General features: G+C 35.0%; 1 pseudogene; it reads left to right on the forward strand.

Annotated features, from left to right (window-relative positions):
* Positions 1-30,894: 30,894 nt before the first annotated feature.
* Positions 30,895-117,272, forward strand: LOC131810513 (U3 small nucleolar ribonucleoprotein protein IMP4-like; annotated as a pseudogene).
* Positions 117,273-144,179: the final 26,907 nt, after the last annotated feature.

Raw genomic sequence — 144,179 nt, forward strand, 5'->3', positions numbered from 1 at the left:
AGAAAATATTCAATAGAAACAAAACCATTCAAGTAAATAAACAGCAGGTGAATACAGGCTTCTTGTGTGAAAATGGTTTTAGAAATAAGCAGGTGCCTTTATTTTTTATTTTCAAGATCAAAAAGTTTGAGAGTAGACATCAAAGGGCCAACATCATCATTGCAAAGGTTCCCATGGGTCAGAGAAAACAGACTGCAAACATAATGCTGTGGGCACTTGATATGGCTACTATGTGGACTTCAAAGAGCAGAGGGTCTGATGGAAGCTAAAGTTGTTCTATTTGCAAGTTCTAAAAATTGTTTCTCAACCTGCATATTAAAAGCTGTGACAAACTTTGCAAAATCCAGAGGAATAATATAAACAGAATAGAAATACATCCTTTCCTGTGTGATCCAGATTGTTTTTATCTTTGCATCACAAAATAGAAGCAGTTAATTGTAGACATTTCTTGGAATTTTTCTTTTCCAGGAAAAATTTTTATTATTCTTATTTTTATTCCAATACTGTGCTATAACCATTTACCTTAACACATAGCTAGCTTGACACAAAATGCCTGAATAAAACATTTGACTTACTGGGCTAGTTAATTCTATAAAATCACCTGCAAATCTGGTGAAGCAAGCAGACTGAGTTTTGGAAGGAAGATTGTGAGACATTTTTACTTTTTGTCTGTTTAAAAAAAATATAGAATCACTGTGATTTAGGGACCAAAGATATTAACTGTATGTGACATCAAAACAACAAATTGAAATTGTTATATTTCATTTTTAATCAATCAAACCAATGTTTTAAAGACCAAAGAATTGCTTGGCTCCGTTGAACTTTGTTTTTCCAAAATGGAATCGAATCATTTTATGTGTAGTATATATCTAAAAAATATGATAGAATTCCTGAGCTTATTCAAGAAATCTGACTTTATGCATGCAGACATCTCTGAGGGAACTCAGCAGGAAATCCAGCATCTGCTACAGAGACTAGAGAAATCCCTTGGTTCCCAAACTGCCTCTGTCTTAATTTCCTGTCCTCCTTTTTGCTAGCTTATTTAACCTGCAATTTTATAATTAAAGTACAATGTTTTCAGCTCACTGAAAATAACTTTATTCAACCTCTTTTCTCCTGATGTGGGTCCCAGAACCCTGGTAGATTTGCAAAATGTTATAGGAATGTATCTCTCTCTTTTTTCATTGAGCTTCTGCATTCTTTCCTGAGTTTTACAGATCGAATGCCTCACTTTATAAGCACGAAAGTGAAAAGGATGTGACTACTGGTATGATGTTTGCATCAAATGGCCTGAGACTGATTCCTTGGATTTAGAAAGAGAACACCAGTGAAAGTGTTTTGTGTGGCATTCTTATTAACCCTATACAATGTCAAACCCGACAAAGAGGTAGCCATAGACTTCTTTTTTTTTTAAAATTTATAAAATATACACTAGTATGAAGTCCAAATTCTAGCTTTAGTGTGACTTTACACATCTTAATTCTTACTCATTAAGTGTTAAGCTGTATTATACAAGATTCTTTCAGATACAAATAATGGAAATGCAATTCAAAGTAACTGAGCAAAAAGAAAAAGGAAAGGAAATGATGATATGCAGTCTACTCTTTTTAATCCCTGGGATCCTTATATAATAATATTTCCTTTTTCCGTTAGGTAAAAGTGGGTATCAGAAACTGTACAGATCATTGAGATGATGGTTCCTAACTCTGTTTCTTTCACAGGTAGGGTCTGTTTTTGTGGTAGCTCACAATAGTTTCAAACTTATATCATCCCAACTTAGCAACAGCAGTGACAGAGTGCTTTTGTCTTTTTTTTTTTTTTTTTTTTTTAAACAATTCTAGCAAGCGTCCTGTACCTAACTGTCAGGGTCAAAGTGTGGATTCTGGGTCCAGCTATTTTATCAATAACCGTGGTTGGAAAGTTTTCTGCTTTGCTTGGGCCTATGTCCACCTTAGAGCTGGTAGGTAGTATTAGAACTAGCTATACCATTATCACTTGAATTGGGAGAATGGGGGAAAGGTGTATTCAAACAAAATTTTGTATTCAATTAATAAAAGGAAGCACAAGAAGACTGGCTGCAAAAGCAACAAACATGAAACATTAAGTTAAGCTTGTGGATGACACATGCACATGTACACATACACAAAAATCTTGTCTCAAACCTACAATTTAAATAATGCTCTAAGTAGTATATTGCATCTCCTTCTTTAACTAAAAATGGCCTCCCTCTCTCCACAAGGAGATAACCAAAATCCCATGCAGTTGTTGCATCTGATTGCCAATTCACCACCCCTGAATGATGTACCTTACTCCTATAAGGTTCTCGTGCTGGGTCTCATATTCCAGAACTCCATGACTAATAGATAAATAAAGTTAAGCAACCATTAACATAATCTATAAACTCCAAAGAATATCTGCCATAAAAGAAGCCTATTTGAAAAGAAGGAAAAAAAGTTTAGAGTAGTATTCAAGGATGTACCAGGGCTGGTTTGTGAGCGTTTGAGAGTCAGAGATTTGTCCTACCAGTCAAATGATTGAAGGTCTCTGTTTTTTTTTTTTCCTTAATTACAGTATAGTTAACGTGCAGTGTTAGTTTCTTGTGTACAACATAGTAATTCAACAATTGTATACACTGCTCAGTGCTCATCAAGATAAGTGTACTTTTAATCCCCTTTCCCTATTTCGCCCATCCCCCACCCACCTCCTCACTGGTAATCATCTATGTATTCTCTTTGTTAAGAGTCTGGTTTTGGGTTTGTCTCCCCCCACACACTTTGTTCATTTGTTTTGTTTCTTGAATTCCACAGCTGAGTGAAATCATGTGGTATTCATCTTTCTTTGACTGATTTATTTTACTTAGCATTATCACACTCTCTAGCTCTATCCATGTCATTGTGAATGGCAAGATTTCTTTCTTTTTTTTCTTTTTTCTTTTTTCTTTTTTTTTAGTGGCTCAATAGTATTCCATTGATGGTCTATATTTTCTGTGTTGGAGGAGGAAAAATCTCCCTTTGAAGTTAGGTGGAAGAGCAGGTCTTCAGTCCTCAATGGTGAACTAATTCGCTTTGCACTGAAATGATCTTCCCATTTAGAAGAGTTGGGGGTCACTGAAAAAATATTTTAAAATAAAATATATTTTTAGTTATCAGAGGGCCACCAAGACACAAGTCTTGGGAGACTGAGATCTCAGAGGAAAAGAAAGTCCAGCCGGTGATCCCAACAGTCCGATATGCTTTCCCCACCAGACATTGGCTGATTCCTTGTCAGCCGCTGAGAGTCAAAGAAAGTAGAACTGTGAAGATGAGCAGGGATTTCAGCAGTCTCACATGCTGGAGGAAGAAACATTGATGAGAACTTTTGTTTCCTAGAGAATTAAGAAACTTGAAGGATGGATCTTAAAATTGCCTTTAGTAATTAAACTTGCTACAAAACTATTGATATCATTTTGCAATGATTTTCTTTTTCATTTGCAACACTTACATTGTATTGGCTTTAAGTTTCTTTTCTCTTGTTTTTGAAATTGGATTTTGTGGATTATAAATTGCTTATCATTGTTGAGGTCTCTAAAAGGGCTAAGAGCTGCAGCAACTTTAGTGTGTATTACGAATGTGTGTGTGAGTGTGTGCATGCATGTGTGTACATGACTCTTAAAAGATTTTGCTACATAATATTTGAAATATTTGAAAACATTTCCATTTGCTCCATTCTATATTTCCTGATAGTGAAACAAAGGGGTTAAGAGTAAGATATAGAGCAAATACCATGGTGGGATCCCCTTTACTTAATGTTAAGAACAGCACTTATCAGCTGGTGAGAACTACATAAATGCTTATTTTCACCTTCGTCATCATCATCTTCTCCTCAAATGTAGGGCCTTCTTTGAAGAAGCCAGAAAATAGATTTTTTTTTTTTTTTGAGGTTAGCCACTTTATTTCATGCTCTTATAAATTCCTTTCCCAGGAGCTTCTTTGGTGTGTTTTTTAATATGCTTGCCAATTAGTTCTGGCCATAGTCCTTTTAGATAGTAGACATGGGAAATTGATTATGATGTGAGAAGAAGAACATAGTGAAAGATTTGTCTATCAAAATTACTGTGTGTTATTTTTCATTGAGGTGTTTTGCCCATTAGTGATCAAGAATTCTTGATTCTCTTTTTTCTATTCCACAACACTCATAGTTTGTCATAACTGTGTTCAAGGTGGCAGAACTGCTTCTGAGCTGTGAGCTGTTCTGGCTACAACTTTCAGGGACACTAATCAGCTCAGGTCCATCCAACAGACTGGCAGAGACCCAGAAAGGTTGAAATAGTGTACTCAGCAGATAACAGCTCATGAATTCTTCTGAAATATGAAGCTAACACAATTCTGAAATAGGTAGACAGCTATGCTGGCGGATGCAATGCTAATATTTTGATGTTACCACATGATTTTGAGATTTTTTTTAACTCACTAATGTTGAGTGTCATTAAAGTCAAAACCACTTCTATAATTGTGATGATTCAGTGAATTTTTTTTTTCCTGATTTGAATCACAAAATCTCTTTCCAACTCAAAATGATGACTGATTGATTGTATACTCTTATCCCATGGAATGTCAATGACATAAAAATCCAAATATACTCTCATCCTTTTATACTTTACAACATTTAATCCTGATTATGTCAAGCTCCTAGACATCTACATTTGAAGTGAAGAGCTAGAAAAAATTTAAAACCAATGGGTTATAGACAAGAATTTTTCCTTCATTTCAGTTTAGAATTTCAGGTGTCATTCTCTTAATCAATTTAGAAGTACTTTTCCATATCCATAAGTGACTAATAACTACTAAAGTAGGTTAATGCTGATTTTGGTGAATTGCAATGATAAAGGAAAGAATATTTGACTCTCAAAATTTAAAAATTACTGTATCATACATTTCATAAATATATCTATTTGGATGTGGTTATTGAGTGAGTTGAATCAAATTTCTCAGTACTAATGATGCAGGCTTTTAAAATGAGTGAATGAAATATAGCAAAAATAATTTCATTTTAAGTGTTGACACAGACACAACATATTGTGTTATAACTACATACAACTACATACCACCTGTTATTTATAAAATACACACAATGCAATGTGTACTGCAGCACATTATATACACTTGTCTTTATAGCAGGGACCATGCAGTTCATTTTGTTCTTTCAATTGCCTGGTCGAGAGCCTTAATAATTTAGAAAGTATTTGGTAAATGATTCTGAGAAAACATGAATCAATAAATATAAAGGACTTTTACAATATTCATATTTTTAGTAGATGAAGTTTCAGGTAATGAAATGAACATCGGTATTTTCAGCACACAAATAATCCATATAATAATTTACATAAAACTGTGTTATCCTTTATTATGAATAATAAAATCACAGTTAAATTCATAAAGTGGCTAATGTCCAATGATATTCATCCATTTCAAAATTTAGGCCTATGATGCTTTTCAAATGAATTATTTACTTTAAAATTTCTGTCATCTTTGGAACTGTTAAACCATCTGGATTATGTTTGTTGAATTTGTCAAGGGGAAAACATGTTTATATTTACTTTTATTTCCATTTTGAATATTATATTTTCAAAATTAATATCCTTATTGTTTTAAAAGTATATTATTGAAGGATAATCAACATATTAGAATTTTTAGGAATATGATATAGTGATGTGACAATTCAGGACGTTATGCAGAGCTCACGATGATAAGTATATATGCCATCTGTCACCATATAATGATCTTACAATATTATTGACTATATTCTCTATGCTGTACATTTTATCTCTTTTTTTTTTTTTTTTTGTAAATTGGAGGTTAAGTAGCATGTCCATGGTCACACAGCCAGTAAGAGACAGAAATGGTTCACAAAGCTAAATGCATTTTCTCCTGAGACCATATCAATAACCACTATGTTACACTGCCTCTAAAACACCCATCATGGTATGAATAACTAGTTTATCTATTGATTGTTATAGACACTTGGTATTCTTCAGCATTCTTCAAATTATATCAAGAACCTTTCTCCAATTTTTGTAAAGTTCTTGCAGAATTTTTTTAGGTTAAATAAAATATTTTCAGGTGGAAGTAATGGCCACCTGTGGCCCATAGTAGGAACATAGACTGGTTTCATACACAGTGTTTAAGATATGGAAAACTGCACATCTCTCTTCTGGTACAATGGAATATTAAATATGATATTTGAAGAATGGAAAAAATATGGTCTGACTGAGAGCTCAGCAAAGGAATTGCTATTCTTCCTGTTAAAACTGATTAAATATGCTAATTCCTGGTACCAAGCAGAGCCTGTTAGAGGTATCTCATATGAAATCTCTGGGTTTACAAAGGGCATAGAAAGCTTAAAAATTATTTCTGGAAAGTAAATTAGCTGTTCTGTACTATTTTACATATTAGCCTAAACTGAAAAAGTAGTGAGATTGCTCTATTCTTTCCTACTGCCTAAGACTTTGACTTATTATCTTTATTCTTTTAAATAATCTATTTTTTTGCTATCTAGAAGTCTCAGCCGATAAATTAAACAGTGCAATATTAAGGACTTTGGAATTGCAAGTCTTGACACCATCAGTTAAGAACAATCCAAGAAATAAGAATATTAACACTATTGTACATTGACTATTGTATAGTCAGTCTTTGAGGTAGATGGCTTTATTATCCCCATTTTACAGATAAGGAAATGAGGGCACGGAGAGAGCATGTAAACTACTTCAGAACACACAGTTGGTAGGGGGCAAATTATAAACTTGATTCCAGAGCCCTTGCTTATAATCACTATTACCTGATTATATAGCTTGCAGGTAATAATCACTATCTGTACAGAGTTTCTGTAAAAATTAATAGAAAGTAGCACAATGTTAGGAACATGATGTACAATTAACAAATGATTGCATTGTTGATGATGTTATAGTTATCATCCCATTAAAAATATATCTTCTATTTGTGTGAAATATTAAATATATCTAAGTAATACATGTATTTTACATAACAAAATAAACACCTGCCTACCACCTAATTTAAGAAATAAAACATGACCACTGCCTTTGACAACACTACACAATTATGTCCCTCTCCCTGCCACTGCCCAAGAATTATCTTACTCTGAATTTTTGGTTTATTTCTCTGTCTGTCTCTCTCTCCCTCTTTTTCTCTCGTTGCATTTGAAAAAATGTTTTCGTTTATTCAGTATCTGAGTTTTTGTCACAGAATATCCTCTTAGTTATCTAATAGTAATGATTTGTGAATAAAAACTCCCTTATTCTCTCTTTAAAAATTTTTGTATTTAAATTCAATTTAATTAACATATTCTCTATTATGAATTTCAGAGGTAGAATTTAGTGATTCATCAGTTGCATACTACACCCAGTGCTCATTACCTGAAATGTCCTCCTTAATGTCCATCACCCAATTACCCCATCCACTCACCCACCTCTCCTACAGCTGTCCTTAGTTTGTTTCCTAACGCTAAGAGTCTCTTATGGTTTGCCTCCCTTTCCTTTTTTGTCTTATTTTTCCTTCCCTTCTGCTATGTTCATCTGTTTTATAAAATTAAATTCCACTGTCTTATTTCACTTAGCATAATACTCTCTCGTTTCATCCATGTCATTGCAAATGGCAAGATTTCATTCTTTGGGATGGCTGGGTAATATTCCCTTGTATATATACACCACATCTTCTTTATCCATACATCTGTGGATAAACATCTGGTCTCTTTCCATAATTTGGCTATTGTGGACATTGCTGCTGTAAACATTGGGGTACAGGTACCCCTTCAGATCACAACATTTGTATCTTTCGGGGTAAATATCTAGTAGTGCAATTGCTGGGTTGTAGGGTAATTCTATTTTTAATTTTGAGGAATCTCCATACTGTTTTTCAGAGTGGCTGCACCAGTTTTTATTCTCATCAATAGTGTAAAGGGGTTCCTCTTTCTCCACATCCTTGCCAACATCTGCTGTTTCCTGAGTTGTAAATTTTAGCCATTCTGACAGGTATGACGTGGTATCTCATTGTGGTGTTGATTTGTATTTCCCTGATGCCCAGTGATTTGGAACATTTTGTCATGGGTCTGTTGACCATTTGTATGTCTTTTTTGAGAAATGCCTGTTTGTGTCTTCTGACCATTTCTTAATTGGATTTTTTGCTTTTTAGGTGTTGAGTTGGTAAGTTCTTTAGAGATTTGGGACATTAGCTCTTTATCTGATAAGATATTTGCAAATATCTTCTGCCATTTGTAGGTTGCCTTTTAGTTTTGTTGACTGTTTCCCTGGGCAAAAGCTCTTTATCTTGATGAAATCCCAATAGTTCATTTTTGCTTTAATTTCTCTTGCCTTTGGAAATATATCTAGTAGGAAATTTCTGTGGCCTAGGTCAAGGAGGTTACTGCTTGTGTTCTCCTTTAGCATTTTGATGGATTCCTATCTCACATCTAGGTCTTTCACCCATTTTGAGTTTATTTTTGTGTATGGTTTAACAAAGTGATCCAGTTTCATTCTTCTACATGTGGCTATCCAACTTTCCCAAAACGATTTGTTGATGTACTGTCCTTTTCCCATTGGATATTCTTTCCTGCTTTGTCAAAAGGTAATTGACAATAGGACTGAGGGTCCATTTCTGGGTTCTATTCTGTCTGCTTTTGTGTGTCTGATTTTGTGCCAATACCATACTATCTTGATGTTTACAACTTTGTAATATAGTTTAAAGCCTGGAATTGTGATGCCTCCAGCTTTGATTTTCTTTTTCAACATTCCTTTGGCTATTCGGGGTCTTTTCTGATTCCATACAACATGATACTCTACATAGAAAATCCAAAAGACTCCACACAAAAATTTCTAGAACTGACAGGAATTCAGCAAAAGTGCACGATATGAAATCAATGCACAGAAGTCAGTGGCATATCGATATACTAACAATGAGGCAAAAGAAAGAAAAGTCAAGGAATCAATCTCATTTACGATTGCACCAAAAACCATAAGATACCTAAGAATAAGCCTACCAAAGTGATAAAGGGGCTGTACTCTGAATATCATCAGCATTTTTCATAGGGCTGGGACAAACAATCCTAAAATTTGTATGGATCCCTTTTGGGGCTTTTTTTTTTTTTTTTTTTTTTGAGAGAGAGAGAGCAAGAGATAGTGCAGGAGCAGGGGTCTGTGGTGGGGGTTGGGGGGGGCAGGACAGAGGGAGATGAAGAGAATCTTAAACAGTCTTCACTGCCAGTACTGAGCAAGGCAGGGCTCAATCCCGAGATCATGATCTGAGCTGAAATTGAGTCAGATGCTTAACTGACTGAGCCAGCCAGGCATTTCCCTTATCCCTTTTTACCTCCAAATTTCTTGAATGGTTATTCTCTATCATTAGTTCTTTTTCTTTAGGTAATTTCATTCATCAATGAATGGTCCCAATTTTTGCTGGAGCACAAGGGCTGTTAGAGAAAAACAAGATGCAAAAATTCTGGGTGTAATGCTAACATTCAAATATAGCGTCCACAAGGGCATTTGCTATTGGTGCTGGAAAAATGCTAATGTTACCTGATGATGTGGCCTTGTCAGAGATTCAGAGATGCCTTTAGGTAGTAGTGATATTTGGACCCAGGCGCATAGGTACCACAAGGCCCTTTCAGTGAGAACCAGTATTCTAATCAGGCACTGGAGTTTTTGGAAATGGTTTGATTTTGGAAGCTGAGCTCTCACAGGAGCTTAGGTAAGCATGGCAAGGAAGAATTTCTTTTTCTACATGATGTGGAGACCAGTTGCACATCTGTGACCCACTGAAGACTGCAAAGATAATATGATGAATTCCAAATGCATATGCCAATGGAAATGTGGGCTCTATAATATTACCAGATTTTTTATTTCTAAATGGTCTAGATTTTCTTAGCATTTCCCTGCCCTAAACTAAGCTCGAATGTTACCAGATTGTGATGCCAAGTAGAACTGATGAAGAAAGCAATGCATCTTTTTGTTTGCAAGTCTTCACTTTTTGTTCCTCAATCCTTTGCAAATATGCTTTTAGCTATATCACACTACCAAATTCTGCCCAACTGTCTAAGTTGCTCAGCTCCCTTACTTCTTTCGAGTATTTGAGAACTCCAATCACTATTTTTTCTAAATCTTTTTGTTTTTCTTCCTTAACATGTATATGTCCAACTTCTGTTATCCCTCTGTATCTTCTTTGTTTCATTTGCTGTTTGCCATTCAACTATCTTTCCATTAAATGTAATTTATGATGGATCTATCTTCATATTTCTCTCCTTCTAGTTTCTACATCTTCCCCCTTTGACTAGCTACCATTCCTATAGTTTCAAACTATTGTCTAATCTCTTTTAAATTTTTGTTCTACATTTTCACCTTGTCATAGGTAGCTCTACATGAATATACTATATTAATTCCATCTCAATATATCTAAAACTGGTCCTATTATCTGCCCCTCCAAAACTTGTGCTCTCTTACATGTTTCCTGTCTTCATTAATGGCGTCTACATAATCCCCAATACCTAGACTCAAGATATTAGTGTAGCAGTTCTCAAAGAAGAGGAACTCTCTGGAGGGGGCATTTGGGATATTTGTGGAGCCTTTTGGTTTGTGGTTGATATAAGGATTGAAGTTTGCTAGTACTACTTAGTGTGTAGGGGCTAGAGATGCTAGATAGCCTGCAGATTAGGCTATCATTTCCCAAAATTGTCTGACCTCTTGAGTGAATTCTTAATGTCCTACCAGAAATTCAGATAAGTAAAAAATGTTTAAAAAAAATTCTTACAGCTTAGAATTCAACTCTGTTTTACATTAAACAGGAAGAATTTTTGGCAGTTTTAATATATATTGAATTTCCAGAAATTCATACACTATGTAAATTGTCCTCTTTCCTAAACACTGCCAAAAGTTTTTCACCATTATGGAAAATTATGTCACTGTTAGCAACACAGCTCATAGTGTTTGAGTCACCAATACACAACCATCCCATATATCTTCACTTATAGTGTTAGCAGTTGAAGTGATTATTCATATGGCTGTGAACATCTGAAGAGTAACTGCATTCATTCATTCATTCATTCATTCAAGACATTACAACTTTATTATACCTTCCCAAGGTAGTGCTGTGGTTTACATATTGAAGTACATTTGTTAAAATTATTTTTCTTTAATCTCTCTTTTATATGTTATAACTAAATCATTACACTGGTTTTGTTTAATGAATGGGTGCACATAGTTTTTAAGTATCTAGAAATTTTGTTTCATCATAAACAAGGGGGGATTACTAGTAATATTTTTACATATGGGGAGTTTGGGGTCTGAGAATTGAGAACTGTTGGCATAAAATCTCTAAATTTTTCCTTTTCTTCATCTACCAACATGCAAATATTTACCAAATTCTATAAATTTTACTTTCATGATTATTCTATCATGTTTTTCAATAACTACTGCCTGTATCTCAATTTCCATGTTCTTGATCTGAATGCTCAGAGTCTTTCCTTGAAAGGTGAGGTTCTTAAAAATATAGACATTGGTATTATGGAAGGCACGTATTGCATGGAGCAATGGGTGTGGTGCATAAACAATGATTTCTGGAACACTGAAAAGAAATAAAATAAAATAAAATGAAAAAAATACAGGCATTGGAATTATATTGACTTAGATTCACATTCTATCTTTTTACTTATTTATTCTATCTTTTTCCTAAAAGATTATATTTATATATTTGACACAGAGAGAGAGAGTGCACAAGCAGGGGAGCAACAGGCAGGGAGAGAGAGAGAGGGAGAAGCAGGCTTCCCATTGAAGAAGGATCCTGATGTGGGGCTCAATCCCAGGACTCTGGGATCATGATCTGAGCCAAAGGGAGACACTTAGCTGACTGAGCCACCCAGGCATCCCTATTGGTTGTATCTTATAGTTTTATATTTAAGAAAGACTAAAAATTCTTACCTAGGAATAACACTATTGTTACAAATCAATATACAATAAGTCTAATGCATAATAATATCCACTTATGTTAGTTTACACTTTCAGTTTGATTATATATTATAAAAAAACACACACAAACATACATGTAGTATGGTCATAACATTATTCTATAAAATAATCTTGATTGCAGTATTGAGTATTGTTATCAGACCATGTGAAATGATGTTAAGCTTAAAAAAGATGATTCACACAATTACAATGTTTCTTTCGGTATACCTACTGAAGGCCCTGGTGTGTGTTCACCCACAGAACAAGTAATTGAAACTTCTTTAGTAACGGGTATTATATGACCTCAGGAGATAAATTCTCATTACTTCCTCAAACATATTACAGATACATTTGATGCTGGTTATGAACAAAATTTTCTTCATTCATCTAAGCTGCCATTTCTACTGAATGTCAGGAACTTACTTATTTTCAGCTTACATTTTTTATGAACTGTATTTCCATTCAATTTCTGTTCACTTGAACTGGAAATTTGAAGTACTTATCAGGAAGTAGGACTTTTCTTGCCTCTTTATAAAGGAAATATTTCTGAAAATTAATGTGTACCTAAGTTAACAGCAGTAATTTCAATGCCTGCATGGACGCTACACAAAAGAATAGGGGATGAAAGTCATTTTTATTATTATCATTATTTGGAAAGCCCATTTCAGAAGATTGCTTATTTCCTCCAGTTTGGACTTGTTTATTTAAATATTCATCTGTAAAATAAGTTTCAGAAGGTTAATTTAAAACTGCAGCTCTTGCCAGTTTTCTGAGATGGCGTTCTTAAACGTTCTGGGATTAATTTATTTATGTCAGGAATATTCCCAAAAAGGGATCAGAAAGAACTACAGGAAAAAGGGGGTGGCTAAATTTGGGGGAATTAAGGACTGTGGGAAAACTTGTTTTCCACTAATTTTAATGAACTGGATGTACCTACAGAAAATACAGACAGCAAGCCCACAGTATTTTGAGCCATAAATGTGTGAGGTGGTGGGGTACAATTTGTAATCAGACAGGGAAATACCATTCTAGAGAAACAGATTCTACATACAATTCTGGAAAATAGGAATAAAATTATTGGGTGGATTTAAAAGCAAGATGTGGGAAGGGGATAGGAGCATGCAGATATAAAAAGGGACAATATTAGGTTGAGATAGATTTTGAAAAATAAAAAGAAGAAAGGAAGGCAGTTTTAGTGAAGAATAAATGAATCAAAGTATAGATGTTTTGATGGAAACACTGTAAGATAAGATATAATCAAAACCCAGGATGGATATGCCAAATTTAAGAAAACTCACTGGCTTCTTTAGTGTAATTATCAAACGGAACTTGTAGTCTATAGATAACTTCATGTTTGAGCCATCTGTTTTTATAAAATATGAATCCATGGTCACATGTTGAGCAATTAAATTGTTTTTCTTCTATTGTTAATAACAAAAAGTAATCAAATTTGAAATAATTTGGATTTTCCAACTATGTTATTTTAGAAGCTAGGATATCATTCTTTGAGTGTACTGTTACCCTTGACTTTCAGTGAATCAATTTAAAATGTTTCGGTAAGTTAAATATAAATGATCATGGAACTTTTACTTCTAGCTATAACAGGAAATTTTTGAGTAAGTAGACTGAAATTGCCATCTTGATGTAAACAACTGTAACACTGAACAAAATATGTGAGGCAATTGATTTCAGGCAGTGTAAAATAGGCAGTACAGGACTGGGTTCTTAAAGTAAGATAAAACTTGAGGTAAGGGAGCCCTCTGTTCACCAAAGCTGTCTACCTGGGGGCATTCTCCTGAGAGTGGGCCCTGGAGATGGGCCCAAAGTAAAGCACAGGGGGAGGCAGAGACCTGACCTTGAGGCTTCTTAAATATTTCTAACATGCATGGCAGAGAACCAAACAAAGGTAGCTGTGGAGAGAAGAAGCCCCAGAAGTCAGAAGAGAATGGCATATCACTTATTGACAAGGATTATGCTGCAAGATTTCCAATGCCTGGCAGAGAGTAAGTGCTGTGGGTCCAAGAGTTGGGGGCTGAATGAGATACCTGAAGTATTACATTGTTGGGAGATGCAGCAGTTCGAGACTAGACAGCAAGGGCAGGCACCTCAGAGATTCAGTAAGTAGGGAGGAGTAAGAACCCAACCATAGCATAATGGCCGATGTCATAGGACTAAAATACAGAACTGAAATAAGTAATCCCCCTAAAAAAAAAAAAAATAGTAAAACTAAGCTCAATGGGATCAGAAGTATCTGCCAACAATTTAATTATCTGCTAGAACAAAACTCCCTATCCATTAAAGGAAGACATCATAATTTAGACTCTCTACAACATATTATCTACCAAATCACCCCCAGAAGAATTCTGTAGTAGTGAAAATATTCCTAAAATAAGAGTAATATAAAGACATTTTTAGATAAACAAAAGCCGAGGGACCTAGCTTGCAGTGTTGGACTCAGCAAACTAACACTGCACGAAATACCAAATGACATTTTTCTCAGGCTAACGAAAATGATACCATAGACAGTCCCCAACTTATGATGGTTTCATTTGTGATGATGCAAAAGTAATAACACATTGAAAATAAACTGTACTTTGAATTTTGAAGTTTGATCTTTTCCCAGTCAAGCAATATGCAGTATGATACACTCTTATGATGCTAGGCACTAGCAGCGAGATGCGGCTAATAGTCCACGACATAATCACAAGGGTAAATAACAGATATACTTACACGCATTCTGTTTTTCATGTTCAGTACAGTATTCAGTAAATAACATGAGATATTCAACATTTCATTATGAAATAGGCTTTGTGTTAGATGATTTTGTCAACTGTAGGCTAATGTAAGTGTTCTGACCACGTTTTGGTAGGCTAGGCTAAGCTATGATGTTTGGTAGGTTGTTGTATTAAATGTATTTTGACTTCAGGGTTTATTAGGGTATTCCCCATCATAAGTTGAGGAAAACCTCTAGATGGAAACTTGAATCTAAGAGCAGAGTATTAGTCCCTAGGGCTACTGTAACAAAGCACTACAAACTGAGTGGCTTAAGAAAGAGAAATTAATTGCTTCATGGATCTGGACCCTAGAAATCCAAGACCAAGCTGTCAGCCCATTGAGTCCTGTCAGCCCAAAGGAGAAACAAAAGAGGAAAAAACACAGAACAAAAAATGCATTTGGCTAGATGTTAGAATTAAACAATATAAAAATTATGTTAAATATATCTTCATTTAATTTATGAACTAAGCCTTTTAATTAAAAACCAGAGATTATCAAACTGAGTAAAATTTTGTAACCCAACTATATGTTATCTGTAAGAGATGTACTTTAAACATGGTCACAGATAGGTAAATGAATAGAAAATATACACCATGCAAAGAAAACAGGTATACACACACACACACACTTCTTGTCTCTCTCATATTATATATCTATATACAAACATATGTATATAATAATGTTATATGTAATAACATACTTCAAAATACATGAAGCAAAATAAAAGACAGAAATAGAGAAAAAAAATCTACAATCATGGTTGGATATTTTAACGCCACTCTCTCAGTAATTGACAGAACAATTATACTAAAATTAAGCAAGTGAATCTAATTAGTATAGAATACCTCACCCAACAACTACAGGATAAACATTCTTTTTAAGTGCACATGAAACATTTACCAAGATAAATTACCTGCTAGGCCATAAAATAAATATCTCTCATTAATATGAAAACACTAATTCTTGCAGAGGAGTTTTTTTGACCATAAGAGAATTAAATGAATTTGGTAATTAATCAATAAATGTATCTGGAATATCTGCAAAATCTTCATTTATTTGAAAAGTAAACAACACACTTCTACATGAGCCAAGGGTCAAAAAAGAAATGACAAAATTAGAATTAGAAATTAGAATATGTATCAAAATGAATGATAATGAAAATACAACACATCAAAATTGGTGATAGACAACTAAGGCAGTGGTTAGAGGGAAATTTATAGCTCTGATTGCTTATATTAGCGAAGAAGAAGGTTTAAATTCAGTATTATAATTTTCCAGCATAAGAGGCTAGAAAAATCCATGAAAATTTAAGTCAAAGTAAGTGGAAAGTGAAAAGGAAACTAAGAACAAAAAAATCAGTGATATATAGAACAGACATAATTAAGGAAAATAACAAAGGCAAAAGTTTATCCTTTGGTAAAAATCAATACAATATATAAAACCCTAGCTAGATCAATAAATAACAAAATAGAAGAAAATATAAATTACCAATGTCTAGAATAAAAAATGGATCATCTCTACAGATCCTGCAGATACTAAAAGAATAATAAGAAAATATTATGAACAACATAAAGCCAATTAATTTGATGATTTGATGAAATGAGCAAATTTCTTGAAGCACAGAATTTAAAAAAACTGATACAAGATGTTGAAATAGAAAATACAAATAACAAATATATGTGAAAAGAATTCATTATCCAAGCCTTCCCTAAATAATACTTCAGTCCCAGAAGATTTTCTTATGAAATTCTATTTAATGCTTAAGGAAGAAAAAATAACAATCTTCATAATCTATTTGAGAAAATAGAAGACCAGGGAATATTTCCCAGTTTACTTATAAGGCCAGCATATCTTCAATACTAAAACCTAGCAAAACATCATAAGGAAAGAAAAATACAAACTAGTATCCGTCATGAACACTGCTATAAACTTTCTTAGCACATACTAGCCATCCAAATCCAGAAATAAATGAAAAATACATCATGTACAAACCGGTTTCATTACAGTTATATAACTTTGGTTTAACACTTAAATATCAATAAATCTATTTTACCATGTTAACGAGATATACCGACCTAAAAGGACTATCTCAATAGTTGCCTGAAACATGGGAAAACCCAACAATAACTTGATAGGATTATAGAAAGGAATAAATGCTTACATATACATTTATATTGTCTCTTGTGTAATACAGAGTCTGAATATAGAAGTGCTTATTTAATGTCAGGATTTGTTACTAAACATTCTGAAGCAGTTTATTTTTCCTTTTTTTTAATTAAAGTATAATTAACATACAGTGTTATTTTCATTTCAGTTGTACAATGATTTAACAATTCTATACATTACTCAGTGCTCATCACAATAAGTGTACTCTTAATCCCCTTTATTTCACCTTATTATTGTTCTTATTTTATTATGACTTTCAGAACAAAATCTTTTATTTCATTAAGGACCAAGTTTCATAAGTATTGATGAGAAAATGAGTAGCAATTTATTTATTTTTTTAATTTTTTTTTGTAATTTTTAAAAAGATTTTATTTATTTATTTGACAGACAGAGATCACAAGTAGGCAGAGAGGCAGGCAGAGAGAGAGAGAGAGACGGAAGTAGGTTCCCTGCTGAGCAGAGAGCCCAATGCAGGGCTCAATCCCAGGACCCTGGGATCATGACCTAAGCCAAAGACAGAGGCTTTAACCCACTGAGCCACCCAGGTGCCCCTGTAATTTTTTAAAAAAGTTTTTATTTAATTATTTGAGAGAGAGAGAGCATGAGAGGAGAGAGGTCAGCAGGGGAAGCAGACTCCCTGCCTAGCAGGGAGCCTGATGTGGGACTCTATCCTGGGACTCCAGGATCATGACCTGAGCCTAAGGCAGTCGCTTAACCAACTGAGCCACCCAAGTACCCCAGAAATGAGTAACAATTTAATTCTGAGAGATATTTAAGGTAACTGCTCTGATTCATCGGTGATACCAGAGTTAGTGATCACCAGCTCATGGATGACCAGAAGAATCTGCAGTTCAATATCATCCACACAGTAGCCAATATTTTTACACTGGTTATTATATGCTGAGCCAGAAAGCATAGAGAATGTGCTTAGCTTAGTGCCTGGCAAATGATGTTAGCTGAATCTGAATTTGCCTCTAGAATCTATAAATGACTAACTACTTAGGAGAAATTAAGTAATGATAGAAAAAAAATAGTGAAGTAAAAAAGTCAAGTGGAATAGACTAATAAGAATTTGGAAAAAGGCATGATGAATATTATATCTGTCTTCTATTGTACACTTACCAAGCCACTTTCATAAGCATTATGAAAGCATCAGATCTGTATTTGTTAATACTAAACTAATTTTAAGCAGAATTTTTGAACGCCTTCCATATGCTAATAGGCATTGCAAATCTCCAAAAGATGACATAAAATTAATCATTTCCCATACCATTTCATCAAAACATCATTAACCTCCTATAAGATGATAATGATACAGAATACAGTTTAGAAAGTGTGGCACTGAAAAGTTGTGAGGTCATTGGGAGTATGGTCTATGTTCCAATCAATTCTATATCTCTAGAACCACACACAGAATCTGGCATTCTATAAATATTTCTTTAATTTTTTCCATTATTATTCTTGCTTTACAAATGAGAAGTAGATGTTCACAGACATGATTTGCCTATGTCAAGTAGTCAGTAACAGGGATGGGATTTAATTCTTACTTGTAGTCTTCTGCTGTGTGCACTCAAGTGGTCAGACTTCATGCTTGAAATAGACTGGAAAATTCATGGGGCAAAAATGGTATCAAATTGGTAGTTGGCAAATATATGATCTGGTAGTGCTACTCCTCTCCAGCAGGGTAATTTAGAGCAAATTATGTAATTTTTGGGGGCTTTATCTACTTCCTTTGCTATTAAGTAAAGGAACAATTAGATAATAACTTCTAAAACGCCCAATAACTCTAACTTGATCTGAATTTGAATGTATAACAGAATACAAATGGATGGAAAAGGTAAGAAATATAGTTTCAGGTATCTGGGGTGCAACTTGCCCTTCAAAGTTGGTATCCACTGGCAAGCTCACCCTAAACCTGAAGACTGTCATTGGTTATTTTATTTTATTAATATTGCTTTTCTTTTTAATCTGTTTACTTCCATTATTAATGCTAATAATAAAAATAATAACTGCTTGAGGTAAAAGAGGGCTTCCTTTTTTTTTTTTTTTTTTTTTTTTTTAATTTTTTATTTTTTATAAACATATATTTTTTATATACATATATTTTTATCCCCAGGTCTGTGAATCACCAGGTTTACACACTTCACAGCACTCACCAAATAAAAACTGTCTCCTCACTTATTTTCCCACCTATCCTTGGCTCATTATGAAGTAGAAAGTGATGGCAGATATATCTACTGTATCGAGATCCTTTGGGCAAATGGAAATTTGGCATAAGTTCCCCAGAAGGCAAAGTGCTGATTCAAGGTCTTACTGAATTCTACCCTTATGTTCCTTTTTCAAATTGCTTTTTCTATTTTCTCATTAATATTTTAAAATATTTTTCTTAGCATATGGACCTCTTCCAGATTTAGATTTCTAACCTTTTATTTTGCCTAGGATGATCACTGCAGACCTATATCATTTTATCGCACTTTATTTTATCTTGCTTCAAAAACATTTTGTTTCTCACAAATTGAAGATTTGTGGTATCTGTTTGCTGAGCAAATCTAGTAACACCATTTTTCCAATAGCATTTGCTTACCTTGTGTCTCTGTGTCACATTTTAGTAATTTTTGTAAGTCTCAATCTTTCTTATTATTATATTTGTTATGGTGATTTGAGATCAATGATCTTTAATGTTACTATTTAATTGTTTTGGGGTGTCACAAACTACACCCATATAAGAAAGCAAACCTAACTGATAAATGGTCTGTGTGTTCCAACTGCCTTACTGACCACCGTTCTCCCATGTGTCTTCTTCTCACGCCTCCCTATTCCCTTAAACACAACAATATTGAAATAAGGCCAATTAATAACCCTACAGTGTCCTTTAAGGGTTCAAGTGAAAAAAAAAATCACACATTTCTCACTTTAAATCAAATCTAGAAGTGGTTAAGCTTAGTGAGGAGGGCATGTCAAAAGCCAAGACAGGCTGAAAGCTAGGTCTCTTGCATCAAGTTAACTAAGTTGTGAATGCAAAGGAAAAGTTCTTGAAGGAAATTAAAAGTGTTACTCCAGTGAACGCATGAATGATAAGAAAGTGAAATAGCCTTATTGCAGAAATAGAGTAAATTTTGGTGGTATGGATGTAAGATCAAAGCAGCCACAGCATTTCCTTAGGCCAAAACGCAATCCAGAACAAAGACCTAACTCTCTTCAATTCTGTGAAGGCTCAGAGAGGTGAGGAAGCTGCAGAAGAGAAGTCTGAAGCCAGCAGAGATTGATATATGAGGTTTAAGGAAAGAAGCTTTTTTCATAACATAAAAGTACAAGGTGAAGCAACAAATGCTGATGTAGAACTGTAGCAAGTTATTCAGAAGACCTAGCTAAAAGAATTAATGAAAGTGGCTACACTGAACAACAGATTTTCAATGGAGTTGAAACAGCTTTCTTTTGGAAGTGGCCATCTATGGCTTTCACAGCTAGAGGGGAAAAATCAATTCCCAGCTTCAAAGGGCAGGGTGCCTCTCTTGTTAGGGGCTGATGCAGCTGGTTACTTTAAGTTGAAGTCATCATTTCATTAACCATTCTGAAAATCCTATTGCCCTTAGGAATTATAGTAAATCTCCTCTGCCAATTCTTTATGAATGGAGCAATAAAACCTAGATGATGGCACATATGTTTACAATGTGGTTTACCGAACATTTTAAGCCTGCTGTTGAGACCTACTGCTCAGAAAAAAAGATACATTTCAAAATATTAATGCTCATTAATAATGCACCTTTTACCCAAGAGCTCTGATGTAGAGGTACAATGAGATTAACGTTTCATGCATGCTAACACAACATCCTTTGTTGTGTGGATCCTATGGATCAAGGAGTACTTTCACCTTTCAGGTCTTATTATTGAAGAAATACATTTCATAATTCAAAGAAGTACATTTTATAAGGCTCTAGGTGCCGTGGTTAGAGATTCTGCTGATGGATCTGAGAAAGTAGACTTTCTCAGAAAACTTTCTGGAAAAGATTCACCATTCTAGATGTCATTACGAATATCTATGATTCATGGAAAGAAGTCAGCATGTCAACATTAACAACAGTTTGGATCATCATTCTAAATGTTGTTAAGTAAATTCATAACTTGTAGGAAGCATTGAAAATATCTACATTAATAGAAATTTGGAAGAAGTTGATTCCAATCCTCAGGGCTGACTTTGACTTCAGTAGAGAAGGTAACTACAGTTGTGGTAGAAAAAGCAAGAGAACTAGAGTTAGCACTGGAGCCTGAAAATGTGACCAAATGGCCGCAACCTATTGATGAAACTTTAACTATGAAAAATTGTTTCTTATGGATGAGCAAAGAAAGTGGTTTCAAAGAGCTGGAATCTACTCCCAGTGAAGATGCTGTGAAAATTACTGAAATGACAAGAAATAATTTAGAATACTACATAAAACTAGTTGATAAAGAAATAGCACAGTTTGAGTGGCTTGACTTTTATTTTGAAAGAAGTTCTACTATGGGCCATATGCTATCAAAGAGCATAGCATACTCCAGAGAAATTGTCTGTGAAAGGAAGAGTCAATCAATGTAACAAACTTCACTTTTGTCTAATTTAAGAAGTTATCATGGCCACCCTACCTTCAGCAACTACCACCCTGATCAGTCAGCAGCCCTAACATCAAGGCAAGACCCTCCACCAGCAAGGTTATGAGTCACTGAAATCTCATAGCTTTTATTTTTTAGTAATAAAGTACTAATTAAGGGATGTATATTGTGTTTTTAGACACAATACTATTGCATACTTAGTAGAATACAGTATAATATAAACATAACTTTAATATATACCAGGAAACAAAAAAATATTTCACTCATTTTTTTGCAGTGTTTGCTTTATTGCAGTAGTCTAGAACAAAACCTGCAAAACTTCTGAAGTAAGCCTGCATTAACTAAAGCCAGAGATGCTTGTTTTCTTTAATTTCAGGGGCTTTCTTCTGTAACTGTAGATGACTAAAACATCTCACTTGCAGGGATCTCCTTTTTAACACCACTCCACACTCAAACTTAAAATTTCTTGTTATGAAAATGCCTCAATCCTCAACTCACAGATAAAGGTATCACACTTTGTAACTATACCAGAGATTTAATAGTACTCTCTTTAAATTCAGTTTCCATACATATTATTTCATTTCTCCACAGCAAAGTAAAAGCTAGAATACATCTTAGATTGCAGTCTTGTTAGATATTTTAGGGTGAAGATGGTGTTAATGGAGGAATATATCTACTAAACACCTAATAGATTACATAACATAATTATGTTAAATAATTCTTAAATTATTTATCTTAAATCAAAATAATGCTTTTTATGTAACAACATTTATTCTTTCATAAATATTTTTTGAGCACCAATTTTTGCTAGACTTTGTGCTAGGTTCATATTGATTTGGAGATAAGCACGACAAAAAAGAAGAGAAGAAAAATCCTTAGTGTCAAAATTTCATAGTCTAATATGTAGAGAAGAAGGGCAACGTTTCATATTGTCTTATACTGTTAGAATCCAAGTGAAAATAACCTTAATAGAGGTAGACAGAGATAGAAACAAAAGGTGGCAGTTCCCAAGGGTTAGGGTGAATTCAGAGAAGAAGTGATGCTTGAGTTGAATCCTAAAAGATAAGTGAAAATCCATCAGGAAACGAATGAGGAGATTTTAATCTCAGGCATTTGTTTCAGCATATGGAAAAGGCACAACACTTTATGGGAAATGGATATTCTTTACTATGGCTACACTGTGGGTCATGTGGAAAAATATTTGTGGAAAAATATTTGTTAAAGAGAAGGTAAAGTAAATCATTAGGGGCACTGCATTCCAATTTAAGGAATTTGGATTTTATCATATACTTGAAAAAAAAATCTCTGACGATTGTGTGAGGAAATTAGATTGGATGGAAGCAATTAGAAAACTTACAAAATCTAGATAATAAGGATGATGTTCCCTTTATTGGGAAAGTGTTTGAGGGAAAGAGGCACACGGTGAGAGATAGAGGCAGAGGGAGGAAGAGAGATGGTGGCATAAAAGAAAATTTTATCTCACAGAATCTATAGGACTAATGGACTTCAATGGGTAAATAAAAGACTTTTCCCAAAATAAGCATGAACATAAAGGTAGTTACTTTGCAAAGGAAAGCTTGGGAGAATAGAAGTTCTTCTTTAGACATAATATTAAACATCCAAGTGGGAATATAGAAAGTTGGATACTCAAATCTTGAATTAAGAAACATCTAAGGCTGAAATTATGCAGTATAATTTCATCAGTATATAGGTAAGATTTAAAAGCAACAACTAATGAGATCACCAGGGAAAAAAGTGTAGGTAGAGATATCTTCCAGTACTTAAGCTGGGAATATGTAAAAGATGGTTGTTTGGGGAAACTAATTTGCTGTTAGAGAAGATCAAGCCTTTTCCTTCTCTTGCTTATCATAATCCAGGAATGAATCTGTAGCTAAACAAGACAATCCCTCTGCATGAATTAAGATATTACTTAAGTTTGAGGACATTGGTTTCTGAGATGGAGATTGCAAAGCACGTAGAATTCTAGCTAACTTGGATATGGACTATTCTTCTTCTTCTTCTTCCACCTGGACACACTGAGTGCTAAATAAGGATATAATCTTTCAGAACAAGAATTAGTTACCTCTCTTTCTCACTTGTGGTTGAGGCTTTTTATTCTTCCCATATGACTTCAAGGCCAAGGGCTACTTCCCTAACCTGGGAAATCTTAAGGCAAGCACCTTAGACATTCTCTGTTTAGTAAATCAGTTTTGTTCATTCAAAGAAATTAATGTAATGAAATATATGTGTCATAGAAATGAAACTTAAAAATGCTATAAATGGAATATAACAGTTACTAACAAAGTCTTTTAACCATGATTTTTCATTCTTGATGCCAGTGTTATCAGATATCTCTCAATCTTCTATTTTCTCTAGGATATGGAGGCTAGTGGGAAATTTCTAAAGACATGAATATGGTGTATTAGAATGTCTTCCGGTTATATTTAATTTCCTATCTTATTAGAAGGCTGTTTTATCTAACTTAGGTCCCACCCACAACCCTCAACTGATCAATTTGAACTAACCCACGAAGCAGTCATGGCTCACTCACTTACTAAAAACTGCTTTGGGAGAGAGGTGGTGACAAACTGGAGTCTTGCTACCACACCAAGGTAGAAAGGGCAGTCATAACAACAGATTCTTTTTTAAATACTGCCTTAGATACCCCTTGTATGTTAAAGCATTTGCCTCAGCATTAGACTGCAGCGTTTTCTCCCTTACCCCTAAATATGTTATAAATGTAATTATAATAGCTGCCTAATATGTTGTCATGTAAATATATGATCATTTATTAAAACAGTCCCCTACAGTTACCCATTTTGGTTGTTTCCCACTTTGTGATATCATTAAAGCAATCACCTATTTTAAATACAAATATTTGTCCACTTCTCTGATTAGTTCCTTAGGGGAACTTCTTAGCAGAGAAAATTATTGGTGCAAAGATAATGAACATTTTAAAGGCTTTTGGTATATATGGTCAACCACTTTTCAAAGGTGCTGCACTGATCTCTGAAGCCAACCAAGATAATGTTCTGTAATTAATTCTTCCTTTGTTGCTGTGATGGGTGCATTTCAATTGCCTGGCATAATTTAAACAGAATTCGATTAAAGCCTGTGTTGTAGGCTGTACCAATCAATAACAAGTATTAAACATGCTGTAATATTAATAAATATTTAATATGCAAAAAAAAAATAAATAAAATAAATAAATAAATACCCAGAAGTGTTGTAATCTTGATTTGTGTATTCTTTTGTACTAGCAAGATCATTGCATTGCCACTCTTTTGTTTCATGGATATATCAAACAGGAACGACACACTTGGCTCAAGTTATAAAGTATCTTAAAGGTTGCATGGTTGTTCATATAAATGAAGCATGCTGTTTTGATGATTCCTGAGGACTAAAACTTATTTATAAGAATAAAATAAAATATATTAAGCAAAAATTATTCATCTATTAAAACCTCAAGTGTTTATAGGTAAGATGAAAGCGGGAGACACCATGGTGCCTGATCTCAAGCTATATTACAAGTTATAGTGATTAAAACAGCATGGCATTGGTGTAAAAATAGACATTTAGATCAATGGAACAGAATCGAGAACCCAGAAATAAACTCATGCACATACAGTCAATTAATTTATACCAAAAAAGTCAAGAATATACAATGAGAAAAGACAGTCTCTTTGGTAAATTGTGTTGGGAATATTGGATAGCCACATGTAAAAGAATGAAATTTGATGACTATCTTACCTCATGCACAAAAACTAGCTCAGAATGGTTTAAAGACTTGGACGTAAGACCTAGAACCATAAATCTAGGGGAAAAAAAAGTAGATGGTAAGCTTTTTGGCATAGGTCTTGGCAATGAGTTTTTGAATCTGACACAAAAGGCAAAAGCAACAAAGGAAAAAATAAACTGGTGATACTCATACTACTCAATAGCAAAAAACAAACATTCCAATTAAATAATGGGCAGAATATCTGAATAGACATTTTTCTAAAGAAAACATACAGATGGCCAACAGGTACATGAAAGGGTGTTCAGAATCATTAATCATCAGGGAAATGCAAATCAAAACCACAAGATATCACCTCACACTTGTTAAAATGCTCATAATCAAAAAGACAAGAAATAACAAGTATTGGTGAGGATGTGGAGAAGGGGAACCCCTGTCAGCTGCTAGTGAGAATGTAAAATGTTAAAATGGTACTATGGAAAACAGTGTGGAGGCTCCTCAAAAAAATTAAAAATAGAACTACCATATGTTCCAGCAATTTCACTTCTGGGTATCTATCTGAAGAAAAACAAAAACACTAATTTATAAAGATATCTGAGCCCCTGTTTCACTGTAGCATTATTTACAATAGCCAAGATATGGAAACAATCTAATTGTCTATGGATGGACGAATGGGTAAAGAAATAAATATTGGAATGCTATTCAGCCATAAAAAAGAATGAACTCTTGCCATTTGCAACAGTATGGATAGAACTTGAAGGCATATGCTAATAGAAATGTTAGAGAAATATAAATACTGTATAATATCTATTATATGTAGAATCTAAAAAAAAAGAATAATAATGGGAATCTCAGCATTCTTGTGCTTAGTGTTATTATAATTTTACAGATGAAGCTGAAGTCCAGAGAGCATATGGGATTCGCCTAATCTTATGGGAATAAGTAATAAAACTAAAACTCAAAATAAGAATCTCCACAAGAATTGATCAGTAGCAAGGGGAGAAAATGGTATTCCAACATGTTAATCAACGTAAATACCATCATGGATGAATATCTGGGTAATATTTTACAAATAATTAATTAATTTTGACATACTTAGTAAAGCCTTAAATATCTCCATAATCCTTTTTTGACACCTCGTCTCTGACTTGTTTCTATCCCCACTCCCACCCCACCAGTCTGCTTCCATTAGCAAGTAAAATTTGCAAACAGAACATTTTGGTGTCCTTGAGCCCATGCACTCTGGAAGCTTACACTTACTTATAAATACAGACCAACAAAGCAAGTTACATGAGAGGGAATCATGGAAACACAGTAAAAATGAAGCCAGAATAGGCTTAATCTTTTAAGATATACATGTATATATTTACTGTCACTCTAAGAATTTGGTTCATTTGATAGCTTGGATAAATATTTATGTACTCTGCATTATGCGTTTGAATTTAATATAAAATCAGTTTAAAATATTCCCTATGGTGATATGGCTGACAAGTTGAATACTGAATATGGTTACCGCTATAAGGCAAAGCATTCTGCTGGTTTGCCTTAGGTAAAATGACATTCTCATTAGTTTCCCCCAACCCCTGCCAACATCAAATATATCAACTTGTTATCAAAAGACCAGTTTGGAAGACTTCCGTTTACAAATTACTCCTCGGGGCACCTGGGTGGCTCAGTGGGTTAAGGCCTCTGCCTTCAGCTCAGGTCATGATCCCGGGGTCCTGGGATCGAGTCCCACATCGATCGGGCTCTCTGCTTCGGCAGGGAGCCTGCTTCCTCCTCTCTCTCTCTCTGCCTGCATCTCTCCTACTTGTGATCTCTGTCAAATAAATGAATAGGGTCTTTAAAAAAAAAAAAAAAAGAAAAGAAAAAACCAAATTACTCCTCTTCTCCAAATAACCAAGTAGAATTTATAGTAAATCCAGGAAATGTTACAGACATTGTAATGCCAAACACTGAAGGGTAGGAAAGAAACATTCTCTTGCTCTCAACTGATATGAAGCTTTGCCATTTTTTAACTTGGTTTGACATGAGCAATCTCATTTGAGTTTCCTTTAATAAACACTCTATTTCATAGAGATGGGATGAGTCTATGGTCAGCATTAGATGTCAGCTCCACTTCCTACTCTAGAGATATTCTGTCCATTGAATTTTCCCTATTATTTTCAGAATATGTTATGGCAAAATTTAAATTTTATGGCAAATTAAGACAATAGTTTAAGTATTAAATTTTTATTAAAGCTACATCACTATTCAAAAACCTCGAGATTTTTCCTATTGCAATAATAGGGTTTAAAAATTCTGCTTTTGTTGCCTTAGAATAGAATGAAAGGAAAGAGTGAGTAAAGGCAAGAGAATGAAAGAAGAGAGATGGGGGGGGGGAGGGAAAGAAGTAAGGTAGAAAAGAGAGGGGATGAGGGAGAAAGGAAGGAATTGTGAGATTGTTGAGATTTATTATTCTATCAACATTAAGTATAAATTACCCAGGAAATGAAAAGTCTGTCTTTCTTCACTGTTTAACACAGAAGACACTAAATTTGTAGTTGTTTTATGATACATGAAAACTAACAGCAAATCCTAGAACAGGCTGTTTCTCAGCACCAATTCCCTTGTATCATCTAAAAATTATTTTTAGATAAAACCTAAGTACTTTATTTCATTATTTGTAAGGTATAAAAATACTACACGTATGACATGCAAATAAATGTTCTTCTCTACTTCACTAATTCTACAATAAAAACTCTGTGATTCTATTAGCAAAATATTCCCAAGCTGATGGATAGAGATCTTGAGGAATAGTATAGAGGCTTGCTTATCGAATTAATCTTGCTTAGAAATTAAGGAGCTGTTGATGCACAGTGATTATTTAACATGCATAGCTACTTCAGTGGAAAGGGAGTGATAATCTCTAGACTCTTAAACTAAGAATAGTTGGAGATTGAAACAATTTTGCTAAAAACTAAGTTCCCTTATGTAGCACAATGTGACTTTTATAAAATGCATTTGCAGCATTTTGGAATTATAGAATTCATAACCCAAAGATCTAATTCATTTTTTATAACTTTAAATTTTTATCCTGTGAAATTTTCATAGCAGAGTTTATCATTAGTAGTTACTACTAGTAAAGTGTGTTGCTATCGCCCTGTTTTCTTAGGCAAAATACAATATCATTAAAAAAGGAAAGAAGAAAACAGTTAAAATAATTGGATTATGATAATATTGTTTACTTAGCATGTTGTCTAAAATGTTTCACTTATGAGAAAGTGATGTGCAATTATTAAATGAATTTTTGTAGTCCAGAGTTATACAGAGACATAACTGAAGGTGGAAAAAAAATCAGAGACTGGAAACAAAATAATCAATGTTCAAGTAAGAACCATATTTGCAGGAAATTCATTTATTTATCCCTCATTCCTCAAATACTTATTAAGCTCTATTTCCACTGAAGGTACTGTGCTTCATGTCTCTGGTACCTGGCGATCCCACTCTCCTTATGGGGTGTAATGGGAAGAATCTTGGCCTCAGAATCTGACAACCAGGGATTAATTCTCTCTTCTAAACTTTATTAGCTGGGTAGTGATACATAAATAGCTTAATCATTGCTGAGACTGTTTCTCATCTGCAAAATAGAAGTGATAACAGATGTTTCATGAGTTCATGAGAATTAATTGAGATGCAGTCCGTAAACAGCTGGCAGAACATCTGATCCAAAATTCAACAGTTCTTAGACTCTGTTGAGTCAGGCAAAACTGAGGATAATTATATGCCTAAAATTTATTTCATTTGACTTTTCCTCTACCAGACGAGTTTCTTAGGTGATCAAAGAGTACAGCTCTATGCATGGGTGGAGATTTTTGAAGAAATATGAAAACTTTTGTTATGTAAATTAATCAAATAAAGCTGGAGATGTGTGAGTCTGTATCATAAAAGTGTGCTGAGGTAATTTAGAAACCTCAAAGTTTTTATGATACAAGGATTAATAAATAAAAATGACATTTATTATTATAGCGTGGACAGTTTAGAGATTTAGAGAGTTCTTAAACATACATTCAAATTTAAAGAAAAGACATAACTAGAACCCACAGCCAAAGGTAAGAGATGACTAGTATTTTAAAAACTTCACCGATGCCCCTTGTGTGTCCCTCCTCAATCACACAAACCTCATTCACCTCTAGAAGGAACATCGTTTTTTTGTGTGTGCTAATCAGCCCCTTAAATTTTTTTATAGTTTTTGTCACGTATATAAATGACTCTAAAGAATATATAATTAGAGTTTCCTATTTTAAAGTTTTTTAATGATAGAATCATGCTGTGTGTGGTTCTGTGGTGTATTTCTACAGCCATTATATTTGGGGAATTGGATTGACCCAGTTTATAGCTGTAATTTATTTTCACTACTGAGTAATACTGTATTAATATAATACAATTGTTAATCTATTCTACAACTGATCAGCATTTAAAATATTAACATTTATTTTCTTTTGTGAACATTGTTAGAAGCCTTATAAATTACCTTCTTCTGCACTTGTGCAGGATTTTCCCTAGTATGTATACCAAGAAAGTGGAAATGTACCTGTTCCATTTTACAGCACACTGGCAAACTCTCTTCCAAAGTGTTTGCAAAAATTTTCACTTCATGAGTAATGGATGAATATTTCTCATTGCTCCACATTCTTGCCAACACTGTGTTTTAAAATGAAGAGTTATTGAGACATCAGTGCACTTCTGGGTTTGCTAATGTGTTTGCACATCTTTTCATGTATTCAAAGGTTATTCGTGTACCTCTTCTATGAAATGTCTTTCTGTGGTTTTTATTCAACTTTAATTGGGTATTTCCTTTTCTCTTATTGATTGATTGGTATGGTAATAATACTTTGTAAGCTGTATATGGTGAGAATTTTCTCAATCCTTAGCTTGTATGTTTTGGTCTTTATGAAGTCTTGTGATGATCAGAAGTTGTTCATTTTAATCTAATAATAGATTTTATTAATTTTTTGTTTTATGATTTGGATTTTCTGAATTTTGTTTAATAAACTCGTTTCTGTCCTGAGGTCACAAATGTTCTATAATAATTATAGAGGTTTCCATTCATATTTTAATCTATCTGGAATTGATTCTTTTGAATGATGTAGAGGGCTAACTTGACATTTTCCCCCAAATGGATAAATAATGATCCAAAACCATTTGTTTTAACTGATCTATGCTGACAACTATGTCATAAATTAAATTAAATTTTCATATGTAGGTAGAATCACTTATGGACTTTTCTATTTGCTTACATTTATCTAGAATTCTATCCTTGACCAATACTATACTATTAAAGTAATCATAGCTTCATAGTAATTTTTGTTATGGGAAAGAAAATCTTCTTATATTTTTGATCCTTTACTCCAAATAATTTTTGTAGTTTTATGGTTTTATTGACAAAAATAAATATGCACACAAGCTGTCTATCTATTCCTTTTCTTCACTGCACAGCCTGGCATTAGGATTGGTGACTCTGATGGCCAGCTGGCTGCTCTTTCCACAGTGGCTCTTGGAGGAGACATTGTGAGCGATCTCTGCATAGTTAGATTTGTTGCACATCAGCAGTACTTGAAGATCCTTGACGTTGTGGACTAGGAACTTCTGGATGCCACTGGGCAACATGCTTTATTATCTTGCTACTCCGATAACCAATGATGGGCATCAAGATCTGGCCCTTGAATCTTCTGTTCACCCTACTGTCAATGTCTCTGGGTTTCCCCCAGAAACATCATTTGAATGGTGCCAGTTGAATTTCTTTCTCCTTTTTTGAATGATCTTGGGCTTCACCAGAGGTCTGAGGGAGGCCATGATGCTGAGTAGGAGATGGGTGCTACCTCCACAGGCAGCACTGAAGAAGAGAGCCCTTTACTCCAAATAGTTTCTAAAACTAGATAAAATTTTACAAAGATTCTGTGAAGATTTTTTTTTTAATTTTTTACTCCCTTCACCCATCCCCACCCGGTGGGAATATTGATTTGAAATAGTCTAGGGAGAAGTGACATTTTTATTACTGTGAGTCTTCCTAACTAGAGACATGGATATATCTTCATTTGTAAATCTGTGTCATCTTCAAATAAATGTCATAATCTTTTTCATAAAAGTATTACACTTTTTTAGACATATGTTATTTTCTTCCTTATGTAGTAATTTATTTTAAATTATATTTTAAACTAATCATTGCTTTATTTTGTATATTGATTTGATATCCATTATACTTCCTAAATTCATTTTTTAATTCTAATATTTTACCTGTGGAGTCATTGGTGATTTTTAATAGCAGTCACATCATTCGCAATATTGATAGTTTTCTTTTTTTCTTCTTAATCACTATACCTTTGTTTCTTTCATGATTCTTTGTTTTGTTCTTTTAACTGTTCTGACTAGGACCTCCAGTGCAATGTATAAGGAAAAGTGGTGAGAATGTGAGAGTGCACATCCTTCACTCATCCCTGATGTTTAAGAGAATGATTTTAACATTTCACTTTATTTTTTTTTTAAGATTTTATTTATTTATTTGACAGAGAGAAATTACAAGTACACTGAGAGGCAGGCAGAGAGAGAGAGAGAAGGAAGCAGGCTCCCTGCTGAGCAGAGAGCCCGATGCGGGACTCGATCCCAAGACCCTGAGATCATGACCTGAGCCGAAGGCAGCGGCTTAACCCACTGAGCCACCCAGGCGTCCCCTTAACATTTCACTTTAAATGTGATACATACTCTAGATATTTTTGAGGGTTCCAGTCTTCCAACTTAAAGAAGTTCCAGTCTCTTTTGATCTATTTATTTAAGTCTTGAGTGGATATTTTTTTTTCCCTTTAGGACTAGTTCTTACAAATGGTCAAAGCCAGACTCCCATGCTTTGGCTCTATGTTATCTCATTTACTACACCACTCACACTCACAACTCCAGGCACACCACATTTTTTTATTCCTGCAACACTCCAGACATGCTTCTGCTTCAGTAATTTAGTTCTGTTGAATTATCCACCCTTTTCCTGAGATATCAGCATAGATTACCTCTTCTTCCTTCAGTCTTTAGGTTATTAATAGAAAGCCACCTTCTCAGTAATACCTTGTCAGGATACCTCACCTAAAATTTCAATTCTTACCCTCACCTTGATACTTCCTGTATTCCTTCCTCGTTCTCCTTCCTTCCTTCCCTCCCTTTCTTTCTTTCTTTCTTTCTTGCCACAAGAATGTATTGGCAATTGAGGCACCTAGCTGTTTCAGTCTATCAAGTGTCTGCCTTCAGCTCAGGTCATGATCATCAGGCTCCATGCTCAATGGCAAGTCTGCTTCTCCTTCTTCCTCTCCCTCTGTGATCTCTCTCGCTCTTGCTCTCTCTTAAATAAACAAAATCTTTTACAAAAGAATTATTAATATGTAATATGCATATTTTTCTTCTTAATGTCTTATTAAGGAGAATTTTCCCTTGAGTATGGATCTCTGCTTTTATAGATCAACTGAGATATTACTTTAGAAGCAAATAGACTTGATTCTGTCTTCTCTTTGTGTATATTATTATCCTAGGTGAACTCTCTGAGTGTTCTCTGTCAAAAGGGAAAAGCACTTCAATAAACTTTCAGTGGTATCCAAATATCTGGCAATATCTATCTCTGAAACTATAGCAATTTCTTCTGATTATGTTTCCTCCGGCTGGGCACAAAGACTGAATCATGATTGTTTGCTTATTTGTTTGTTTGTTTTTGACATTTCATTTATGAGAAATGCCTCTCTCAATTACAGGAGAATATAGTTCCTTTCTTAGTTATGATAAATAGAGTAACTAGAGGTTATAACATGAATTAGATTGATTAGTAACCATGTTTCTATGGCTACTGGCATTCTTGAACAAAGAAAAATAAGAAGCAGATTATTGAATGTTATGGTGTCAGAGTATTTGTTTTTCTTTTGGGTGTCTATAGATGATAACAATTGTCTTTTATTTAAAATAGAGAAAAGGTATTAAATTTTCATTTATTTGTGAGGTAGCTGCTTTGTGGTAAACAAAAGCAAAACTTCTTCCCTAAAAACCTGTAACTGTTGTCATTTTAAAGAAAATAAATAAAAATGACAGAAATGTTTGCCCTCCACAAAAATCTGTAGGATCCAACATATCATGATTCAGAATATTCATATTCTAAGTTATCTAACTGAATATATTAATTATATAAAAAGAGTCCATCAATTAGAAGTGGTGAGAGATTGGTCTGCCACAGCAGAATGACAAAAGAAGGGTCGCAAGGACAAGAGTGTCCATCTCATTAAAGCACGGGCCTAAATAGAGGGGCCTTGTAGTACTTCTGGTATCTATCCCATTGACAAGACCATTCTCATTATCACACAGTCATGTCAAATTATTTTAGCCTGATACTATTACACTTCCATTTTCCCCCATGCCTCTTATTCTATTTCGACGCCCACCAACTGAGATTCTAATTATGTTTTGGATGAAATAGACTGATAATGCTCACCTATTATCTGTCTGGTTGCAGTAGTTCTACTTATTATAATAAACTTTGATATGGGTATTCCTGCTCCATTCATTACTCTTGAGCTCACTTTATAGGGATCTATTGCTACAAAATACATTACTTCTTAATTTCTTTATGAGACCAAGGTTTGAGACTGTAAACACAGAAGGTTACTGCCTGGATGATGGGAAATCTACCAATGCCAGCTTGCAATACCTCTTCTCAGATAACAAATGCACCTTTCCATAGGAAACAGAAACAAACCAGACATTATATATGACCATAAGTAGAATTAAAGATTTGTTTGTCTTTGTTTCTTACAATAGTTTTACTTTTCCAGGAACATAAGAGAGCAACTCCTAGAACTCCTATTCTATTTACCCATTTCATCCGAACTTCTGAAGTTTGGTGTGTGTTTTTAAGATTGTAGTTAATTAACTTATTTGAGAGAGGGAAGAGAGATTGAGAGAAAGCAGGGGAGGGGGAGTGGGGCAGAGAATCTGAGGCAGACTCTGAGCTGAGCACGGAAACTGATGGAAGGCTGGATCTCAAGATCATAGGATCATAACCTGAGCTGAAACAGAGTTGGATGCTTAACCAACTGAGCACCTAGGCACCCCTGAATTTCTGAAGTTTTAAGGCTATGTCCAAACTCCTTTTCTTGTACAAATATATTGAAATCTGGTTGTAATTATCCATGCTATTCCAAGGTATATTATAGGTAGTTGAAAATGACAGTAAATATTTGACATCGATTTCATTATTCTAGATATAGGGTCCTGAATGCTTCCTGATAGCTTGAACATTAAATCATGAATACGCTAAGATAAAATTTAATTTAAACTTAAAACAGTTCATATTTCTTTTTAAGCACACAGTGCTTTCTGAATAGTAAATGGTTTATAAATGCTTCTTGATAATGGTGAAACAAAATTATTCCAAGAGGAATAATATATGAATTGTACTTTTTCATGATTTTACTCTGTAGCTGAATTTGAGGGAAATGAATCATATTTTTCACCACTTAATCTTTTTAGTTCTTTTAAAGATCAGAATAATTTTGATGCAGTTTTGAATCAGTAGCAGGGGTTTGTGACAGGATTTGTAGGCAAACACTTTACCTGCTCTCTAAAATATACTTAATTCTAGACCCTTTATAAGAATAATTATTATAAGAATAATCCCATTTTAAAATTTCTTATCTAATAATAATATCTCATAACTTGTTATAGTGCTTTACATTTAAAAAATTGCTTTTGCATTCTTTATCTATTTGACTTTAGCTTATAAGCAAACTTGTTAGGTAGACTGGACAGTTATTCATTATTCCTCTCATGTAGTTGTAGGTAATGAAGTTCAGAGGATATGCTGGATATATTAAAGTCACCTAGTTATTTAGTAATAGACCCAAATCTGAATTATGAGTTTCTTCTTTCTTTAATCAACTTTATTGAGGTATAATTTGAAGTATACCATTTGATGGTTTTTAAAAATTTTTATACCTCCATGAAACTCCCCCCCACAATCAAAATAGGCAACATTTACATCAATCCAATAAGTTCCTTTGTGCCCCTTTGCAGTCAATCCCCTGCCTCCCCGCCTTCCCCACAATCCAAACAGACATGGCTCTAGGCAATTCCTGATGTGAATTCTGTTCCTAGAGATTGGTTTTGCTTTTTCTAAAATTTCATACAAATGAATATTTGCAATATTTACATTTTTGTTTGCAGTTTCTTTTGCTAAGCATGTATTTGAGATTCATTCATCTTGCTGTATTTATCATTATGAACTGCTATGTTTGAATGCTAGGTAATTATTATTTCTAAGGAACAGTTCTATAGTGCTTTTTCCCCTTTATCCAACTTTAAACAGTTTTAATTTTTTATTCAAAAACTAAGACTGGGCTTTTAAAATTGTCTCCTAACTAATACCCTCATTTTGAGTCTCAGCCATACTAACCATATGGTTTAAAAGTGCTCATTCAAAAATAGAATTTTGTCAGGCCCTGGCCTACCACCACATTGTCCACCTCAGTAGTTCTCAAGGTATTATAGTAGAATCTAAAGGGATTGCAAGAGTAAGTTGAACCAGTTTTGCTTCTGTACTCACCTCTCTGACTTCAATCAGAACAAGCCAGTGTTTTATCTATTGTATGTATTAGATTTCCATGTAAACTTTTAATTTCAGAAAGAAAAGTTACTTGATTAAAATTTTGAAAGTAGCTAATCCACCCCTGCCTATCCAACCTGTGTCTTTTCTTGAATCCCCCTCTGCAATTACCCTTCTCCCATTCACAGATTATAAACTATGTTCTGACCACACATCGTGCTCTTAACTCCTCAGGCTCTTTTACTTTCCAAGTCTTTTTCCCAGCTGCTACGTTGCCTGGAGTAGTTTTCTACTCTCAATCTTTACCCAACTAACAAATACTTCATACTTGAGATTTTAAACTCTAGATATACCAACCATATTTATGAAGTTCCTTTGACTCTTTCTCCTAATATTTAAGCTACCGTGACACCAGTTTCCTAAAATATCACTGAAGCACTGTGCTGGGAAACTAGTTTTGTTTACACATGCTCATTTCTAGTACTTATTCCTTTCCCATTTATATGATTACCTTGGAAATAGCTATTCTACACAACAATGACATGAATCAATGGTCACAGTTCATTGATGAGGAGTGATTCATGACTCAGTCAGAAGCTCTCACGCACTGGCTGCCACTGGGATATAGTCCATCATTTCAGGATAGGCACATGATCCAGAATGGGCCACTCATATTTTATTCCCACTTTTGCTTATGCTAGTTCAAGCTGAGTTTTCATGACCAAAAAAAAAAAAAAAAAAACCTCTTCTAAAATATATAAACACTGAAGTACATTTATTTGTTTTTTCAAATCTGCAATTTCCTTGACTGCTATCTTGTTCTTTATATCCTGAACGAGTAGCCCAAATGCCAGCTGCAAAACAGATACTTTTTAAAAAATTAACGTATAACGTATTATTCGCTTCAGGGATACAGGTCTGTGAATCATCAGTCTTACACAATTCACAGCACTCCCCATAGCACATACCCTCCCCAGTGTCCATAACCCAGCCACCATATTCCTCCTCCCCACGCCCCGGCAACCCTCAGTTGTTTCCTGAGATTAAGAGTTTCTTAATGGTTTGAAAAACAGGTATTTATTAAATGTTTAAGGAGTAAATGAACATCGGCACCTCAGTGACTCAGTCAGTTAGGCCTCTGCGTTTGGATCAGGTTGTGATCCCGGTGTCCTGGGATGGCACTGAGCATCAGGCTTTGCGCTCAGCAGGAAATCTGTTTCCTGGTTGCTTCCGCCCCTTGCCTCTCCTCATTCCCTCTCCCCACTGCCCGTGTTTTTTCTTGCTCTCTCTCTCTCTCTCTCAAATGAATAAATTAAAAATTAATTAATTTTTTTAAAAGGAGTGAATGAACAGAAAGGTGGGGGAACAAATGTGCCTGTGGGACATAATAAAGAAGAATGTATGGGAGCTAATTTAAAATTAATTGCAAATTTAAAACAACCATACATAAAAATATAGAAAAACTGTTGGGATTTAACATAAAGAATATTACAAAATAAAGGTACAAACAAGTGGGTAGATAAAGGTTAAATTGGAGAACAAGTTTCAAAATTTCATAATTTCAAACTGCCATAAGGATCTGACAATTTTAAATCTTACAGAGGCACCTTTCTTAATTAAACAATTTTCATAGATGTATAATTGCAAATAGCCATCTCAAGGAAGCCCTAAGAGAGTAAGTAGAAATTATGAAAGTAAACTTATTCATAGGTAGGAAGAAAGTGAGAAAGCCTCACCATTGGCCTTTGGTTTTTAACATTAAGTAAGGTGTGCATGCTAATTCCTTTCTGGATAGTATGTAACAGAACCCTGGTTAACATTCCATTGTATTTTCAGAAGGAAACAATTATTAAAGGGAAGCAATAAAGATCATTTGAGGTCTAGACTTAAGTCACTAAAGCACCCATGTAAATAGTAATATGAGAATGTATTCTCTTTATTTTACCACACAGCGTTAGTGACTTCATAGACAGAAAGAAACTCTGGGTATACAAAATCAAAACAATAACCCTGTCTTTGAATACATAACAATTCCACAAGGGACATGAACACAGAAATAAATTATAACATGATATGGTAAAATGATGTAAAAGGATAGGAATAAAGTGAAGCAGAGATAACCTTAAAATTCACCAAAAAAAAAAAAAAAAAAAAATTCTCAAAGAGCTTAGTAAAGAGATTGGAGAATATGACCCATTCTGAAAGAGTTTTAGCCACTATTCATCTCTCTTCAGCTAGAAGTAGCAAGTTTTATTGGTTGTCTCTTCCTTATCCCCCATATTTCTTTGACTAAGCTATATACTAAAAGATATTGGAAAGAAAGAATTTACTAAATAGAGTAGAAGCAGTGGAAGGATTATTTAGGTCCTATTATTGCCATCATATATATTTATGTTATATATTATTTTGTTTAATCATCTACAAGGGGCTTAGTCTTATGAGCTTAAAAGGGATAATTGATTAATTCTCTTTTCATATATGAGATATACTAATAATTATGTATGGGTGGGATTGACTCTATGAAAGAGGGAGATAGGCAGCTATTAATTTGACTTGAGGAATATAGAGTCTTACTCAAAAATATTACCTTCTTTCTGGACTGCCTTTGCCTGAATTTCTTATGATGCAAGCCATATTTTTTGGTTAAGACATTTTCTTCAGAAGTCATTCTTACTATGCAAGTACTAGAAAAGGAAAGCTCATTTGCATGTTAACAATGGCTATTGTGCTAATGTGTCAGTGGGTGCCTAGCCCAAAGTAGGATATGAAGAAATAGGACACGATATGGTTACATTTTGTTTAAAAAAAGGGAAAAGAAAGAGTCTCGAGTATTTAAAAATTCTTAAAGGCAGATCCAAGAAATCAAACAAACAAACAAAAAAAAAAAATGAAGTACCACATTTGGAAGAAAATAAGGAAACCACACTTGGAAGAAGAGATAAGCACAAACTATTCAGATTAAAATGAACACATTTTGGGAGTGCCTGGGTGGCTCAGTGGGTAAAGTCTCTGCCTTTGGCTCTGGTCCTGATCCCAGGGTCCTGGGATTGAGCCCTGCATGGGCTCTCTGCTCAGCAGGAAGCCTGCTTCCCTCTCTGTCTCTCTGCCTACTTGTGACCTCTGTCTGTCAAATAAACAAATAAAATCTTTAAAAAAAAAAAAAAGGAACAGATTTTGTTTGCTTCACAATTTTTATTATGTATTTTGCCCTTATAACCAATGTGATTTATATATCTTTAGTGTGTGTGTGTGTGTGTATTGCTTTCTTTATGTAAACCTGTACATTTATTTGAGGGATTGCCATTGAAAACCTCCATGTGATAGACAATATTATAGGATCTAGAGATAAGATGGTGAGCAAGAATGGCTCAGGTCCCTGTGTCTTAAAGACTAAACAGTCTCTTGGAAGACACAGACAAATTTAGTGCAGTACCTCATATCATAGGAGGTATACTGGGAATTGAGGATTATTGAGGAGAATTGAAGCCTGATGTGAGGGGTGAAGAAGGGCCTCTAAAATAAATGCTTTTTAAGCTGGGAGCTGGAGTATGTACAGGAATAGGCTGGGTCAGACCAGTAGAGGTAGGAAGGGAGAAGGCAGAAAGAATAATATGTGCAAATAACTAGCAAGAGGAAAGACTGAAATTCAAAGATCTATGAGACATTTGTATGCTAAAGTTCAGAGTATGAAAACAATGTTAAAAGATGAAGCTGTAATGTTTTAGGATTTTGTTGGAACAACATGCAGAGACATAGCTTAAGTAAGTAGTTTAAAAAAGTAAAGGAAGGATATATTATACACCTAATGTGATCTCCCATGAACCAAGGATCAGGGATCTTTTTGGCCTCAAGAAAGGAGGGAGTTCAGAACTTAAATGATACTGGATTCCTCTTTATCATTCATCTTTGTTGACTTCATTCATACTCCATGCTCATTGCGAATGCTTTCTCTACTTGATAGGCTATAATTTTGCTTTCTTTGCTTCACAGAGGAGATACTCAAGTTGCTTGCTCAGTCCCTGTCATTATAGTGAAAAAAAACTTCTTATACAGTTGGCATGGTAAGCCCCAGTATTCATTTTGTACTTAATTGTTGCAAATAGGCAGTTGGTGCAAGATAAGATAATAAGAATGTTTTCCCTGGTTGGTCTTTTGAACGGAAATAATTTAAGCTTGATTGATATAGGACCAGCATATCACCATAAATACTATAGAGGAAGCTCTTTTAGGATAAGGTGAGGGGCTATGCAAACAACTCTGTAGATAATCCACTACAATATAGTAAACAGTATTGAGGAATTTGACCTCCATTATGTAAAAATATGGGCTTTATCAAACTGTCAAAAACCTTCATTTGGTTAAAGAAAAAAATAATTCTTGAACTAGTGTGCACTTCTAGTGTGTTCGATATTTGCAAGATATCCATTTGCTTACAACTTGTCAGGAGCAAAATCACTGTGAAAGCAAGATGAATTTCTTAAACGGATGAGTCAAGTCCTTTTGTTGTGTGTGACTCTGACACCAAGTCTGAAGACCAATTCTCATACCATACTGGTCCCACAGAGCTCTCCATGATTTCATGATTCTGAGTTCGGAGAAGTAATGGGTGGGAGCAGATACTGTTTAAGCATTTTATTTATTTTTAGCATTTTGATTTCTGATTTAATGAGATTTTCTAATATTTAATTTTAGATGGAGCTCTGAAGCTTTCTCCCAGATGCCATCATCTGCATTAGACAGGCTGTATGTAGGAGAAATACATATAATCCTTAGTCATGGGTCAGATTACATCTCATATGAATGGTGCAGTAGTCTGACATGCCAACAAGCGAATGTTTTGGCAAAACACGGAACAATACAGACTAGCTGGGTAGCCACTTTTTAGTCCTACTGGCATGTATTAGAAAAATTATTTTAAAGATTTTTGGATCCTGTCATACTGAGAGTAAAGGAGTCTTGTAGAGCTTTTATTTCTTGTGCTTTTCAAGAAGAATAACAACTATCTTTATAAATACATATTGTATTCTGAAGGCTTTATGAAACAGTACATTAACTCTTTGTTCCTCAGGTTTGAATGAGATCTCAGCACTGGGTAAAACACATACACACACATACGTCAAGTGCTTGTTCCAGTTAGTACAGTTTTGACAAAATAATCCAAAATTCAGAAGCAAAAAGACACCATTTCCTTATGCTCACATATTCTGTGGGTCAGGAATTTATATACAATATATGATATCTCAGCTGATTCCAAGGCTGGGGGTGACTCAAAAACTAGGAACAAAAGTCATCTAAAGTCTTTCTTACACATATGTCTGGCACTTTAGCTGAGAGGACTCAAAAACTACAATTGCAGACTAGAATTCCTACATGTATTCACTCTAGGTGAGTCCGGCTTCCTCAAAGTTTGGCTGCCTCTCGGTATTTGGACCACTTACATGGAAACTTAGGGATTCCAATGCAAATATTTCAGCAAACAAGGCTAAAGCTTCATCATCTTTTATGACTCAGCACCAAAAGCCACATGATGTTATTTCCACCATATTTTATTAATTAAAACTTCTCACATTTAAAGGGAGATAACATAGACCCTCCTTTTAATGGGAGTCAAATTTGTGGTGCTATGTTTTCAAAAAGCCAAAATATCAGGTTACATAGGCAGAACATGCTTTAAGAAACTGTAAAAATTGCATTGAAATTTTTAGCTCATTACTGAAGTCAAGGATAAAAAAAGAGATGTGAGGAATTAGAGAAAGTAGATCTTGGGATTGCTTTAAAGAAATTGTCAGTATGTCCTGGATTCCACTGTTCCATGTCAATCACTGTGAAGCACAGGGAATGGGAGGAGATTACTTTGGTCTCACATGAGAAGAGATGTTATAAGAGTTTGGAGAGTCTGAATGCACGCCCTGAAATTTGAAGGATGCAGTGACTGGCATCTGACTCCCGTCTAAAAAGTCTAAAGGTTGAGAGCTTTGACTAACTAAAGTAGCCCAGAGCAGAAGAATTAAAAAGTCTTCACTGAAAATAAGATATACCTCCAGAGTACACCATGGCAAGGATTCCTATGTGATCTCCATGTACCAGAAAAGAGATAGCTATAAGTTGTCTTGAAAATTACTCTAGGCCAATCTCCTTTGTTCAAAGATTAAGGACACTTTGGAATAAGGAAGCCAGAGGTGTTAGAGGAAAAAGCTAAATGGAGATGGATGTGGCCCACTGAAAATTATCACATGCATCAAGGAACTGAAGTCAGAGATCCACAGAAGTGACAAAGGAAATGACTATGAATATTTATGACGTCTGGTAAATATCACTAACAGTAATTACAAGTACAAGTAAGACTTTCTTTGCTTCATACCTTTGCTATCTTCTATTGTCTCCCAAAACAGCAATCTGGTATTAGAAAGTGTCAGCTAAAAATAAGAATGGAAGTCTTCCCTTCATCCCAACTAGAGGATAAGGGGAAAGAAAAGATATTAATTGAATGAAAATTCAATGTTTTAAATGCCTATGGATTGACTTGTTATTAAAACTTGGGAACAGCACTTCCTCATATCAGGGAGATCATATGATAGTTGTCTTTCTCTGCTTGACTTATTTCGCTAAGCATGATACGTTGTGGTGATGCAACATGGAGGCTTAAGTGGGTAGAAGAATAAATGAAACAAGATGGGATTGGGAGGGAGACAAACCATAAGTGACTCTTAATCTCACAAAACAAACTGAGGGTTGCCGGGGGGAGGGGGTTGGGGAGAAGGGGGTGGGATTATGGACATTGGGGAGGGTATGTGATTTGGTGAGTGCTGTGAAGTGTGTAAACCTGGTGATTCACAGACCTGGGGATAAAAATATATGTATATAAAAAATATATGTTTATAAAAAATAAAAAAAAATAAAAAAAAAAAAAAAAAAAAAAAACTTGGGAACAGAGGTATTCTTCGATAAGAGGGACCATTGTATGATACCTGCTGAATATTTTTTGCAGAATTAGAGGAAAATGAGGAAAAATGAACCTTAGAATAGATGGCAGTTTGTAGGAGTAGTTGTTGGGAGATAATCATGCAGTATACTTACTTTCTAACTTTTTCTAGTATTTCAATAAACTTGATTCATGTATATATTATATATATAATACATATATATTAAATTTTATTTAACTAATAATAACTTTAATGAGGTAGGAAATATTATTCCTTAAAACAGATAAAAGATAACCATAAACCCTTTGACATTCCATTCATCAAGAGATGGAGCTTGTGTGTCCTCGCCTTGAATGTAGGTCATCTCTGTGATTGCCATAATGGAAAGAACACACAGAAGTGACGTTGTACCAGTTTCTAGACTGACTCATTAAACACTAACACCTTTCATTTCCTTTCTCTTAGAAAATTTTCACTCCAGTCTTAAACCACAATGAAATCCAGCTACTCTGAGGGTATCATGTTAGGGAAACTACCATGTAGGCGTTCCAATCAACTAATACCAGCTGAGTCCAAACATACCACATGGTATCAGGCAAGGGAATGATGCCATCTAGGACCCCACAGTCAAAACCATTTCCCACATCAATACCAGTGGGTGATCTCAGTCAACACTGAGGGAGTCAACAGAAAAATTATCCAGCTGAGCCTATCCAAATTAATGACACATAAAAGCATAAGATAAAATAAAATAGTTAATGGTTTTTGTCTTAAGCCACTGAGTAAATTAATTTGCTACACAGCAATAAATAGCTAGAATATCCCCATTTTATAGAGAAAGAAACAGACTCAGAAAGGTCAATCAAGAAAACATTTAACAAATGATAGAAAATATTTAAAATTTAGTTTTTGTTTTTTGTTTTTACTTCAAACTCTTGCCACTATGTCATACTACTTAAAAACCAAATATTGGCTTGACAGGGGAGCTCATTTATTATTATGTTGCCTTTTATATTCTACATACAGCAATATCAACAAGGACAACAGAGTAGAATTATCATATCCAGGAAGTTTGGATGGACTTCAAGTACTGTTTGGGGTATATTTTCTTTTTAAAGCTTAATATTGATATGCTGGATTAATTTATTTTATAGGTCAACTAACTGACACATAACTTAGTTTTTGTGTATTTGTTACCTAATTTGCTAGCACTTAATATAGTTCCTCTCATTTAGCTATTAATTATATAGTCCCTTCTAGAATTTTTGTACATATGCATGTATATATGTGTGCAATTATTCTTTCATTCATTAATCCATTCATTTGTCTTCCCCTTGCTACTTAATTTTTCATGACTTTAAGACTGGTTTCCATAATTAGATAAGAACATACACAGGGTTTTGCTTTTTTTTTTTTTCCATTCCTCAAATTTTAACTTGTGGTGCAGAGGATTAGTCCCTGGTTGAATTTCAGGAATTTTAAAATACCCTCAAATTTCATGCAAAATCCTAATTTGTTTCTTAGCCTTAAATATTTCAAGCCTCTCTGCTCTATGAAGAGAGAGGATCTTAAGTAGTACACCAATACTGAAAATCATCTTTTCCATAACAGGCACTTTTCTAGGATTGGGGAATTTAGCAAGGAACAAAGTCATCAAAATTATTCCCTCATGACGCTAACTTGCTATATGAGGGGAATACAGATAATAAACAAGAAAAATACTAAAGAAAAAAAAGGAAGTAAGAAATGATTGGTAGTTGAAATGCAAATGTGGACCCTAAGGAAAGCTAAACCGAAAAAGCAGACTTGAGTAATGAACTCAAGGAATAGTGAGAATAAGCCAGGTGAGTTCTAGGAGAGAACATTCTAGGCAGAAGGAAAAGCAAATGCCAGAAGACACAGGAAAAAAAAAGCGCCAGATTTTCATGTAGGTTTTATATGATTTTTTTACTAATTTCTAAAAGAGTACCATGACCTTTGCAAGCAATGTCCTCTAAAGAATTAAAATGAAGGTGGCTAAGACCAAGGTAGTGACAGGGCAGGTGTTGAGAGGTGCAAATATTTTGAAAGGAGACCAATGAAATTTACTGACATATTGGGTATGGAGGAAAAGAGAAGTCAAGATTAATCCCAGTGTTTGCACCAAAGTAACTATAAAAATGGAGTAGTTGTTAACAGAGATGGCAGACTATAGTAGATTAGGTTCTGTAGGAAAAAACAGAATGAAAGGCAGATGGATTGATGCATCAGTAGAAAGATATCTATTGAGGAAAAACAAATGAAAGCATGTACATATGCATTACCAAGGCTGCACTCAGATAATATATATATATATATATATATATATATATATATATATATATATAACTACTATGTATTGAGCTGCTATAATGAATTCGATGTTATACTATGCTTTATATTTGAATTTGACGTTATACTATATATATATATATAAATATTTATACATACACACTATAAACTTTATATTTATATTTGAATTTGATGTTATACAATACTGTCTTAGTCAGGGTCCTGTCATGAAAAGAACAAACATATCAAGTATTTAAAGAGAGGGTGTTTTATGTAGGGAATCAGTTACACAATTATAATCACTTATAGGTGTTGGAAAACTGGGAAAGAAAAAAAAACAGTAAAATAACCTAAAAATTAGAAATTTACATGATCAGATTCTGCCACTAAATCTGTGAGAATAAAATGTTGCAGGAATATAAGGTTAGGTAGATACTGTGAGTCACAGGCAGCCAGGGTAGAACTTAGAGAAAATACACATTTCTTTGGAGGGGGGGCAAGGAGTGACTAAGGCCTACAAAGTTTCAAATTTGCTGTTGTAAAGCAAGTGATGTGGTGATGTGGTGGTCTTTGAATGTGTCAGCTTGGCTAGATTGCAGTCTCTAGTGATTCTGTCAAACACAAATCTGGATGTTGCTATGAAGATATTTTATAGATGTCATTTCTTTTGATGGCTGCATAGTATTCCATTGTATATATATATACCACATCTTCTTGATCCATTCATCTGTTGATGGACATCTAGGTTCTTTCCATAGTTTGGCTATTGTGGACATTGCTGCTATAAACATTCGGGTGCACGTGCCCCTTTGGATCACTACGTTTGTATCTTTAGGGTAAATACCCAATAGTGCAATCGCTGAGGGTTGCTGGGGGGAGGGGGTTTGGGAGAAGGGGGTGGGATTATGGACATTGGGGAGGGTATGTACTTTGGTGAGTGCTGTGATGTGTGTAAACCTGGTGATTCACAGACCTGTACCCCTGGGGATAAAAATATATGTTTATAAAAAATTTTAAAAAAAAAGAAAAAAAAAGATATTTTATAGATGTTATTAAAGTCTTTAATTAGTTGATTTTATGTAAAGGAGATTATCCTAAATAATCTGGGTGGGCTTGATTCAATAAGAGCTGAATTTTCCCTAAAGAAGTAAGTCCGTCTGTGGACTGTAGATTCATCTCATGTTGCAGAGAGCCAGCTTGCCTTTCTTGATGGCCTGTTCTATGGATTTGACTTTTCTAGCCAGCCCCCACAATCAGCATGAGTCTTGCAGTAAATCTTTTAATATACATGTCTCCTACTGGTTCTGCCTCTCTGCCTGATCTCTAACTAATACAAGTACTAAAAGAGAAGACACCATGACCAGGTGGGATTTATCCATGGGATGCAAGGATGGTTAAACATTCGCAAATCAATCAATGTGATAGAACAAATCAATAAGAGAAGAGAGAAGAACCACATGGTCCTCTCAATTCATGCACAAAAAGCATTTGACAAGATAACAGCATCCCTCCCTAATTAAAATGATTCAAAGTGGGTGCCTGGGTGGCTCAGTGGGTTAAGCCGCTGCCTTCGGCTCAGGTCATGATCTCGGAGTCCTGGGATCGAGTCCCGCATCGGGCTCTCTGCTCAGCGGGGAGCCTGCTTCCCTCTCTCTCTCTGCCTACCTCTCTATCTACTTGTGATTTCTCTCTGTCAAATAAATAAATAAAATCTTTAAAATAAAATAAAATAAAATAAAATAAAATAATTCAAAGTATAGGGATAGAGGGAACATTCCTCAACTTCACAAAATCTATCTATGAAAAACCCACAGTGAATATCATCCTCAATGGGGAAAAGCTGACGGCCTTCCCTTTGAGATCAAGAACACAACAAGGATGTCTACTCTCACCACTGTTATTTGACATAGTACTAGCAGTCCTAGCAACAGCATCAGACAACAAAAAGAAATAAAAGGTATTCAAATTGGCAAAGAAGTCAAACTCTCTCTCTTCACAGATGGCATGATACTTTATATGGAAAACTCAAAGACCCACCCCCAAACTACTAGAACCCATACAGCAATTCAGTAATGTGGCAGTATACAAAATCAATGTACAGAAACCAGTTGCTTTCTTATACATTAACAATGAAAAAATATAAAGGGAAATTAGGGAATCTATTCCATTTACCATAGCATCAAGAACCATAAGATACCTGGGAATAAACTTAACCAAAAAGGTCAGGGATCTGTACTTGTAGAAGTATAGAATGCTCAGGAAAGAGATTGAAGAAGACACAAAAAGATGGAAGACCATTCCATGCTGATAGATCGTAAGAATAAACATTGTTAAAATGTCTATACTGCCTAAAGCCATCTATGCTTTCAATACCATCCCGATCAAAATTCCACTGGCATTTTTCAAAGAGCTGAAACAAACAATCCTAAAATTTGTATGGAACCAGAGTGGGGGTAAGGTGAGCCTGGTGGTGGGTATTATGGAGGGCATGTATTGCATGGAGCACTGGGTATGGTGCATGTACAGTGAATTTTGGAACACTGAAAAAAATTAAATTAAAATTTTAAAAAAGAGAGAAGACAGGGAAAAGGATGCTCATAGCAAGAAATAAGTCAGTGGGAGGGAAGTAGATAAAGGAACCAAGGACTGGATTAGAGGCAAGAATAATCAGATGAAACTTTGACAAATGAAGTAACTTTTGCCTCAGCCATGGGACTTTTTTTTTTTTTTTTTTTTTTTTTTTTAAAGATTTTATTTATTTATCAGAGAGAGAGAGGGGGAGAGAGTGAGCACAGGCAGACAGAATGGCAGGCAGAGGCAGAGGGAGAAGCAGGCTCCCTGCTGAGCAAGGAGCCCGATGTGGGACTCGATCCCAGGACGCTGGGATCATGACCTGAGCCGAAGGCAGCTGCTTAACCAACTGAGCCACCCAGGCGTCCCAGCCATGGGACTTTTATCTTTCTATTTGGACAGTAGTCAGTCTTTAATCATGGAAATGCTAGGTTAAAACTCTCATATGAAGACAGAAAGGAGAGTGATTATGGTAGATTGCTATGTCAAAGGCCCCCAATGAATTACACCTAGTAATCATACCCTGTGTCACTACTGACACAGGTCTTGGCCTTGTCATTTGCTTTGTTCAGTAGGACAAACTGGACATAGTAGCTCCTGAAAAGGAATTGAAAATTACACTCTAGCAATGCTGTTTGAAACTGCATTTTAAGAAGCTCAGCCTAGAGAAAGAGAGAGGGAGAGAGAGAGAGAGACAGGGGCAAACCGAGAACCAGACTCTAACTATAAAGAACAAACTCATGGTCACCAGAGGAGAGGTTATTGGTGGATGGATTAAATAGGTGACGGGGACTAAGGAGTGCACTTGTGATGAGCACCAGGTGTTGATGGAAGTGTTGAATATTGTACACCTGAAATTATTATTACACTGTATGTTGACTAACCAGAATTTGAATTAAAGCTTTAAAAAAGAGAGAAGTCATTCTAGTCTCCATTGATGAATCACTACAATCAAAGAGAGGCCCAGCTTTCCAGCCATCCCTACAACGCCCAACGCCGAGTCCCCAGCAAACCTACCAGTTGGATATAGTTGTGTAAATGAATGCACGCCAGAAAAACCACCCAGGGAACCTAACAAACCACTAACAAATAAAAGGTAGTTTTTTAATCTGCTAAATTCTGGAGTGGTTAGTACAGCAAACTGATACATGGGCAGTCTCTGGTAATGCTATATCCTAAGAGCACAATCCCCAATAGTATTAGTAGAGTATTAATAGTATTAGTATACTAATATACTAATTAGTAATTAGTATTAGTAGTGCCAGTAGGTAATATTTTATCCACATTCATTTTAAGACATTTTATTCTCCCGTTTGCTCAACTACTTTATAATGATAAGAATATAAGCTAATTTAATTTCTTATCTGAAAAAATAATATGAATGAACATAATTATATAAAACTATTAACTGAGACTAAGTGATACAGTGGTCATTGTGAACTTAAGAAAAAGTGAAGTGTGGATATAAATAACAGATATGAATAACATTATCAAATAGACAGTTTTATATAAGTTCAGAGAATAATACTATAAAAGAATAAAACCTCCTGCTGCCCAGCAGGGTTGCAAAGTTGTTTTGCATGCTTGAATAAGAGCCATTCAGGAGATATAGTTCCTAAATTATAACTAATTCCCTCTGAGGATATGGTTCTGCCTCCTAATACAGATTTGGGAAACTCTCCTCAAAGTACTTTTATTGATACTGTTACCTGGGCTACATTCATTGCATTTCTTTTTCCTTTGTGCTCTGCACATCTGAGGGTTAGACTCAACTATGCAGGACTCAGTTTCCCTGCATTCTTTTTTGTCCTGACTTTAGTGGCACATACTCTCAAAACTGTGCTTTTTTCTTTGGACTTGTAAGAGTCCTTATCCTCCTTTAATCTCTAAGTTCCCTTGCCTTGTCTACCATATTAAAACTCTACTTGTTCTAGTGGCCAGTTGGCCTGGTAGAGATACAAGCCCATTACTGGCCAGTATATTTCTTTAGTCTGAGTGGGCAGTTAATCCAATTTCAAACTACTCTGATTTGCAGGAATGCAAAAGGGGCAGAATTACTAATGAATGACTTTTCTTCCCCCCATCTTCCTTGTGATTCAATGAGAATATTTGTTTGTTACTATACTACCGGAATAACTCTCATGCAATGGGAAAAAAATAAGAGATGCTTCCATGGTCTTTCTCTTTGCTTGTTTTAAATTATGATACATGCATCTCTCTTAAAAGTAGATCTTTACTACATCAAGGAAGAAAACGTAATACAGTGGTTAAAATTCAGATAGACAAGGATTTACCCGCCAAGATGGAAGAGCAAGTTCCTTAACTTCTTTAGACTTTAGTTTTCTCTTATGAAATCAAAGAATAAGTTTGTTGTGATAAGCAAAGTTAGGCAGTTTATATGAGGCTCTAGGCTGAGTATTGTAGCATATAGTAAGTGTTTAATATCAGGAGATGTCAATAGTGGCCGTGCTTATTTTCTTCATGTATTTGCTTGGGAGAAAAACAAACAAACAAAAATACGCCCAATTCCAGTCAGTCCAATAAATTATAGAAGGTAGGTCTTTATCAGTAATTTGCTGGCCAAAAAAATGCTCAAGACCTTGGATAGGAAAAATGTCCCTTTTTCTTGTCCATTACAGAAGGTAGTTGTAAGTGGATTTGATGAGCTTCACCTCTGTGGCATTGAGGCTGAGTCATTCATCAGAGGCTGTTAGAAGTCATCTAGATCTGCTCTAACAGTGGCAACATCCCTGCTCCTGGTAACCTCACGTTGCACTATCACTCATGGGTGTTAAACGTGCTCTCTCCAGGGCAGAGCTTTTATACTCAGAAAATTCAAGTGAGCACAGAAGTGCATTGCCAAAATTAAGCACTCTGAGAATTAAGAGCCCAAGGTATGTATTGAAAGTTGTTAACAATACACTATTTCAATAATTGCTGTCACAGAGCAAATATTAGGCTGTTTGGGCTAGTACAGCTTAGGAGGCTATATGGGGCAGGGGAAAAAATCTCTTTTCTGAGACAGAGATTCTTTCTAGAACATAAAGCTGATGCAGTGAGACAAACATTGAAGTTAGTGTCAGGAGAACTGGGTGGCATGCCAGCTCAATTTTCATGTGAATCTGTTCCAGTGGTTTACTCCTCTGTCTTAGTTTCCTCTCTGGGAAATTGGAGATAATCATACCTGTTGTAGAAGGCTTTGGGAGGTATGTATGTGACAGATTTTCTTACTGTAAACATCAGTTAATGGGTATAAGAATTGTGTTTGCATAGAAAACTTGTTAGATGCCAATTACTAGGCCCTTCTCTAGAGATTTGGACTTGGATCTGGGGTAAGACCTAAAAACCTAAATATTGACCACACATTCTGCAGATCCTCAGACCCTCTTCAGGTCAGCTATAGACCACACTTTTAGAAATGTTTTAATTTTTGTAGACCGTGTACATTTAAGTTGTTTAGTCCCACTGATGATCGTAAAAGAAGGAACAGTCACAAATTATTTTCTGTAATCTTTGAAAATAACCAAATGTGAAAACCCCTGAGAGAAATGTATGGATTCATAATGTCCCCCCCCCACAACTATTTTCAGCATAATTATTGTTATCCAGAGTGAAACAAGGGATGAAAACATGAACATGCCAATAAGTAAAGACCCATTCTAATGCCCTAACCACCATAACGTCATGTGGTTAAACATACTTAAGGCTTGAATGTGAATACAATGATGGAGAGAAAGAATATAGAGCAATACATACAAAATTGATCTTTGTTTTGGCCTGAGTAAGCTAGCTAGTGCCACAGATCTATAACTTCCACTTAACCATATAGCTATATCCCCCAAAATAACCTGTTTCTTTTAATCAATATCAAAGACATTAGACAAAACAATAAATGGGGGAAAACCAAAATGTGTAAGGATATCATGGTGTTTTTCTTTTCCCCAAATCAGATTCTGAACCATAGTTGTCATTTTACAGATTATACTCCAGAAAAAGCTGTTGTTATCAGTTTCCAGATACCACTATTACAAACACAGATAATTTCTACCACCCCCATTAACAAGAGAGACTTTTCAGAGACAAAGTCTGTATCTACCTCTGGGTTATCATTTGAAAGATGCTTAAAAGACATGGTGCTCTGGCTAAAAATGGTGACACAGACCTGCCATCAGCTGATTCTACATAGCCTTTTTAAAAATAGAATTTAGAAGTCACTCAATACTTATAATGAATTAAATTAAATAGGTATTTCATCCATATCAAAAAGAGTCAAGTAAGCAGACTTTTACTGGTTTCCTATTTGTTTTAGGAAGTTCGATAGCCATTAGAGACTTTAAATTACATTTTTAAAGTTTTGTTTCAGACAATGTTGACTGTTTTAAGCCAATTCTCCTTATAATCAAGTAAGGTCTGTATATAAGTATTATTTATAAGCTACCAAACAAATAGGCTCACCAGACTAAGATCCCAAAGACAAGGAAAACACAGAAATATAGATCTGACACTGAGAGCAATTTTTCCCTTCAAAGCATTTGCTAATTTGAAAGTAGTAGCTGAGAAGCTAAGAAAGTAGTCAGAAACTTTTGGTAGACTCATAGACTAGGAGAATAAAGATTAAGGTCAGAGCCTACCAAGAGTGAGGGGTCCCAAATTGAACAACAAAAATGTAAGCTTCGGGATTAATAGTCAATCTGAAATATACTAGCTCTCTTAGGGCTTCAAATCTCAATGCCTTTTTCCTTTAACATTAAATGCCCTTAACCTAGGATGTGACAGAAGCAAATCTACTAGAATAAGATAACATTATTTAGAATGTGAAATGTTCTCTAGAAAATATCATCTAATGTTTCCAACCAGTGGTACTGGGATAATTGGATGTCCATACAGAAAAACAATTGCAAGATATTTCATGATCTACATATAAAAATAATTTTTAATAAACCTAAAAGTAAAGGCAAGCAAATAAAGTATATAGAATATAACATAGCTATAGATAACTATCCAAGAGAACATCTTTGACTACACTAAAATTACAATTTATCTTAAATGAAAGAAACTCTTAAAAGAGGGCAAAAACGATCTATGTTGTTTATAAAACTTGAAAAATATATGCTCAAATAGGTACTTGTGGCCAGATTATGTAAAGAATTTCTGCAAATAAATAAGAAAAATTCAGACAACCAGCAGAAAAGTGGGCAAAAGACCTGAACAGGCACTTTACATGGGAGGATATCCAAATTGCTATCATTAAGGAAATGATGCTTCATTGCATCACTACACAGCTACAATACTAGCTAAACACTTAAAAAATTGACTATAGTGTTGGTAAATGTGAAACAATGAGAATTATCACATGCTGCTGGCAGAAATATAAATTGGTACAATTACACTAAGAAAACTACATAGAAAGAGCTATTAAAGTGAACATCTGCATATTTAATGGCCCAGAAATTCCAGACCTAGAAATGTGTACATAGGTACACCAAGACATGTATGTATAATTCGAGAATATTTATAGCAGCAGCATTATTTATAATTGTTACAAATTGAGGAATAAACAATTTAGAATATATTTGTGCAAGTCAGAAAATAGAGAGTGTGGGGGGAAGTAAAATCTCTGCTATATGTAATAGTATGGATGAACCTCAAAAACAATATTAAGAGAAAGAATACAAATTCTTAAAAATATTCTATTATTTTGTATGTATGAAATCAAAAATATGCAAAATAAATCTTTGGTATTAAAATACAAAAAAAAAGTGTTACTCTGGGGAAGAAAGTGTTAAATACTTTAGAAATGTCATGAGGGGGTTCCAATTCTGTGTTATTTAAATTTCTTGACATGAGTGGGCATTATATAGGTGTCCTCCTTTTTGATCATTCATTAAGCTATATACTTGTGACTGTACTTTTCTCTATATGAAACTTCAGCTTTTAAAGTTAACATTATATCCTTGGTGAAAGAGCTGATTTTTGAAGTAGCTTTTTGTCACTTTAGATGTCAAAGCCCTCAGGATCACAGTTAGGACCATTTATAAAATTTATTATGGCCATGACCAGCAATTGAATTCAATTCTTTAGGGATAGGACCCAGGAGTTTATTATCTCCAATTCCCTGGGTGTATTTTGGCAGCCAAGATTGAGCACTACTGCACAAAGCCTTCCAAGTCTTTCTCAGTTGCATCTATATACCAAAGCTATTTTCACATTTGGTACTCAATAGTTGTATTTATATTGATTAATATACAAGTATGTATAGTATGAGAACATCCATAATTCTTTCCATAAATATTTTTGTAAGCTCAATTTTTACAGGAAAAGATGATTGATCTTTGAGTACAATTGATTTACCTGTGCTTAAATGTTTTTTCTTAATAAAAGGTTTATATATAAAATTTAGGTTTTATTGTATTATATTTATTAAATTTGGTCTTCTAATATTATAGAGTTCCTGGGATATCTCAAGTATTACTTAAAATTATAAAGTTGAGGATACAATAATTCTAGGAACATTTCAACTATTACTGTCTTCTTGATACACATTCAGATGGAAAAAGAATAATTAAAACTGACTTATGAGATTAAGAGTCACTTATGGTTTGTCTCCCTCCCAATCCCGGGGGTTGCTGGGGGGAGGGGGTTTGGGAGAAGGGGGTGGGATTATGGACATTGGGGAGGGTATGTGCTTTGGTGAGTGCTGTGAAGTGTGTAAACCTGGTGATTCATAGACCTGTACCCCTGGGGATAAAAATATATGTTTATAAAAAAAAAAACCTGACTTATATTAGGTTTTTAGAAACAGACTTTGGCCTAGATGATACTGTTAAGGTTATTTAAGTATTACCATAATGGTAGGAAGAACTGCACAATTTCTCACCCTTCTTGTGTATATGTCCTGTATAATCCTAGGGATTTTAAATTCTATTTCTATAATGAGGATAATATATTTTATTCCAGTGATCAGGTTATATCATATAACACAGCTGACTTTAAGAAAGGGAGATCATTCAGATGGGTTTACATAATTATATAATCCATTTAAAAGTACACTGTTTTCTCTGACTGGTAGCAGAAAATGTTAAGAGACTTGTGCCCATACTGACCTGGAAGAAAGCAGATATTCATGTTCTGAATGGCCTATGGAGAGGATTGACCTCAAGGAGCTGAAGGTGGCCCCCTCTGACCACCAGCAAGGAGAAGGGGATTTCAGACCTACAATAAATAGGAACTGAGTTCTCCCAGTGATCACTTGGAAGAGAACCTCAAGCCACAGATATGAACTGCAACTCCAGTAAAAACCTGATGTTTAGCTTTGTGATACTGTAAACAGGGAATCCAGCCATACCATATCCAGACATCTGACCTACATAATTGTGAATTAGCAAATGGGTATTGTTTTAAGCTGCTAAATTGTGGTGATTTGTTACATCACCAAAGCAAACAAATACAAATTTTGGTACCTGGAATGGAGGTACTACTATAACAAATATCTAAAATTCGTTTTGGAACTGAGCAATGACCGGAAGCTGGAAGTGGGTAGGAGAAGAATCAATGAAACAAGATGGGATTGGGAGGGAGACAAACCATAAGTGACTCTTAATCTCACAAAACAAACTGAGGGTTGCTGGGGGGAGGGGGTTGTGAGAAGGGGGGTGGGGTTATGGACATTGGGGAGGGTGTGTGCTTTGGTGAGTGCTGTGAAGTGTGTAAACCTGGCGATTCACAGACCTGTACCCCTGGGGATAAAAATATATGTTTACAAAAAATAAAAAATTAAAAAAAAAAAGAAGTTTGAGGAGAATGTTGAGGGTCATACAAGACAAAGCATAAATTACCTTGAACAGAAGTTAGGGAAAACATGAACATTGAAAATGCTGCTGCTGAAGGCTCAGAAAGAAGTGAAGAATGTATTTGAGAAATTAAAGCAAGAAGCATGGAGCCTTGTTATGTAGTGGTAGTAATTGTGTCCTACAGTGATGTGGAAGGCAGAACTTCTAAGTGATGAACCTGCATGTTTAGCTAAGGAGATTTCCAAGCAAGATGTAAAGGTTTAGTCTCACTTATTCTTGCTACTTATAATAAAATGGAAGAGGAGACAGATTAAGGGAAGAACTATATAGCTGAACGATTCACTGTCTAGAAAGCATACTCTAGAGAAAAGGCTAAAGGAGTGACTCTCCAGTCCTCTGGTGAAGCTCCGAAAGATCAGAAAACTCATTCACAAGAACTTAAGGATATACTTTGCAGATCTTCTCATTCAAACCAGAAAGCCCCTAGGAAGCTAGAGTGTCGTCATTAAGCCACTTCAACAGGAGGCCAGGGTAGAAATAATATTGTCTTAAAAATTTGTGGATGTGACTTTTGTCTAACGAAATGAATCCCTGTGAAATCTACATAGGACACATATGTACCCACAAGACTCCTGAGAAATTCTGTCAACAGAAACACTTCCAGAAACTCTTTCACAGAAGGAGTGTGAAATTAAAAAAGAATCTTGAACCCCACAGTTTCTACTGGCAGACTGATAGAAATTCTCAGCTGTAAACACTTTCTATTATTTATGAAAAAGAAAGGATGACTTAGAGGGCAGAAACAAGAGCCCAAGGATATTACCAAGTGCCCAGAAGGCAGAACTGAGAGCGACAGAGGATTACATCTAGGCCATGAAGCCTAATCAGGGAAGTCTAGCTAGATTTTGCCTACCTGGATTCAAAATTACATTAGGCTAGTGCCTCTGTTCTAAAGGTGGAAGTCTTTTGTTTTGTCTTGTTTTTAAACAGTAATGCCCATAATTATTATATTCCTACATGCTGACCATACTTTAGGAGTGTTGAGGGAAGATAATTTGTTTCATTCATTTCAAAAGTCCAGAGATGGAGAGGAATTGTTGCCATAACTTTCATCTTAATTGATTACTCACTGGTACATTATTTAGATAGGTTAGATGATGCAATTTTGGATTTTAAACTGATGCTGTTATGGGATGAGACCTCTAGTCACCTTGGGAGGTAGAAGGGGAAGGAATAGGGTAGACTGAAAATGTGTAGCATCTTAAGGTTAGGATAAGAAGTGGGTATTCCATAGGCAATGGGGAATCACAGAGAATTTATACATTTTTAAAAAATGACAAAGTTCAAGAAATGCCTAATGGAAGAGCTTGTGACACATTAATTCAGGACTTTTGTGTGTGAAATAAAACATCCTTCAGAAAATGAAAAAAATTACTATAAAATGGTCTCGATATCAAAGAGATTTAGTTTCTTGTCAGGGCTGATCCTACAGATGTAAAGATCCTCTGAATTGAAATAGAAAGATCCTTCTTCATTAATCATTTTGGAATTTGCCTTTTTGGTTGGAAATATTTGTGAGGAACTCTTTGATGTTTTATAAATTACTAGCTTTGTCCCCTTTATGTCAAGGAAGGATGTCTAAACAAACGTATGTTTATATTTATTTATGCCTCGCAGATATAAGGCAAGTGTCTCATCAATACTGCATCTATGACAACTTTTAAAGTACAAATTAGGAAAACCTTTTTTTTCCATGAATTATCCCTTATTTTAACTGCAAAGGATGTCATTTATCACAGAATTTTAGTGTACCGTATATTCAGTTATAATAAGGTCATTTTTTTTCTTTGTTTAACAAACTCCAGAGTTACATGCTTTATAATCCCTAAAACCTTGTCATGGTTTCTTTAGCAAATGATGGCCTCCTGCATCATAACTGATGGCAGCATGTCTTGCACTTACAATGTGAATGAATTTCCTAGGCTCCATCGACTATATAGTTTCTTGAATTCTGGCATAAGCACTCAACCATAGACCATCCAATTAATTAGAAATCAGTTTCAAGAACAGTACATTTTTATAGTAATTTTGACATAGACCTGAGGGATCTTGAGACCATGTTATATGAGGAATGACTAAAGAAATGAAGGACATTTAATTAGGTGGAAATGAAGCACATTTAGTGTTCACTAATGGACTGGTACCAATAGGTAGACATGAAATACAAATCACTATTTGCAAGGCATTTCTAAGACCTTGATTTGTTCAACAAAATAAATTTATTTCTCCTAAATGATTTGTGAACATTTTCTAAGCGAGCTTATTAAGAGCCTATCAAGTCTCCATTAGATATCGAGACTGCAATGTTTGTGTGGCTGCATTGGGTGAAATGGGCTACATGACCTAAACTTCCTTTGAACTCAGAGTCTAGGATTCTGGGTTTCTGATGTAAAAAAACCCAGCTGGTGCCAGGAAAAAAATGAATAAAGGTGACCTATATTATTTTTGAAATAGAAACTTTCTCTGACAAAATTCAAAGCAAAAATAAAAGCATCTTATTCCAAAGAGATTTGAAAGCAATCCTAGAATTCATCTAGTTCAAACTTATAATCTTACCAATGAGGAAACTGAGGCCCAGATAGTTGATGTGATCTTACGCAGATCACATCAAGGTCATACCCCTAAAATGTGGGCAGGGAACTCAACCCATCTCTGAGAACCCAAATGATTTTAATCTGAACTATGTTAAATTGCAGCTCTTTTGTTTATTTATCTCCTATTAAATCATCCTTAAAGAACAGTGTGTCCCTCCTCAAATTCCCTCTCTCATGTCATACAGTCAATTAGTAATATTAATTTCCAGTTTTTTTCTTTTTCCTCACCCTCACTTCCAATCTCAAATCCCATTAAATAGGTGAAGTCCCTTTCTGCTTCTTCAGTGAAATAACAATGGACAGATGGCTGTATGATCTAAAGTAGAGTAGACCTTAGGTCTTGGAGACATAAGTAGCAATATTAAAAGGGAAGGAACACCTGTTGGTTACTATCATCAAAGATCAGAAGTCAAAAGTCATAAAATGGAAAGGGAAGGAGGCTTTAAGGTAGAAATAGAAGAGGTGATTGTGTAGGACCCTGAGGACTGAGAAGATTTAGACCTGGACAACACAGGAAATTACGACTGAAAATACTTCCATCCCTCCTCTGAACTCTTGTAGCTCTGATCCCACTCATTACTTAAGAACCTGTAATAGTCAGCTGGGCCTGCCATAACAAAATACCATAGGCTGGGTGGTTCAAACAATAGAAATTTATTTTCTTACAGTTCTGAGGCTAGAAATCTGAAATCAGGGTGCCAGCATGATGAGGTTCTGGTAGAAGTTCTCCTCCGGGCTTACAGATAGTAGTTATCTCACTATGTGTTCATATAGCCTCTTCTTCATGCTTGTTGACAGAGAGTAAGATCTCTGATATCTCTTCTTATACACGCACTAATCCCATTATGCGATTTCAATCTTTCTAACTTCATCTAATCCTAATTATCCCCCAAAGGGACATATCTCCAAATACCATCATATTCAGGGTTAATGCTTTAACAAATGAATTTGGGGGATGGGGAAAGGATACAAACCACAACAGAAGCATATAGTCCATAACAGTCCATAACAGAAGCCTATTTGCTTGCCTTAGAATATAGAAGCTGTCAACAGATTCTGATACCAAACTTTCATAGCAAAATACATTTTCTATGGGTTTCTAGCTTGTGGAAAATTTTGAAATCATGTACTTACCCTAGGGATGATGAAAACAAATGTAAAGATGCTGTTCTCCTTTATTTAGTGGGTTTTAGAATTTTTTGAAAAATTTCTCCAAGGATAACTTACTTAAGCCTTGAATACAAGACTAATTCAAAATCATTTTTCTCAATCTTAAAATTGTACTTTAAGATACCGAATAAAAAAGATAATCTCTTTTATCTGGTTATGCATACTCCAGCTAATGCCTCCAATCATCCCTCAGTCCTATGTTAATACATTCCTGGTTTAAACAAGTGTACCATGTGTTGTGTTGGACATCATTTTGTTTATACTGGGATCCTTTTATTTGGGGGTAAACATGTGGATGGTTCAGTCTATTCTTCTAATTTCTTTTACATTTTGAAATTGTATTTCCCCTCCACTTCATTTCCTAAGTGGAACAGTGTATTCAGTAAACATTGATTTTTTTTTCTTCTAATCTTTGCTGCACACTGAATATACTTGAGGAAATATAGGTTTCTACATGAGGGATGTAGGTTAAGTATCAAAATATTTTGTTCAGCAGATTAAGGTTAAAGAAGGGTTGATGGGAGATGGAACTTTTATGCCATTTTTAATGACCTATGAACTCTGCTTGTTTTCAGATATGTACTTCAGAAAGAGTAAAGGGAAGTTATATCCATTCATATATAATTAGAAGGTCAGGATGGCCCAACATCTATGTCAAACAAGTTAAATCTAAGGACTCCAGAATGGATATTTAGTATTCAGAAAATGTAGAAAGAAGGACGTCTTGATAAAATACATGTGGTACAGTGTATTATTAACTTATTTTGCCCACCCAGGGACTTCCTAATTATAAAATCCTGGGAGAGGGCATTGGTCAATTACCTATCTGCAACAATGCTTGAAATTGTTCTTAATCTCAGGACATCTGAAGACAAACTGATTTGTTAAGAAATTGATAATGTAGAAGTAGAAGTCAGTGTATTTTACTGTATGCAATTACATACAATTTACTCTTAATAACATGTATTTGGGTTACAATAAATATTTTTAAATTTCTCTTTTTTAAGAAAATGATAACAATTAGATTCTATACCCTAAGGACTACTTACTGATCTTCCCATTCTTCTCCTGCCTACATCGTCTATATTCTGAATCATGGGATACTCTTGATTAAACCTACTTGCATTAGAATGTTAATACCTGGGGCGCCTGGGTGGCTCAGTGGTTTAAACCAATGCCTTCAGCTCAGGTCATGATCTCAGGATCGAGCCCCGCATCGGGTTCTCTACTCAGCGGGGAGCCTGCTTCCTCCTCTCTCTCTGCCTGCCTTTCTGCCTACTTTATTTATTTATTTGTTTGACAGAGAGAGAGAGTTAAAAAAACGAATGCTAATACCTAATATGTGGCTCTGCTTTCTAAGTAGAGAAAGCATATTATCTATCATTAAAACTCAGGTTGAATACCAAGTAGTCCCTATCAGTGGTATACTATATTTATGAGTAAGCCATAAACGGAAGTGTGTAAAAGTGGACTGTTTAGGTTTTGTATGAATGGACTTTATTTTATTTTTTGAACTTTATTTTAAACCCATATTCCTCCAGAAATATGCATAAATAAAAATACATTTTTATTTATTTATTCTGGCAACCATTGACACACATGTGTGCCATCTGATGTATAGATATAGATTAATACAGTCTGTTGTTCTCTCTCCTTGTTCCAAATTTAGGGCACTAACACCTATGCCTTACGATGTACAAAAGATAGATTCTGCTAACTATAAACTCATCAGGCTATGGGTACCTTTCGTACTTCCAGTTTGAAAGATGTTAGCTTAGTACTTTTTTGCCTTTTGCTCTAGCTGTGTGCTTGCTGTGTAGTTGCTCAAGGCTTTACTCTGAGGAAGAAATTATAATTCCTCTCTTCTCTTAGATCTCTAAATATATCCATAATATTCTCCCATATTCTTCCTCAAGAGTTCTGTATTTGGTAAGACAAGGGCAAGGTACAAATCTACATCTTGGAGAGACACCTTAGACTAAGTTATTGTTTTATCTATTGTGTTTTCATTTTTTCCCAGAGAACATCCATCTAATCTAGAGAGAGATGAGGTGATAATCTCTTTCTTCACTTTTCCTTTCAAAGTTATCATCCATGGCATGATATATCTGAGTTCTTTAAAGTCTTTAAAGTCTAGGCTTTTGAAAAGCTAAGGATTTGATTTTTTTAATCTTAAATGATTTATTTTCCATGCTTTTGTGCTGTATTATACCTCCAAAAGGGGGAAGTTTAAAGGGTACAAAACAATTTTCAGAAAACTCCTTGGTAAGTATTTCAGTACTAGCCCTGATATTTACTTTCCTTTAAAATGCTTTGCATACATCCTGCTGTGCCTTCCCAGCACTGTTTCATATATGTGTCTTTCTCCTCCAGTTGCCTCTGTTTCCTACATAAAGGGCAAGAGGAGGTAATATTACTTTTCCTATGAAAGAACTGATTTTCAGTTTTCTATTAATGATATTATTGCCCCCACACAGACACACACATTGGGAATAAATATTACACTGTGATACTGACTAAACTGTCATTAAACGTTCTCCATTCTGACACACTCTCATCCTATTGGCTTTGGTAGCCCAGCAGAATTATCATGTAATCATATTACACTCAATATCATATGAGCTTCAGAAGCATATAATAAACTTTGAAATGCTATCGATATGCTTAATGCCAAATAATCACTATGGATCAAAGAATGAGCTAGTTTAAAAGGATGAAATCCAATTTAAACTGCTGTTGTTGAGGAAGGTTCACATATAGTCATTCAATATCAAGAGCGTTACAGTAATTGACTCTTCTAGTGAGCGTAGTGCAGATGTTAACATTAATTGCAACAGAGAAACATGCTTAATAAGTAACTGGTAGCCCCTCCAAAATGTAATAGGAAGACTATGGATGATACATAAATTTTATATGAAATTGCCCTTCAGGTAGGAATTAATTAAGCTGAAAGATTTTTTTCTCTAAAACAAATTCCTCCTAAAACCTAATAAAAACCTTTTGATTGGAAAAACACTGTTAAAATAAAATCACTGTTTCTTTTATGTTTAACAATTGATCTTATTCCATAGACTTTAGGCATTACAGTCATTTTATTTGTTTATTTATTTATTTAAGATCTTATTTATTAAAGAGAGCACAAGGCGGCACTAGTGGGGGGCAGTCCAAGAGGAAGCAGAGGGAGAGGGAGAAGTAGACTCTCCACTGAGCAGGAGCCCAAGCAGCCCAGGTGTCATTCCCAGGACCCTGAGGTCATGGCCTGAACTGAAGGCAGATACTTAACCAACTGAGCCACCCAGAGGCCCCTGAAACATTATATGCATTTTAAATTTATATCAAACATAGGATATTTGGGAGAGAAAGGAGGTAGGATGCTGCAAATACTGTTCCTACAAGTTCAAGCTTATAAATGGGTATTTATGTTTTCAATAGGTCCATCGTACAATTCTTATCCTCAAAATCTATTATTCCATTTAAATATTTTGTTGAAGGCTATCCAGCAACTCTGAATACTGCTTACCTTTATTAAAGATTCTTGATAATCTTTAAGGTGTGATGAAATATAACTAAATATCAGTAGAATAATCAGGAGAAAATTCTGTGTTTTTCCTCAAATAAACACATTTATTTCATTCATTTTCTTTTCCTATCTAGGATATTACACTTGGTGCTAAAGGTAACAAAAGGTCAAGAAAAGCATTCTTACGAAAAGAAAACAAGTACATATTTAAATTTTAAAAATGCAAATCAGACATCATATAAGGAGTATTTTTTTTAAGTGTTATGAAGTTTCAGTTGTTTGAATGTTTATACTTAAGTAAAGAAATCAAAGTCTTTATGGGGAAGTTGTCATCTAAGATGTTTTTTAGAAGAAGCCTAAGACTTTGAATAGCAGGTGTTCCTGGGTGGCTCAGTTGGTTAAGCCTCTGACTCTTGATTTCAGCTCAGGTCATGATCTCAGGATCGTGAGACTGAGCCCCATGTGGGGCTCTGCACTGGGAATAGAGCCTGCTTAAGATACTCTCTCTTTCCCCCACCCCACTCATGCTCTCTTCCTCTTAAAAGAGAGCGAGAGAGAGAGGGAAGGAAGAAGGAAGGAAGGAGGAAAGAAAGAAAAGAAAGAATGGAAAGGAAGAAAAAGAAAAAAATGACTTTGAACAATGGAAATTGTGAGTAAAAACAAGAAAATATAAACAAAGATCATTAAGATGGGAGATAGCATGAGTATTAGAGAAATATGGGGCATAACTAAGGAATAGGTTTGTTTGACTTGTGTGGCTAGAATGCAGTTATTAGGATCAGAAGTTAAACAATGGGTCTGAAGCCAGATAGTGAAGGACTTTAAAAATCAAGTTAAGAGGATCTACCAAAATTTTTAAGCAGTGAGAAACCACTAAGGGAATGATACCATGTAGAATGTGTTTTCTGCAGCTTTTTCTGGATTACAAATAAGCGGCTACATATAAAAACTAACTCTTACTATTCTTTCTTGGTCTTGTTTCCCATGTCTGTATCTTTTATCTAGTTCCAGATGTTGATCTCCGTATTTCACTTACTCTTCCCACATACATATAAACATGTGCACATGTATTGTGAACACGTGTACATACACTCTAGCAAGCTCTTTTCCAGACTGGCTTACTGTTCAGGTGTGTGTGTGTGTGTGTTTTCCTTTCACAAGAATATGGGCAATAGTTTTGGGTAAGTATTGTGATGATTTGAGGTGCCTGGGTGGCTCAGTGGGTTAAGTCTCTGCCTTTGGCTCGGGTCCTGATCTCAAGGTCCTGGGATCAAGCCCCGCATTGATCTCTCTGCTCAGCAGGAAGCCTGCTTCCCCATCCCTCTGCCTGCTTTTCTGCCTACTTATGATCTCTCTCTGTGTGTCAAATAAATAAATAAAATCTTTTTTAAAAAACAAAGTATTGTGATGATTTCTGGCTGCGTTGTATGGGATATCCAACACCAATTTCCTACACCTCTTTTCTCTGCTATTTCTATCACAGGGACTGAAAGGAATAAATAATCACTTTTTCAGATTCTCTTGCAATAGAAAGTACCATGTGCTACAGATCTTGGTATATAAGCTGAAATCTGGTAGAATGTTTCCTAAGAAAGATTTTGTTTTCTAGGTTAAAGCCATTGGATTAGTATCACCCACAGTACTTTCTTTCTATTTTCTTCTTCCTAGAACCTGGTTATGTTGACGCTTTAGCTGGGGTAGGGGTGTGGGGTAGGAATAGATCAAGAGAATTTCAGAATACTGGTTTTGATGTATTTGAGCTACTGAATCAATATCAGCAGATATTTTATGTATCTCCAGATAACCAATTATATGACAAAAGTAAATCTCAAGTTGCTTACTTCCCTTTTATTTTCTTGCTACCAAAAAATTTAAAAGTTCTTACTATGTTTGGTGAAAGTCAAATAATTTACTTGCTGAATTCTGTATCTTATCTCTACCGCCTACTCTGAAGAATTATGAGGACAAAGAGCAATAAAACACCTAATACAGGATAAAAACACCTATCACGTGGTCTGATAGGTAATTTAATAAATATTTTTGAATTAATGAATAAAACATATTTCTAAGAAGCTTATCTGAATGATACTAAGTTTTTGTTGGGTTGCCTGATTATCTCTGAACAATCCTATTGGTGATCAGAACATTTGGTACCAGTCCAAATATCGATTTGGAAATCAGTATTATGTCTATGTCTAAACCAAATGACTGAAATCGCATCTTGGATTTGGATTCTCTCCCTTGATCTAGAATTAAAGTATTGTGATTTACTACAAAACTGTAATTTTATACTAAATCAAACTTGGTGATGAACTGGTGATGAACATCAAATTTGATGCCGATATGATTTTATAATGCTTAGAAGATTGCCAACTACCATTTTGTCTTCTGTGATCCAAGATTATATTTCTTCTGAATATTTGCATTAAGAGCTTAATGTATAGATAGTAGAATATACTAACAACTTGTGACATTATACAGGAAATTCAAAATTGTGTTTGTAAAGGCTCCCTGCTATATCATGATTCTGTTTGGTAATCATTAAACTATAGGATGATGTTGACTGATACTAGAAATATTTCTTAATTTAATACTTAAATAAACAAAGGATCAGGAACACTTATATGGTTCAGTTAGGTAAGCATCTGCCTTTGACTCAGTTCATAACCTGGTGTTCTGGGATTGAGCCCCAGTTTGGGATCCCTGGTCAGCAGGAAGTCTGCTTCTCCCTCTCCTTCATCCCCCTCCCCCTGTTCCTGCTTTCTCTTTCAAATAAATAAATAAAATAATTAAAGAAAATAAGGCAGAGGATCAGTCATTTTATGTGGAAGGAAGATTGACATTTAATCATTGCAAATCAATATTACTTTCAAGAGTTTGTTGCATAAACAGAAGATAATACCCAACATCAGATAAAGAGGAATGTAGAAAAGACAGCCATTAAGAAATGGCAGGGTATATAGGTGGCAGTTTGGGGATTGGTCATATCCATCTTCAACATCTTCTTGTAAGGTCAACCTATGACTATTGAATTCATATCCAAATTCATATAAAACTGTGTAGAATTTCTGAAATTGATTTTCTTTCGTATAAGAAAAAATTTCTATTGTGTCTTATAGTAAACCATGTCCCAAATTATTTTTTTTTCCTTTATAAACTCCCCCTCCCCTGCAGAACTCAATCCTGCTGAACATGTAGAAATTCAGAAGAAAATTTATGGAGAGTTCTTTATCAGGGATCGCTATCAGAGTCTAGATTAGAGGCACCTGAGTGGTTCAGTTGGCTCAACATCTGTCTTTGGCTCAGGTCATGATCTTGGGGGTCCTATGATCAAACCTTCATGTTGGGCTCCCTGCTCAGTGGGGAATCTGCTTCTCCCCCTCCTTCTACACCTCCCTCTGCTCAAGCTCTCTCTCTCTTTTTCCTCTCTCAAATAAATAAAATAAGAAAGAAAAAAAAAATCTAGATTGAAGTTTGAAACAATAAACATGACCTTACTGGCCATAATTCACAAGCAAAAGAATCACTTGACTTCAAAAAGCTCTTGCAAAATTTTGAACCTCAGAATACAAACAACTTACTCACAAAAAAACCTTCCATTCCTTTTTTTCCTTCAGAGCATTTTTTTCAGTATTCCTGTCGGTGTAGAGTTTTACTCCATTCTTTATTTCAGTGGACTTCAATGTGAATTCATTCTTCACTTATAAGTATAGGTAAAGCAAAGGTGGGAACTGTAAAACAGAAAAGGCATGGGTTTGGTATTAGATTCTATGACATTTTATTCTGCAGGGATGAATCTCATCTTAGTCCTCTCAAAATGTGGTTTGATTGAACTATAGACAAGTAGTTCAAATCACACTGAAGAAAGTGGTCAGATAACCTTTTGCCAGATAAATCAAGATACAGTTAACTAATCTCATAGTGAGGCTTTTGGAGTACTACTTCATAGTCAGAAAGCACATTTATGGGAATTTAATGTGAAGAGTTAAGGTAAGAATTGAAATAATATCATACTGGATTTGGTGGGCCTTAAATTTAGTAAGAGTTGTCTTACACATCACAGAAAATGACAGAGACACAGAAAAGGTGATTTGAAGATAGAGACAGGGATTGAGTTATACTGTAACAATCCAATGGGTGCCAGAGGCCACCAAAAGTTCAAAGAACCAAAGAATTCTCCCTAGAGTCTTTGGAGGGAGTTTTGTGCTGGGACTTTTAGCCTCCAAAATTTACAAAATAAATTGCTATTTTTTCCCATCTACAGTACATGAAGGTCCCTTTTTTGTTCCATATCCTGCAATCTCATCTAAGGCTTGACTGAGATAGGTTCTGCTTCCATGCTTATGAGGTTATTGGCAGGATTCCTTCTTGTGAATTGTTGGGCTGAGAGCTTCAGTTTCTTGCTGGCTATCAGCTGGAGGTAACCCTTAGTCTTCACCATGTGGGCCTTTCCAATATGGCCCTATATCTTCAAAGCCAGGAAAGAAGAGTATTTCTATAGAAAACGGGTATTTCAATCTTATATAACATAACCATGTACATGCAATCAATACATCTGTGATTTTTGTCTCTTCTGTTGCTTACAAGCAAGTATCAGGTCCTGTCCATGCTGAAGATGACAGCATTACACAAAGGCATTAATGCCAGGAAGCAGGGATTGTTGCAGCCACCTTAGAGTCTGTCTGCATAGGCAATCAGACACACCTATTCTTTAAATTGGGGAATGGTGACATGGAGAATCAGAGAGAGTGCAAAATCTATTCTGGAGTAAGTAGTAGTGGTAGTAGCAGCATCAGGTTCTAGTGACAGCCATCAGAGGCAGTCTGCAGGATCCAGTGTTGCCAGTTTTTGGTAGATATGCTACTGAGAATTGTGGTTATCAGCAGGGCAAATGGTGTTGTCATCACACTAATTCTATAGCATGATTTTGTTTATAACTTTGGCTATAAAATCTCCATTGTTTCTGCTTATTTTATTTGCCTGTTTCTTTGGTCAACCTGGTGATTTTTTTAGTTACCTGAATACTTTCCAATGAATTCATTTTATGCTTTAATTAACCAGACTTGGTTTCCACTGTGTGTAATCAAGAACCCTGACTGATACACACAGTACAGTTAAAATTGTTTTCTAAGATTCCAGCCCACCTACACCTCTCCTGCCTTCCCTTACATTAGACGATAGAGACAAAATAATGATCATTAAACCTGGATCTAAACAACATTAGAAGAGATGTAAAATATGTTTATTTCTCTCTAGAAAGCCTACCTCTGACTCTTTAAGTACCCAAGCAACATGTTTCTATAGCATGTCCCTTCCTACTAGACTCAAAGTCTCTTTGTCTACAGATATCATCAGCATTTAAATTAGTTGCCTGGTACATCAGTGGAGTTTCTTAAGTGTTTGCTGAAATAATGAATGTGTGAGTGAATGGATTAATAGATTTATATTATTACATTTTCTATAGTTCTGATCCACATAGTAATTAATTGTGACCACCTTTTGGAAGCTACACATGTTAAATGTGCTAGAGTTAACATTTTCTTAGATTATTTTGAAGGTTTTCTCCTAGAATGATATTTCAATATTCATTCACAGCTTAATTTCCTAATTTCCTCAAAGTCATATAAAATATAGAATTATTATTTCATCTTTTTTTGTATTTGAGTATGGTTGACAAATAATGTCAACTTGGTGATTTGACAAGTTTACACATTATGCTGTGTTCACCACAAGTATAGCTACCATCTATCACATTACATTGCTATTACAATATTATTATATTCCTTATGCTGTGCATTTTATTCCCATGACTTATTCATTCTATAACTGGAGCCCTGTATCTCCTTCTCCCCTTCACACATTTTGCGAACCCCACTCCACCCTCCCCTCTGGCAATCATCAATCTATTCTCTGTATTTATAGTTATGATTCTGCTTTTACTTATTTATTCATTTTTGAGATTCTACTTATGAATGGAATCACATGGTACTTATTTCTTAGTCTGATTTATTTCCTTTAGCATAATACCTTCTAGGTCCACCTATGTTGTCTCAAATGTCATTATCTCATCCTTTATTACGGCTGTATAATATTCCATTGTCTACATATACCACATTTTCCTTATCCATATGTCTATTGATGGGCACAGATTTATTCCATGTCTTGGCTATTGTAGGTAATGCTGCAGTACACATAAGGGTGAATATATCTTTTTTAATTAGTGTTTTCATTTTCCCTGGGTACATACCCAATAGTGAAATTATTGATCATGTGGTATTTCTGTTTTTAATTTTTGAGGAGCCTCCATACTCTTTTCTATAGTAGCTATACCAATTTACATTCCCATCAACAGTGCACAAGGGTTCCTTTTTCTCAACATCCTCACCAACACTTGTTTCTTTTCTTCTTGATTTTAGCCACTCCAGTTGATGTGAAGTGATATCTCATTGCAGTTTTGATTTGCATTTCCCTGATGATTAGTGACATTGAGCATTTTTCCATGTCTCTTGGCCATCTGTATATCTTCTTTGGAAAAAAAATGTCTATTCAGATCCTTTGCTTTCTTAATAGTATTGGCTTTTTTGTTTTGTTTTGTTTTTCTGTGGGTTTGGTTTTTTGTTTTGTTTTGTTTTGGCTTGGGTTTTTTTGGTGTTGATTTGTATGAGTTCTTTATATATTTTGGTTTTTATTCCTTTACTGGATATGTCATTTACAAATATCTTCTCCCATTCAGAAGGTTGTCTTTTTATTTTGTTATTGGTTTCCTTTGTTGTACAAAAGCTTTTTATTTTGATGTAATGTCAAAAGTTTGTTTTTGCTTTTGTTTCTGTTGCCTTATAGATATTGTTTCATCTTTGGGCCTACCTGAGATTCCCTAAATCATTTTCCAAACTTTATGACATTTGATATGCTACCAGATGAAATTCCTAGATGATGTTTACAATTAAGTTCTATCTTATTGCCATGTTTTTACTGCATTCCAATATTCTCTCTCCTTGCCTCCACATGTTCTTTGCTAATATCCTCTGTTACTCATACAGACCACCATGTTCAACCACCTTACCTTCACTCATACCTTTACTCATACCATTCCTTTCCCTAGAATACTCATTTCCTCCTTCTACAAGTCTTCAGATACTCCTTGGTAACTTATGAAAGGGACATGCTATAGAAACATGTAGCTTGGTTACCTGACCTTATCTAAGAGTCAAAGGAGGACTTTCTAGGGAAAAATAAACATAATTTACATCCTTCTAATGTTGTTTATATCCAATTTAGGATTATAATTTTGTCTCTATTATTGATACCAAGGGAAGGCAAGAGAGATGTAGGTGGGATCTTCAAGATCCAACAAAAACATGATTTTTTCTACTGTCATTTCCCTGCCTATGCCAAAGTAATCTTTTTATCCTTCAAACATCACATTTATTGTTTTATAACATCTGTAATATGTAGTATGTGTCATCTCTTTTTTGTACACTATAAGTTCCACAAGTATATGATACATTGATTCATATTCCTATTCTTTGAGTACCTTGTATATAGTATATATTTAGTTAATACGTAGATGATCTTACAATAAGAAAATCATAGGATATAATAGTTATAAAGGCAAAAGAAATCTTATTAAGTACTACCTGTGTATATTGATCTTCTCTCAAATAAAAGGTGTCAAGTTTTCTAAATTGCTTCATATACATATAACCTGAATACCACCTATGAGTATAACTCAAATTGGCCAACCCATATAATACCATTCACAAAAATCTTACAGAATTGATCACCTCCTTCAGTTTCTGTGGTAGTTATTACTGGTGCTGTGTACCAAATATTTCTGGCTTTCTTCCATCTACCTTCCAGGCACAATTTGAGATTATGTAGGGCCAAGTGACAAGTTTTGACCAATGAGTTTGAGGGAAAGTGACAATGGCCAGTTCGGAGCCAGAGCATTTAGTTGACTATGTAAGTAAGACTTTGGGAGTCTTTTGTTTTACTCTAGTATGAGGATTTACTGAATTTGAGATGCTGCTGTTTTATCCTCTGGGTCCCTCAGACATAATGGTGAAGATAGTTCCCTGATGACTTATATTAATGAGAAATAAAACCATGGGCATTTAAACCACTGAGAACTGGGGTCATTTGTTATCACAGCATAAACCAGTCTATTCTGATAGTACCTTTGTTTTCTTTTCAATATAGCCAGCCTAATATGTTTAATAAAAATTCTCTACAATGATTCACTTCTCACTATTCTTTGCATCACACTTCCTGTACCCCCTACTTAGAACATCAGCCATAATTTATGCACATGCAAAAAGAAGACAAAAATCATTGATGGGGAAAATTAGCTATTATGAATTGAATATGGAGGTAGGCTTATTCAGTGAAAACATAGAGGTATAACAGAATACATTTCTTGGGAAAAAATAAAGGATTTAGCCTTATTTTAAGTGTAAAATGCCATGAATGTTATACTACAGTCTCAAATTCCTATAGACATGTGTTGTTTATTTCAAGAATTATTTATAAAACAAAGACAAGATGATGAATGCAACTAATAAAAAAGTTTGGGTTTCAGGCTATGATTATAAAGGTAAACTTTTCTATGTTAAAATCAGTACTTTTATTAGATAAGCATTTCCACAGAGGAAATTTATATTAATATACAATATATAGAAACATACCTTTCTAAAGAAGACTGCTCCTTTGTCATATACTATCACAAATTTTTAAGAAATTATTTTTCTTTTATAGAGAACCTGAACATTAGAGGTAAGTGACCTGCTCTAGGACCCAAATGCAAGTAATAGAAGTTTTAAAAATAATATGACTCAGTCTCAGAATGGCTTTTATTTTATGTTATATATTTTTTTAAAGAGAAGCTCTCAATTCTTTTTTTTCCTTTCTATAGTTAGCATATTTATTTTTAATACATTCTGAAAATCATTGATCTTTAACTGATCTGTTTAGATTATTTAATCTTTTATTATTGATGTATAGTTGACCTATAGTGTTGTATTAATTTCAGATGTACAAGGTAGTGACTTTTTAATTCTATACATTATTCAATGTTCACCACAACAGGTATAAGTACCATTTGTCACATACATTATTACAATCTCATTGACTATATTCCCTATGCTGTACTTTCCATTCCTATGACTTCATTATTTTATAACTGAATGTTTGTACCTCTTAATCTCCTCCACCTATTTCACCCACCCCCCCAACCCCTTCCTCTCAGCAACTTCCAGTTTGCTTTCTGTATGAGTCTGTTTCTCCTTTTATTTGTTTGCTCATTTGTTTTGGTTTTAGATTTCAGATCTAAGTGAAATCATATGATACTGTTCTTCTCTGTCTGACTTATTTCACTTAGCAAAATATTCTCAAGATCCATCCATGTTGTCAAAAATAGCAAGATCTCAATGGCTTTTATTTTAATAATCTGCTTCCTGATATGCAAATGTCAATTTTAGTATAGTAGACCATTATTATTAATATTTCTATTATTATTATTATTATTATCATTACTAAAGATTGGGGTAAGTTTCCTATCCTAGAATAAGTTGTAATAAATTCTTAATCATGATGTCATTTGAATGCACAGTTACATCTGGGTATCAGGAAATTTCTTCTTTTCTTTTTTTAAAAATTATGTTATGTTAGTCACCATACAGTACATCATTAGTTTTTGATGTAGTGTTCCATGATTCACTGTTTGCATATAACACCCAGTACTCCATGTAATCTGTGCCCTCCTTAATACCCATCACCAGGCACAACCATCCTCCCACCCCCTCTCCCTTCTAAAACCCTTAGTTTTTTTCCCAGAGTCTATAGTCTCTCCTGGTTCATCTCCCATTCAGATTTCGACCCTTAATTATTCTCTTCCTTCTCCTAGTGTCCTCCATGTTATTCCTCATGTTCCACAAATAGTGAAACCATGTGATAATTGACTTTCTCTGACTTATTTCACTTAGCCTAATCTCCTCCAGTCCCATCCATGTTGATCCTTTCTGATGGCTGAGTAATATTCCATTGTGCATATGGATCACATCTACTTTACATCCCTTTGTCTGTTTCAGAGCATCTTGGCTCTTTCTACAGTTTGGCTATTGTTGACATTGCTGCCATGAACGTTGGGGGTGCATATGGCCCTTCTTTTCACTACATCTGTGAAGTGGTTAATGATGAACACTTTCTAATACCCATAAGACATTGTATGTCTTCTTTGGAGAATTGTCTGCTCATGTCTTCTGCCCATTTTTTGACTTGATTATTTGTTTTTTGTGTGTTGAGTTTGAGAAGTTCTTTATAGATCTTGGATATCAACCCTTTGTTTATAGTGTCATTTGCAAATATCTTTAAACCGTGTCTGAGGAGGATGATTGAAAATGAGAAACTCTTATCCATTGATCTTGAAAGAATTGCTGGTATAGTCCTTATGAATTCCCTATATAAGTAATCTTTGTGTAGAGTGATATTAGCAAAGCATGATTCTGTGAAAGACAAAATGGATCAGACAATCAAAGAGATAATTTTGGTCAGGCTATTGTGTAAATAGGGATAACATTTGTTAAAGAATATCTCAGAAGGAAGGGGCTTAGGTTTTACAGAGGCAGGTAAACAAAGAAGTCTTGCAGTCTTGTGGGAGTCCTCAGGAAGGATGAAGGAAGGTCTTATCTTGGAGTTTGTAAGGGCAGAAATGGCTGAGAACAAATGAGTAAGTGTAATTCATAACTATCCATATTTTCTAGGCAAATAGGGCTTAGATAAAGTTCAATATCATCAATTCCAAATCCAAGTTTCAGTCAAGACATAGAAATCACTTTAAGTATTTTTAGCAAAAAGGGTACTTAACTGCTTACAAAACCATTGAAAGGGCTAACGATGGAAACACCAGGGGAAACTTAACTAGCTCTCAGCTTTACCACCACAGGTGTAGTGTGGAGAACCAGGTGGCAACTGGGTTTTGCCAAGAAGGACAGAAAATTATAGGAAGCTATTCTTGATGATCACAACAAAACCTCTATGGCATCTTACGTCTGCTAAAGCCCATGCACTTGCCTGCCACTGCCAAAAGGGGGGTGGGGGGAGAATATGGCTCTGTCTCTCTTCCACCCTTCAAATCATGCTCAAATGTCTCTCATTGGTAGAACATAAATTGTATTCTAAACCCTGGAATCAAGAAAACTGGAGAATGTGACTCCTAAATACTCAGCCACTGTGGAACAGAGACATTTTGTTAAATAAAAGATCATCTGCTATGAAAAAAAAAAAAATGATGCCATTCCCATAGGGACAGAAGGGGTGGCCAATGTTGTGATTCTAAACAGACCAATTTGTTTGGTACTATGCTATTCAAAGAAAGAACAATTCCTTAATTCTCAAATCTTAACCTCATAAAAGAGAGAACTGTGTAATTAATATAGAAGCAAGCTGAAAAGTAAAGTGTACAGAGAAACAAATTATTGTTGTTCCTAGTTTAATACTCTGGCCAAGACACTACAGACTTCCTTAGAGAAGTGTATGAGTAGAACAATAGCAAGCTTCCATTCCTAAACACATTTTGGTTAATTCAATGGAGAAATAGTGGGTGTAGTGGGCAAAAGTGTAGTCTAGACTCAGCCTATGTGCATTTGTATCCTGTCACTGACACTTACTGTAATCTGGGATCTGGGACATCTTGACACAACATTTCTAAGTTTCTGTCTCATGAACTGTAAGAGATAAAATAAAGACAGATATCTTGCTTCCCTTTGAGTTATTAAAATCATTATTAAGGTGAAGTGTGTAAAGCACTTAAACACACACAAATGTGTGCATTAATACATATGCACTTTTATGAAATATCAGTCACCAAAATGAGAATGTGTTTTCTTTTATTCCAGGCTCTTTCCTCCACTTCATCCTTCATGTCCAGTTGCTCACAAAACTTGGACAATTATGCATTTTAAATGTCTTTCAAATCTTCCACTCTACTTTAGTTTAAATCTTCAACAATATCTCCTGCCTGGAGGGGTAATCACATCTTAATTCATTTCTATCGTTGTGTTGTCCACACGTACCTTTTCCCATTTTTCACTGACACTGCAGCCAATGATCTTCCTTTATGGAAAATGTGATCAGTGTAACTTCAATATTAAAACCTTCATTTTAAAATACTTAAAACCTTTAAATACGTATAAGGTAAAATGTAACCTCTACAGTTTAGTAAATATGAACCTTGTCATTCAAATTTGCAAACCTCTATAGCAATGAATATCAAACTTCAGAATGCATCAGAGTCCCCTGGATTGTTCATTAAAAATGCACATTTTAAATCCTTACTCCATGAACAGTCTTGTATAGTAGGTCTCAGCTAAAGACCATAAATCTAAATTAAATACATACATACATACATATATACCACAAATTTGAATTTTCAGCAGTCAATCCAGGAAATTCTGATGCAAGTTTTCCAAGATCTCCTTTTGAGACACATCCTGTGCTATGGCCCATAGTCATTCCTCCACTATCTCACTCTCTGTTCACCCTATCAACATAACAGGTGGGTCTTCAAATATGACATATTTCCCTTTTGCCTTTTGTAGAGGCCTTTTTGCCTCTACAACCACTAATTTCTACTTCCCAGAAGGTCCTTCCACACTTTCTGTCTTGCTAATTTCATTCAGCTTTCAGCATTTCATCCAAATATCACTCTTATGTGAGGAGATTCCTGTGTTTTCCCAGACAGCAGTTTCTTATATTTTCTGTATTTTAGTAAGATTCTGTACTGACTTGTACATGTACTTGTGGCATTAAGTTATAAACAAATTTTGATTATTTTATCTCTCTACTAGACTATAAAGTCATGGCAAGCAGGAAAAGTATCCCCTTCATTTCTGTATTACCATTATCCATGTCCTGAGACATGTTAGGTACTCAGTAAGTATTCACTGGCCAGAAGAAGAAACTAGTGAGAGTGAGAAAGTCACTTACTTGGGATTATTTAAGGATTTAGGTCACTTCTATGTGACAAAATATTTCCTCCACAAGCTTTCTGCTCTTATCTGACATACTATCATTGGATATTATCTCGATCTTCATAATAAGGCTAATAGATCAATATTATTAATGTTATTTTGAAAATGTTAAACTGACAAAATTGAACTGTTTTCTCTTTATTTGATTTCAATGAAACAGAAATTACAAGGTGTTGCAGAGGTCAAAGGTGAAAAGGGGCTTCATTTTTACTTACTCCCTTTTAAATACACTGTCCAGAATAATCCAGGTATCACCTGAACTGTTGGTAACTTTGCCTGAAGGTAGAATTCTCTATCCCAAACAGTTCCTGTGTGCTACAGCTGGTACAATTCACATGTCTATGGGAGTGGATGATTTGTGGATTTACCTGGGATTTGCAGCCAAACTTTGTTTGCATAACAGAGTGGCCATTCAAAGAAGGCCTGGATTCCTCCCCAATATTTTACTATTTCACCTAGAGGAAATAGTAAGGACTGACATTGTTCAGCTTTACCTGAGCCCTGCATTCCTAGAAAGCAGCAATGGTTAAGAAATCCCCTTACCTCTTTCTTTCTTTCTTTCTTTCTTTCTTTCTTTCTTTCTTTCTTTCTATCTTTCTTTCTTTCTTTCTTTCTTCCTTTCTTTCTTTCTTTCTTTCTTTCTTTTTCTTTCTTTCCTTCCTTCCTTCCTTTCTTTCTTTCTTTCTTTCTTTCTTTCTTTCTTTCTTTCTTTCTTTCTTTTCTTTCTTTCTTTCTTTCTTTTTTATTCCAGGAAATGGTTTATTGCAAAAAGACACTCTTCCCCATATGACCTAGATAAAGCTCCCAGATGACCACCTTGTTTGTCTACAACAAGGCCAGACACAACCTCCAAATTCCCATTATCTGTCACATAAATGATTAGCTAATCTGTTCATCTCTACTGACCAATCTGGACAAAATGCCCACTAATTTAATTTGACCAAACTGTAGCCAGGCTTCTCTTCTTCCCCCAGGACCCTGAATTTGACTGGAGCTTAAGTAAGCATTGGGAGCTTAAACTTCTTCATTGGAACCTGGACAATCCTCCCCCCACCCCCATCAGTTAACAACTTCTAAAATATGGCTAATTGCAAAAAGGCATTTTCTGTTCAACTGTCCACTCGTGCTCACCTGCTTATCCTACTCTCCATCCACCAAAGCAAAAAAGAAGATAAAAAGAAAATCATAGTTTTCTTCTTTTCCAAATACACTGATACTTTACAGTAGTTTCTACTTTCAGAACCATCAGAACCTTCGTCTTCATGAAAATCTAGTAAGTACAGAGAGATGAGGGGAGTAACAAAGTACCTATCATTCACTGAGTGGGGTTTCTGCTATGGACCAAGGAATGTGCTAGTCATTCTACTTTAACAAAATTGGAGGGAATTGAGTTAAAAGGTGATGGCTTAAATAAGATAATATGCACGATGATTGAGATTTAGTCACAGGATCTAGTCAATACACAAGAGTAGTCACCAATCATCATAACTTTCTTAATTTTAATAGGTAGAGATATAAGGTATTAGCACTTGAATTTTGGGAATAGTCCCTCAGGATTTGCAGAGAAAAATACAAAAAATTATAAAATTTTTTCTAATACAAATGTTATACTGGCTTTTAAAAAATTGTTTTACTTACCTTCAGTTGGGCCCTGACATATAGATGTGAGCACTGGGTGATTTTGTGTGGTGGGTAGAATCATAGGCAGCTCTATTTAGCATGATTGATGACATTTTTGTTTCAATTGTATGATTCTAGTTAAAGCAGTTCTCTTTTCAGAGTAATTCTTAATTGAGGTATTGCTGTACAAGGAAACATACAATACATTCATTTTTAAAATAAAGCATAATTTAAAAAATGATATTGTTCTTTGGCTTGATATTCTACTATATAATACCAGAATGTTTAGGTTCTGTAAGTTTATAAATTGGATGTTTCATTATGTTCCAATTCTAGGCATATTATGGAAATCATTATTTTGGGCTTGTATATTCTAATCATACCCCTAAGATTTATAGATGTGATTAGAAACACTTTGATATTCAATGTAATGCAATAACTTTTCGAAAGTGATATTTACGGTTGGTAATATGTGTGCTTCATCATTCTCTGTCTGAGCTGTCATTGTCTTAAAGAATAGAGGTAGCTATGCCTATAACAATGAGGATAGACTACACAATTAAAATTAAAAAGAAAGCCAGAAAATAAAATTTCCCAAGTTTCAATATTACAAGAATGTGGTAGCTTATAAAAAAAATCAAGCAGAAGAGATAGAAAACTATATACAATTTTGAGTTTAACTATAAAAAAGTAATGGTACTAGGAGTAGAGTAAGAATACTGAAAAGCCGTCATTGGCAATATGATTTCTTTTTTTTCTTTCTTTTTTTCTTTTTTAAAGATTTTATTTATTTACTTGACAGACAGAGATCACAAGTAGGCAGAGAGGCAGGCAGAGAGAGAGAGGAAGGGAAGCAGGCTCCCTGCTGAGCAGAGAGCCCGATGTGGGGCTCGATCCCAGGACCCTGAGACCATGACCTGAGCAGAAGGCAGAGGCTTAACCCACTGAGCCATGCAGGCACCCCAGCATATGATTTCTAATGTAATATTTTACCAAGCCATCATTACTTAACCAAAATACAACACCCTATTACTTCACACAACTGTTGATATTGGAATAGCTTTAAATTTACATTAACAGGGATTGACATCTGCTGGATAGAATATTACTCCTATTCTGCTTCATTATGCTAATTTAATTTTGAAAGTGTTTCTTTTCTTTTTAATTACCTTAGCTTTCACCTCTTTAAAAATAGGAAGATTATTTTTTCTTTTAAAGACAAGAATCCCTGTGAAATTTTCTGAGAGCAAATGTGCTGAAATGAAATTTTACCATTTACAGCATATGCTACCCCTCCTTATAGAATCTTAGTGAACTTTAATTCTTCTACCCCCTTCCTCAACTTTTTTTTGGAAGTCCAATTATGGCCATGGAAACAACAGCAACGTGTTTCAAAACATATTCCAGATTTTACAGGACAACACTCTGGCTTTACAAGGTTTTGCCTCCCACATGACACCATAATTGATTAGTTACTGGGCCATTCCTACATCTTATAAGGCCAGGTGCAACAGGATAATGTAGAAACAATGAATTACATAGTGTAAAACTATTACTATACTTCTTTTGATGTAAAAATAGCTGTTTGATCAGAAGCAATGTTTCTTGACCATAAATAAGGTAATCAATGAGTTCACATGTGGAAGCATTGCAAATGTGGAAGGCATGTTCACACCAAGAAAAAGTCTAACCAGTTGAGATAAATCACTGCCCATTCCATAAGGAAAAGTATCCAATGTAATCATTCTGTTACTGCATGGCTGGCTTGATCTCTCCCCAATGCGGTGCTGTGTTCTAGACTCAATATTGGTCTCATTTGTTGGCAAGCTGGGAACTCTGCATGAGCAGTCACCATATCAGCCTTGATGGTTGAGCAAAGTCTTCAATCCTGATGCCAAGTCCACTTTTTCATTAAGCAAACACCATATATAAGTTTCCAAGGACCACCAAAACATCACAAACCGGGTAGCTTAAAACAACAGAAAATTATTCTCTTTCAGTATTGGAGGCCAGAAGGCTGAAATCAGGTTATTTTCAGGGTTGATTCCTACTGGAGGCCTTGAGGAAAAAACTGTCCCATGCCTTTTTTCTATTTTTGAACTTTGTCAGCAACCCTTGGTGTTCCTTGGCAAAAACTCCAGTCTCTGCTTCTATCTTCATGTGGGCTTCTTCCCTGTTTGTCTCTGTGTCTCAGATCTTCCTCTTCTTTCTCTCATAAGTACACAAATCATTGGGTTTAGAGACCACCCTAAATACAGGATGATCTTACCTCAAGATCTTTAGCTTAATTATATTTGCAAAAACCTTATTTCCAAATAAGAATATATTTATAGGTACTGAGAAGCTAGGATTTGGACATATATTTTTCAGGACACAATTCAACACACTACACAGTGGCTTAAAGAAAGAGTTTGACTGAACTTGACTGGCCACAACAAGGTACATGTTGTCTCCCTACTGAGATATTCCTCTGCTCTGAATTTCCCTGTTGATTATTCACATGAGACACAAATATCATCACAGTCTATGCCTGTCCTAAAATGTCTACCAAATACCTTGCATGTATATCTTTTTGTTAACAATTTGCCAACCCTTTATCTCCAAGTCCTGACCATCCTGACCATCTAGCCAAATTGTTAGCTATGCTCCATGAATCAGTGAAGATACATACAATGTATATCTATCATTTCTCTATTAAAATAAAATGTCAATTAGATAAACTGCTTGAATTTCTGCTCTTTGGGAGAATTCTCTACTTTCTATGTTTGAGGAATTTCCTTGAGTAAGCCTATAATGTTGCAATAGTTCTTTTCTGGCTAATTCCAGCATATTGTGCAGAGTGATTAGAAAGCCCAGGCCTAACATTGTTCTCCTTTAGTCAACTAGTTGTAAGGAACTGTCTATAACAGAGATTGGAAAATTATGGCCCAGGGGCCAAATCCAGCCATCTTTTATAAATATAGCTTTAGGGCACCTGGGTGGCTCAGTGGGTTAAAGCCTCTACCTTCAGCTCTGGTCATGATCCCAGGGTCCTGGGATTGAGCCCCACATTGGGCTCTTTGCTCAGCAGGGAGCCTGCTTCCTCCTCTCTCTCTGCCTGCCTCTTTGTCTACTTGTGATCTCTGTCTACTTGTGATCTGTCAAATAAATAAATAAATAAAATCTTTAAAAATAAATAAATAAAGTTTTATGTAAACATAGTCACATTCATTTGTTTACATATTGTCTTTGACTGCTTACACACTACATTGGCAGTGTTACTGCGCCTTTACTTAGCCTTTTCTAAAACTCCCTATGGGTAAAACATTTTGATAGGTATGATTACGGCCATTAAGGCCCACAAAGCCTAGACTTTTTAGTATCTAGTCCTTTACAGAGAAAAATTTGCCAACCTCTGTTCCATGGGATCATAGAAATAATGAATGAACAAGAAAGAGTAAGCAATATAGCCACAATAATGGTTTAAAGTCATGCAGTTTACTTGTGCCTTCATTACCTGTTCAAACCCAGCCTTGAATTAGTTACATCCACTTGATGATGATATGTTGCTTCACTCACTGGGTTGATGGATTAGATAAGCCCAATTCTTGTCACTTGTCCTATGGTCTAGCATTTATACATTACTTGTGGCCAATAACGAGTGAGGTGCTTTTGTTCTAAAAAGGAATAGTTGATAAAAAGAATTTGTTCCTTAAACATTGTGATTCACCCCATTTAGGCTTATAACAATATAATCTCTGTCATATATATTTTCAACATCATCCAATCTACTGGGTCATATGGACCAAGTGAGGAAGACTTTCATTGCATACTGGATTTGTTGCAAATTTTCTCTTTCTCTAGGTACTTCTCAAAACTGTTAAGTATATGGGTTAATTAGTAACTGAATCAGAGAAGAAGCCATAAATGCAATTATATGTTGTTTCTAAAATCCGTATAGTTCCACCAAGCATTGTGCCTCTTCCTTAGCCGTAGGTTATATAGGAAGTGAAATTTGTCTTTCAACTTGTTCATGTCTCAGATTATTAAACTGAAAGAAAATTTATGTAATGTCCCTTAGTTTTCATAAATGTATCTTCCACACTAGGATTTTTATGTGTTACGAAGTCATTTAGAATACTTCTTGCTGTGATGTCCAAATAGCATGATGTCATCAAAGTGGGTAGCCAGTGTGATTTTTTTGTAAAGGCAAACCAGTCAACGTTCCTGTAGTTTAGATTTTACAAGAAAGCCACAGATCTGACATAACCCTGACATGAGACAGGAAAGGTGTACAAATGTCACTTCAAATGAAACCAAACTACTTATGATTGTTCTTACTAAACAGTATAAGAAGAGCATTTTTCAGTTCAATAACTCTGTACCATATATCAGGGAGTGTGTTGAATAATTCCAATTAGGAGATCAATCTGGAACAGAAGTTGCAATTGAAGTAACCACCTGGTTAGGTTTATGATAATGCATAGTCATTCTCCAGGAACCATTGGTCTTTTTCATAATTCAAAAAGTAAAGTAAATGAAGATGTTACAGGAATCACTACCTTGCATCTTTCAAATATTTGATAATGATACTGCTTTCTGAAATGCCCTCAGGGATGCAGGATTACATTTGATTTTCTGTTTTGATTGTTATTGACATTTCAGTGGCCTCTATTTAGTTGTTTCATATGATAGACCTTAATGTTCAAGTCAGGAAGCCAATGCAGGGTCTTACTATCTGCCAAAAAAAAGTCTATTTCAACTATACTTCCAGGAACTGATTATGTCTGTTTCATCACTGGGGCTTATTTGAGAAAGTATTAAACCAAAATTTTATTTAATACCTGACGTCTTTAAGTACCTAGTTAGACTATTAGACCACAGTGTCATTTTAGGTCTGGGGATTAGTGTCAAACCTGAGCCATTGTTTAGTGACCCTCTCCAAGTCCATCTCCCTCTATTTCCTTGATTGTTTTAGTAAATGTTTAAAGATTAACAGTATTACTTGTGTTGGTACAAGGGAACTTAACCTCTCCTTCAATAAAGTGACTCCTGATCTCTGAATTGGCTTAGATATGGCAACTTGGGGCGGGGTGGGGGGCATAACCCTTTGTGAAAACTCACGTTGGAGTTTTGGCCATCAGATCAAGAGTTTTATTTTTATGTTATTTAGATCAAATAATATTTTGATAGGTTGTCCCTCTCTTACATTCCTAGGAACAAAGTGGTTACTTAGCCTTTTCTAAAACTCCCTATGGGTAAAACATTTTGATAGTCCTCTAACTTTGCTGCCTATTATATTAACTATATCCCATCTCATACCTGGTGTTTTAAAAACTGGCACCAGGGCTTCACTTCTCTGGCATCCTATTATCTCTATGGTCTCCAAAATCATTCCTGACATGCGGAGGAAAATCACTCTAAAGATTTTAATGAATGCTGATCTCCTTTCACCAAAGAACTGAGAAGTTCCTTGATGAAAGAAATGCCGTGTACTTGCCTAAGTGATTCTCACTTAAGTCCTTGTACCAAAAGTCGCAGCATCATTTGAGATTGTTAAAAATACATATTCTCCGGGCCCCTGGGTGGCTCAGTGGGTTAAGCCTCTGCTTTCGGCTCAGGTCATGATCTCAGGGTCCTGGGATCGAGCCCCCGCATTGAGCTCTCTGCTCGGCGGGGAGCCTGCTTCCCCTTTTTCTCTCTCTGGCTGCCTTTCTGCCTACTTGTGATCTCTGTCAAATAAGAAAAAAAAAATGCATATCCTCTTCCTTCAACCCACACTCACTAATCAGAAACTTTGGGAGTGAGTCCCAGCAATTTGTGTTTTAGCAAGTCTTCCAGGTGATTCTTATATGCACCCCAAGGACCATCATTCTACGTTATGCCAGAAAAGTTTGGTATGGAATTTAGGTTATCATTAGGTTGAGAATGACCTCAAAGGCTTCAAATCAATCAAAAGAACTCTTCCATCCACTCCTGGCTGCTTAGATGAACCCATTAAATACTGAATGTCAGTGTATTAGTTGTTTAGGGCTGCAAAACAAAATACCCCAGACTAGGTGTCTTAAACAACAGAAATGTATTTTCTCATAGTTCTGGAGCCAGAAATCCATGATCAAGCTGTTTAAAAATTTGATTTCTCCTGAGAACTCTCTATGCCTTACAGATGGCTACCTTCTCACTGTGTCCTCATATGGCCTTTGCACATCCATGTCTAGTGTCTGTACCTCTTCTTATAAGAATACAAATCATATTGGATTAGATTCCAACCCTAATAACCTCATTTTAACTCAGTTGTCCCTTTGAAGTCTGTATTCTCAACTACCATCACATGGATTAGGGCCTATAGGTATGATCTTATTTAATTTTAATTACCTTTGTAAAAGGTCTATATGATTATATTTTAAGGTACTAGAGGTTGTGACTTCAACATATGTATGTAAAGGGAGCATAATTCAATCCATAACAGCTAAGTAAGTACAGCTAAATCATCCTAGTGTAATGTGGTTTCATTCTCCCTGATCTAGCATAGCATGCATTCTTTTTTTTTTTTTTTAGGAATTTATTTTATTTTTTATTAACATATATTATTTGTTTCAGAAGTAAGGTCTGTGAATCATCGGTCTTACATAATTCACAGCACTGACCACAGCACATACCCTCCCCAACGTCCCTCACCCAAGTCGACCTTTCCCTCCCACCCCCTGCCTTCCAGAAACTGTCAGTTTGTTTCCTGACATTGTGAGTCTTTTATTTTTTATTATTTATTTATTTATTTGACAGACAGAGATCACAAGTAGACAGAGAGGCAGCAGAGAGAGAGAGAGGAGGAAGCAGGTTCCCCGCTGAACAGAGAGCCCGACGCGGGGCTCGATCCCAGGACCCTGGGATCATGACCCGGGCTGAAGGCAGAGGCTTAACCCACTGAGCCACCCAGGTGCCCCCATTGTGAGTCTTTTATGGTTTCTTGATTCCGCGTATCTACTGCTATAAGCCAGAATATTGCAAAACTTATTAGTGGGTACATTCCTCCTTCATACTTATTCCACTGGGACATATCTTGGGCATTTGAGAGACAAGTGGAAATGCAGGTTACAGAATGGAGTTTGAGGTGAATAGACATAGATAAATAAGGTCACTTATGTTCTTCAAGCAAAGTCTAGTATCCTCAAATAGAAAATAAAGGGCTGCTCCTAAAAGGTAAGGCTCATGATATTATGGGAGTTCAAAGTTCTCAAAGTCATCCAAATCTACCCAAATGAAATTATTCTTTCCTCGGGGTCCCACTTCTTCAGTCATTTTCTTAATATCAGAGACATGGCTGATGGGGATAAAAATGAACACCTAGTGTTGTATGTAAATATTGACTTACTAAAGTCTACACCTGAAACTAATATTACACTGTAAAAAATAGCAATATGGAAAAGCCAAATTTAAGTTATGTTGTAATTTGATAACATGTAAAGGTCCATGATATCCTCAGTGTTGTAGCTATTGAGTCTCTCAAGATGTCCTTCATCATAACTACTGCTTAACAGAGTGGGATAAAACACAAAAAGCCTGACTGCCCAAGGTATAAGAATATTGGTCCTAAGCAAAGCACCAGATGAGAAAAGCAGAAAAAACTAAAGGTTTCTAAAGTACACAGGAATTTAATTCAGGCTATTAGATAATGAAAATTTTGAAAGACCTGGAGGAACAAAAGGTCTGTGTTATTACCCTCAGATTAAGAACTGTAAGAAGTCATCCTCACTCTGCAGAAACCCAAGAGCTCACACGATGGCTTCTACATCTTCCAATCTTCTAATCTCAAGGAAGTACTTCCCACAGTCTCTAGAAATGCTTTTCCACAGTATTTATTTTTTGTTTTTTTCTTATAGTATTTTTCAAATTTAGAGATATGTTTAAAGAAGTAAGAGTCTAGAGAGGTTTCCAATATATACAGTTACAGATACTTGTTTTCGAGTACTCTACACAGAGCTTCCTCTTGCTGTGATTCTGCTAACTTAGCACAACCAATAAAGGCTAATCCTCACGGCTTCTCTGGACTCAATGTGTCTTTGCTGACCATTGCCTCTTCTGTCCACAAATTTTTCCTTCCTTCCCTTCCCTTCCCTTTTCCTTCCCTTTTTCCTTCCCCTTTTCCTTCCCTTCCCTCCCCTCCTCCTCCCCCTCTTCTTTCCTCCCCTCTCCTTCCCCTCCCCTCTTTTCCCCTCCCATCCTGTCTCCTCCCCTCCCCTCCCCTCCTTTTCCCTCTCCTCTCCTTTCCCAAGGTCACTGATTAAACTACAGTCAAATCACTGACTCCAGAGGCCAGACTACTAACCAAGAGGATATGCTGCCTATAAAGCTAACATTTTATAATTTTCTAATCCACTATAGTGGATATAGTTTATAATTCAGTTTCATACTATGGATTCTTAACTACTCTCCAGTCTCTTCTCTCATCTTTATTGAGCTTCCCCAATGTATGTGAGTATATGCTCACACACACATACACACTCTTCAGGCTTCAGAAATATAAAACTGCTGGTAGTTCTCATAACACAACTCACTGATACCTACTTATGTTTTTCTGCATTTGCTTCCTCCTCCTTAGTAGGCTTTACTTTACCATATCAGCCCAGAGAGCACTTTCATCTTTTAAACACCACCTTGCCCCACACATTCATACTCTCAATAGAATGCTTTGCCTTTTTTAATCAATGAAGTCTCTGACACTTATCTAAACTTTTATTTTTGCAATTACTCTTTGTATGCTTGTCTCTGTTGTTAAATTCTAAGTGTAATGAAGGCAAGATTCAGATCTCATTTATCTTTATACCTCTAGTGTCTAGTGCAGTTCCTGGTACATTATATATATATTATAAATATTTGTCATGTTTAATTCAAACCCATTTTTGTCATTCACTTGCTTTAAAAAGACCTTCAAACCTTCCTACTGCATATAAAAAAAAAAAACTAAAAAGATAAAATCCCTTAGCATTGAAATAAGGCCTCATTATTACTATTGTTTTGACCCTCCTTTTCTCTTGCCACTAATTTACTTTTCTAGGTTCAGTTTTCACCCAAACAAAAAACACACATTTGGGGCTCTAGTAAAACTAAACCGGGACCACTTAACACTGTACAGGACAATTTCTTCTTTTTTTATTGAAATGTAATTGACATAAAACATGGTGTAACAAGGTGCATGGTGTTGTTTTGATACACATATATTGTAATATGTTCTCCACTTTCACTTAGTGTTATTTGAAACTTCTATCATGCTGCATAATTATCATTTCTTTTTTGTAGTAAGAACAATTAAGATCTAGTGTCCTAGCAGCTTTGAAGTTTATAATACAATATTATTGATTATAGTCATTTTGTTGTCCAGAACTTCTCCTCCAGTTTCGGGTTTATGCCTTTTAACATCTCCCCAAATATTCCACCTTCCAGGCCCAATAAACACTATCCTACTCTGTTCCTATTAGTTTAGTTTTTTCAGTATGCACAGATAATTGGGCCAAATTCTACAGTATCTGGGCCAAAATTTATCATTCTACATGCAAATGCTGTAGTTTCTTGTGTTTATGCCTTTAGATACGTCTTCTCCACCTAAAATTCATGTGTCCAATTTTCACTGTTCCTTGAAATTCTGCTGTCCCGCTTAAATGCCATCCCTTATTAAATTGTCTCTTCTTCCCTAAATCAGATCAAATTTATCTTTTTATCTTTTGTGAGACCACTCACCATATTCAGCTTTTCTTTTATTTATGTATAGCTATGGTTTATTTCATGCAATGTACATTTTGATTTTTTTTCCACACAAAACATCCTTAGCTCCATGGAGACAGATGACTCTGCATTTCCCATACTTACTCCCCAAGGCACTTTTCATTGAGACTTTCCCTCAGTAATTACACAGTATTAGCTACTACACTGACAGTAAAATGACATGCTTGTCCACATGCTTGCACACAACTAAGTGATAATAGACACATGTATATTATGATTTGGTAATGATTAGATTTAATCAATAGCAGAATAAATATGTTTGCTGGTCGCATTCCATTAATAAACATGCTGATTCAGAAAATTTGGAAAAATAAAGCCAGAAAGTAATATAAGTAGCTACTATTTATTAAGTGTAAAAAACATTAAATGAGACATCCAGTTTTAAAGAAATATTATACTTGCTTCAGCTAATTTGTGCTGCTTAGCCAGATCCATGGGGGTTTTGCCTTCACTATCTTCTGCCACTGAGGTCATTTAGGGAGAAAGATTGAAATACACTGATATGTATTATTTCATTTGAAGCCTATGAGTTATATAAACTTAATTTTACTAAGTGGATCAGGGTGATTTTTATGGTAGTGGGATAAGTATTTAAAATTTTTCAAGTCACGTTCTCTATTTCCTGCCTTTCTCACTCTCTACCTGTAAAACGCTGGGTATTCCCTGGAACACATAGATGAATAAGTGCTCTGAGGAGATGAAAACAAACCATCGACTTCCACCCTTGTGCTGCCTGCAAATGTTTCACTAACATTCACTGACTCTTGCCATTTTTCCTACCTCTTGGATTACCCTGCTTGCTGTGACTCAGTAAACCCTTTGGATGGGGCTCATGCCCAGATGACATTAGAAAATAACCAATGACACACTCTTTCAGACCTCATTTCATCCGAGTCAATGGCAATAATTCTTCCAGTGTTATATGGTTTCTTTCATAACTTGATTGCAGCAATTGTGCCCTAAGTGGTACTCAGTCATTCTAACCTAAATGTTTTTTATCACCCTCCTCATTTGTATCTTCTCTAAGATAGACAGATCTTCAGCATGCAGCTGTTCCCTTCAATGTGCACAATCTAATAAAGCACTTGAGAATGGTACTTCGGAGTGATTTAGAGTTTACTCTCTGAAGTCAGCAGACCTGGGTTTTAAGACCAGCTCTGCCACTGGCAGGGAAGTTGTTTCACCTTTCTACGATCAATTTCTCATCACTAAAATTAGTGCACTATCTTATATGACTAATGGGAGAATTAAGTGAAACTGTTACCTAAAACCCTGTGTCCTTAACTTAGAATAAGTGTTCACAAATGATAGTCACATTTATTGTTGTAGCTATTACTCTTGTTGTTATAAAGTTTTTAATTAAATATAAAATAAAAACTTCAAAAATCTTTGGTATACAGCTTGATAAAGTGAATGACCACAACCATGCAGATACCACTCAAATATAGGATATCTGTACCCCAAATCCTTGCTCATGCTTTCATCCAAGTCTTAACTATCTCAAGGAAATAATATTTTTACTTTTATCACCATCAGTTAGTTTTTATCTATTTGGGTAATTTACATGAATAGAATAACATTATATGTACTCTTCTGCATCTCACTTTCTTTTCCCAAGGTTATATTTCTGATTTCTTTGTGTCAGTACCTGAAGCAGCAATTTGTTCATTCTTATTTCTGAGCTACATCAATATAAAATTTTTGTATCCATTCTTTTGTTGATAGAATTTTTCTGTTAAATGTTGGAACATTTATTTCTAGTTTGGGACTATTTTGAATAATGCTGCTTTGAACATTCTTATGTTCATTCTTATGTCTTATTCTCCATTTTGTTGTGTTTATACCTATATATAGTCTAGGATTGCAGGACCGTAAGGTGCACAGTTTAAGCTTTAGTAGATGTTGTTAAACCATTTTCAAAATCATTGATCCAATTTGTAATTCCCCACTAGCCATGTATGGAAGTTGTAGTTGATCCACATCTGCACCAACAGTGGGTATTGTGAATTTTTCAACTATTTTAACTGGAATGGCATCTGATTGAAAGTGTAATTTATATTTTCCTTATGATTAATGACATGGAATGCATTTTTTAATACTGCACACATTTTAATATGTTTACAGTCAAGCCACTATATTCGTTGGTCTTTTCTAATATTGTGCCACTTATCCCCTTTTAATGGCTTAATACAAATTTTGTATTAGATATACTCTAGATATGAGTTTTTTGTAAAATACATGTACTCGAAATATTGTTATCTGGTCTGTGCCTAGAATTTTCACTCTATTAGTGGAATTTTTTTTTTAAAGATTTTATTTATTTATTTGACAGAGAGAAATCACAAGTAGATGGAGAGGCAGGCAGAGAGAGAGAGGGAAGCAGACTCCCTGCTGAGCAGAGAGCCCGATGCGGGCCTCGATCTCAGGACCCTGAGATCATGACCTGAGCCGAAGGCAGCGGCTTAACCCACTGAGCCACCCAGGCGCCCTATTAGTGGAATTTTTGATGAACTTTTTTAAAATTTTAATATAGTTCAATGTTGGTCATTTCCTTTATGATAAATGTTTTTGGTTTCCCATTTTAAAATAAAGGTGCCTATCTCAAGGCGACAAAGATATTCTTTAATGTTATCTTCTGGAAGGTTATTTTAAATTTCACAAGTAAGGTCTACAAACCACGTAAAATTGTATTTGTATGTGCGACGTAGAGGTTAAGGTTCATCTTCTTCCTATAATGACATCAATCAACACAGTATTAATTACTTAAAAGACCATCCTCCTCCATTGCACCGCAGTGTTTGCAATGTTTGCTTTCATCCAACTATTTGTTTCTCCTTGAACAAGTACCCATACTGTTTTTATTACAGTACGTCTGTAATAAGTTTTTATACCTGGTAGTGTACGTTCTTTCCCAACTTGGCTTTTTTCTTTTTAATATTGTTTTTGTTAGGGATGCCTGGGTGGCTCAGTCAGTTAAGTGTCTGTCCTTTCACTCAGGTCATGATCTTGGGGTCCTAGGATCAGGCCCCATGTTGGGCTCCCTGCTCAGCACTGAGTCTGCTTCTCCTTCTCCCTTTGCTGCTCTCCCTGCTTGTGTTCTCTCTGTCTCTCTCTCTCTCTCTCTCTCTCTCTCTGTCAAATAAATAAATAAAATATTTTAAAATATATTTTCTTGTTATCCTTGGCTTTTTTGATTTCCATAAACAATTTTAACTGCCTTATCAGTTTCTATCCTTTCTTCCTCCCCCCAAAAAAACACCTCTTGGAATTTTAATAGGGATTGTATTGATTCTGTAGATTATTTGTGGAAGGTATATCATCTTTAGAACATTGAGTTTACCAATACGTGGATACCAGTACCTCTTCATTTATCTAGATCTTTGGTTTTCTCAATATTTAGTAGTTTTATTTATAGAGGTCTTCCATTAGGTTTATTTCTAGGTATCTGATATTTTAAGTTTTTAATTTTAATTCCAGTTAAGTAACATACAGGGTTATATTTCTCTTGGGTGTGCAATATAGTAATTCAATAATTCCATCAACAGCCAGTGCTCATCCCAAGTGCACTATTTAATCCCTATCAGCTATTTTACCCATCCCCCATCCATCTCCCCTGGTTTGTTCTCTATAATTAGGAGTCTGTTTCTTGATTTGTCTATTTTTTTCCCCTTTGCTCATTTGTTTTGTTTCTTGGGTTCCACGTATGTGTGAAATCATATGGTAAGACTTATTTGGCTTATCATTATACTCTCTAGCTTCATCCATGTCGTTGCAAATGGCAAGATTTCATTTCATTTATGGTTGAATAATATTCCACTGTAGATGCATACCACATCTCTATCCATTCCTCAGTAGATGGACACTTGGGCTGCTTCCATATCATGTCTATTGTAAATAATGCTGCTATAAACATAGGGATACATATATCCCTTTGAATTAGTGTTTTGTTTTGGTATTTGTTGGTTAAGTACCCAGTAGTGTGATTGCTGGATCATAGGGTAGTTCTATTTTTAACATTTTGAGGAAGCTCCGTACTGTTTTCCAGAGTGGCAGCACCAGTTTGATTCCCACCAACAGCTCAGAAGTTTCCTTTTTCTCCACATGCTCATTAACACCTGTTGTTTCTTGTGTTGTTGATTTTAGCCATTCTAAAAAGTGTGGAATGATATCTAACTGTAGTTTTGATTTGCATTTCCCTTATGATAAGGATGATGACCATCATCATATGTCTGTTGGCCATCTGAATGTCTTTTTTGGAAAAAATGTCTGTTCTGTTCATATCTTCTGCCCATTTTTAAATGGATTATTTGGTTTTGGGGGTACTAAGTTTGCTAAATCCTTTATATACTTTGGGCACTAACCCTCTATTAAAAATAACATTTGCAATTATCCTCTCCCCTTCCAGATACTGCCTTTTAGTTTTGTTGATTGTTCCCTTCACTGTGCAGAAACTTTTAATTTTGATGTTTCTTTAAGGTTTATTTTTGCTTTGTTTCCCTTGCCTCAGGAGACACATGTAGAAAAAAGTTGATATGGCTGATGTCAAAGAAGTTAATGCCTATGTTCTTGTCTAGGATTTTTATGATTTCAGGTCTTGCTTTTAGGTCTTTAGTCCATTTTGATTTTTTTGTGTGTGTATGGTGTAAGAAAGTAGTCCAATTTAATTTTTCTGAATGTTGCTGTCTAGTTTTCCCAACACCATTTTTTGAAGAGACTGTCTTTTTTCCATTGGATATTCTTTCCTACTGTTAAAGATTAATTGTCCATATAGTTGTGAGTTTATTTCTCGATTTTTTTATTCTGTTCCATTGATTTATGTGTCTGTTCTTGTGCCAGAACCAAACTGTTTTGATTACTACATCTTTATAACTTGAAGTCCAGAATTGTGATGCCTCCAGCTTTGCTTTTCTTTTTCAAGTTTGCTTTGGCTATTTGAAGTCTTTTGTGTTTCCATACAAATTTTAGAATTGCTTATTCTTTTTTTTTTTAAAGATTTTATTTATTTATTTGACAGGCAGAGATCACAAGTAGGCAGAGAGAGAGGAGGAAGCAGGCTCCCTGCTGAGCAGAGAACCTGATGTGGGGCTCGATCCCAAGACCTCCAGAGTCAAAGGCAGAGGCTTTAACCCACTGAGCCACCCAGGTGCCCGAGGATTGCTTATTCTTGATTTGTAAAAGATGCTGTTAATATTTTGATAAGGATTGCATTAAATGTGTAGACTGTGGGGCACCTGGGTGGTTCAGTCTTTAAGCATTTGCCTTGGGCTCAGGTCCTGATCCCAGGGTTCTGGGATTGAGCCCCATATCTGGCTCCCTGCTCAGCAGGAATCCTGCTCCTCCCTGTCCCACTTGCTTCTGTTCCCTCTCCTGCTCTCTCTTTCTCTGTCATATAAATAAATAAAACCTTTAAAAAAAAAGTGTAGATTGCTTTGAGTAGTATAGACATTATAACAATATTTGATCTTCCAATCCATGAGTATGGAATATCTTTCCATTTCTTTTCATTGTATTCAATTTCTTTCATCAGTGTTTTCTAGTTTTCAGAGTATAGGTCTTTTACCTGTTTGTTTACATTTCTTCCTAGGTATCTTGTTATTTTTGTTGCAATTATAAATACTATTAATGCTCTTAATTTCTCTTTCTGCTGTGTCATTATTGTATAGAAATGAAGCAGATTTCTGGAGATCTGCTTTGTACCCTGTGTCTTTACTAAGTTCATTTATCAGTTCTGGCAGCTTTTAGTGGAGTGTCTTGCGTTTTCAATATATTGTTTCATGTCATCTGCAAATAGTAAAAGTTTTATATCTTCCTTACCAAATTGGATGTCATTTATTTCTTTTTGTTGTCTGATTGCTGTAGATAGGACTTCCAATACTATGTTGATGACATGCACTGAAAGTGGACATCTTTGTCTTTTTCTTGACCTTGGAGGAAAAGCTCTCAGTTTTTCTCCATTAAGCATGATGGTACCTATGGGGTTTTCATATATGGCCTTTATTATGTTGAGGTATGTTCCCTCTCAACCTACTTTGTTGAGGGATTTTATCATGAATGAGTGTTGCACTTTGTCAAATGTTTTTTCTGTGTCTATTGAAATGATCAGATGTTTCTTATCCTTTTTTATTGATGCAATGTATCTCACTGATTGATTTGAAAATATCAAACACCCTGGAAACCCAGGAATAAATCCCACTTGGTTGTGGTGAATTATTTTTTTTTTTATGTTTTGGTGAATTCTGTTAGTATTTTGTTGAGGATTTTTGCATATGTTCATCAGGAATATTGCTTTATAGATCTCATTTTTAGTGTTGTCTTTATCTGGTTTTGGTATCAGGATGTAGAATGAATTGGAAGTTTTATTTCCTTTTCTAGGTTTTGGGATAGTTTGAGAAGAGTATTGACTATTCTTTAAGTGTTTGGCAGAGGGGTGCCTGTGTGGCGTAGTCAGTTAAGACCTTTGGCTCAGGTCATGATCTGAGGGTCCTGGGATCAAACCCGATGTCAAGCTCTCTGCACAACGGGATACATGTTTTTCCCTCTCCTTCTTCCTGCTGCTCTCCCTGTTTGTGTGTTCTCTCTCTCACTCTCTCTCTCTGTCAAATAAAAATAAATAAATAGATAGATAGATAGATAGATAGATAAATAAATAAAATATTTTAAAAAGTAAATGTTTGGTAGAATTCTCCTGTGAAGCCACCTGGTCCTAAACTTTTGTTTAGAGTTTTTAGATAACTGATTTAATTCCTTTGCTGGTTATTGGTCTGTTCAAATTTTCTATTTCTTCCTGATTTAATTTTGGTAGTTTACATGTTTCTAGGAATTTGTCTATTTCTTCCAAGTTGCCCAATTTGGTGGCATATAGTTTTTCATATTAATCTCCTATAATTGTATTTCTGTGATGTTGGTTGTTATTTCTCCTCTTTCATTTGTGACACTACTTATATGAGTCCTTTCTCTTTTGTTCTTGGTAAATCTGGCTAGTAGTTTATCAATTTTATTTTTTTTCCCCAAAGAACCAGCTCCTGGTTTCCATTGATATGTTCCATTATTTTTTTAGCTTCCATATCATTTATTTCTAATCTAATCTTTATTATTTCCTCCCTTCTGCTGGCTTTAGGTTTTATTTTTTTTTTTTCTAGCTCCTTTATAGGTTTTGCTTGTTCTTTTTCTAACTCCATTAGGTAAAAGTTAGGTTGTTTATTTGAGATTTTTCTTGCTTCTTGAGGTAGGCCTGTATTGCTATAAACTTCTGTCTTATAATCAGTTTTACAACATCCTGTTGTGCTTTCATTTTCATTTGTTTCCATGTACTTTTTTTATTTCTTCTTTCATTTTCTGGTTGACTCATTCATTTTTTACCAGGATGTCATTTCCTCCATGTATTTGTGGTCTTGCCAGATTTTTTTTCTTATGGTTGACTTCTAGTTTGCGGCATTGTGGTCAGAAAAGATTAATGGTATGACTTTGAGTTTCCTAAATTTGTTGAGGCTTGTTTTGTGGCTAATACATGATCTAATCTGGAGAATGTTCCATGTGCACTTGAAGATAATGTGTATTCTATTTCAGTATGGGAATGCTATGATTATAAATGCTAAAGCCATCTGTTTCAGTATGTCATTCAAAACCATTGTTTCCTTATTGATTTTTCTGTTTAGGTGATCTGTCCACTGATGTACAGGGAGTATAGAAGTCCCCTACTATTATTACATTATTATCAATTAGTTCCTTTATGTTTGTTATTAACCGTTTTATGTATTGAAGTGCTCCTATTTTGGGTGCATAAATATTTATAATATCTTCTTGTTAGATTGTCGTCTTTATTATTATATAGTATCCTTTTCTTTCTCTTGTTACAGTCTTTGTTTTAAAGTCTGTTTTGCCCAGGGGTGCCTGGGTGACTCAAACAGTTAAGTGTTCAATTCTTGATTTCAGCTCTGGTCATGATCTCATGGTAATGAAATTGAACCCCAGGTTTGGCTTCACACTCAGATGCGATTCTGATTCAGATTCCCTCCCTCTGCCCCTCCCCCTGCTTGAGCTCTCTCTCTCTCTCTAAAATAAATAAATAAAATCTTTTAAAAATAAATAAAGTCCATTTTGTCCTATATAAATATTGCTACTCCAGGTTTCTTTTGATATTCATTTAAATGATAGTTGTTTTGGGTGCCTGGGTGGCTCAGAGGGTTAAGCCTTTTGCCTTTGGCTCAGGTCATGATCTCGGAGTCCTAGCATTGAGCCCCACTTCAGGCTCTCTGCTGGGTGGGGAGCCTACTTCCCCCACTCTCTCTGCCTGACTCTCTGCCTACTTGTGATCTCTATCTGTCAAATAAATAAACAAAATCTTTTTAAAAAATAAATAAATAAGTGATAGATATTTCACCATCCCCTCACTTTCAATCTGCTGGAGTCTTTAGGTCTAAAATGAGTTTCTTGTAGACAACTTATAGATGGGTCTTGATTTTTAAAATCTATTCTGTCACCCTATATCTTTTGATTGGAGTATTAAGTCCATTTACATTCAAAGTAATTACTGATTGATATGTATTTATTGTCACTTTATTATTTTTTTGTAATTCTTTCTAAAAATTTACTCTGATCCTGTCTTGTCTTTCTCTCATGGTTTGCTGATTTTCTTTTGTGATATATTTGGATTTCTTTTTCTTTATTTTTTGCACATTATCAATGTTTTTTGATATATGGTTCCCATTAGGTATGTATATAGCCTCTTTTGCATATAGAAGTCTAGATTAGATTGATGGTCATTTAAGTTTGAACCCATTCATTACTCCTCTCCTCCCCACATTTTAGGTATATGTTGTCATATTTTATATCTTTTTATTTTGTGAGGTCCTTGACTGATTTTTTAATAGAAATGTTCATTTTTACCACCTTTGTTTCCTACCTTTATACTTCTTTTTATTCAAAGAGTCTCCTGATGGCTGAGCCTGGTGGTGGGTATTAAGGAGGGCATGTATTGCATGGAGCACTGGGTGTGGTGCATAAACAATGAATCTTGAAACACTGAAAAAATAGAATAAAAATAAAAATTTTAAAAAAGGTCCCCTTTATCCCCAGGTCTGTGAATCACCAGGTTTAATATATGTTTATAAAAAATAAAAAAAAAAAAAAAAAAAAAAAAGGTCCCCTTAATATTTCTTGCAATGCTGGTTTCATGACCATGAACTCCTTTACTTTCTTTATGTTTGTCTTGGAAACTCTTTATTGGTCCTTCTATTCTGAATGCTAGCCTTGCTGAATAGAATATTTTTGACCACATATTTTTCCATTCAGCACTTTGAATGTATCATGCCATTCTCTTATGCTTTGGAATGTTTCTGCTGAAAAATATCCTATAAGTCTTATGGGTTTTCCATTATAAGTTATTGTCTTCTTTTGTCTTGTTGCTTTATTTTTTTTTTTCCTTTACTGCCATATTTTACTAATTTCCTTACAATATGTTTTGGTGTGGATCTGCTTTTGTTGACTTTCATGGGAATTCTCTGTGCCTTCTGGATCTGGATATCTGTTTCCATCCCCAAACTAGGAAAGTTTTTAGCTACTATTATATCAAATACATTTTCTTTCCCATTTCTCCCTCCTCTTCCTCCTCCTCCTTCTTTTTCTTCTTCTTCTTTATTAGTGTGTTACTATTTTTGATGAATGTTACTATTATGAATTTTACTATTTTTGATGACATTACTGAGTTTCCTAAGTTTATTCTCATTTTGCATAACTCTTTTTACTCTCTTTTGTTCAGCTTGATTACTTTCCATTACTCTCTGTTGAAGGTCACTAATTCATTCTTCTGCTTCTTCCATCCTGCTGTTCAATAAACTCAAGAACACTGAAGTCATACCATGCATCTTTTCTGGCCACAGTGCTACAAAACTGGAAGTCAACCACAAGAAAAAATCTGGCAAGAACACAAATACATGGAGGTTAAATAACACACTAATAAAAAACGAGTGGGTCAACAAGGAAAAAAAGAAGAAATTAAAAAGTACATGGAAATAAGTGAAAATGAAAGCACAACAGTGCAAAACATTTGGGATGTTGCAAAATTGATTATAAGAAAGATGTTTATAGCAATACAGGCTATCTTAAGAGACATGTTTCTCATTTCATTTATTGAGAATTTATCTCTCCTATGTTATTCTTTATCTCTGTGTTAAGGGTCTCACTCATGTTTTCCTCTCTTTTTTCAAGTCTAATGGGTATCTCTATGATCATTACTTTAAATTCTCTATCAGGCATTTTACTTAAGAGATTTCTGGTTATGGCCTTGTGCTGTTCTTTCCAAATGAAAGAACAGCACAAGGCCATAACCAGAAATTTGGAATAAATTTCTCTGTCTTCTTATTTTGTATAAATCTCTGTTCCTGTTTCCCTGTGTTAGGAAATTCAGCTATACCCCTGGTTCTTGAGGGTAATAAGCTTATGAAGAAGAGGTCCTGTCATGCCCTGCTATGTGATATCTCCTGTTCCCCAGGCCTGGTGCTTCTGGGAGTGTCTCAAATGTGTGCTGCATATGTTCTGCTATTTTGTTCTGGCTGCTTTATCCTTCAGGCTGGTTATCTGCAAAACTATCTTTGCCTTTTGTGGGGAGTGATTGGTTCTTGGCCTGAATGTTACACATTTTAACTAGGTGTGCTCTGATTTGAAATGAGACCTGTTGTCACTGTCACTGGAACCAAGGCTCTGCAAAACTTCTACATTGGGAAACATGGTGTGAGCAGAGGTTAGGACCTGTCTTCTGGGAAAAGGAACCCATCATGCTTCAGCAAGTGCAACTGAGAGGCGCAGTTCTCCTTGAGCATGGGTGTGTGTGTGTGAAGGCCTTGGTGTAAGCAAGTTAGGCAGCAAGTGTTGGTGCTATGCTGGTTCCCACAGGTAGCCCTGTACTTAAGCTGGGGAGTAGGGGAGGAAAATGATGCCTGCCAGTTCCTTTTCTCCTGGAGAAGTTTCTTCAAGAATGCTATTTCTCTCGGATATGATCTGAGATGAGCAACTAAGCTCCCATCTTTGTCCCAGCTCTCTTCAGATCCCTGTTTCCATGCTGTATTCTCCCAGGTTGTTTGCTGTGTCTTCTCTCCAAGAGCAGCCCAATGTCCTCTGAGCTCTTCCAGAGACAAGTGTACTAACTTTTAAAACTCCAGGCCCTAAGCCCTGCTTGATGCTAGAATTCTAAAATGCAGCCCTTCTTGCTATCCAAGGCAATTGTTATGGGGATTTATTTTCCCTGTGCATTCCCCTGTCTTACTCTGTCTCTGTCCCTTCTCCACAACCACATCTCCCACCCCACTACAGTGGCTGTAATCCTTTTCTCTCCCAAACCACATCTTTATACTTCCTACCTTCTTCAGTGTGGCTTTTCTCTACCTTAAGTTGTGGAATTTGTTCTGTCATTCTTCAGGTCAGTTTCTGGGATGTTTAAGATGATTGTGTTACAATTGTATCTGTGAGATGAGGAAAAGCTAGGTTCCTCCTACCATGCTGCCATCTTCCTCTCTCCAAGAATATATAAAAACAATTTTCAAAGATTTTTTTTCAGTTCCATTTTCTACTTTATTAAAAGTGATTAGAAATGCAAATGATTTTTTATATTGACCTTGTATCCAGTGACTTTGTTAAATTTATTCACTAACTCCAAGAATTTATTTATAGTTTATTTTGGGTTTTCTATACCCATACTCAAGGCTTCTGTTAATAATGGAAGTTTTACTTCTTTCTTTCCAAAATTTATATTTCTTATTTGTTTCCAACCTTATTGGAGAGGCTTGTTCTGCAGTTCAACATTGAATAAGTGGTGATAGCACACATCTTTATCTTCTTTCTATACACAAGAAACTTTTGATAATTTTTGCCAAATTTTTTTTTACAGATTATTAGGTTAAGGACATGCCCATCTATTCTTAATTTGCTAACAGTATTTATTATGAATGAGTTTTGAATTTTATAAACATAATATGATCTCATAAAAAAAACTTGGGAAATTTTACCTCTTTTTCTATCCTCTGAAAGAGTTTATGTAAGATTGTTGTTACATCATAAGTGAAAGAATTGATTTCATTGTTAGGCAATTAGTTATGGATTGAATTTCTTTAATGAATATGAAATTATTAATATTTCTTATTTTAATTTGATTAAATTATTTTGGACAAAATTTCCATTTATTTAAATTTCAGTTTTGTTGGCATAAAGTCTCCATACTATCCTCATGTTAACTTTGTAATATCTGTAGAATATGTGATTATAACCTCTTTTTTTCTTTCTTTTTTTTTTTTACTATCCTCCTTTTTAGTCCTGGGATTGGTTTTTCATTCATTCTCTCCTTTTTCTCTTGGTCAGTCTTGCTAAAAGATAAATAATTTTATTTGTTTTTTTTTTTTTTTAAGATTTTAGTTATATAAAAGAGAGAGAGAGAGCACAATGAAGGGGAGCAGCAGGCAGAGGGAGAAGCAGGCACTCCGCTGAGCAAGGAGTCTTCTACAGGACTCAGTCCCAGGACCCTATGATCATGACCTGAGCAAAAGGCAGACACTTAACCAACTGAGCCACCTAGGCATTGTATTTTTCCCTTTCCCCATATTTTGAGGATAATTTGCTGCTGTTCTTTTTTGTAGCTTTTTGAGGTAGAGAATTATAATAATTTTAATCTTTTCTGATTTTCTAGTTTATGGGTTTATATATAAACATACCCCTTTAGATAGTCCCACATGTTTTGATATGTGGAATCTTAATTTATTCAAATACATACTAATATTCATTTTTAAATACCCCATAAGTTATTTACAAGTATGTAGCTTAACTTCAAAGTATTTGGGGATTTTCTAGTTATCTTTTTATTATTGAATACTTGCTTAATTTCTCTGTGGTCAGGAGATGCTCTGAATTATGATGAGACTTGCTTTACAGCACAATAATTGGTCAGTTTTAGTAAATGTTCTATGTGTACTTGAATATAAAATGTATTCTGCATTTGTTGATGTTGCACTACAAGCATATAAATTAGGACATTTTGTTAATCAGGATATCTAAATCTTTTATTCCTTACTGAATTTTGGTTTGCTTTTTCTTTCAGTTAGTGGCAGAGGTCTGATAAAATCTCCAGCTGTAATTAAATGTTTTCCTATATCTCATACAATTCTGAGGCTTTTTGCTAGGGGTATTTTGGATCCATGTTATTAATTGCATTATAATATAAATTATGGAATGTTATGTTTCTGTTGAATAAACCCTTAGTTATTGTAAAAAGTTCCATTTGACCCTCATAATACTTTATGCCTCCAAGTGCAAGTTTTCTGTTTTATAGTATCCCTGGCTTTCTTTTACTCAGTTTTTACAGTAATGTTTTTTTCTTCATTTCACTTTCAATCTTGGCCTGTCTTTGTATTTTTCATTCCAGTTCTAATGTATTTTTTTTTAAACTGGGCATTTGGTTTATACCCATATATAAATAATACTCTATTTGGGTTTTGATCTACCATATTACTTTCTTGCTCTTGTCCAATCTCTTATTTTTCTATTCATTTTCTAATATTTGTAGGATCAATCATGTTTCATTATTCTATTTGTTCCCTTATTAAGCTTATCAGCCATATTGACTTTTGTTACCCTTTTATTAAGTTCTATCAAAAGTTCAGAAATAACAGAAGTAAAACCAATGAATCACCAAAGTAGTAATTCATAAAGGTATACTGTGCACCCACCAAAAAGGCACTTGGCAAACCAGGAGCACTCATACCAAAACACAGAATGAAGCTCAGGAGTATAAAGTATATTATAAAATGTTGTTATAATACAACTTATAGTGTGGAGGCAGTGACTATTTATTCCTTTTTTTTTTTTTTTTTTTACTATTTATTCTTCACATTGTTTGATTATAATATCAGAATTTTCTTAAATGGTAAGGAATTGGTTAGTGGTAACCTCATGCCAATTTTGGGAAACTTTTTTTTTTTTAAGATTTTATTTATTTATTTGACAGGCAGAGATTACAAGTAGACAGAGAGGCAGGCAGAGAGAGAGGAGGAAACAGGTTCCCTGCTGAGCAGAGAGCCTGATGCAGGACTCAATCCCAGGACCAATTCCAGGACCCTAGGATCATGATCTGAGTTGAAGGCAGAGGCTTTAACCCACTGAGCCACTCAGGCACCCCTTGGGAAACGGTGTTAAGTTTTGTTTATCATTTTCAAGGACATAACCCCTAGTGACAATGGAAGGCAATAGCATAAAGAAGACACTTTTCTTCTGGGTCAGGACCTTCATGTTTATATTTAGATTTCCTAAAGACCTCACAGACCAGTTTCAACCACACCTTCTTGTTCTCCCCACCTACTGGTTATTTCTCAGAGCTCCCTTGTGCTTTTATGGTAACCCTCTCTCTATCCATTTTGCCCCACCCCATGGCTGCTCCTGAGAAGTTCCTGTGGGCTGCTTGCTTAGCAGCAATGGTTACATTTTCAAGGAACTTTTTCCATCATAGAGATCTAAGCTCCATAGAAGAGCTCTAACCTGCTTATGTTTTCTAACCATGGTTGGTCATTTGTAAAGACCAGTTCTGGTCTGTGCCCTCTGGAAATTTTCTTCACCACTGTGATATAACCTGTTCCTATGGGAGCCCTGATTTTTTTTTTTTTTATAAGCCTGAATTTCAGCTTTGGGCTGAAACAGGGGCTGGTAGGGAGAAACTCTTAAGTCATCTGTTCTTTGAGTTTTCATTCTCCCTCAGCCTAGAAGCAACAGCTGTTTTTGTTTGTTTTGTTTTGTTTGCACATTCTACTTACGAACCTATTTTACTTCTTTTAATAGTTAGCTATCTTTGACTAGTGAACAAATTTTTACATTAAATTTTCTCAGCTCTAATAACTGGTTTGGTTTCTGTCTTCTGGCTTGATCCTGATTAATATGCTCTAATTCCCAGTAGTGTTTCCCATTGTTTATCATTTCTGGTGCTCTTTATTCCTTTCTGTGATTTCATCTGAGATAATTTTCTTTGTCTGAAGAGCACCCTTCAGTATTTTTCAAACTGCATGTCTGCTGAAAATAAATTATCTCAATCTTTGTCTAAAAATGCTTTATTTTATATTACTTAGTAATGAATAATTTTGCTTTGTGTAGAATCTGAGGTTGAACCTACCTTCCTTTCAGCACTTTAACAATGAAATTTGTTATCTTTGGCTTTATCATTTCTATTTATGAGTAAGCTGTTCATCTCATTCATGTTTCTTTGAAAGCAATGTCCCTTTTCTCTGGTTATTCTTTTTTTTTTTTTTTCTATTTGGAATATTTATTTAAATTTTTTTGAGATTTTTAAAAATTTATTTTAATTTCTAACTTTTTTTTTAATTTTTTATTTTTTATAAACATATATTTTTATCCCCAGGGGTACAGGTCTGTGAATCACGAAACAAACTGAGGGTTGCCGGGGGGAGGGGGTTTGGGAGAAGGGGGTGGGATTATGGACATTGGGGAGGGTATGTGATTTGGTGAGTGCTGTGAAGTGTGTAAACCTGGTGATTCTCTGGTTATTCTTAAGGTTTTAAAGTACACATACCAAAAACAAATGTAAGGTATAATTCTAGAATTAAAGTGTATAATTAGAGTTACTATTTAGACCACAATATATTCATTATTGGCTTTATTATGTTATTTTGACATCTTCTAATACCTTTCTATCTAAGACTTCATGAAATGCATTTTTTGAAAGGCTCGACCAAAGGAATCTCAAATAAATATCATCTTTATTAAGGAAGTGGGTTACATTTGGAAGAGATATGTTTTTGTCCTGAGGCATTCATGATATAAATATAGAGCAGGTAATTATGTTTTAAGTCTACTAATTGCTATTAAAATGAATATAAATCTACCAAGGATTTGAAATTTTTATAGTCTTTATTAAGTCAGTAACACATAGGTCACTGATAGATATTTAATGTTGGGGTCTTTGTCATCATCACTTACTGTTTTAAAGTTAGAGCATTATATTTTGAAAAAATACTTGTGGAGAAAAAAAATCTTTAAACAACTGTGGAGAGAAAGAGAAATACAGATGGGGAGGGGCGCCTGGGTGGCTCAGTGGGTTAAGCCACTACCTTCAGCTCAGGTCATGATCTCAGGGTCCTGGGGTCGAGTCCCACATCAGGCTCTCTGCTCAGCAGGGGGCCTGCTTCCCTTCCTCTCTCTCTGCCTGCTTGTGATCTCTCTCTGTCAAATAAATAAATAAAATCTTAAAAAAAAAAAAAAAAGAAATACAGATGGGGAAAGAGAGAGAAAAAAGAAAAGATATTTAACAAAAGATAAATATTTCAATGAACACCATTGGGAAAGAGTTATATTTATACCAGTCATATCTAAATATAATAGAACAATTCGGTATGCTGAAGACAAGGTATTAAAGTAGAAGTGTTTGGGCCTGAATGTTAACAGAGGCAGTCTTCAGATTTGAGTCAGGAAGAAGGTATTTTCTTCCTATGTTCTAGTTCTATATCTATACTTTCTGTGGGTGTAGATAAGCAGCACTTTTCATAAGCAGCACTGTCAGACCGAGTTAATTCACCTTGAAACTACTGCAATATAATCTTAACACCTACTCTCTCCTTTGGAGTATCTCAAATGTTTCAATGGTTAGACAGTGGACATTGACCTATATGGCTTTAGGGACAGTGGACTAGGATATTGCAGGATCTTACTGTTTTTAGTAGCAGTGCTGTTAATTACACAATGACATAACTTATGTGAATAAAACTAATGTTCTGTGTCATCCTAGGTCCTACAAAATAGTTAAGCAGTTTTTTTTCCAAAACCCAAAGTTATGTTTCTGATGGTCTAAATTAACATGATTATGTGTCAAGGTGTTGATTGTTAACTTTAGGATTTCTAAAAAATATTGAACTTTGGTAAGAGTGAAAAGAAAAAAAGAGAGTGAATGATTACAAGATAGACACCCAATAAATCTTAAGTAAATCTTTGATGTTGCTTGTAGAAATTACATATAAAGCATTGAGCATTATAGACTGAAGTTCCTACATTTCAAGAGTCATTTCAGGTATAAAAATCATCACACTATCATGAGAAAATTAACCTATTTTTTAAAAAAGTTAATTTTTAGAATAAGAATTATTTTATAAGACTAGGAAAAGATAAGAAAATGATAAACTAAAAATACTTCATAAATATATCATATTGACTACTTATATTCATGTCTTCAAAAGTTCTTTTCTATTTACCAGTAAGGATAATTACTTCTCTGTATTTGGTCAATAGTCAAGTTTTTGTTGAATTTAAGAGGTATGTGTTTTTGTATTACAAAAGGATTACAGTGTTTTTGGAAAAAATAATCTTATGGCACTCTCAGTGGGCATTTCTACTTGGAATTTCTTTTAAAATTTACCTTGTTATTTTCATTCCATCCAGAGCTGTTCTGTGCAAGGAACTCTGTTAGGCACAAGGGATACAAAGATGAGTAATATAGATTTCCTGCCATTAAGAAATGAAACATAAATTTGCAAGAGGATGCACTGTATTAGTTTAAATATGAATTTCATCTTGGTATTCTAACTTATCTCCAGGTTCCCAGGGAAGAAGTTTTCTATATATTTTAACAGATTTTACATCAGATCATAGCAGTGAATCAAAGTAATCTATATACAATATTTTTCTTCTTCTTCAGAATTATAGGATTTTTGCCCAGTTTAAATATAAAAAATAAATTCTTCTTCTTTCTTTTTTAAAGATTTTATTTATTTGACAGACAGAGATCACAAGTAGGCAGAGAAGGGGGGATGGGAAGCAGGCTCCCTGCAGAGCAGAGATGCAGGGGCTCAATCTCAGGACTCTGGGATCATGACCTAAGCCAAAAGCAGAGGCTTTAACCCCCTGAGCCACCCAGGCACCCCCCAAAATAAATTTTTCTTAATAAAAATTTAAAAACTATGTCTCACAGACAAAGTAACAAAACATTTCCAAAATTTTTTTTCAAATCATTATGTGTGTGAGATTTTTAGATTTTCTGTAAAAAAGTTTAAATCAAAATGAGTTTGTGAATATTTTTTTCTTATTCCTTAATTCCCTCTGTGGATAATCCCAATATGCATGAAATATCAAAACTTTTGAGGAGCCTTTGATTTAAAAACTCTATTTAAGTTTGTTTAGTCTAACATTTCCCACTTATTTAACCATAGATCCTCCCTTGTGAAATACATACATACACACACACACACACACACACACACACACACAAATATATACTATGGAAAACAGTGGACTAAGTTAGAGTTCACACAGCAAAGAAAATAACACCCAAGTTTTTATTCTGAAATCTGAGTGCTCTTGACTAACTGTACTTGCCTGGCCAAGTAATAGAAAGGATGTAAAGTTATTTTCACATGAAGATTAGGTACATGGCCCAGTAAGGCAACAGACCAAAAGGTGGGATATTGACCTTTTTTGTGTAAGTCAAAGAAAGAAGCTGTCATAGAGAGGGCAACAAATTTTTCTAGAAAAACCCTATGTAGTAGTTAACAACAAAGGCTGTGAACCTAGACTACTTGTGTTTCAATCAACTCCAGTTACTACAAGTGTGACCTTGAAAATTTTGCTTAATCTCTATGTGCCTAAATTTTGCTATATGTAGGTGGAAATAGTAATAGAGGCGCCCATAATCACATATCATAATCACTAAATTAGTATTGTTAAAATACTTGGAACAATGTGTAGCACATAAGAAAAAAGTACTTACGTGTATAAATAAATAATTCTCACAATTCTTTGTCTTTGTTGGGTCTCATAGTTGATGGATTACCTTCCTCCAATTAAGAGATCCATTTTTAAATTTTTTTACAAATTCAAGCTCACTGGGTTTACACTTATTAAATATCATGTTTGGGAAATTAACAAAATGTGTTTGTGGAGTGAATAAATAAAAGGAGAAGAGAAAATTTTCTTAACACAATCTTCAACTTGTGTTCATATCCAATATCTTGGGGCATGTTCACTGGAGAAACCCAACTACCCTTATGTAATGAGAATAGCAGATTATTTTCTATTTTGGTCCCTTTTGCCTCCAAATGTTTGCTTGTGGACTTGGTTACACAATATTAATAATAACAGCATATTTACTGAGTGCTTACCATATGCCCTGTGCTCTTCTTATTGATTTTAGTATAATTTTTTCACTGAATTCTTACAAGAATCCTCAAGTTAGGTATTGTTATACCTTTTTTATAGAAGGAAAAATAATGAAAAATGTATTCTTACTACTAAGCAAATTTAGAGTTTTAAAATATTTTAAAAATACTGGAAATATTTTAGTTCTTTCAACATAGAAAATAGTCCTTTAACAAGAGTCTTTCTAAGATGGGACAGCTGGAAAGAATAATTTGTAGATTACAGATAATGAATAGTCACAACTTGTCAGTTTATACATGAAAAGTGGTATCTCTTTTGATACTCACCAACCCCATGAAGTTGCTTTTATTATTCTGTGTTACAGAAGCAAATTGAAGGTCAGTGAGGTTAATTCACTTATCCATGTTCACAATGAAAATGGTCCACTTATCTCTTTAAAAATGGGCCAAAATATCATCTGAACATGAAATACCCATACCTTTGCCACTGAGGCTAGAGAAAGAAATGTTAGCAGTAATGGTAGACACATATGAAGCTATCAAACATAGGCAGGTCTCTAGTGCTGAGCTAGAAAAACAAAGCATAATTCAGAAAAAACTTTAATGGGAATTTTTTCTTAATGCTCATTTAACTGTGCAAAGGCTAATTATGGATTCATTTATCTCAAGAACAAAACATGGGGAAGTTGCTTTAGTATGTACTAAATAGGACAAACAATTATGAAATGAACATTTACATAATTTGATATTTCCCATGCAGGTATGTGAACATCTCTAAATTAAGCATAGGTCTTTGAACCATGCTGCAATTATAGGAACTGTCAGAGTAAAATTTATAGTGATTTTTTATTGTATCTACTTACATCTGGTCTCCCTATCAAAATGACATGGAGCAACCTCCAAACAGCATAAATATATACCTCCTATCCATGTGCATGTTTTGAAATCACTCCAATACATTCAAGTTTTAACAGAAAACACATTATTTTTCAGTTTCTGTGTAAGAAGCTTGCAAAGAGTCTGTCTCCACAGAGCAAAATAAATAAATGTCATGACTTTGTAATTATCATCTTGAAATCTTCTACATCTTAGTTTATCTATTTGAGAAAAAAATCTTTACAACGCATCGGGTACTGTTTATTTCATTGTAAAGGTTGACAACCCATCAACTAATTGTCAAGAAAAATCCAAGTTTATATTCAAAGTATCCAGCATTAATTATCATGAAAATGTGAAGAAAAACTTCTAGTTCACTTCTCACTTGTTCTAGGATTTAGATCTACTGCTTAAAATTTGATAAATTCTTGCATGACAATTAAATTTCCTTTGAATACAAACTATGCAAACTAAAAAGAAATGCAATTCAGCTCTCTCTTATTTATATAAATGCAAGGAAACAACAACACAGTGTCAACAATACCTGAATTAAAAACAGCACATTTAGAGCACTTCAAGTAGTTTGTTGTGGCCACTTTGTGGAACATATGATCCTGGGCTCTAACAGTAGGCTAACTTGTATCTGAATTGTACTCAGCTATGTCACTAACTCATTATGGAACAATGGGCTAATAACTTCACTTTTCTTAATCTCAATTTATGTAAATTTATATAAAATCATAGTGATTATAAATAGTCATTAGGAAATATATATTAAAATTATATATTACTATCTATAAATATTACTTAGTTTCCAACATAAAGGAATGCTATAAAACTAATATGAAATAATGAATTCTATCTCCACATTGTGCATTGTAAGTGGTAGATACTATTATTACTTTGGTTAGATTAAAAATCAGATTTTAACTGGAAGAGTCAGAGCCATGGGTTCCAAAATGTGTTTTGCCACGTAAGGACTTTAGATTTCATACTGTGGTAGACAAAAGAAAGCTACAGAAGAATTTTACCTGGAAGAGCACTGTGATACACTTTGCATTTTCAAAAATCATTTTGCTTACAGTACGGAGGGTGAATTGGAAGGAAAGCAGCTATAAGACCTTTTCAATAGTCCTTGAGAAAATAATAAAGGCTAGAAACAAGTCAACCACAGAAACAATGGAGAGACTAGAATCTGTATGAGATTATAAGGATCTGGAAATAATGGAGCACTGTTACTAACATAACTTTGCCACATGGAAAAGGGAGGAGCCAAGAATGACACCTAGCCTCCCAAAAGATGGTCAGGATGGCAAATGCAAAAGGAAGTCCAGGTTGGAAGGTGCAAGGGGGAAAGAGTAGAACTAAATGCATAAGGTAAAACTGGTTTTGAAGAAGTAGAGTTCAAGTTGCCTATAGGACATAAAAGCACAGAAGTCTATCACATAATTTGTTATACTAGTTTCAGCTTGGAGTTCAGGACTTATACTAGGTAAATGAAGTTATAAGACCATAAATAACTGCTTATTGAGATTAGATAGAATGATGAGAAGAGAGCTAAGAGCTGAACTTTAGGAAACCTCAAAATATAAAAGGCAGAAGAAAAGGGACTTAAAATGGAGACTGAGAAGGCACATCCATATAGTACCAAGAGATCAAGAGATAGTGACACCAACAGAACAAAGGTGGAAGTCTATCAAGAAGAAGGAAGTGGTCAACCCTGCTAAATGTTGTGGGCAAGTAAAGTAAGATAAGAAGAGAAGAAATACCATGTGACTGAACAATTATTGGGTTGCTCGTGTTATTTGCAGAGGAGTTTTATTGCAATAATGGGCATTGTAATCAGACTGTAGAAGGTTGAAGTATGAATGAAACACTCTGGTAGATGTTTTTTTTCCAAAATTGGACACAGACATAGTTTTGATTCCAAATCTTCTTCCAGAATCTTGATATACCCTATCAAAAGTGGAGCTTATTTCTTATTCCCTTGAATCAGAGTAGGACTTTGTGACTGTTTCAATAAACAGGATGAACTAGAGGTGATGGGCATGATTTCCAAGATTAGATCATAAAGGAAATAAAGACCCCCATACCCCACCCCCAGTCTTTCTCTCCCTCTCTCTATCTCTCTCATCTTTAGTTCTTAAAACCCACCAACCATGTTGTGAGGAAGCATAGGTCACATGAAGATTCTCCTGATAGGTATTCCGGCCAACAGACCCATCTAACATCACTCTGCTAACCCCAGCACCAGCTGCTTGAGTAAGCAATCTTTTCAATGATTTTAGCCCCTGGGCTTTGTGCTGTTCCAGCTAATACATTTGAAGCAGAGATGGGCTATCCCCATTGAGCCCGTCTCAAATTGTAGATGAAATGTTCTAGATGTTTTAGGCTACTAAGTTTTGGATAATATTTTACACAGCCATAGTAAATTGTGTAGACATAAAGGGAAAGAAACCATAAATTTAAATTATTCTTTGGAAGTAGTTAATATCAAAGAATTACATGAGAAAAAGAAATTAAAGCCAGATGAGCATAGAGGGTCAAGAATGTTTCAGTTTTTCCTTTGCTTATGAAAATAAGATCACCAGGAACCATATAAGATGTAATATGATGCATGTTAAGAATGGGAAAAAATGATTGGTGCAAATTCCATATCCTGGTGAATATAAAGGGTATCAGATAGAGAACATAAGTGGTGTGATTAGTTTGAATAGGAAAACTGATATTTGTACATATTTAGGTGCTCTTACATGTGGGAAAAGAAGCTAAAGAAGATTATTCTCAATATTTTAAGTCATCTCTATAAAATCAGAAGCAACATCATCTGCAATGAAGATGTGGTAAGATAGGTGATGGGGGAATGAGTAGAGTGTTTAAAAGCATCAGAGAGCTGTTAGCCACTAAACTGTTCATAGAGTAATATAAACACATCTTTCTATTCCATAGATTTAATTATCAAACATATCAAAGTTTCCTTATACTCAGTCCTTAACCCTAAGGTAATCGATATATAATCACCATTGATTAGCTTTTTCTATTCTTCTATTTTTGAAATATATGTAAGCAGAATCATAGAGTAAATATACTATTTTGTTTTGGGCTTATTTTGTTCAACATTATGCACATTAAATGCATACATGTCTTGCATATATGAACAGTTTGTTCATTAACATTACTGAATAACATTATATTACATGAATATAAATTTTTTTCATTTAATATAGGTGGATATTTTAGCTGTTTCAAGCTTGGGGCTATTAAAAATAAAGCTTCTATGAAAATTCTTGTGCATGACTCTGCAGCAAATATGAATGAGTTTCTGTTAATATATCTAGGAAAGGAATTGCTAGGTTACTAGGCATGCATGCTTTCACCCACTGATCTTATCAAACAGTTTTCCCAAGTGGTTTTACATAGTTTACATTTCCACAAGCAATGTATGTGAGTGAACATAAATTCGTGTTTCTTCACATTCTTGCCAACACTTGGTGTTACTGATCACTTTCATTTTAATTGTGCCAGTGTATGTGTTATACTTTTCATTTTTCTATCTGGCTTCTTGCCCCTTTTAATTAATCATTATTTTTATTTTTTATTGTGTTCTTGCTTTGTTTTAATTCTGGGTCCAAATCTTTTCCAGATATATGCACCACTGTTTTTTTTTTTCCCACTCTACAGTTTGCTTTCTCTCTCTCTCAATGATGTCCTTTGGAGAAAAAAAGGCCTTAATTTTAATCTCATCGAATTTTTTTTTTTAAATTTTTTTATTTTTTATAAACATATATTTTTATCCCCAGGGGTACAGGTCTGTGAATCACCAGGTTTACACACTTCACAGCACTCACCAAATCACATGCCCTCCCCAATGTCCATAATCCCACCCCCTTCTCCCAAACCCCCTCCCCCCGGCAACCCTCCATTTGTTTTGTGAGATTAAGAGTCACTTATGGTTTGTCTCCCTCCCAATCCCATCATATGATCTCCCTGATATGAGGAAGTGGTGATGCAACATGGAGGCTTAATGGGTAGAAGAAGAATAAATGAATCTCATCGAATTTATCTGGCATTTCCTTTGATGATAGGGATCTGAATTCTATTTAAGAAATTTTTGCTTATCTTAAAGACATAAAGATATTCATAAAATATCTCATGGCTAGAACTTGAAGTTTTAAAGTTTGCTTTATATGAACAGTAATTTTTTTTTTAAGATTTTATTATTTTGACAGAGAGAAAGTAGGCAGAGTGGAAGGTGGAGGGAGAGGGAGAAGCAGGCTTTCCGTTGAGCAGGGAGCTCCACATGGGGCTCCATCCTAGGATTTCAGGATAGTGACCTTAGATGAAGGCAGCTGCTTTAACCCACTGAGCCACCCAGGTGCTCCTCAACAGTACATTCTGAATGAAATTTTGTATATGATTTGAGGAGGAGTTCAAGCTGCATTGTTTTCTATACAAATGACCTAGCACTATTTATTTAAAAAAAAAAAAAAAAAGCATTCTTTCTCCATGCTGCTGGTGTCATCTGTATAAGCATGTCTATATCAATCAGCTTTTGGACTCTATTCCATGGGTCTGTTTGTCCAAGATACAAGAGTACCTTTTTGGTACTCTGTTTATGACTGTGCCTTTCTATTAAACCCTGACTCATGGTAGACCTCAAGCTTTGTCCTAAGACTGTCTTTCCTAGGAGTACCTGAGTTTGGTCAGTTAAGCAACCGACTCTTGATATTGGCTCAGGTCATGATCTCACCCTGCCTCAGGCTCAGCACTGAGCATGGAACCTCCTTAAGATTCTCTCCCTCTGTTGCTCTTTCTCTCTCTCTGAAAAGAAAAAGAAAAAGAAGAAGAAGAAGATTGTGTTGTCTATCATTTAATCATTGCATTTTCATTGTAGTTTAGAATAACTTGCTGTTTCCACAAAAATAAAGTCCTAGTATGACTTTGATTGAGATTTCAGTAAACCTATGAATAATTTAGAGACAATTGATATTTTTATAATATTGTAACATAACCCATGAAATTGTATGTTGTTTGGAGATTCATTCATATCATTGTTGATATCATCAATTTATTTCTTTTTATGACTGAGTAACATTCAGTTGTTGAATGAACTGCAGTATTTTATTTTATTTTATTTTATTATTTTATTTTATTTTATTTATTTATATGAAAGAGAGAGAGAGAAAGAGAGTGAGAGAGAACATGAGTAGGGAGGAAAGGGAGAAGCAGGCTTCCTGCTGAGTAGGGAGCCCAACGGGGGGCTCAGTCCCAGGACGTGGGGCTCAATCCCCAGACCCTGGGATCATGACCTGAGCCACCAAGGAGCCCAGTACCAGTTTTTTTATCCATTTTCCTAGTGAATGACATTTGATTTATTTCCACTTATTAGATATTATGAATAAAATTTCTATAAATATTCTAGTACAGATATTTTCTTAGATATGTTTTTAAATATCTGTCTTGAGTAAATACTGAGAATAGGAATTACCAGCCATTTGTGTATCTTTTGCAAAATGTTGAATTCTTTACCCAAAATTTTTTTATAAGATTTTATTTATTCATTTGACAGACAGAGGTCACAAGTAGGCAGAGAGGCAGGGAGAGAGAGGGGGGAAGCAGGCTCCCCGTGGAGGAGAGAGCGTGATGCGGGGCTCGATCCCAGTACCCTGAGACCATGACCTGAGCTGAAGGCAGAGGCTTAACCCACTGAGCCACCCAGGTGCCCTTCTTTACCAAAATATTTAAAGGGACTGTTTGCCATTCTATTACTGAGTTGTAGAAGTTCTTTCTGTATCTTGAATACCACTTATTTGTTAGATATGGTTTTAGAAATATTTTCTCTTAGGGGCACCTGGGTGGCTCAGTGGGTTAAGCCTCTACCTTCGGTTTGGGTCATGATCCCAGGGTCCTGGGATCCAGCCCTGCATGGGGCTCTCTGCTCGGTGGGGAGCCTACTTCCCCCTTTCTCTCTGCCTGCCTCTTTGCTTACTTGCGATCTCTCTCTCACTCTGTCAAATAAATAAATACAATCTTTAAAAAAAGTTTTTTCTGTTAGTCTTTAGTTTGCCTATTTATTTTCTTAATGGTATCTTTCAATGAGCAGGAATGTTTAGTGATAATAAAGTCTAATTTATTAAATTTTCTTTTGTGGTCATTAATTTTTTGTGATTGCCTAAGGAACTTCAACCCACCTATTGTTTAAGAATATATTCTCTTTGAAATATTTTTCCCCTTTGAAATTTTAGTTTTAATGATTACATCTATAATACATCCCAAACTAATTTGTGTTTATGATATAAGGTAGGGGTTAAAGGTTATTTTTTTGCCATATATATCTAGTTAACTGTTTGCTGAAAAGTTTTTCCTTTCTCCACTGGAATTGATACCTTTGTTAAAAGTGAGGATTTCTATGTTACAGAAAATAGAACTGCCCTATGACCCAGCAATTGCACTATTGGGTATTTACCCTAAAGATACAAATGTAGTGATCCAAAGGGACACATGCACCCGAATGTTTATAGCAGCAATGTCCACAATAGCCAAACTATGGAAAGAACCTAGATGTCCATCAACAGATGAATGGATCAAGAAGATGTGGTATATATACACAATGGAATACTATGCAGCCATCAAAAGAAATGAAATCTTGCCATTTGCAACAACATGGATGGAACTAGAGCGTATCATGCTTAGCGAAATAAGTCAAGCAGAGAAAGACAACTATCATATGATCTCCCTGATATGAGGAAGTGGTGATGCAACATGGAGGCTTAAGTGGGTAGAAGAAGAATAAATGAAACAAGATGGGATTGGGAGGGAGACAAACCATAAGTGACTCTTAATCTCACAAAACAAACTGAGGGTTGCCGGGGGGAGGGGGTTTGGGAGAAGGGGTTGGGATTATGGACATTGGGGAGGGCATGTGATTTGGTGAGTGCTGTGAAGTGTGTAAACCTGGTGATTCACAGACCTGTACCCCTGGGGATAAAAATATATGTTTATAAAAAATAAAAAATTTAAAAAAAAAGAAAAAAAAAGTGAGGATTTGTTTCTTAGTTCCTTATCCTATTTCACTGATGTATTTATCAATCCTTATACCAGCACCACACTTGAAAGTACTAGAAGATCTCTACCTTTGTACTTTTTCAATATACCTTGGATATTCCTTCTTTTATATCCCCACATAAAATTACACATCTCCAATCAATGAATGACGTGTTGTCTTTTAGGTTGGATCTTCTTAAAATTTGCTCAAAAGTTGTTGTTTTTTTTTTTTTCTTTTTTAGTTCAGAGTAGAAATCTTGTACATCTTTTAATACATTAACTGCTGAGTTTCTTGTTGCTATGGTAAAGGGAATTGTTTCTTAAATACTATTTTCTGATTGTTTGCTACTGGCATATAAAAATAAAATTGATTTTTCTGTATTTATCTTGTGTCCCTACAACACTGCTAAATTCAATATTCAGTTCTGTATTTGTTTTGTAGACTTCATAGGATTTTCCACATAAGTAATCATGTTATGTGTAAGAACACTTTTTTCTTCCTTGCTGATGTGTGCCTGTTACTTTTCTTTTCTTTTTTTTTTTTTTTTTGATGTTTCACTTTCTTTTATTAATTTTTTATTTTTTATAAACATATATTTTTTATCCCCAGGGGTACAGGTCTGTGAATCACCAGGTTTACACACTTCACAGCACTCACCAAAGCACATACCCTCCCCAATGTCCATAATCCCACCCCCTTCTCCCAACCTCCCTCCCCCCAGCAACCCTCAATTTGTTTTGTGAGATTAAGAGTCACTTATGGTTTGTATCCCTCCCAATTCCATCTTGTTTCATTGATTCTTCTTCTACCCACTTAAGCCCCCATGTTGCATCACCACTTCCTCATATCAGGGAGATCAAATGACAGTTGTCTTTCTCCGCTTGACTTATTTCGCTAAGCATGATACGCTCAACACCCAAAGAACAAATAATCCAATCAAGAAATGGGCAGAGGACATGAACAGACATTTCTGCAAAGAAGACATCCAGATGGCCAACAGACACATGAAAAAGTGCTCCATATCACTGGGCATCAGGGAAATACAAATCAAAACCACAATGAGATATCACCTCACACCAGTCAGAATGGCTAAAATCAACAAGTCAGGAAACGACAGATGCTGGCGAGGATGCGGAGAAAGGGGAACCCTCCTACACTGTTGGTGGGAATGCAAGCTGGTGCAGCCACTCTGGAAAACAGCATGGAGGTTCCTCAAAATGTTGAAAATAGAACTGCCCTATGACCCAGCAATTGCACTACTGGGTATTTACCATAAAGATACAAACGTAGTGATCCAAAGGGGCACGTGCACCCGAATGTTTATAGCAGCAATGTCCACAATAGCCAAACTATGGAAAGAACCTAGATGTCCATCAACAGATGAATGGATCAAGAAGATGTGGTATATATACACAATGGAATACTATGCAGCCATCAAAAGAAATGAAATCTTGCCATTTGCTACAACATGGATGGAACTAGAGCGTACATAATATATCTTTACATACTATATATTTTCTATTTATTTTCAACTTTTTTCTGTCTATATATTTAAAGTACTTCTCTTATAACAAAAATTGTTTGGTCCTGCTTTTTTTAATCCATTCTGATAATCTCTGACTTTTATTTTTTTTTTTATTTTTTTTTTATTTTTTTTTTAATTTTTTATTTTTTATAAACATATATTTTTTATAAACATATATTTCTGACTTTTAATTAGAGTGTTTACTACATTAAACTTTAATGCAATTATTAATGTGATTGAATTTAGGCCGTATGTTTTATTTTTCATTTGCTGTTTGATACTGCTTCCCACTCTGCGTTTTTAGTCTCTGTTACTCCTTTCTTGCCTTTGTTTAGATTATTTGAATATATTTAGAATTCTACTTTAATCTCTCTGTTGGTATTTTAGTTATACTTTTTTGTGTTGTTATTTCTGGTTGCTTCTCAAAGTATTTCAATATACATCCATAATTTTATGCAGTGTACTTAGAATTAATATTGTACTATTTCATACAAAAAAATGTAGAAACACTGTAACCACATTCACTTATCAACCTTCATCCTTTATGCTATAGTAATATTTCTAACATATATTATAACTTTCACTAGAAAATGTCATAACTTTGTTTTATATGTTAAGTATTATTTTAAAGGAATTATAAGATATTTACAATCTCCCAAATAGTTAACAAATTGTGATGCTATTTATTTTCTCTTACAGAACCAAATTCCTATCTGGTATAATTTCCCTTCAACTGGAAAGACTTTTTTTTAAAAATTCTTATAATATAGATCTGCCAGTGATAAACTCTCTTAGTTATCTTTTATTTTGAAATATCTTCATTTTGCCTTTTATGTTGAAGAATATTTTCATTGCCTGTAGAATTGTTTGGTGAATTTTATTTTTCTTTTAACGCTTTGAAAATTTTACCCTTTATCTTCTTGACTCCATAGTTTTTAATGATAGTCAGGGGTCAGAATTCTGAGATCATGATTACTATCTCCCCAGTTCCCACCTCAAGATGTTTGCAAAGGAGCTGAAGTTGGTGTTCTGGGATGCCCAGTGCATGAACTATGGCTGGCATGAGATGGAAGCACTGGTGTAAGCCTGAAAAACAAGCAAGGTCACCAACATGCTAGTTGTTCATGAACATGGAGACCCACCTGTGGGGTTCATTGTCAGCTATTTGTCTTTCAGCCTTACTGCTTCTTCCATACTGTGAATGTGATCATGTGTCATGATGTCTCCAGCCTGGACACCATGTCAAGCCAAGCCTTATCTCATCACATGTGGCTTCTCTCTCTACCTGGGCAAGAGAATACCTGACATATTCTGGTACCTGTTCCCTGTGCCCAAAGATGACAGACACCTGGTCATCACCATTTTAAACCAATATAATTACCTCTCCTTTCATGCATATGATCCACCTGGGTACAGTGGAGCAAGAGACCACAGCAAACATGGAATTATCTTGTACTCTTACACTAACACCTCACACAAAAGCATCTTCCTGAGCACTGAGTGAGCCCACTTACCAGTCAGTACATGGACCTGGACCCAGAAAGGAGGAGTCAGGATAAATTCTGTGTCTGTCTGTCTGTCTATCTGTCTGTCTGTCTCTCTCTCTATCACACACACACACACACACACACACACACACACATACACACACACGTCAGTGGCATTTCTTTTTCATCAATGAGGATGGCTTTATACTTGCTATAAAATCCTTGAAGGGTAACTCAAACATCTAGGTCTTTTTGCAGATAGACTCCATTTTGTCTTTTCTCTTGCAATTGGATCATATTTTCCTGTTTTTCATTTTTATATCATTATGGACATTGTGACTGCTGTGTTTGTAACTCTGATTTCTCTTAAAGGGTTAGTATTTATTTGTATTGTCTATTCTTTCTCTTGATCCTATTTCTTCATATGTCAAAAATACATGTATTTTAATGTCGTATGTTGCATCTGAAAATTTATGGGATTGGATAATATTATTCCCCTTTAGAGATGGTTTACCCTATTCACTGATAAGCAACAGAAGGTCTATCAGTTCAATCTATTCATGGAATGAACTGACTTAAAGCTGGTTTTCAGTGTCTGTTAGGCTCAAACTTTCTCTTTTTTGCCCATGTTCCTACAGTATAGCCCTCCAGGGAGCCCCGCTGACAGTCTAGGCTATATTTTAAAGCCCTTATTCCTAGGGGCTTCTAAACTCCATTTGTTTGCTCAACAGCAGAAGACTACCAAAATTCTACTCTGCTTTGCAATCACTTTTTGCTTGATTTCTTAGCTTCTTGTCATGTGGGCTGAAATAGCAAATGTTTTGGGCACTAAACATGTACTTCGTGTCAAGATGACTTATTTGCACCTTTCTTCTCACTGAGATCTTAAACTTTCAAATTCAGTCTGCTTTGGCTTCCCCAAACTCAACTTTTATCTTCCCAGACTGAAGAGATCATTTGAAATTCTACTGGCTTCTCTGCCAGTATCTACTCTGGCAAGCTTTTTGGTGTTTTGGTCTCTGGATCTATACAGAATATGAACAAATGTTCCTGCAGAAAGTTAGGCACACTTTAATAAATTTCCCTTCTCTGTTTCATATGGCCCCTCACACACCAGTACATTAGAACTCTGTCATTGTTGTTTTGTTTTTTAATTATTCTAGGTGAAAGTATTGGTCTGCTACACATTAACCATCATAGCCAAGAGACTTACATAGAATGAATATTTCTAGGAAATCGCTTAATTACAGGCATACTTTTTTTTAATTGAGCTTCTCTTTATTGTGTTTCACAGACATTGTATTTTTTACAAACTGAAGGTTTGCGGAAACCCAATGTCAAGCAAGTCTATCAGCACAAATTCTCAATAGCATTTTCTCATATGTGTCTCTGTGTCACATTTTAGTAATTCTTGCAATATTTCAAACTTTCAAAAATTTTTTTTATTATGGTCGTCTGTGATGAATGATTACAACTCACTGAAAGCTCATGATATTTAGCATCTTTTAGCAATAAAGTATTTTTTAATTAAGGTATGTACATTGGATTTTAGACATAATGCTTTTACACACTAAATACACTACAGCACAGTGAAAATATAACTTTTACATGCACTGGGAAACCAAATAATTCATTTCACTTACATTATTGCAATATTTGCTTTATTGTAGTGTTCTGGAACAGAACCTGCAATATCTCCAAGGTATACCTTTAATTTTATAACAAATGTCTATGATCACATCATATTTCATTGAACTGGTGTTCTTTTTTAAGATTTTATTTATTTATTTGACACAGAGAGAGACCACAAGTAGGCAGAGAGTTAGGCAGAGAGAGAGGAGGAAGTAGGGTCCCTGCCGAGCAGAGAGCCCAACACGGGGCTCGATCCCAGGACCCTGAGATCATGACCTGAGCTGAACACAGAGGCTTTAACCCACTGAGCCATCCAGGCACTCCGAACTGGTGTTCTATAACTTTCTCAATATCCTTCTTTGATATGTATAATGATGTACCTTAAAATTTTCTGCAGTTGACATCTAAATTTATATAGCTTTTTCTGAAGAATTATTTTTTCAGAATTAATTCAAAAATATTGTGCCATCTGCAATACCACTTACAAGTGTAATTGTTGCATTTTTCTTTCTAGTTCCCCAGCATTAAAGACTTTTATAATAAATAATTTTATATGACTTAATAATTATAAATAACATCTTATTTCAATATGAATTCTCTTGTATCACTGGAAGTGCTTGGCTGGCTCAGTTCTTGAGTCTGAGTCTCTTGATCTCAGGGTCATAATTTCAAGCCCCACATTGGGTGTGGAGCCTATTTAAAAATATAAATAAATTTGAATTCTCTTTGATCACTTACAAAGTTAAAAATTGTGTTATATTTGGGCATGAGGAGTAATTTCAAGGATGCATGTCAATAGAGCTGTTAGGTTAATATCCTTAATTATATCAATGGGTCAATCTATTTCTCCAGTTGTTTGTGGTATGTTTTCCATTGTATTCTTCTCAGAATTTTGTACAACATCTAAGACATAAAATGTACCCAGTCAACATTTATTAACCTGAATACATCTTTACTTTTCTTTTTTAATAATTTTAGACAGCCTTTGAGTAACATTTCAGAGGCTTTAGTTGTACATTGTATAAAATTGTGTCTTATCGGTTTAAACCATTTACCATGTGTCCAATATCTTTCTTTCCTGGATGCCTCATTCTGATCTATTTTATCATCATGAGAAATAATAATCATTAGTTGTATATCTGTGATCTAGAATATCTATCTAGAATTATATTGGTAGGTTTTTCTTTTATCTGTAACAAACTGCAAAGGGAACACAACTGTATTCCTGGACTTGAGCTGGCACATAATAACAGTTTTGAAAAATGAGGACATTATTCATAGCTGCTAGATAAAGCATGTCAGCCTAAGTTTTTGATTGGAAAAACAGTCAGCTCTGCTTGGCCATCATTCTCTAAACTCCTATCTTTCTGTAAGCAAAACTAATGTAGCCAACTTGTCATCAGTAATATGGTTTTGAGTTGCCTTTTTAGAAGTAGTAATCAATTTGCCATGATCTTTTCTTATATTGTAAAATTTCTCGACAAGCTGAACTCATGGCAAAGTAGTTTATTGTTATTAATGATATCTTCAGGAAAAAACATTTTCACAAAATACTTTAAAATGTACAATATACAATACCCTTTAAAAATTCTTAATATGTTTAAAGTTACTTGGAAGCATAAAATACATGCATCTCCATTTTCTCATAAAACCATTATATTTGCTATATTAAATTTAGAAGTATAGTTTATTTAAGCAATAACTACAATTATCCTGATTAAATTTTCCTGCAGTCTTGTTGTTTTTTTAAAATCTGAAAACATAAGCTACTTAACATTTAAGATTTCAAAATCTCTTGAGGTATTGAGAAGCAAGCTAAAATTTGTGAAAAAAAGAAGACATATTTTTAAATAAAAATAAACATTTAAAAAAAAAAGAATATGTACTTTGGCTATACACTTTTCCAGAGAAACAGACAGGTAAAAAATAACTTTTTTTAATGAGCCAAAAAAATACAGTAAAAAAGTCCTTTAACTCTTAAAATAAAATTGCATTTATTTGGTTTTATTTTCATACTAGAAAAAAATTTAAATATATTTTATTCCTCCACTATTCAATGGATATATACTCTTTGCATCATTTCTTTTATGTAGTTATCTATACTCTGGGGTTTCCTGGCTGGTGAAAGACATACATTTCAAGAGGTATCTAGGGAAGCCAATGTTAGTTTCCTACATTATCATTTTGTCAAATTGAAGACAATAAAAACATCAACTAAGAAAACCTAAGGTCTACAAATATAATTTCTCAATAGAAACAATATCTTATATCAAAAAAAGAAAGAAAAAGATGCAGTCTCAGTAAAATAAAGGCTTTTTATTGAATATGTTTCACTTTGTAGAAAAGTAATTATAGCTTTTAGATTTTATTTTTTTCCATTTATCTTTATCATATGATATTTTATTTCTAGAACTGAGCATTGGTTATAGGGTGGTTTCACTTTGCCTCAGAATACAAAAATTATCTTTAAAAGAAAAAAAACTTCATAGGCTAGAATCAATTCCCAGACTAACATATACCTAATCTAAATACCTCCAGCCACAGAAAACTTATTATTATTATTGAAATTAAAAGGTTAAAATAATATTAGTATTTTCCAGATGTCTTTCTGCCACATTTTATCGTTTTCAGGGACTCCTGAAACCCAAAGCTTGAATATATTGAAAGCAACTTTCTTTAATTTAATGGCCCCTTCATTTTTTTATTTTGTCTGAATTCAAGCAGATAGGTGAGCTTAAGATAATGGCCAACATCTTTGAAGCAAGAAGCAATAATCAGAGGCCTTACCCACAGAGTGCCAGAAGGCTTTTCTTGGCAGCATCTGAGACTGCATTCCCAGATCAAATAGCTAACGGTGTACTCTGTTCTCTAACTGCTGAAAATACCTTTCCACCATGAGTTCTCATGTGCAGCCTGGTTTTCTATCCTGTTAAGGACCATAATAACGTAGCCCTTATCTAATGAGAAGTGTCCCTGGAGGCAGACATGAATCTTGCTTGCTTTTGTGAGTTGTATTATTTGTCCTTGGTTACAGAAATAGTGATGATCTTTTCCTGTGTAATTTAACATCCTCCTTCTGCAACATTTGTAGGAATCACTCTGGGGGGAGTAAGAGCTGAGTAACAGTATTATAGTACTTAACCAAGGGATTTAGTTCTAATATTATTCCCAGCCTATTTATTTTCAACGCTGCTACAAAACTTCTCTACAAATATGTCCATTGCCTTTTTACTAGCATCTTGTCATTTTCAGGGTAAAATACAAGATCCTTGTGGCCTAGAGAAACTTCCTGACCTGATTCCTCCCTGCCCTATCTTCAAGATCTCTGATCTTTTGCCATAACCCCCACCCCTGCAACTGAAAACTGCAACTGCATTGAACCACCAGCTCTCCAAAGATCCCCCCTCATTCTTACCTCTGTGTCCTTGTGCTTGCCTAAAATGCCCTCTCCTACCATGCTTCTCCTGCATTATGTACAACAGTAATTATCAAACAAGCTTCCCCTAACTGCCGTGCCTTTATGCGCTACCACAATGCTCTGTGTGCAGCTCGGTGCCAGCAAAAACCACACTTGTATCAGAGCTTCAGTTTTGCCCACCCATAGATTGTTTTTAAGAATGAGGATCTTATTGTATCCACCTGTGTATCCTCAGCATTTTGCACAGTGCCTAGCATATGGTTGTCTCCCTGGAAAATGTATTTTTCTTCTCTTCTACTTTGATAATTGATAAATGCGCTTTCGTAGGATCCTTTTTTTCAAATAGCTGCACACCTTTGTAGGAAAACTGACAAGAAACTGGCATGGAAATTGAGAGAAACAAACCTACCTGCCCCCTATACCTATCAAAACAACACAGTTAACTGCATTGTTAAAATTGTCTAATCACGTAGTGACTAAATCACAGACCTTTTGCTATCCCCTGTCTGCCCAGGAGTACTGGGTATTTCCCTTTGTGTTAGTGCAGCAATGTTTGATGTTTTTGTAAAGATACATCGAGCTCTACTTCTAGTGACAACCATAGCACCTATGTGACCAATTTATGTAGAAGAGCTGACGACTGTGAAGTCGGGATAACAATAAATTTGTCATGCTCTTTTACAGTGACAAGTCAAAACCACAGTTTTATATTTTCAGCTTCTTGGTGAGTACAGTTCATATTTTCTTTAAAATATTTCCCAGTCATCGTGCTGATGGATTGACAAGCTCAAAATAATTTTCTCACAAGGAAAATTCAGCAAAGCTTCACAAATCTAGTTCAAAATCTAATGAAGTTCAGAAAATTAAAAAAATAAAAACGTGGATGAAAGAAATTAGTGTCTCCATTAGGGCATATGCCACTTAGATTAAGGAGAAAAAACAAAAGATATTTCTCTGCATAGGATCATCCCAACTTTATACCCACAATCACATGCATTATTTCTTTTTCACGCAGCAAAATAAAAAAAAAATGCTGCCAATGAGAATTGCAAAAACAACGCATGGGTTTTTTGTTTGTTTGTTTTACTTAGAAATAACCTATTAGTGGGGCATCTGGGTTGAGCCTCTGCCTTCGGCTCAGGTCATGATATCAAGGTCCTGGTATCAAGCCCCTCATCGGGCTCTCTGTTCAGCAGGGAGCCTGCTTCCTCCTCTCTCTCTGTCTTTCTCCCTGCCTCTCTGTCTACTTGTGGTCTCTCTCTGTCAACTAATAAATAAAATCTTTAAAAAAAGAAAAAGAGATTAAGAGTCACTTATGGTTTGTCTCCCTCCCAATCCCATCTTGTTTCATTTATTCTTCTACCCACTTAAGCCTCCATGTTGCATCACCACTTCCTCATATCAGGGAGATCATATGATAGTTGTCTTTCGGGGAGGGGGTTGGGGAGAAGGGGGTGGGATTATGGACATTGGGGAGGGTATGTGATTTGGTGAGTGCTGTGAAGTGTGTAAACCTGGTGATTCACAGACCTGGGGATAAAAATATATGTATATAAAAAATATATGTTTATAAAAAATAAAAAATAAAAAAAATAAAAAAAAAAAAAGAAAAAGAAAAAGAAATAACCTATTAGTAACAATCTATAGAGACCACCCATTTCAATTTAAATAATCCAAATAAATTTCCTTTGTAAGTCTATGCAAATCTGTTGCTATAGATATGACTAGTTGAATAGGTTCCATCATTCTAAATTGTATTCAATCACATGTATTGTATTGTGAATGTAGCATGTACAGAGGCAGAGTATCCTGCAAAAGAAATGTTTACTTAGCGCTAACTCTTTGCCAAACATTGGGTCAGTTTCATTACATGATTATCCAATCATTACAAGGATCCTATAGGTATCTATATCTGCTTTTTACAAAGGAGAAAAATGTGGCTCAAGTAAATAGCCAATCCAGGGCAAAATCCAGGTCAAAGTAACTTGAAAGCCCCTATTCATTTCATCGTGTCATATTATACACAAGACACCTCACTTGTGATTTCATCTTCATGTAGTGCGTGCTCACACTGAGCAGGATAACCTCCAGTGGGTTTGTTTAGGGTCCGCCAAGTGACTTGGTTCTGCCCAATGACATAGGAGCAAAGGTGTGCCAGAGGTATCTGGTCATGATCTCACTGCTCTTAAAAAGACATATCAAAAGGGCTACATTCTATATAATTCTATCTATCACTGTGGTTAAAAACAAAATTGTGAATACTGTAAAAGGATCCGTGGTTGTCAGGGGATAGGGAATGGAGAGAAGATAAACAGTCAGGGCGCAGGTTTTTAAAACAGTGAAACTCTTCTGTAAATGCTAGATACATGTCTTTATACATTGGTCCACACACATAGAACATCTAACGCTCTAAGTGACCCCTAATATAAGCTACAGAATTGAGATGATAATGATCCATCAGTGTAGTAGGTTCAGCAAGTGCAACAAATGTGCTAATCTAATGCAGGATGTCAGTAGTGGGAGAGGTTGCGCACATGTGCAAAGGAGTATATGGGAACACTCCATACTTTTCACTCACTTTTCCTGTGAAACTAAGACTATTCTAAAAAAAGTAAAGTTTATAAAACTTTTTAAAAAATAAGCACAGACCATGTACTGTAATGTTAACTTACCAAAATTATTCTGTAAATGTGAAAATAATATGCAGAAAACCCATAATTTTCAAAATTCAGAACACATTGATATACTGACCGTGAATTTGTTTAGATCTGTGTCTTACCTGGCCAAAGTGATTTTAAGCCAACTTACTCTTTTGTTTGCTTATTTCACTTGATGATAACTTTGACTAGGGAAGCAATTATAATTTTACCTCCCAAAAAGGACAGGCAATTGGGAACTATTTTCATAAACCACAATTCAGCAGTTTATACTTTTTTCATTAAATTGGCAGGCCATACTCTCAGTGAATGATCCACCACTTTTACCAGAACTGATAAAATTGAAAAATATTCTTTTTTTCTTTTAAGATTTTATTTTATTTATTTGCCAGAGAGAGAGAGAGAGAGATCACAAGTAGGCAGAGAGGCAGGCAGAGAGAGGGGGGAAGCAGACTCCCCATTGAGCAGAGAGCCTGATGTCGGGCTCAATCAGGACCCTGAGGTCATGACCTGAGCAGAAGACAGAGGCTTAACCCACTGAGCCATTCAGGCACCCCAAAGAATATTCTTTATATGCCAGTTTATTTTTCTTTGGTTATGGACAGTTCATTGCTGTTTATCTGATTAGAGATAATCTCTCAGTAGGGCTTTAGAAGTCTTAAAATAACCCATAGAAGTGAGAAAGAGAGAGAGAGAGAAGAGAGTATATGTGTGTTTGTGTGTGTGTGTGTGTGTGTGTGTGTGTGTGTGTGTGTTATTATAGTTTCACTCTATTCAACAATAGTGCCTTGTACCTTTGTAGGGGAAAATAATTTCCCAATTCTAATACTTAATGTTGTGTAAGGCCTAGCTACTTAGCCTTTTTGTGCCTCAGTTTATTATTTGTCCAACATCTTTTTTGACAACCAAGCATATCAAATGAAAAGAAAGTATGGACTAACATTCAAGTATAATGAGGGGTTATTATACAATCAAAATCTTACTGGATCATAGTATTAATGTAGAGGGATAGGAGGCAAACCAACAAAACTGGTGTTTGGTTTTCCCTTAATGAGTGTTTTGAGAGTTTTAGAGGCCCTATAGAAGCTCAGTGGTTTGAAGTGAATAAAGATCTTGTGAAACCAACACCTGTACCTAAAAAATAAAGCTGCTTAAGAGAAATTTTCCATCTCAACAGATATCTACTTGCCAAAAGGGACATACTGTTGGGAAAAGGTGCTCCAGAATATAGACAATGGGCTCCAGGATGCCTGGATTAAAACTTTCTAATAAAATGGGGCATAAAGGGCCCAAAATAGGTAAATATTTCTTTAAAGCTCAGGACGTTTAAGCACATCCTAACACGTCTTGAGAGTTTGCGTGCTTGGTGGTGAAGGACATTTATTGACAGGAAATGAGTATCACACAAATATACTTTTGTTTTAGTTTCCTTGAGAGTTGCCTACCTAGAGTGAGGGGTTTTAGAAGAAACTGGAAGTTTCAAGTGGATCTTTCTGAAACTTTAGTAGAATACATGATGATATGACAAAAATATTAAATTAACAAGGTCATCTTTTGAAGATCCTAATATGGAGGAAAGGGACCACAGGTAGAATTTTTAGAAAATTACCCTCACAAAAGACATTAAGCACTTCAGGTCACCAGTAGAAACTAGAAGAATAACAGTGACACTTCTAGGTCATTAGGATAGAATGGATAACAATATGAATGATAAATGTAGCAAAAATGGGGGACAAGGAGACTTTACCAGAAACACTGGTGGATGATAAAGAGACTTGAGTCTCATTTTTCTGTGTTGAACTTGGAGCCAAATGTGCTTTTTCTTTTTTTTTTTTAAGATTTTATTTATTTTTTTGACAGACAGAGATCACAAGTAGGCAGAGAAGCAGGCAGAGAGAGAGAGAGAGGAAGCAGGCTTCCCACTGAGCAGAGAGTCTGATGTAGGGCTTGATCCCAGGACCCCGGGACCATGACCTGAGCCGAAGGCAGAGGCTTAAACCACTGAGCCACCAGGTGCCCCCCAAATGTGCTTTTTCAAACCATTCCTGTTATTCACATACTTCATAAATGGTATGCTCCAAAGATGCAAGAGACACAAAATAAATACACCTAAAAACAATCAAATGGATATGTTGCGGGGGGGGTGGGTAGTGTTTCTTAAAGAAAGAAATCAACAGTCATAAGGCTAAAAGCAAAAGAATATGAAAATACATAGATCTCTTCAGTGAGGATTCATGAATTTATAAACATCACATTGTTTTACTTAACTCTGAATAAAATTTTAAGTAATTAATGCTTAATTTTCTTAATTCAGCAAAAGATAAAGAAAGATCAGCCAAACTGAGATTTAAGTACTAGATCTAACATGTGGATCTATCTTTGGTCCATATCAGTTCAGTTTCACAGGAAATTTGCCAAGACTCTCTTCTTTGGAAAGGACTATAAGAATACTTCAGTGTTTTCTCCTAGGGAATATATAAGTCATCATTTGTTATCCTGCAAGTTTTTGTGTAATATTCAATGGGAAGATAAAATATCTTCTTTTGGAGATGGTGTCAGAAAAAAATTCTTTAGACAAACTGAAAAATGCCTCAGAACTGAAGACTTATAAAATGCAGGTTTCAAGCTTAAAATGCTTATTTTTAAAAAATATATATCATGTAAATGAAGTAAAAATATCCATAGAAAGTGTATGTATTCTATATTAATCAGGATCCTACAGAGAAACAAACCAGTAGGATACACACACACACACACACACACACACATTTACAGAGGGATTTATTTGAAGGATTGGCTCACATGGTATGGAGGCTGGCAAGTCTAAAATCTGCAGGGTAGGTATGCAGGCTTGAGACTCAGGAAGAACTGATGTTGCAGTTCAAGTTGAAAGGGTATCAGACAGGAGAACCAAGAAAGAGCCAATGCTGCGATCTCTGGGAGAATTCTGTCTTGCTTTGGAGATGTTAACATCTTCAACTGATTAGATGAAGCCCATCCAAATTAAGGAGGACAATTTACTTTACTGAATGTCTACTAGTTTAAATATTGAATGTCTACTGATTTAAATATTCATCTCCTCCAAAAACACTCTCACAGAACCATTTGGAATAACATTTTTTTAATTTTTTAATTTTTATAAACATAGGAATAACATTTGACCACATAGCTAAACACCACGGTCCAGCCAAGTTGACACATAAAATTAGCCATCACAGTACTGATACAATTCTTTGATTTTTAAAAATTTTTTATTAATTATTTTTATTAACATACAATGTATTATTTGCCCCAGGGGTACAGGTCTGTGAATTGCCAGGCTTACACATTTCATAGCACTCACCACATATCGTAAGTCAATCAGAGAAAGATAATCCTTTGATTTTTAAAATTCAGGTTTTCTTTCCAAAATCATAAACATGTTGTGAGAAAAGATCTCCTAAATACATAATATTTCACTGACTGCCTATAATTATTAAATAAATAATAAATTTGTCACAGCCCCATTAGTTTCAGTACCTCAGATGTACATACTTCTGGCATTTTCTAAATGGTCAGTAAGTTAGGTCAAAAATTTGCTACAGAATTATGTCTCTTATCAAATATAGAAAGTGAGTATGAGAGATTATTATTTCCCCAAAAATTAATCTTTCTCCATATAACTTTATGTTCAAAGCACCTCGAGCATTTACTAATATTTGACATACATGCTATGCCAGTTTATCGAAAGAACTGCAGAGTGAGAAGTCCAACTTGAAGGCTAGTAGTGCTTGGCATGTACTATGCATGCAATCAATGCACAAGGAATAGATGAACGGAAGATGGCTATGAATAGCATACATTCTTCCTTGCTTCTTGAAACAGCATAAGCCAAATCTACTGAAAATTTGATGTCACTGATATGAATATCTTACATCAATCAATCAATTAATCAGTCTGGATTTTGTGTCTTTGATATATTGAACGTTTTTTTTTTTTTAAGTTTTGAAATTCATCTCTTAGTACATGCCTGTGCCCACCCGATTCTCAGCACAACTTTAGGCACTTCTGTTTTCTTTATAATATATTCCTTTCTTCTCTCTAACTCATCTTCTTCTTTTTCCTTACTATTCTTTCCTATTTATAGTTCTCATTTCTGTTTTTTAACGTTGCCATATTTAAGCTTGACATCACCCTTTCCTATCCCCTGTTGTATTATTTAGTCTTCTTACAAGCACTTGAAATTAAGAAGTTCTCAAGCTTTTCAGTGATTTTAAACTCATTTGTCTTGCTAATTGCATTTGTGTCTGTCTCAAAGTTCTATCTAAAGTTCTAGGGTTCTATCTAAATGTCTATTCAGGAAGTGTAAATATCTATTGACCAAGTGTAAAGTTAATCTCAGGTATATAAAGATGATGATGGTCGTCGATGATGATGATGATACCATGATGATAATAATGGCAAATGACTTGCGGAGTGAACTACTGTCAGTTATCACTACCTACCCTATCCTCTCTCATCTTGCTATAATAGCTCCCCTTTGAAAAACATGGACTTTAGAACTTTGCTTTTTATTCTAACATGGACAAACAAACAGAATGACACTGATATTGTTGATGAAGCCATGGTTGAATACCTGACTCAGAGAAAACACATATAGGCTGGACAGGGACTTGTGGAATTGTTGGAAAATTGAACTTGGTTCATTTTGATTCCAGTCTCAAGAATTTGGAAACTAAAAGGCTTTGTTAATAAAATATGTGATAGCTAGGAGGCCATGATGTAAAGCTGAAGTTTTTAGCCATTAACTGAATATATGCATGTATATAAATTGATCAAATAAGAATGTGGTGGGGACTGGTGTGGAGACAATGCAGCCAGCTCTGGGGCATAGCTGAGTACAGACAGATGATACAGTGCTTGAGAGACGCAGAGGAAGCTCCTAATTTTCTAGTTTGAAATTCCTAGTTCCACTTTCACCTCTAAGATGCATGAGATTCTTGAGTGGCTTTCCGTCCCTTAATACAAGAAAAGTCTTATGAGTTTCTTAAATCTCTGCTTCAGAAGGAAGAATATTTACATTTTTTTTGTATTACACCTTAACATATATTTTATATAACTAGTCAAAATAATGTTTATTTAGTGTCTATTATAAATAAAAAATCTCCCCATAAATCATAAATAGAAGTAGAATATTCCCATTTTGTATTTCTTTACAGAATTGGATGGCATCCATCATCACTTCTTTCTTTCTATTTAGAAATAGAACTCCCACATCTTCCTATGTCACATGTTCCAGGTAAGTTCTGTATCTCTCAATCTCCCTTGCAACTAAGTGAGGCTAGGATTGTAAATTAAAGTGATCTGTGCAAATTCCAGTCTGATTCTCTAACAGAAGGGAGCATGCTCCCAATTCCTCCTTATCCCTTTTCCATTGGCTGGAAGGTATCCTTCATATTAGCAATCATCTGGGGCTACATGGTAATTTCACTATGATAATGACAGTCTCTGGTATTATGGATCTTCATTTTAAGATCTGGACTCTTTATAATTGACTTTTAGCATGAAATTTCTATGTTATCTAAGCCATGTTACTTTACCTTTTTTATAACAACCAAAGAGATATCTTAACAAACATAGACAGTTTTGATGAAAAGGGATTTTGTTAAAAGGAGGAAGGAAAACTATTAAAGGTGATTAGGTTAAATAAGATTAGTTTTGGAATTTAGTACCAAGTGCATATTTCAGCAAAATGTTGAAAGCAATGGGCAAAAAATTACACCTCTGGATATATAGGAAATCAACTAAACTATGTTGAAATTGCAAATGATTACTTCTTAGTGTTATATTATGCTCCTATGGCTTGTACTAAAATAATAAAAGTTGTGTCTTTTTATCCTAAAAAAAAAAAAAAAAAAAAACAAATACTACATTTGGATTAATAGTTTATGTAGTTCAAATATCTTCTCCCATTCTGTCAGTTGTCTTTTGATTTTGTTAAGATATTTGCAAACGACATATCAGATAAAGGACTAGTGTCCAGAATCTATAAAGAACTTAGCAAACTCAACACCCAAAGAACAAATAATCCAATCAAGAAATGGGCAGAGGACATGAACAGACATTTCTGCAAAGAAGACATCCAGATGGCGAACAGACACATGAAAAAGTGCTCCATATCACTCGGCATCAGGGAAATACAAATCAAAACCACAATGAGATATCACCTCACACCAGTCAGAATGGCTAAAATCTACAAGTCAGGAAATGACAGATGCTGGCGAGGATGCGGAGAAAGGGGAACCCTCCTACACTGTTGGTGGGAATGCAAGCTGGTGCAGCCACTCTGGAAAACAGCATGGAGGTTCCTCAAAATGTTGAAAATAGAACTGCCCTATGACCCAGCAATTGCACTATTGGGTATTTACCCTAAAGATACAAATGTAGTGATCCAAAGGGGCACATGCACGTTTATAGCAGCAATGTCCACAATAGCCAAACTATGGAAAGAACCTAGATGTCCATCAACAGATGAATGGATCAAGAAGATGTGGTATATATACACAATGGAATACTATGCAGCCATCAAAAGAAATGAAATCTTGCCATTTGCAACAACATGGATGGAACTAGAGCGTATCATGCTTAGCGAAATAAGTCAAGCAGAGAAAGACAACTATCATATGATCTCCCTGATATGAGGAAGTGGTGATGCAACATGGAGGCTTAAGTGGGTAGAAGAAGAATAAATGAAACAAGATGGGATTGGGAGGGAGACAAACCATAAGTGACTCTTAATCTCACAAAACAAACTGAGGGTTGCCGGGGGGAGGGGGTTTGGGAGAAGGGGTTGGGATTATGGACATTGGGGAGGGCATGTGATTTGGTGAGTGCTGTGAAGTGTGTAAACCTGGTGATTCACAGACCTGTACCCCTGGGGATAAAAATATATGTTTATAAAAAATAAAAAAATTATAAAAAAAAAATAGTCTATGTAGTTCAGTGGAATGAAGTCTGTTTGGGAAAAGAAAAGAAGACAGGAAGGGGAAAATTGCACAAATTTTATGTGCTCTTAATACCACAACAATGAAGTAAATAAATAATACAGTGGATGTTTCATAAGTATCTTAAAATATGAGTTAAAGCTGTGCTGCCCTTGTACTGCTCCTGAAAGTAGGACTTGTCTAGACTAATGCCATTCTGGTGAATAATATTATATGCAAACGAAGTAAATTAGAGATAGAACAAGCCACACGTTGTCTAATCAACACCATGTCAGAATAGTCAACAAAAACTAAGGTCATGAGTGAAAGAACTTTAACTATATACAGAATGCTTAATTTGAATCTGTGCTTGAAAAAATCTTTTGAATGGCATACCTACTTTTCCTTATGACTTTGCTAAAAGTTAAGGTATATAATAAATACGTAGTTGTATATTCATGTAGTCTCATCAATTCAACATATTGGTCTCATTGTCTTAAAAATCCTTTAAAACTGAGAAATGATATAAATTCTTTCTCTTGATAACCTGTGCAAACTGATTGTAGAATCTTGCTGCTTATATTGCTTTCCTCAAACTGATCGCTATCAACCAGGGGGATTAGAATGGCCCAGAAAGACAGTGGGAATAAGACAAAGAGACAACACTCTGTGGAAATTGTAAGGATTTAATACAGATTCCAAAACCAAACAGTCTGAATCCAGATCTGTTATCAGCATAAAAAGGTTTTGTTTTGATAAGGGACTGGACAAACTTGCAAGACTTATTTACTCTGGGAAGCCTTCTCTATAAACATGGTAATGATTAATTACAGCTAGAACACAAATCATAATTTAATCAAAGATATTAAATGTGTTTGTTCCTATCAAATATTGGCTTTATTTTTTGTATGACAATAATACTGATCAATTTTATAAAGTTGTATTCTGTTAAGGTAGTTATTATTTGTTGATATTTATAGAAGACCGTAAACTTGGATTTCCAAGGATAATGAGGAATGAAGAAGTAAATAATATCCATCTGGGTGTGCCATATTTCCAAATATCAGAATAAAAGTTTCTTATCTTACCAGACAAACTTGCAAGACTTATTTACTCTGAGAAGCCTTCTCAAAATCCCTACTCTATGCTTAGGTTAGGTCTGTGCTCTATGCTCCAGTGGCACAATTTATTACCCCATTATAAGACTTGTGAATTTATTTACCTGCATCTGTAAGATTAAGTAAGATGGTAGGAATATATATTACTTCATCCTTATATGTTCCAGTTATTGATTGCTGCACAAATGACTCTAAAACTTAAAACAATAATCTTTTATTTTGCTCACAAATCTGCTATTTGGACAGAACTCAGCAAGGATGGTTTTTGTTCACAAAGTGGCAGTGGAGTGGCTGAACAAAGGCAGGAAAATAAATTTCCAAGATGGTCTTATGAATGTCTGATATATTTGTTATTTATTAGTGCATAACAATTTAACTCAAATTTAGCAGCTTAGAAAAACAAAAATATTTGTGGATCTTTTTGTTTGTTCCATATAGTTTTTGTGGGTCGGGTATTTGAGAGAGAATTAGTTGAGTTTTTCTTCTGGTCTCTTATGATGTTACAGCCAGACATTGACAAGGGCTGCAGTCACCTGATGGCTTGACTGAAGCTGGAAAATCTTTTTTTAAGTGGCTTACTCGTTTTGATTGCGAGTTCGTACTGGCTATTGGCAGAAAACCTTAGTTCCTCACTCTGTGGACCTCTCCATAGGGTTGCTTGAATGACCTTATGACATGGCAGCTGGCTTTCCCCAGTGTGGTCTGAGAAAGAACAAAACAGAAGTTGCAATGGCTTTTAATGTTTAGCTTAAGAAGTCACACACTGTTTTTCCTGTAACATTTGATTAAACACAGTTCAACTTTATTCAGTGTGGAAGGATGTTACATAAGGTGATGAATACCAGGAAAGCAAAGATCATTGTGGGTCACTTTAGAGGCTGGCTACCACAGATGGCATACTGGTACCTGTGTGTTTTGATAAGCCTGTTTGGGCTTCCACACAGCATGATGACTAAGTCTCAAAAGAAATAAGAGGCAAGAAAACCAGGAGGCAGGAAATGGCCCAATGGTTGGGTCAGTTTTGGGGTGTATACTCAGAAATATTTCCATTTTACTCTACCAATAAAAGCAATTATCTATCCTACACAGAATATGCAATAGGAGGAATGTCAAAGGTTTTGTGGTCACCTATAATTTTTTACATAATTGTTTTTGTGTTTGACATCATGTAATAACATCGTGTGTGTGATTCTACACTTAGCACAATGTTCAGTGGGCATTGAATAAATATGGGTTCAAAGAGCAAATTAACTTTGTGTTTATTTTGTTAAGAAATGATTGGTACAAGTATATGCTACAATCATTTTAGAATTGAGATTTTTGCATATATTAGTACATTCACAAATAGAAGGAATAAAAGCTTTTCTGTTCTAGTTAAAACACACATTATATTATTTAAGATTACCCATTTAGCATTGCTCTTTCATAAAGAGAAAATCAAATTATAGAAACTGTTTTTTTCAAAACAGCTTTATAAAAACAAGTCTTGAGTAGAACCTGCGGCTATTAAAGGCTGTGATGACATACCATCATTATTATTTAATGTTGAATTAGTAGATAGTAAATATCACAGCCATTAAGGAATGGAATTCATAGAATTTCTTTCAAATAGATGAAATCCTTATAAGGTAGAATCATAGGAAAACGAAAAGAAAGGTTCATGAAATATCTAGATACTTTTAACATATGGCTTATTCACAACCAATTTTAGTAGGAGTGTATGATTCCAAATATTCAGGCATGGGGCAGGAGGGGCATTGTTGTTATGCAAAGATACATCCAAACTGGTTTAAGCAAAACTCCTTTAGTTAAAGACAGCATTTGAAGCATCGCTGTCTATGTTGTTTATACTTTAAACAGAAAGCTAACTATATTTTTTGAAAGGTAGTAAAATAGAATTACTGTCCTGCTGAGTCCAACTTTACCTTTAGACAATTCTTTCCAACCAAATTATGAAGGTTTTGTAAAACCAAGGCAGACATTTAATTATTATCACAAGAGCAGCGCCATTCCAAAATAACCTTCAGTAACACATATTATCAATCAACTTGAATTTTCAAGAGTGTTTTGTAGAGAATACACACTCGATTATGTACTCTGTGTCAAGAATAGTTTTCTAAGGACTTTAATCCATATTGGCTTTAGCTGTGTTCCCTAGGGTTCTTTCCAGTATTAAATCTGGAGTGAGAACATGTGACAATAGACAAACAACACAGTACAGTGTCTAATAGTAGTATGCAAACCATAACACAGTCTGAGTTTTGTTGCTATTTCACAGCAAAGCACAAGCTGCAGCAACTTGACTGTGACCTGAATAATCAAAAAAATAAACTTGCATTAATTTTCACCTTGAACAACTATGGAGAATTTTTATTTCTCAAAAAAAAAATTTGTCCATAAAGTCTTCTTTTCATTAGCACTCTCCTAGTAAATTATTTTGAACAGAGGGCAAATTCTGTAATACTTCCCCTGTATTAAATGCTATATACCTTGAAGGTAATTGGGCAGGCTGATGTGCATTAGCAACAGCAGCAACCTCAAAATCTTCTATTTTTTTACATAAATCAATACATAGAAAAAGTAGTAGCTTTCAGAGATATTTAAACCTAAACCTAAATTATAAGGAAAGAGATTTCATGGAACCCAAGGAAGAGGATTCTAGTTATAGGAAAAGAGGAGTGTAGAGTCTGAGCTAGGAAAGAGCTTCATGTATAGAGAGTATCAAAAACTGAATGTGGCTGAAATGCAGAAGTGAAGGAAGAGGAAGAATACAACATGGGTTTGGTGGGTAGGCAAGCAATAGCGCATACCTACAGGCAGGCAACGTGTGTCGTGATGAAAGAATAAAAACCTTCTTGCTAAGGACAATGGGAAGATATAGAAATACCTTGCTCGTATGAAGGTTTAGTGAGTAAATTGCAAGGGCACAATTTGAAACTGTGGAGACAAGTTAAGAGATCACTCAAATTGGACATGATGATGTAAACCAGGGGAGAAGCAATGATGATAGAATGGAACAGACGTATTTGAAATACATTGTAGAGAACCAGTGGAACAGGGTTGAATTGGTTATGCAATCTACAAAAGATGGAGATATCAGGAAGAACTTTCAGGTTTCTGAATTGAGCAACTAATTCAATTTTAGTGTCCTTTAGTGTGATGGGGAAGGCCTGGGGTTAAAATAGGTTTTGGGGAAAATGCAATAGTTTTAGTTGAGGATATGTTAACTCTAAGGTGCTTATTAAATAGGTAAGTGGCAAAGTAAATATTCTTCAGTTAAAGAAGTCAAGATATCTAAAATGTCAGGACTGTAGATGTATGTATGGAAGATAATTTTCTAAGTCATAGGAATGGATGACCTCATATAGCAAGGAAATGTAAAGACAAGAACCAAGATCCGAGCTCCATGCAGAATTTCAATAGTTGTATATAGAAAGAGCAACTAAAACCTTTGTAAGAAAACCAATGGAGCAGTATTATAAAAACTGAGAAAAAGTTCTGTTTGAAAAGAGGGTGGTCTAATTACATTGAAAGATTCTTCAAGGTGTGTTGTGATAAGCTTAGGAAATGGCAATTTCAATGGCTTGGTGGGTATAGAATACTGATTAGAAAGGCTAACAAAATAACAGGGTGTGAAGAAATGAAGACTGTAGATGACACTTTCAAAATATTTTATTATGAACAGAAACAAAGAAATGTAGAGAAACTTGGCAGCACATGTGGAATCAAGGGAAGTTTTTGTTGTTTTGTTTTGTTTTGTAAGATGAAAAGGGCTCTGGAAGCTTTATATATACTGATTAGAATGATATACAAAAGAAAGAGAAAAATGATGATTCAGAAAAGTGAGGTTATTGTCAGAGCATCCTGCTACCTGGCTGAAGTAGAGATGTCAAGAAGGAACCAGGTGATGAATGAAAAGTTAAAGGTGAAAGGAAGCAGTCAGTTGCTGAAGACGGAAAGGGTGGGGTAGAAAAAACAAAGAGGAGGGAGACTTTATCTACCATAACCGGGGAAAGCAGGAACAGATGGGACAGTGTGTGAAATAATTATTTCAGAGTGAGAAATGAATTTTATAGAAAAACAAAGCAGAACTGATGTGCAGAACCAGGGACCTGTTTGAGGTTTGTGGTTATGAATTTAAACTGAAACCAGTGCTCTGTGGCTTTCTCTGACAATATTCACTTCCTTGAGTCCAGGCAAAGAGGAGAAAATAATTTGGTTTCTCTAGGGTTGAGGATAGATCATGTTATAACAAAAGAGGGAGAGAAGAGCAAGTGAGCCAAGAATGTTTGCCAAGGTGTGATTATAATTATAGACCAGGGAATTTAACCTGAACAAGGAATGTAGTAAAGACAAGAGGGAAAAGGCACAGAGGTAGTGAGAAAATGTGAAGTCCTGTTTTAGGTCTCATAGAAGTTGAATTAGAGAAGTTGTGGTTCTACAACAAACGTCTTTGAAGTATAGAAAGTTATGATGAAATATTGGGGTATCTGAAACCCAGATGTAAGAGAAGACTGGGTTTCTGAAAACAGCACCCAGGTGAACCCAGAAGACTAGGTGGCTGAGGTGAAGTGGAAGAAATGTCATTGGGAGGTGGTGAGGGAAAAACAAAACAAAACAAAAACAATTGAGATTCCAGTTTCCATAGAGATCATTGATATCCTTAGGTCACTAAGGATAAAGGAGAGGAAGAAGACTGTGAGCCGGGAATGGAAGTTTTCAGATGTGTGCAATAAACCAGATTTCCATCGCTACACCTACAGAGCACATTTGTTTCCTTGAATTGATCTTTTTAATGTAATCAGATTTATTTTTCTTTGGTTAACATGAACTCATGAAAAATGGAAGTTTTTCAATATAGTTTTTTAATTATGTGAATGAAAATTTACACATTACAAACCAAAACACCTCACAACTGCAGTTCTGGGAAATGCTGAATCCAGAAATGACTGAGAATAGCTGCTGAGGTAGCAAGACAGCAGCAGTGAAGTCACAGAGGAGCCAGACACCTAGGAGTAGAGAGAAAGGCATTCAGTTGCGAATTACATGGGCATTGAAGGGGGATGTGAATCCAGAAAAAAACCCAAATAAACAAATGACTGTTTAAAAGGCATAAGTTTTGTACTCAAATTTTTTTAAATTATGTATAAGCTGAAGACTGGATCATTAATATAGAAATAATAATAATAATAATAATAAAAATAATAATACCCATGCCAACCGGTTGTCTTAAAGATCAAGTCAAGGGACAAATACGTAAAGCCCATTTATCATTCACAGTATAGGCTAAGGTGTTATAGCAAAACTCCTAAAATTATAGTTACTTCCAAAAAAGAAATGTATTTCTCTGCCATCTGAGAGGCCAAGATGGTTAGGTGAGGCCTGCTTTGGTCATTCAGGGACATCAGTTCTCTCCATATTGATGTTTTCTCATATACTATGGCATGGTCGTGCTCCTGGTTCAAGCTGGCTGACCTTATCGTCTTCATTCATGTTTTGGGGGACAAGAGAGAATAGAAGTCCAGGTCAGAACGCTTGTCTTCAGGAAGTTAAGACAGGTTGTACACATTATTTCAACACCCATCCCGCTGACCCAAATTTAGTTACATGGCTATTATAGTCTCTAGCAGTAGCCTGGTTTTCAGTCTTATTTGGAGTTTTGGGGTTTAACGCCAAAAGAAATAAGAGAAAAAAATGGGCCTCAAGAGAGTTTCAGTCTCCATCACAGCATCTACCACAGTAAGTGGTCCATATTAATGCTAATCATCAGTTCCATTAAGTATGCTTTTCAGGAATTCCTTTTATTCATCCTTTATAGACTTTATTGGCTTAGAAGTGCAAACATAGGGGCACCTGGGTGGCTCAGTGGGTTAAAGTCTCTGCCTTCGGCTCAGGTCATGATCCCAGGGTCCTGGGATCAAACCCCTCATCAGGCTCTCTGCTCAGCAGGGAGCCTGCTTCCTGCCTCTCTGCCTACTTGTGATCTCCATCTGTCAAAAAAATAAATAAAATCTTAAAAAAGTAGTGCAAACATATTGGGTTTTTATTCATAAATATATAGTAAAATTGGATTCCTTGGTGGTTATCAACATATCTCTATCAACGTTTCGGGAACATTTTATAAGTACAAACGTTTAACCTGGTGTTTTGCTGAACGTATTGCCATAAAAAAATGGTGGCACATATGGTTTGTCTCCCTCCCAATCCCATCTTGTTTCATTTATTCTTCTTCTACCCACTTAAGCCTCCATGTTGCATCACCACTTCCTCATATCAGGGAGATCATATGATAGTTGTCTTTCTCTGCTTGACTTATTTCGCTAAGCATGATACGCTCTAGTTCCATCCATGTTGTTGCAAATGGCAAGATTTCATTTCTTTTGATGGCTGCATAGTATTCCATTGTGTATATATACCACATCTTCTTGATCCATTCATCTGTTGACAAACCATAAGTGACTCTTAATCTCACAAAACAAACTGAGGGTTGCCGGGGGGAGGGGGTTGGGGAGAAGGGGGTGGGATTATGGACATTGGGGAGGGTATGTGATTTGGTGAGTGCTGTGAAGTGTGTAAACCTGGTGATTCACAGACCTGTACCCCTGGGGATAAAAATATATGTTTATAAAAAATAAAAAAATTATAAAAAAAAAAAATAGTTAAGATGGTAACTTACATATTCTTGACTAAAATAAAAGCCAAAAAAGAAAAAAAAAAAAAAAATGGTGGCACAGTTCGTGATTTAATTATATATAGAACTTTAATATGGAGTCTACACTCAAACACTTATTATATCTGGATATGGATAAAGAAGAAACTATAATTTGACTTATGTCAAATAAGTCAAAAGTGACAAATTTTATACACATGGATCCAGCCCAATTCAGACAGCAAACTACTCATAAGTAACTTAATAAAATGACAATAAATCAAGTTCTGTAGTCTGGTAAATGGTCTCACAGCAATATATCATTTCTGCCAAAAAAAAAAAATTGCGAATGTCTAGTTTTGTCACCTGTGTTTTACTTACTAAGCATTTTTGCTTATGAATACCCCTAGTTGTTCAACATATGCCCAGTGAAGCAAAAGAATATTTGCCTCTGATTTCATCAAAGCATTTCCACTAACGGGCCTATGCTGAGTCAAGCTGCCTTTGCAGCGCTAGGGACATGTAAATCAGGATGTTAATGAAGAACTGAACACTCAAATTTAAAGAGTTCACAGGAATATGGCTCATAGAACTCAAATAGGTTATTACAACTCAAAGCCAATTTTATTGGGGAAATAAAGCACTTTACTTCTAATGGCAAATGAAGAACTTAACAGAGACTGCAAAATCAATGAAAACAATAATAAAACTAGTTCTGCCTAAAATAATAAATTTTTACATATGGATCTATGTGGAGGGCAAATTACCTTCTCACGTCCTTCCTTTTGGTCTATATGTACCATCTCCTTTAAAGTCATCTTACATTTTATCTTCTTTAAGAAGCCTTCCTTGAGGGCGCCTGGGTGGCTCAGTGGGTTAAGCCGCTGCCTTCGGCTCAGGTCATGATCTCAGGGTCCTGGGATCGAGTCCCGCATCGGGCTCTCTGCTCGACGGGGAGCCTGCTTCCCTCTCTCTCTCTGCCTGCCTCTCCATCTACTTGTGATTTCTCTCTGTCAAATAAATAAATAAATAAATCTTTAAAAAAAAAAAAAAAAAAAAAAGAAGCCTTCCTTGATTATTTATTATAATCTTATGTTCTACTTTTTATGCTTTGAAAATATTTTAAAACTTTTTAGACTTGTTGATACTGGGGTCTGCAAAATTAATAGCATTATAATTTCATTGCAGAGTCATGAATATTATAAATATAAAATATTTCTACTTTATAGATATATAATTAGATATAATAAGATAAACCGACATATAATTAGCACATGTATGTGTCAGTTACATTCACACACATATTTTCATTTAATCCAGTGCAGTGTTGTATGATGGTAGACGCTTATGTTCCAGATTCAAACAGTCCTAGATTTGAATTGCCTGCTTACCAATTTTTGTATAATTTATTATAGGCAAAATAATACTAAATTTCTCCATTTTCATAATTACAGAACCTATTCAACAATGTTAATGAACAATGAAATAAAATAAGGTATGTAAGCACTTAGATTATGCTGATATGGAGGAAACAGTAAATAAATATTAGCTATTATTGTTGTTTGACTAATTACTTCTGAAGCTGTAGGTATTTTAAATCCATTCATATCAGTAACAAACCAGAGTTCAAAGATTTTAGGTAACTTAAAAAATCTAAGTGGAATTGAAGTTTCAGAATTTATTTTATTTTATTTATTTTTTTTTTTTAGAATTTAAAACCCGGTCTAGAAATCCAAATGTGTCATGCTTTCCTATCACTTCTTGTTCTTATCTTCCTTTGTTTGTCTCTTGCTTTCCCACAACACCTAAGCGTAATTATTGTTTAAGAATGATTATTGAAACAGCACCTCACTTCTAGGAAGAGGGCTGGTTGAATATTCTGTATCCTGGGTGGATTGGGAAAGGAAGGTAGTAATTGCTTTCTCATACATTTTGGCTTTGGTTGCTTTTCACATGGCGTTGTTAAACAGACCAGTGGTTTTTTTGTGTGTGTGTGTTTGTTTGTTTGTTTGTTTTTTATTGAGTGACTTTTATTATGGCATTCCAGCTTCCTCCCTTCTCTTGTGAGAGGTGGGAAAAGGAACCTAATCTGTCAGACCTAAAACTAAATGTGCAGACAGTGAACAGTGGAGGAGTTCTGCACTCAGTTCTGAAAAGTTTGGATTACTTTTGTCTGACTTATAAGCCAAAATTTTTACTATACTATGCTTTGCTACTTTTCCTTGAAAGAAGTAATATTTATTATTTTCTTAGAAGCTGAGTAAGAACTTAAGAGCTGTAAATACTGAGTCGAGCAGTGTTCAAAGAAAAAATCAAATTCAGACAGCAAAGAGAAAACATAAATACCAGGTTTAAGGATCAGAATTTTGAGTCACCAAGCTGCAGTGAATTGTCCATCTTGTACCTTGGGGGTAATTTGCAATGCAGCCACGATTACAATATTCATATGAGTAACATATAGATTATAATGTATGTATATTGTATACATAAAATCACATATATAAATATATGCTTTGTGATAATATAAGTTGTATATAGAAAATATTGTATATTATAAATTATATATATTAATATATAATTATATATAATTAAATTTATTTCTAAGAGTTGGCACTTTGTTAATTCACAAGAAATGTATTTATCTGAAGACACATCAGTGTTTTGGCAGTCATGTTCTACTTCTACACTTATCTTTTTGTGAAGCCAGGTGAAAAAAATCCTATATGAGTCCAATGCTCCAATGAACAGATCCTAATTTCAGAAGCAATGGATGGAAGTTGCTTTGGTACAAGCAGGACTAGCAGCAAGGAAATGGACAATTGGGAAGTTTTAGCTAACAAGTGATAAGAACTGAACTAAGAGGAGATGTGGTGATAGAGAAAAGATACGTTAAAATACCTGGAAGTATCAGGCTAGAATAGTACTTGGAAGTTAAGAAGGAATACAAAGAAAAGGGAAGGCACTTGGAATGAAGCTTAGATTTGGACTGTGTTGACAGGTGAACAGATTTAAAAGAAAGGTTAAAAAAAAAAAATCAAGAACAAGGACGCCTGGGTGGCTCAGTCAATTGAGTATATGACTTTTGGTTTCAGCTCAGGTCATGATCTCAGAGTTGTGGGATCTAGCCCCAAGTCGGGCTCTGTGCTCAGTGTGGAGTCTGCTTGGGGTTCTTTCTCTCCCTCTCCCTCTGTCTTTGCCAGCCCCCAAACTACCTCAGCCCCTAGCTGGGGCACACACTCCTTCTCTCTCAAATAAATAAATAAATCTTTTTTAAAATTAAGAATAATTAGGGTTATAAGATCATAAAAGCCATTCAGATGAAAGCTAAGTATACACAGTAACCAAAAGTTCTAAGAAATCTTATGAAGATAATTATTTAATCATTAAAAAATTATAGCAAACAAATACTCTGTGCTTCATATTAGCTCTATTTATGGCTCATTTAAAGATTTTATTATTATTATGTTGAAATTTAACCCAGATAAAAATGTAGTATTTTGAAAGCTTTTAACTGAAAATATTAGAGCCATAATATTTTATATCTCTTTAAAGCTTTTATCTTTTAAACCTGGTTATAGATTTTATATTTGTTTAAAGCTTATTCAAAGATTTGTTTGGTTTCAATGTAAGGTTCTCTGACCCAATAGAAAGATATTTTAGTTTTCTTATTGCTGGAACACTTGGAGAGCACAAGTTTCATATATTATATAATGGTTTATATTTGTTTTAGTTAAAATGTTGTCTAAAAAGGATTTTAAAAAACCTTCAGCTCATTGCTTTGATTTCATCAAAATCAAGAAGCATTCATTCCTCTTAGGCTGTGTCAGCACCCATATTGAGGTCAAACGTTCAGTTAATTTGGATGAGCCAGGGACATTGCAAATACTACCTCAAATCAACAATTCAATGTTAGCAGATTTTTCTTCAAAGAAATTGAATTTCCCTATGACTTTCTATATTGCAGGATACCAACCATTCAGTTGTTCTAGAGCATCCAGCTGTTTATCAAAACTCAGATGAGAGATTTCAATTATGAATATAAATGAAATGTGTGTTTTACTTTTGTCTGTGGCATTTTATTGACACAACTTTAACCAAGGCAGCACAATATAAATCAATACCTCATTTTTTTTCTTTCTGCCACAAGATTTTCCATTTTAAATATAGTGGATTGGAAATAGAAAATAATTTAGCAATGGTGATTATAACTTTCTTTACCATTGTTCACATTTTCCATATAGAGACCCTGAACTAATGTGCTGGAAACATTTCAATAATATGAATTTTCTAATTGATTTACATCTCCTTTTTCCTTTCTCTTGTTGAAAAAACAAAAATTGTAAAATATATATCTAGTCTCAAAATAAATATGAACACAGAACACATCATCTTAGATTAGGAAAATAGTACATCATTGTAAGTTTTATAACAACGAATAAGGCACTGAAACTCTCTAAATTTCATTTTCCTTACTTAGAAAATAAGAAT

Source organism: Mustela lutreola, chromosome 10 (genome assembly GCF_030435805.1).
Source record: "Mustela lutreola isolate mMusLut2 chromosome 10, mMusLut2.pri, whole genome shotgun sequence".
NCBI lineage: Eukaryota > Metazoa > Chordata > Mammalia > Carnivora > Mustelidae > Mustela > Mustela lutreola.